We start from the raw sequence: 140568 nt of genomic DNA on the forward strand, positions 1-140568 counted from the left end.
CGCCGGGAACGCTCGGGAGCAGGAAAAGTGGAGTGATTTATTAGGCTCATAAAAATTCATCCTTTGTTATTTCCGCCGCCTTCCATCTGCGCCTTGTTAGGAGCAGAACCCACCCCCCCCTCCGGCAACTCCCGCTCCCTTCCCCGGGAGAAACTCGTTAATAATCGTTCCCTGAGGGAATGGGGGGGGGGAAGGAAACCCCCACCCAACTCCCCCCACCCTTTTTTTTGTTGTAATTATAACGAGGGTTGTGTTTGAACAAGGACCGGGGCTCCAGGGACACCTCCGGATCTTTGATGTCCTGGAGATGGGAGAAGGGGTTGGGGGCACTTCAGGGTGGCCACCGCTGGATGAGCCTGATGGATCAAGGCAGGGAGGGAGCTGGGAGTGTGGGTGGGCAGGAAGGTGAACACGAGCCAGAGTGTGACCAGGGGGATGAGAAGCAGATGGATCCTGGTCTGGATGAGGGACAGGGTGGCAGCAGGAGCAGGGAAGGGATTCTGTCCCTGGGAGGCCACCCCTGGAGTGCTGTGTCCAGCTCTGGGCCCTCAGCTCAGGAAGGACATGGAGGGGCTGGAGCAGGGGCAGAGAAGAGCAACGAGGCTGGGGAGGGGACTGGAGCACAATTCCCATGGGGAGAGGCTGAGGGAGCTGGGGGGGCTCAGCCTGGAGGAGGCTCAGGGGACACCTCAGCACTCTCCGCAACCCCCTGACAGGAGGGGGGAGCCGGGGGGGTTCGGGCTCTTCTCCCAGGACAAGGGGACACAGCCCTGAGCTGTGCCAGGGCAGGGTTAGGTTGGACATGGGGAAGAAATTCTTTCCAGAGAGAGGGATCAGCCATTGGAATGGGCTGCCCAGGGAGGGGGTGGATTCTCCATCCCTGGAGGTGTTTAGGGACAGACTGGATGTGGCATCAGTGCCATGGGCTGGGAACCACGGCGGGGTTGGATCGAGGGATGGACTGGATGATCTCAAAGGTCCTTTCCAACCCTGCTGATTCCCTGATTCTCAGATAACGTGGTGTCTCCTCATCTATGGGAGGCTCATCCACCCCTGGCGTTGTTCGAAAGGGCTTTTCCTCAGCGGGAATGAGGATGGGATGGAACTGGGATTACTGGGGTTTACTGGTGGGGCTGGTGACAGCTGATGTGTCCTCCTGTCCCCACCAAGGCCTTGTTGGGTTGGTCCATCCCTGCCTCTGTCTGTAGTTTGGGATTGGAGGGCACAAACCAGGATATTTGCCGGCGTTTCTGTCCCAGTTTGGATTTTGGTGTTGGAATTGCGGGGCTGAGTCAAAGACCTTGTTCTTCCCAATATTCCCTGGGACAGTGGAAGGTGTCCCTACCCATGGCAGGGTGGTCTTGAAGGTCCCTTCCAACCCAGACCATTCCATGATTCCTGTTTTAGCCCAACTTGTCTTTGTCTTTCCCAGTTTTTTCCCCCCATTTGCTGTTCCATTCCCATCCACAGGTTTTCCCATCCAGGGAAGCACTTGGTGTTCAAGATGGGGATAATCCCCAGAGGGACTGGATTGTTTTCCACCTCTGCACCCAGTGTTGAGAAGAGAAGGCTCCAGGGAGACCTTGGAGCCCCTTCCAGGACCTAAAGGGGCTCCAGGAGAGCTGGAGAGGGACTTGGGACAAGGAATGGAGGGACAGGACACCGGGAATGGCTTCCCACTGCCAGAGGGAAGGGTCAGATGGGATATTGGGCAGGAATTCTTGGCTGGGAGGGTGGGGAGGGGCTGGAATGGAATTCCCAGAGAAGCTGTGGCTGCCCCATCCCTGGAAGTGTCCAAGGCCAGGTTGGACAGGACTTGGAGCAACCTGGCTCCGGGTTGATGACGAGGGCAATGATTGGGATCCCCAATCCCTGTAATCTGCTGTGGGATCGAGGGGATCAGCGGGATCGAGGCTGATCCACCCTTGCCATCAGAGCTTCCCACAGTCCTCTCGCTGTTGAGGTTGTTCCTGGCTGAGAACTCCTCTCCTGCTCCCAAATTTGCCCTTGGAGCTCCTGGAGATCCCTCCTTGAGACCCCTCCTTGAGATCCCTCCTGAGATCCCTCCCGATCCTGTTCCGGCTGAGGTGGAGGGGCATTCCCAGTTAAACCACTGTGTGTTCCCAGTTCTCCTGCAGCTGGACACCTCCCGCTGTCCCAGGTTGCTCCAAACCCCATCCAACCTGGCCTTGGACACTTCCAGGGCTTGGGAATACCGCTGGGGATGGATCACCAGCCACATTCCCTCTCCCCACTCAGAGCTCTGTCGTCCATCCCATTCTTCTCCCATCGCTCCTCTTGCTGCTCCGCTCCCAGTTGGACAACTTGTCCAGGAGGAGTTCTTCCTAAAATCCCAAAAAACCCCATCCACCACCTTCCCTTCATCCACGAGGTGGATGCCCTTAGTGCAGAAGGATCAGATCCCTGGTCATGGTCCCAGTAGGATTTTTGGGAAGGAGATGTGAGGGGCTCACTCCGTGACATTGGTCATCCCAACCTCCAGCGGTTTCTCAGGTCAGGGATGCCTTTTCCCACGGAAAAGAGGGATTTTTGGAGCCGTGCCATCCCAGAGGATCACCACACGTGGGTGCTTGTCCTGCTGCTGCAGCCTGGGGTGGTTTTGGGGGAGCTCCCGCTCGGTTCTGGGATCTGAGGACGGGATAAGGGTGGGTTTGGGTTTCGCTGGATCTTCACTTCCAGCCCTGGAGCAGATCCTGCAGCGAGGGATCATTTCCACGTTGGGAAGTGTTTGCTTCCAGGAAACCCTTTGGCAGAGATTTTCCCTCCTGTCTGGAGCTGCTTTGGCTCCTCACTCTGTGTTTCCTCCATCCCTGCTCGCACCAGAGCCTGGATCTGCTCACACCAGAGCTGGGATTTGCTGATGGTTCCTGATTATCCTTATCCCTCTATTTTTCTCCCTCGTGTTTGGAAAGCACAATCCAGTTTTACCAGAGGTTTTTGACCTCTCCATTGAGTTTTTCCATCGTGACCGAGTTCTGAAGGCCTCTTGGCACGGTCCTGCTGCATTCCCGAGGTTTTCCCGGGATCCAGGGGCAATCCTGGCCACGAATCAAACGTTCAGCTTCTGCCTCCCGATTTACATTTTGTTCCTGCTCTCGTCTCCCTTCCAAGGGCTGGGAGATCAATGTACCTGTCACTCGCTGCTTCCCAGCCCACTCCAAGCAGGATTAACAGCAGGGTAGGGAACAGCTCGGCATTGACACTCCTGGGAAAGGTTGTGGTGGCCCAGGATTGAGGGTGGGAGAGACCTGGATGCTCCCAGGTCGTGACTTAACATCAGTTCTTTTCCCTATTCCAAGCTTTTCTATCCCACATCCTTTCCCAAAGGCAGCAATAATCTCTTGAATTTGGGAATCTGGAGTTCCCTTTGCTTTTTGAAACTTCCTGGTTTTCCCATCAGCGGCTGGACAGGATTTACCCCACCTGTAAGGTGGTTGTTCCCCTAATCCACCCCGAGCAGCATCATCTTCCACTTTCCTCAGGGATTTAGAGTCACAGAATGCTGGAATTACTAAGCTTGGAACAGACCTTCGGGATCATCAGGTCCAGCTGTTCCCCAGCATTCCCAAGTGCCACATCCACATGGATTTTAGGCACTTCCAGGTCCATCTCCCTCCAGCCCCTCTGTCCCAGCCTGTGGGGCTCGAGGGGGTTGTTGTGACCACAGGGCAGGACCCGGCACTTGGCCTGGTTGAGCCTCATCCCACTGGATTCATCCCATCTCTCCAGCCTGTCCAGGCCCCTCTGCAGCTCCATGACCTTCAAGCTCCTTTCCAATTTAACAGCTCCACAAGTGGAGTTTGCCTCGGGATTCTTTCCATGGGAATGGGAGGCTGGCTCGGGAATAGTGTGGGAACAGGAGCAGGGCAGGGATTCTGTCCCTGGGAGGCCACCCCTGGAGTGCTGTGTCCAGCTCTGGGCCCTCAGCTCAGGAAGGACATGGAGGGGCTGGAGCAGGGGCAGAGAAGAGCAACGAGGCTGGGGAAGGGACTGGAGCACAATTCCCATGGGGAGAGATTGAGCTGGAGCTGGGAGGGCTCAGCCTGGAGAGGAGGAGGCTCAGGGGAGACCTCAGCACTCTCTGCAACCCCCTGACAGGAGGGGGATGTTGACAGGGGTCAGGCTCTGCTCCCAGGACAAGGGGACACAGCCCTGAGCTGTGCCAGGGCAGGGTTAGGTTGGATATCAGGAAGAAGTTCTTTCCAGGGAGAGGGATCAGACCTTGGAATGGGCTGCTCAGGGAGGGGGTGGATTCCCCGTCCCTGGGGGTGCTGAAGCAGATCCTGGACGTGGCACTCGGTGCCAAGGGCTGGGTGCCAAGGTGGGGTTGGGGCACGGCTTGGACTCGATGATCTCCGGAGTCTTTTCCAAGCCCGCTTCATTCTGGGATTCTGGGATTCTGCGCTCGGGCTTCGCTTCCCCGCAGAAACCCCGAGCTCAGCAAGGCTCGGCCCCGGCTGATAAACGAGGCTCATATCCCCCCCCGAATATGATGCCAGCAGTTTTTTTTTGTACTTTGTCTTCCAGTGCGGTAGTAAAGTTTTTAATTAGGAAAGCTAATGAGATCGATTAGTCATTAGGAGTGACCTCCGGATCGCGGCGGGGAGGGGGGGGGGCCGCGTGCGCCGGGCTGATAACGGGGGACGCCGGGGTATTGTTTGTAATAAAAGCCTGGAGTGTTTTGATTTGAGTGAAATGTGCCACCGGGAATTCATCGCGCCGAGAGGGGAAAATTACAACCCCGGGAGCCTGTAATGAAGGGAATTAAACCAACATCCCGGCTAAATAACATGATTATCTACACAAAACCCCCTCAGCAAGCAAGTCATAATAGAGAGCGGCGGCTCTTCCGAGAGGCTCTTTGAGGAGGTGGTTAATGCCCGAGCGCTTCCCAAAGAAACCGCTCCGGCTTGAATGCGCCATCCAATTACTGCCGGGAATAGAGTTTACCGGGTGCCAGCCCGGTTTGGGAAGCAGCAGGAGGAGGAGGAAGGGATTTGGGACCTGTGTTTCTGGCCTGATGAGGTTCTGGGTTGATTTGTGGCAGCTCAGGCCAAAAAAAAAAAAAAAAAGGTGTGTTAATTGCGGATCCGGCCAATTCCCGGCTTGATGGTTCTGGGAGGTCGGAGCCGAGGAGGGAAAGGGTCGACTCGTGGTGGTGGTGTTTTGGGGAGGGGGTGGGATTGTGGATCCTGCCCCTTTTCCCAGTGGGAAGGAGCTGCTCTGGGGGTGTGGTTGGTGTTTGGGGGTCGTGTTTGGGGAGGTGGGGCTGTATCCATGAGGGGCTGGGTGTGTCCTCACATCCTGGGGGGAAAAAAGTGTCATGGGGAGGGGTTGGATGGGATATTGGGAAGGAATTGTTGGCTGGGAGGGTGGGGAGGGGCTGGAATGAAATTCCTAGAGCAGCTGTGGCTGCCCCATCCCTGGAAGTGTCCAAGGACTGGGTTGGAGCAAGCTGGGATAGTGGGAGGTGTCCCTGTCCATGGCAGGGGGTTGGAACGAGATGGTCTGGAAGGTCCCTTCCATCCCAAACCATTCCATGATTTTAGGGCAGTCACCACCCTCCGTGGCTTCCCCTGCACTCAGCACTGCTGAGGCCACACCTTGAGTGTTGTGTTCAGTTCTGGGAACAATTCCCTCCTGTCCTTCCTCAGGTCAGGAAGGTCTTGGAGGGGCTGGAGCAGGTCCAGAGAAGAGCAACCAGGCTGGGGAAGGGACTGGAGCACAATTCCCATGAGGAGAGGCTGAGGGAGCTGGGGTTGTTTAGCCTGGAGAGGAGGAGGCTCAGGGGTCACCTCATCACTCTCTACAACTCCCTGAGAGGAGGTTGTAGCCAGGTGGGGGTCGGTCTCTTCTCCCAGGAAATCAGCAGCAGGACAAGAGGGCAGGGGTTAAACTGTGCCAGGGGAGGTTTGGGTTGGATATTAGAGAGAAATTCTTTGCAGGGAGAGTGATCAGGCATTGGAATGGCCTGCCCAGAGAGGTGGTGGATTCCCCATCCCTGGAGGATTTTAAGATGAGGCTGGATGTGGCACTGAGTGCCATGATCTGGTAATCACACTGGGGTTGGATCAAGGGTTGGACTTGATGATCTCAGAGGTCTCTTCCAGCCCAGTTAATTCTGTGATTCCGTGATTCCCTGTTTCTCCTGTTTGCACATCGCTCCAGCATCCCAAGTTTTAGTGGGATGGGATATTCTCCCTCCTCTGGCCGAGAGGATGGGGCCAACCTTTCCAGAGGGAGTAACAATCCCGCTTTTCCTCCTTCTGAACCCACCCTTAACTTTATGGAGAGGATCTCCAGGGGAAACAAGTAGCCCTTTAAATCAGGTCTAAGGTGCAAACTGGGAATTGCAGGGAATGTTCCACACGATATCCCAGCGGGTGGGTCCTCCTGGGAAATGGAGAGTCCCGGGATGATGAGGGTCGGAAGGGATCCTAAAGATCGTTCAGTCTGACTCCCTGACACCTCCCACTAGCCCAGGTTGCTCCAAGCCATGTCCAGCCTGGCCCTGGACACTTCCAGGGATGAGAAATAAAGGATTAAATGGATAAAGGTAATTCCAGGGGGGATGTTGAGCATCCAGGTGTTGGTGAATCCGTGATTTCCCCTGGTAGAGTTTTGCTGAGGGGCTGGTGGAGCCAAACACCCCCAGGGACATCAGGACCTTCCTGTTCCCACCAGCCAGAGTTGTCCCATCCCTGACACATCCCAGGGCTCTTCCATCCCTTTTCCAGGTTCTAAGGAGTCGGGTAGGACCTCTGATGGTTGGAACGTTCTGTCATTCCTTGACTTAAAAACCTTAAAGGTCTTTTCCAACCTTATCAATGACATCACTGAGATCCCTCCTGTCCCATCCACACCCCAAATTCCAAGCCCTTTTTTTTTTTCCATGTGCTTCCTCCCAGGATCCAGCTTCCCCTTGGCGAGGAGCCCCCCGTCCAACAAGGTGATCAAGACCCGCTACAGGATCGTGAAGAAGAACGTGGCCCCTCCAGCCGTGTCCTCCTTCTCCAGCCCCATTCCCACCTGGAAGGCCAGGCGCCCCGGGACGTCCAGGTAACTCTTCCATCCCTGGAAAATCAATCCATGCTTGATTTTTTCCCGGTTTGTTTGGTCCTCCTTAATGCCAAACTTATTGGTTTTAAAGTGGGAAGTGGTTTTAATCATCGGGTTAAGCTCCTGCCGCCTGCGGTTCCCGGTTTATTCCCCCTTGGAATTGTTTGTTTCCCGTGAAGTGGTTAAAACAACTGGAAGGAGGAGGGATAAATCTTCCTAAATCAACTGGAAGTGTTTCCAGGGAGCATCTGGGAAGGCCAAGGGAAAACCTGGAGTCTGTGTTGGGGTGGAGAGGTCGTTGAAATAATTGGTGCTGGGAGAACAAAAAAAAGAGGATTTTGGAAGCGCTGGGTTTGGTGAAACCCCAGATTTTGGCTGGTTTGAGGTCGAGAGTGACTTGTTGTGCCCCTCAAAATGCCAGCAGGGTTGGATGGGATATTGGGAAGGAATTCTTCTGTGGGAGGGTGGGATGGAATTCCCAGAGAAGCTGTGGCTGTGGAAGTGTCCAAGGCCAGGTTGGAGCAAGCTGGGATAGTGGGAGCTGTCCCTGCCCACGGCCTGGGGTTGGACCTGGAGGGTCTTGCAGGTCCCTTCCCACCCAAACCATTCCAAGATTTCATGAATTAATGGAAAACAAGTCGTGCTCTGCCTGTTCCGCTCAGGTTCTTCCCTGAGCGATGAGAAGGGGGGGAATCTTCAGGAATGGGAATCAGGCAGGATCGGAGCGGGAGCCTCTGGAATCTGGCCTTGCCCAACCCAGCAGCGATTTTCCAGTGGAATAACCTCGGTCAGCCGAGAGCTCCCGCTCGGAGATCGTTCCATCCGTGTCCATCTCCCACTTCTGAGTGGGATCTTCCAGCAGGAGCTGCTTTTTCCCTGATTTTCCTTGCTCTTCCCGAAGCAAGGAGCTGCTCCGGTGCTGACTTTTATCTTTCTTCCCGACTGATCAATTATTTTAAATTATTATAATTATTTTAATTATTTTTAATGATTTTAATTATTTTTAATTATTTCTATTTTTAAAAAAAAAATTAAAATTTTCTTTATTTTTTTTACTTATCATAATGATAATATTTGATAACAACTTGATATTTTTCATGACCTCTTCTTAAGCCAAAAGCGGGAATTCCAACTGGTGGTGCCGTGCTCTACTCCCAAATTCCTTCCTGGCTGATCCTAAGGAACGACTCCTTCCATGAAATCCAGTTTTTTTGGGGATGTCCAGAAGTGACATCCCAGGCTGGGCTGGGATGTCTCCCTGTTGCCAAGAAATCCCTGGAATAAGGCGTGGCTTTGGGAAATGAGTGCCAGGGCGAGCCGTGGGAGGTGCCTGATCCCAATCCCTCGGGAATAACTTCCGTCCCCGCCGGCTTGCATTAAACTCTGCCCTGCCGCTGACTCGTCCTCTGAGGCGAGAGGTGGGAGTAGATTTGAAATTAATTTTCCTCCACTTTTCGTAATATTTTGGTTTTTAAAGAGATTTATAAGCGGCCCGGGGCCCATTCCTCCCAATTTATGAAGATAATTTCCCCCTCTCTCGATAAGGTTAAATTTACACCTGCCATTTCCATATTAATTCGCGTTCCTAAGTGGATCTAATTTTCTTCCCCTCCTTCCATCCAGCCAGCGTGGCCTTTCCTAATGCAATTCCCCCCTCCCCACTCCTCCCCTTCCCTCCCACCCCTTCTTCACTAAATCACTGTGATCGGGAGCCATGATCGAGTTAAATTAACTTAAATTAATTTACTTAATAAGAGCTCCGGATCGTTGTGAATGAGGGGAAGATTTATCGATCCTGCCTTTTCCCTTCCTCCCCCTTCCCTCCCCGAGGGCTGCTCTTTGCTCGCCTCCCTTCGCTCCCCTCGGCTTTGAGGGTTGGTCACCCCTTCAAAAAAATTGGAAAAAATTGGAAAAAAATTGGAAAAATTGGAAAAAAATTGGAAAAATTGGAAAAAAAATCGGAAAAATAGGAAAAAAATTGGAAAAATTGGAAAAAAATCGGAAAAATAGGAAAAAAATTGGAAAAATTGGAAAAAATTGGGAAAAATAGGAAAAAAAGGACGTCCCCCTTCCCTTCACGGCCTCGTTCCACCGGGAGGAGTTTTGGCTTCCGACCTCTTCCCTCATGTGGTGTCGGGAATTTGGGATGTCCAGAGGCAGCTGAAGCTTCCTGGAGCTGATGGTTAGAAGGGTGGAGCAGCTTTCCCACAAGGAAAAAGCCGGGAGATTTGGGATCGTTCAGCCTGGGGAAGAGAAAGGTCTGGGATGACCCTTCCAGGGCCTGAAGGGAGCGGAGAAGGGAGGTGGAGATGGAGTTTGTGCAAAGGCCTGGAGTGACAGGACAAGAGGGAATGGCTTCGACCTCACAGAGAGGAGGTTGGGATGGGACCTGGTGGGATTTTTGGGGGGGTCTGTGCAGGGCCAGGAGTTGGACCCGTGATCCTTGGAGCAGATTCCAACTCTGGATATCCAGAGGCACTTTAGGACACGTTTTTGGGAGTGCAGACTCCTCAACCCCGTGTTTAGAGACCCCCCCAACCCCGTGAGTTGAGCCCTGACCCAGTTTGAGGAGTTCTTCCCAAAATCCTGCTGCGAGCGTGGAAAACAAAAGTGGCTTCTCCGCAAACAACTCGTCTGGCGCCGCCGGGGATGCTCAGGCACGTCCTTCCAAACCCTTCCCAGCTCCTCCTGAGGGACAATCCAACCCCTCCAGCTCCGTAAATCAGTAAAGAACAAGCTAATCCAACGTTTGTCAGGGAAATGCCTGCTCAGGAGAAAGGGGCTCGTGTGGTTTAGGTTTGTTTTCTCGCTGAGCTTTGTTTTATTCCCTGTTTTTTGGGTTTTTTTTTTGGGTTTTTTTGGGTCTGTTCCGTGGCCTGGAGCGCTGAAGGGATTTGGGAGGTAAATATTTTCCTCAGTTGTCACCGTCCCTGGAGGTGGAACTGGGTGTGGCACTCGGTGCTCCGGGCTGGGGGATGAGGTGGTGATGGGTCAAAGGTTGGACTCGGTGATCCAGGAGGGCTTTTTCCAACCCAGATGGTTCTGTGGTTACAAGGATTTTTATCCCCCTGGTTTCAAGGATCCCAAATCCTTCAGGGTTTGGGGTTGGGAGGTAAATGGGGGGATGGAGGGTTTGGTAAAAAGTGGGGGGTGGAGGGTTTGAAACGGGGCTCAACCACCGTGGTGGGTTCAGGTGCCGCTTCCCGAGGGAAAAGGGATCCATGGCCGAGCATCCAAGAGGAGAAGGAACCACCAGCCCTGCAGGATTTTGGGATGTTGTGCCGGGTCACTTGGAGCACACCAACCTCCTTGTCCCACCCCTTCCTTTCCCTCTCCTGGTGCTTGGGTTTTGGTTTCCAGTTCCTTCGTGCTCTCTCCCTGGTTTTTGGGCATCGGTTGACCCAAGTTCACGGAATCATGGAATGCTTTGGGCTGGAAGTGACCTTGGAAGAGCATCCAATCCAAGCCCCTGCCATGAGTGGGGACACCTCCTGCTGTCCCAGGTTGCTCCAAACCCCATCCAACCCAACCTTGGACATTTACAGGGATGAGATCATGCAGTGCCACCTCTCTGACCGGCGAAGGTGGCTGCTGGTGGGGGTGGAGGTCACCATTCCCGGTGTCCCGGTGCTCTCCTTGGCTTCCCCCTCTGTGGGAGAACATTTTCCATGTCATTCCAGTGCAAGTGGAACTGTGGGTGCCAGGCCTGCTGTGCTCTCAGTGTGGAAGTTATCCCTGTCTCCCTAAATCCCTGGGGATTCCACGGGGGTTGGGTGAAGGTCTCGTGTTCCGTGTCCCCCCCGGTGGGTCCGTGATAATTCCATAATTCCCATCTCCGGTTCCTGCGGGACACAGAGCCGTGTGCTTGACTTGCCACGGCAATTCCATCGCTTCCCAGCCTTTTGGTTGCACTCCAGGGCTCCTTGGGAAGCTGCTGTGGGAATGGGATGGGCTTCACCCAACCTCTTGTGTGGTGTTCGTGGACACCGTTGGGAAGCGCCTGAGATCCGTCATTGGGTGTCGATTGTCCTACAACCCAACATGGGATTGCAGGTGGGGGGAGACCCTGCCAGAGGTCCCCAGAGAAGCTGTGGCTGCCCCATCCCTGGAATTGTCCATGGAAAGGGGCTTGGAGCAACCTGGGCTAAGTGGAAGGTGGGCAGGGGGTGGGACTGGATGACCTGGAAGGTCCCATCCCACGATCCCGGAGGCAGCAATGATTGGAGCTGCCAACTGAGGGCAGAATTTGGGATCATAACTCATGAGGGATGGAGCAAATCCATATTTCTCCTGCTCTGGGGGGGGTCATCTCTGAAATTGAGGAGAAAAAACGGGGAAAACTGTCGATGTCGGCTTCCCCGGCGGGTAATCGTCGGCTTTCATCGGCGTTCCCATATTTTGTGAGAGGCAGGGATGGGGGGGTTTGAAGGGCTCAGCAAACTCTCTCTCTCTCTTTTCTCTCCTCCACCCCTTTTCTTTCTTCCAACGATCCAGACCTTTCCTCTTGAAGGATCCAGGAGTTGGGATCCCGACCTCCTGCGGGTCGGTGTGGAGCTGACGCTCCACGGGGGGGGGGGGGAATCTGCAAAATCAAATCCTGACTTAATTTTTGGGATGTTTCAGGCACAGTTTTGTAAGTTAGTTACCTTGTTCTGATGATGCTCCAAGGTGAGGGGGAAACTGGAAAGTCCAGGCTTAAATTTTCTCATTTTGGGGGGTATTTTAAGGGCAGTTTTATAATTTATTTACCTCCTTCCGATGATGCTCCAGGGCACAAACTGGACTGGCTGGAATTGATGCTCCAAAGTAGGGGGGGAACTGCAAAGTCCAAGCCTGAATCTTCTGATTCTGGGGACATTTTAAGCAGAGCTTTATAAGTTATTTACCTCCTTTTGATGATGCTCTGGAGCACAAACCGGGCTGGTTAAGATGATGCTCTTGAGTGGGTGAACCTGCAAAGTCCAGACTGAACTCTCCCAATTTTTGGGGTGTTTTAAGCACAGTTTGATAAGTTATTTATCTTGTTCTGATGATGCTCCAGAGCACAAACTGGGCTAGTGGAGATGATGCTCCAAAGTGTGGGGAACTGCAAAGTCCAGCCTTAAATCTCCCAATTTTGGGTACATTTTAAGCACAGCTTTATAAGTTGTTTATCTTATTGGGATGCTGCTCCAGAGCACAAACTGGACTGGCTGGAAATGATACTCCAAAGCAGGGGGAATTTTAAAGTCCAACCTTAAACCTCCCAATTTTGGGGGTGTTTTAAGCACAGTTTGATAAGTTTATTGTAAATTTATCTTGTTCTGATGCTGCTCCAGAGCACAAACGGGACTGGTGGAGATGATGCTCCAAAGTAGGGGGAATTTTAAAGTCCAACTTTAAACCTCTCAATTTTGGGTGACTTTTAAGCACAACTTTATAAGTTATTTGTCTTGTTCTGATGATGCTCTGGAACACAAACTGGGCTGGTGGAGATGATGCTCCAAAGTAGGGGGGAATTTTAAAGTCCAACCTTAAACCTCCCAATTTTTGGGTGCATTTTAAGCAGAGCTTTATGAGTTATTTATCTTATCCTAATGATGCTCTGGAAAACAAACTGGCCTGGCTGAGATGATGCTCTTAAGTTGGGGGAACCTGCAAAATCTGGGCTTAAACCTCCCAATTTTTGGGGTGTTTTAAGCCCAGCTGGATAAGTTATTTATCTTGTTCTGATGATGCTCTGGAGCACAAACTGGGCTGGTGGAGATGATGCTCCAAAGTGTAGGGAACTGCAAAGTCCAGACTTAAAATCTCCCCATTTTGTTGCATTTTAAACACAGTATTATAAATTTATTATAAACTTGTTGGGATGATGCTCCAGGGCACAGACGGGACTGGTGGAGATGATGCTCCAAAGTAGGGGGGAATTTTAAAGTCCAACCTTAAACCTCTCATTTTTTGGGGTGTTTTAAGCACAGTTTGATAAGTTATTTATCTTGTTCTGATGATGCTCCAGAGCACAAACTGGGCTGGTGGAGATGATGCTCCAAAGTGCAGGGAACTGCAAAGTCCAGACTTAAAATCTCCCCATTTTGTTGCATTTTAAGCACAGTATTATAAATTTATCATAAACTTGTTGGGATGCTGCTCCAGAGCACAAACTGGACTGGCTGAGATGATGCTCCAAAGTAGGGGGAATTTTAAAGTCCAACCTTAAACCTTCCAATTTTGGGTACTTTTAAGCACAGCTTTATAAGTTATTGATCTTTTTCTGATGCTGCTCTGGAGCACAAACTGGCCTGGTGGAGATGATGCTCCAAAGTAGGGGGGAATTTTAAAGTCCAACCTTAAACCTCTCATTTTTTGGGGTGTTTTAAGCACAGTTTGTTGAGTTACTGATCTCCTTCTGATGCTGCTCCAGAGCACAACCTGGCCTGGTGGAGATGATGCTCCAAAGTAGGAGCAACTGCCAAGTCCAGACTTAAACCTCCCAATTTTGGGTGCATTTTAAGCACTGATAAGTTATTTATCTTGTTCTGATGATGCTCCAGGGCACAAACTGGCCTGACTGAGATGATGCTCCAAAACAGGGGGAATTTTAAAGTCCACACTTAAATCTCCCAATTTTTGGGTACATTTTAAACACAGCTTTATAAGTTATTGATCTTTTTCTGATGCTGCTCTGGAGCACAAACTGGCCTGGTGGAGATGATGCTCCAAAGTAGGGGGAATTTTAAAGTCCAGCCTTAAACCTCTCAATTTTTGGAGCGTTTTAAGCACAGTTTGATAAGCTATTAATCTTGTTCTGATGATGCTCCAGGGCACAGACTGGGCTGGTGGAGATGATGCTCCAAAGTAGGAGCAACTGCAAAGTCCAGCCTTAAATCTCCCAATTTTTGGGTACATTTTAAGCACAGCTTGATAAGTTATTGATCTTATTCTGATGATGCTCTGGAGAACAAACTGGGCTGATGGAGATGATGCTCCAAAGTAGGAGCCACTGCAAAGTCCAGCCTTAACTCTCCCAATTTTTGGGTACATTTTAAGCACAGCTTGATAAGTTATTGATCTTTTTCTGATGCTGCTCTGGAGCACAGACTGGGCTGGTGGAGATGATGCTCCAAAGTGTGGGGAACTGCAAAGTCCAGACTTAAACCTCCCAATTTTGGGGATGTTTTAAGCACAGTTTGTTAAGTTACTGATCTCCTTCTGATGCTGCTCCAGAGCACAAACTGGGCTGGTGGAGATGATGCTCCAAAGTGTGGGGAACTGCAAAGTCCAGACTTAACTCTCCCAATTTTTGGGTACATTTTAAACACAGCTTGATAAGTTATTGATCTTTTTCTGATGCTGCTCTGGAGCACAAACTGGGCTGGTGGAGATGATGCTCCAAAGTGTGGGGAACTGCAAAGTCCAGACTTAACCCTCCCAATTTTTGGGTACATTTTAAACACAGCTTTATAAGTTATTGATCTTTTTCTGATGCTGCTCCAGAGCACAAACTGGGCTGGTGGAAATGATACTCCAAAACAGGGGGAATTTTAAAGTCCAACCTTAAACCTCTCATTTTTGAGGTGTTTTAAGCACAGTTTGATAAGTTATTTATCTTATTCTGGTGCTGCTCCAGGGCACAAACTGGACTGGTGGAGATGATGCTCCAAAGCAGGGGGAATTTTAAAGTCCAACCTTAAACCTCTCAATTTTAGGGGTGTTTTAAGCACAGTTTGATGAGTTACTGATCTCCTTCTGATGATGCTCCAGGGCACAAACTGGGCTGGCTGAGATGATGCTCTTAAGTTGGGGGAATTTTAAAGTCCAGACTTAAACCTCCCAATTTTTGGGGTGTTTAAGCACAGTTTGATAAGTTATTGATCTTTTTCTGATGCTGCTCCAAAGCACAAACTGGGCTGGTGGAGATGATGCTCCAAAGCAGGAGCAACTGTAAAGTCCAGACTTAACTCTCTCAATTTTTGGAGCGTTTTAAGCACAGTTTGATAAGTTTATTATAAATTTATCTTGTTCTGATGCTGCTCCAGAGCACAAACGGGACTGGCTGAGATGATACTCCAAAGTAGGGGGAATTTTAAAGTCCAACCTTAAACCTCCCAATATTTGGGTGCATTTTAAGCACAGCTTTATAAGTTATTGATCTTATCCTAATGATGCTCTGGAAAACAAACTGGCCTGGCTGAGATGATGCTCCAAAGCAGGAGCAACTCCAAACTCCAGCCTTAAACCTCCCAATTTTAGGGGCGTCTCAAGCCCAGCTGGATAAATTATTGACCCCACCAGGATGATGGGATTATTCCACAGGTTTGTCCTGGCCATTGGGATTATTCCACAGGTTTGTCCTGGTCATTGGGATTATTCCACAGGTTTGTCCTGGCCATTGGGATTATTCCACAGGTTTGTCCTGGCTCTCCCCACCCTCAGGAGAAGGATCCTGAGCCTGGGAACTGCCCTGGCAGGGGTTGGGTCACGAGGAGCTCATCTCCCTTTATCCAGATGATAAAATCCCTCTCCACCTCCATCTCCCCCTCTCAAAGAGCCAGGCCTTAAACTCCCCATCCGTAATTTTTTCCTCCTGGAATTCCCTGCACACCAAAACCAGGGGGGTGTAAAACCAAAAAGGCTCTGTTGGATCAGATAACTCAGAGGACACAAAAAAACCCACCAAACCCCTTTCCCAATTTGAGAAAGGTCCTGTCACGGATTTTCTTCTCCTAATCCCGAGGGTTTTTGGTTTTTTTTTTAAGGGCTGGGATTTGATTTGATTTTATTTTAGGTTTTGAAGGGGATGTGGAAGCCATTCTGTGCAGTGACAGCTCATTAAAGTCACATTCCTTTCCCCCCTCGAAAAAAAAAAAAAAAAAAGGTTGATTTTTTTTTTTAATTTCTTTTCTGTAAGGAAAGGTTTTAATCCCTTTAATGGGGGGGGATGAGATGCAGATTGTTCCGAGCAGCCTTGACATGTGGCCCAGCCTAATCCCGTTTCTGTGCCAGGCTGGGCTTGGGAAGCTTTAGGAAAACAATGGGATGGGATTTTAGGGGGGGGGGCAAAGCTTGGGATTAATCCTTCCTGGGCCTCTGCGCTCCCCCTTTCCCAGAGACACTTGGGAATGTTCCTCACTCCTCTCTTCCTCCTCTTTTCATTTTTGATTTCTAGTCCTTCTTTCCCCATTTTTCTTTTTTGCTTTTCCCACTTTTTTTTTTTCTTGCTCTTTTTTCTTCTTATTTTCTCTTTTTATTTTTTTCCTTCTTCTTCCTTTTCCTCTTTTCCTTTTCTCCTCCTTTTTCTTGGTTTTCCTTTTTCCTTTTCCCCTTTTTTTAATTGGTTTTTTTGCCTTTGTTACCTTCCTTTCTTTCCTTTTTCTGTATTTTCCCCATTTCCCTCACTTTTCTTTTTTTCCTTTCCCCCCGTTTTTCTTTTTCCCCTTTTTCTCTTCTTCCTTTTTTCCCTTCTTACCTTTTTTCTTCCTTTTTTCCCCTTTCCATTCTTTCCTTTTCTCTTTTTTCCCTATTCCTTTTTTTTCTCTTCCTCTTCACCTCTTTTTTCCCTTTTTTCCTTTTCCCTATTTCTTCCTTTTTCTTATTTTTCCCCTTTCCCTTTTTTTCTTTTTCCTTGTTTTTCCCTTTTCCTGTTTTTTTCCCTTTCCCTTTTTTTCTTTCACCCGTTTTCCTTTTTTCTTTTCCCCTATTTTTTCCCTTTCCCTTTTCTCCCTTTTTCCTTTTTTCCCTTTTTCCCTTTTTTCTGATTCCTCTTTTTTCATTTTTCCATTTTTCCCCTTTCACGTTTTCCTTTTTTCCTCTTTCCTTACTTTTTCCCTTCTCCTATTTTCCCCCTTTCCCTTTTTTCTCCTTTTCCCTTGTTCTTTTTCCCCACTTTTTTCCCCTTTTTCCCTTCCTCCCTTTTTTCCTTTTTCTCTCTTTCCTTTTCCTCTTTCTTATTTTTTTCCCTTTATTTCCTTTTTTCTTTTTTCCTTTATTCCCCTTTTCCCAATTTTCTTTATTTCCCTTTTCCTTCTTTCTTTTTCCTTTACTTCCCTTTTTCACTTTTCCCCATTTTTTAACTCTTCTCCTTGTTTCCTTTATTCTTTTCCCTTTTTTTCCCTTTTTTCTTTTTCTTCCATTTTCTATCCTTTTTCTTTATTTATTTTTCCTTTATTTTCCTTTTTTCTTATTTTCCTTTATTTCCCTTTTTCCTTTTCTTTCATTTTTTATCCTTTTTCCTTATTTATTTTTCCTTTATTTTTCCCTTATTCTCCTTTTCCCTTTTTTCTTCTTTCTTTATTTCACTTCTTCCTTTTCTTCCATTTTGTATCTTTTGCCTTTATTTATTTTTCCTTTATTTTTTCCTTTATTTCCCTTTTTCCTTTCCTTCCATTTTTTATCTTTTTTTCCTTATTATTTATCCTTTATCTCCCTTTTTTGTTTTTTTCTTCTTCCTTCATTTCCTTTTTTTCCTTTTCTTCCACTTTCTATCCTTATCCTTTATTTATTTTCTCTTTATTTTTCCTTTATTTTCTTTTTTCTTCTTATTATTTCCTTATTATTCCTTCTTCTTATTCTTATTATTATTTCCTTTTCCTTCTTATTTTCCTTTTTTCTTCTTCCTTTATTCCCCTTTTTTCCTTTTCTTCCTTTTTAATCCTTTTTCTTTATTTTCCCTTTATTTTTCCTGGAGTATCCTCTTTTTTTGGGAGCTCACCATTCCCTATGGATTTTTTCCGTGGAATCGGAAAACCCGAGCAGAGCCCGGAATAAAAGCTGGGAATAAATTCCAGGGGCAGGAATTTGGGTGGATCTGTGAGCACAGGCAACACAGGAGGTCTTTTCCAGGCCTGGATCCTCATCTCCAGGATTGGGATGGTTCATCCCATGTCAGAGTGGAAAAAGTCATGGATGCTCCGAGTGCTCTGGAACCGGGCTGGGAATGCTGGGAATGTCCAACCTGGAGAAGGGAAGGATCCAGGGAGACCTTGGAGTCTCTTCCAGAGCCTGAAGGGGCTCCAGGAGAGCTGGAGAGGGATTTGGGATGAGGGATGGAGGGACAGGACACAGGGAATGGCTTCCCAGGGTTAGGTGGGATATTGGGAAGGAATTCTTCCCTGTGAGGATGTTGAGGGTCTGGGATGGAATTCCCAGAGAAGCTGTGGCTGCCCCTGGATCCCTGGAAGTGTCCAAGGCCAGGTTGGAGCACCCTGGGATAGTGGGAGGTGTCCCTGCCCATGGCAGGGGTTGGAATTCCAGGATCTTTCCACTCCCTTCCCACCCAAACCATTCCATGATTCTCTGTCTCCGGTGGATTTATCCCTCCTCATCCAACCTTTGGGACGAGGTTTCCTTGGGATCCAAAGCCCAAAGATTTAAAACCCTTCAACCCTCTCCCTGCTGCTCCCTCTATCCCAGGGAATCCCTTTATCCCTTCCCAGCTGCTCCAGGATAAAACATTTCACGGGATCACAAAGTTTTTCCGGTGCTGCCGTTCCTTTTATCCCTCGGAATTCCAAATGTAACTTAATTCCCAGCTGTAACTTAAACACACCCCGTATTTTATGGGATATTATTCCCCTTTTCCAACCCAACCTTCAGCAGGAAGGGAATATTCCAGCCGGGTGGAATCTCCTTGAGGATAAAGTTTCCCAAATTGGCCACGTTCCATAATTTAAACCTCACTTGGAAGTGGTTTTGGGACCCTCTGGAAGTGTTTTTTCCAAGGTTTGTAATCCCTCCTAACACCGTCCCGTCAGGAAAATATTTTTCCCAGCGCTGGGGATTTCCTCATTCCCGGATTTTTCACCGGACAGGGACAGCTGTGGGAGTGAGGGATGGACTGAATTCCCAAATTTCCACCCTGCTAAGAGATGGGTGATGTCAAAGCTGCCTTTTTTTCCCCACCCCTTTTTCCCGGGAAGGGTCGTAGCTCCTCCAGCGTTTTAGCCCTTCGAGAAGTTTTCCCGATGGGAAAAAAAAGAGGAAAACCGCCAAAAAGAAGGAAGGAATGGTGTGAATTCCCCAGAATTTCTTCTCACCAGGATAAACTTGTGAGGTTTAAATGAGTTTAAGCCGCTGCCCTGAGCCGAGTCCAACTGCCACCGGCATCTGGGCCGCGCTCCGGGATGTGCCCGGGCAGCTCCCGGAGCTCGGGAATGCGGGAACCGGATTTTTGGGAGCACAGAGGTCACTTGGCAAAAGGGCTGGAGCGTCGCTTTCCATCCTGATTAATTCCAGCCGGGCTGAGTGAACGTCCAGGCTTCTCTCGGGCCCGGGGATGGATCCATCTGTTCCGTCCTGCTGCGAGAAATCCTGGAATGTCCTGAGCCGGGAGGGACCCGCTCGGATCATCCGAGTCCGGTTCCTGGTCCTGCACGGGATCATCCCGAGGACAAAGGGTCCGGTTTCACCCCTCAGGCTGAGATTGTGGGATTTCCAGCCGAGTTTCAGTGAATGTTGTGCTGAACACGGATAAAAATTCCTAAATGATGGAGCATTCCTATCCCAAACCCACAGAATGATCCGCTGGAACGTTTGGGGTTGGAACAAGACGATCCATAAAGTCCCTTCCAGCCGAAACCATCCCAAAATTCCATAACCAGCTTCCCCCACTCTCTGGGCATTTATTTCCTTCGGGAAATAAATAACTGGGATTAGCCCTTTAATATCCCTCTTCCCAGCAGAGCGCTGGGATTTCCTCCTTCTCCAACCCAATTCCCTGCCTGGCGGGAATTCCCTGCGGGATGAGGGGAAACCCGCAGCAGGGAAGGCTTGGGATTCCTGTTGGAGCATCCAGCTTTTCCTTGGCTCTTCCCTGGGCTCTCCCCGCTTGTGGCAGAGCCGGATTCCGGATTCTCCGTCGCCCTTGGCACCGGCACATCCCACCATCTGCATCCGGCGGCTCCGGATCTCCCCAGGTCTCCGTGGCATCTGCGGCTCCCGCTTCCCGCCGGGCTCTCCTGGAAGCGGGATGCGCGCCGGGATCCGGGCAGGGCCGGGAGGTCACAGCTGTCAAAGCCGGGAAAGCCGGGAAAGGGAAGAGCGGAGGGGGCGTTCCCGACCTCGGCCACCTGGCCGGGAGCTGCCGGCGCTTTTCCCGGCCGGAATAGCTTTGGATTGCAAATCGTTGCCTTTAATCCTCCCCTTCCCCCAGATAAAATAGGGATTGAAGATTTGCTTCTGGAATTGGTGGTAGTGGTGGATTCAGATCCGGGTTTATCCCCCCCACAGCGTTCCCGGGATCCTCGGAATGCGGAAGGAGGCGACGAGGGATGAATCTCCGGGAAAATCCCAAAGCTATTCCAGTTTGGGGATGTTTTCCGTGGAGAAAGGTTTTGTGGCTCAGAAAGGAGGAGTTGGGAGTGCAGGAGTGGCTCCTCTGCTGCTTTAAATTCCTATTAATTTTAGGAATTAAATTTCAATTGTCCTTTAAATTATCACGAGGATAAAAGGGGGCAAAAGGGAAAACGTGACTCTTGTCATGGGAAGGAACTTTCTGGGAGTTGTGGGAGACAACAGGAATGTTTTCCTGTTCCCTCCCTCCCTCTAACAAATTCCCCATCTCTTCTGCTCCAAAAATCACCCTTTTCCAACCCAAAACGGGGCTTGGTGCTGCTGCAGCAGGAATTGGGGCACGGAGCAGGTAGGAATGATGGGAAGATGCCGGGAAACTCCAACATGGAAGTCCAAAGCAGTGGGATTTCTGTTCCTTTATCCCTGTAAAACTGTGTGTGTGGAATGGCTTTGGAAAAGGGGATGGCTTTGGCAAAGCGAGCTCAAAAGTTGCATTTCTCTTTTTAATATTTATTTTCTGGTTTTTGCCATTTCCGGTTCCCGTTTTTGGCGTTTCTGGCAGGTAAAAACAAAAAATAAAAATCTCCTTATGCTGTTTCTCTTTAATACTTGGGAAACCTGGAATTTCCATCTCCAGGGATGAGGATTCCAACCCTGCCCTGGGCAGCTGTGGCAGGGCTGGACAACCCTTTCCATGGAGGAATTTTCCTGGATATCCAACCTAAACTCGGCAGGAATCTCTTTCCCCAGGAGCTTTTTTCCCCCTCCCCAACTGCAACTCTCTGCTCCTATTTTCCCTTTTTTTCTTTTTTTTTTAATTTTTTCCTTTTCTCCCCCCTTTTTTTTGGCTCTGCCTCAGCCAAACTTCCTGGGGCTGGATTGTTTTCATCCCAGTTTTCCCTGGATGTTCCCGAAGCAACCGTGGCTCCTTCGGATCATTTTTTTTTTTTGGCTTCCCGAAGCAGGACGGGGAGAGCTGGGTGACTTATTACTATTCATTTGCTTCTGATGCAGCAAATATTGATTCAGCTGGGCCTTTTCAATTTCCACCACTTGCCGGGGGTGTAAAATACTGCCGGCCTCGGGAATTGCGCTCGCCGATCCCTTCCCTCGTTAACCGGGAAGGGCGGTTTTCGGATCCCTTTGCTTTCATCATCCTGAGGAAAACGGGGCCCAGCTCCCAGGGAAGGGGTTGTAGACTCAGCTCTTGATTTGCAGCTGCTTTCAGAGGGTTTTGTAGGGTTGTTTTTTTAAAATTTATTCTGATTAATTTATTTATTCTCCAATTTATTTCGGTCTCTTCCTGGGGTTTTTCAGCCGTGGGATAAACGGAGCGGGTTCATCCCCTCCGTGGGTTTCTCCCACCCGAATGCCAAGGTTTTCCAAGAGAGGAGGTTTGGGAAGGAGGGAGAAGAGGGGGTTGAAGCTTCACCAGTGTGATAAGCAGAGTTCTCCTTAGCTGTGGTCGCTGGGGGGCTCCCTGTGGATAACAGACATTCCCATGGCAAAATTTTCCCTGGAACCAGCTCAGCCAACTCCCAGGGTGTTGCTCCGACGTTGTGAGGAGGGGTTGGAGCCCATCTTTGAGGGCTGGGGTTAAAATCCTTGGGGAAATGTCCTGGATGCCACCAGGGCTGGTGGTGGTTGGAGATGCTCCCCGTCCGTAGATGAGCCCGTTGGATTTTTCAGGAGCTTTCCCTTCCCGTTCTTGGATCCTTTCCATCCCCACCCTCTCCAGGATCGAGCCCTTTGGAGCACGAGCTCCTCCTGGCATCTCCTCACCAGGAGAACATCATGAGGCCACGATGTCCTGAAAGGTCAGGACAAAGTCCTTCTCCAGCCTGTTTATCCTGAGGTGGAGAGCGGGGCGTGGTTGGACACGGGATATTCCAGTGGGATTTGAAGGAAACCACGTAAAATCATTCCTGCAGGAGCATTCCCACAGCTGAGAATCATCCATTAGAACCCCCTTGAGGTGTCCTCAGGAGGGGAAGGCTGAGGTTGACCTCAAGCCTTTGGCTGCTTTGAAACACCACCAGGAACACGCGAGGAGGAGCCTCGGGAATCCTCTGGATTGGGAAGCTCTGGGTCGCTTGGATCGGTGTTAGGATGGGATTTGGAGGAGCAGAGGAGTTGGCTGAGGACCTATTGGGACAGGGCAGTAACACTCAACCCCTTGGTGCCCTTCCCTAAAAACACCCCCTAACGTGACCCCCCAAAAAAAAATCCCAGGATGAGCCTTCAAACCAGAAACGGGAAGAGCTCAAACTCCTCCGGGAGCCGAGCGATGTAAGCACACCGCTTTTATTTCACTTCATCCTCACTTCCAGGCCGGTTTTAGGCAGCAAACCACACTTGGTGATAATCAAATTGATGGTTTTTTTTTTTTTTTTTAAGGTTTCCCTGCCTAATTCCAGCCCCGTCTCCCCCGGTGGGTCGGTGGTTAATCCGCGGTGGCGCTGAAGGTGACCGCGGATTCCCTTTGTCCGGGTGGATTTCTTGTCTGCTGAATTCAGGGAATTTATCCTTCTTTTTTTTTTAATTTTTTTTTAAATGCAAAACCTGAGGGTGATAATGTTCCTCAGGTAGTCGGCTCACCTCTTAGTGCAGATGAATGGGTATTATTTTAATTCCGAGATTAATAAGGAGTTTCCGGATGGTATTTGAGGGCTTAGCTGGAGTGAAAAGGATGATCCTGTGGAAAGTTTTGGGGCAAGGCAGAGCTTCCCTGGGATGTGCACACAGGTTGGCTCCCAGCTCCCCTTGGGAGTCCCCTCTGTGCACTTTGGGATTTTCTGGTCGATTTGTAGGATTAGCAAATCCAACGGTTTGGGTTGGAAGGGACTTTAAAGATCCTGGAATTCCAACCCCCTGCTGTGGGCAGGGACACCTCCCACCATCCCAGGTTGCTCCAAGCTGGCCTTGGACACTTCCAGGGATCCAGGGGCAGCCACAGCTTCTCTGGGAATTCCAGCCCAGCCTCTCCCCACCCTCCCAGCCAAGAATTCCTTCCCAACATCCCACCTAACCCTGGGAAGCCATTCCCTGTGTGCTGTCCCTCCATCCCTCATCCCAAATCCCTCTCCAGCTCTGCTGGACCCCTTTAGACCCTGGAAGTGGCTCTCAGGTCTCCCTGGAGTTTCCCTTCTCCAAGCTGGCCATTCCCAGCTCTCCCAGCCTGGCTCCAGAGCTGAGGTTCTCCAGCCCTTGGATCATCTCCGTGGCCTCCTCTGGAATTTCCCCAGCATCTCCACATCCTCCTGCTGTTGTTCCCCAGAGCTGGACGCAGCATTCCAGGTGGGATCTCACCTGAACTGGACAGAGGGGCAGAATTCCCCTCTGTTGTCCTGGTTGGTGGAGTATTTATGATGGGAGCTCCGGGTGGGGGTTCCCCCTGGATTGAATTTCAGCAGCTGGCAGGGTTTTGGAATTGTTCCCATCCTTCCCACAGGTCCCTTTTTATTCCCATCCCTTGGTTTAATCCCCATCCATGGACACAGCCCAGCTGGAATTCCTACATTTCCCTGGATGTTTGGATTGGCTTTCTCCTCCCCCTTTTTTATTCTTTTCATTCCTTCAATCCTCCTGAATATTCAAGGAGGGTAAAAGTGCCACTTAATCCTGAGCTGTGTCCGTGGAGATGCCCCACGGGAATTTTGGAACGTTCCAGGCCTGGGAAGGTGTTCCTGGGGTTAATGGGAGGTGCTGATGGTGTATCCAGGTGTATCCAAGATGATGGAGCCCAACCAGTCCCACCAAGGTGCTGGAGCACCCCAGGACCATCCAAGCCTTTGGTGTAGGACGTCCCTCCTTGAAGGAATTCCCGTGGCCTGGATTTCCCTGCCGGGTGACATCACCTGGATCTCCTCCAAGCCCCCAAACCCCTCAAATCCTGAGTGATGGGAAAAGCGACTCCCTGCTTTTCTCCTGCAGGCCAGAGGTGATTTTTGACATTTTTCCCCTCCTCTTTGGGGCTCGGTTCCATCCTCCCTCTGCCCAGCTGAGCCGGGGTCAGCGCTCCGGTGTCCCCAACACCAGGCTTTAATTTGCTCTTGGATATCTGTTACGACTCCAACCACTTCCCCAGTCAGCACTTAATTGGCAACTCGCTTGATTTAACAGCGTGGGAGCCGGCCCCGGAAAAATGGCCGGGATAAATCACCCCCTGACGCCAGAAAATAGATATAATCTCCACATTAACTCCATTAATAGGAGCAGGAAGCCGAATTAAGAAAGCCATAAAGCAGGGGCAGGAGGGGATAAATTACAGCCATCCCTGCTGCTGCTGCTGCTGCTGCTTCTCCGGGCTCCGCTTCCCGGGTTTTTTCCCGGCCGGGATGGTTGGATCTTGGATTGGGGTGGGGTTGTCTCTGCTGGGGGACAGGGAGATGAAAAACACCCCCAACTCGCACCTTGCCTGTGTTTTTTTGGTGACATCAGAGCCGGTCTGGCTCAGTTTTAGTGGCCTAATATTGATTTTGATGGATGCGGGGTGGGGGAATTCCTGGGTTTAATTCCTTCCCTCTCCCGCGGTCCTGCGGTTGTATGGGTTTCCCAGATGGGTGTTTTGGCCTGGAAAAAGGGAGGCAAGACAATTCCTGGTGGCGTGGATGGAGATCTTTGTAGGGCTCTTTCTTTGCACGTGGTGAGGTGGCCGATTCCCGACTCCCGGGAACCCACGGCAGATCCCACAGCTCCCGCTTTTCAGGTGTCCGTGCCGTTATTCCCGGGGGAATCTGTGCCTTCCCTGACTTTCCAGGTGATGGGGACCTTCACAGCTTCTCCTGCTCCTCAGGAGACCCTAGGGAATGTGTCCCTTCAGCGCCAAAAACCATCCCAGCCCTTCCGAAATCCATCTCAGCTCTTCCAGCTCTTCCTTTTCCCGCCTGTGCCGGCGCTTTATGAAGTCAGGAGGGCTCCTGTTTGGTTGGTTTTTTTCCCTTTAAGTGGGGTTTTAAGTCCAGCTTTGGTTCTCAAGGTGGTGTTTTGGGATTTGGTGTGAACACCTGGGAGTGGAGCCGCTCCACGGGGAGAAATCCGGGATGGATTTGGAGGCCGAACCCTGGGTGGGTCGACACGAGTCAGGAGGTGCCAGAATTTCCACCTGGAACGTGCCAGGGCAGGGAATGGTGGCCCTGGAGAGTCATAAAAACCCTTTTCCACCCCCTTTTCCGTGGAAAAACGCGAAGGGGGGGATGATGATGCCACGGAAGTCGCCTGGGAAGCTCCGTCCCCCCAAAATGCCTGAGGGGGGTTGTGGCGGTGCCGGGAGTTGGAGGCTGGTTTAGGGTTTTTTGGGAAGTTTTTCCCAGGTTTTCTTGTTTCTCTGGAGATTTTTGGGGAGTCTGGGAGCTGCTCCAGGTCTGGTGCCAGCAGAGGGAGGCAGCTCTGGACGAGTTCCTGATTAATTTGGGCTTTGGGCACACGTGGAAAACGGGGACGTTGCTCCCAAAGCAGTTTGGGAGGGGTGGGTTTGACACCTCAGAGCCTTCCAAATCCCATAAATTCCCCCACCTTTTCCCAATTTCCCCTGATCAAGGGCACCTTGGTGCTGTTTAGAAGCTTTGGGGCTTTCTCTGATTTTATTACTTTATTTATTGTTAAATTTATTTTATTTAGTTCCGTTTATCTCATCAATTTATCTGAATATTCATCTCTTCACTTATTATTTTTCTTACATATTTAACTCCTTTATTTTATATTTCTTTAATCACAACTTTATTATGTGCAAAGGGAGGGGTGGCCACAGAGATGCTGAGGTTTTTGGCAGGAAGATGCCATTCCAGGATTATTTGTGGATGGATCCTCTTCCTTTGCCGCTTCCAATGAGAGCTGGAATGGCAATTCCCAAAAAAACACATCGTGGAATCATTGGATGATTTGAGTGGGAAGAGACCCCTGAAGGTTATTTATTATTATAGAATAATAATAATATTTATTTAGAGAAATAACCCGGGTTTGTTATTTATTCCTTAAGTTTAGGCAGGAAAACCAAGGGGGAAAAAAAAGTCCTTTATGCCCAATTTAGCCTTTGGAGCTGAATTTAATATTAAATTTATAATTAATTAAGGAATGCTCAGTTTAATTTTCAATATTCCTCTCCATGGAGGTGGATCCATCCCTAGTCCAAGCCCCTGTAGGGTGAGAGGGGTTTTTCCAAGGGATAATTCCCTTTCTTTAACCTTTTCCATGCTGAGGGAGTTCCTGGAGCACATTTTTTTCCATGGAATTCTGCTCTTGGTGCAAGATATTTGCTTTAATTAAAATATATTAGAATACATCAGCTGTCCTGGCTCTTCAGGGTATTATTATTGTGTGAGAAAAAGGGCATTTCCAAAGGAAATACAGTTGGAAAAAGCAGTTATCCCGGGTATTTTTGGGAAGCAGGAGGGAGGGAAAAACCCCCAGTGGGATCTGGGTGATTTTTTGGGATAAATATTCCAAGCTGAAGCCGTTTTGAGTTGGAAAACGGGCACAGCATTGAAATAATCCACAGCAGTTACAATCCCTGTGATATTCCAGGGGCACATCCTGAGCTCTGGGATGGGATTTACTGTGGGGCACATCCCAATCTCTGGGATGGGATTTACTCTGGGATACTTTGGGGCACATCCCGAGCTCTGGGATGGGATTTACTGTGGGATATTCTAGGACACATCCTGAGCTCTGGGATGGGATTTACTCAGGGATACTCTGAGGCAATTCCCAAGCTCTGGGATGGGATTTACTGTGGGATACTCCAGGACACATCCCGAGCTCTGGGATGGGGTTTACTCTGGGGCACATCCCGAGCTCTGGGATGGGATTTACTGTGGGATACTCCAGGACACATCCCAAGCTCTGGGATGGGATTTACTGTGGGATATTCTGGGGCACATCCTGAGCTCTGGGATGGGATTTACTGTGGGATACTCTGGGGCACATCCCAATCTCTGGGATGGGATTTACTCTGGGATACTCCAGGACACATCCAGCGCTCTGGGATGGGATTTACTGTGGGATACTCCAGGACACATCCAACGCTCTGGGGTGGGATTTACTCTGGGATACTCCAGGACACATCCCGAGCTCTGGGATGGGATTTACTGTGGGATACTCCAGGACACATCCCAAGGTCTGGGATGGGATTTACTCTGGGATACTCCAGGACACATCCCAAGCTCTGGGATGGGATTTACTCTGGGATACTCTGGGGCACGTCCCGAGCTCTGGGATGGGATTTACTGTGGGATACTCTGGGGCACATCCCAAGCTCTGGGATGGGATTTACTGTGGGATACTCCCGGGTACATCCTGAGCTCTGGGATAGGTTTTACTCTGGGATACTCCCGGGCACATCCTGAGCTCTGGGATGGGATTTACTGTGGGATATTCTGGGGCACATCCTGAGCTCTGGGATGGGATTTACTGTGGGATACTCCAGGGCACATCCCGAGCTCTGGGGTGGGATTTACTCTGGGATACTCTGGGGCACATCCCAATCTCTGGGATGGGATTTACTCTGGGATACTCTGGGGCACATCGCAAGCTCTGGGATGGGATTTACTCTGGGGCACATTCCAAGCTCTGGGATGGGATTTACTCTGGGGCACATTCCAAGCTCTGGGATGGGATTTACTGTGGGATACTCCAGGACACATCCCGAGCTCTGGGATGGGATTTACTCTGGGGCACATCCTGAGCTCTGGGATGGGATTTACTCTGGGATACTCTGGGGCACATCCTGAGTTCTGGGATGGGATTTACTGTGGGATTCTCTGGGGCACATCCCGAACTCTGGGATAGGTTTTACTCTGGGATACTCCAGGACACATCCTAAGCTCTGGGATGGGATTTACTGTGGGATACTCCAGGACACATCCCAAGCTCTGGGATGGGATTTACTCTGGGATACTCCAGGGCACATCCAGCACTCCGGGATTTCCTCTGGGATGAACAGGGGGAAGGAATATCCATGCCAGGACAGTGGGAATGTCTTTACCTTTCCCTCTCCGAGGGTGCCAGGAAGGTGCCTGGGAGGGATTTAAGGATTTAAAACCCTTTCCCACGTGGACACAGTTCCCAAAAAAACACCCCACATTCCAGGTGGGGGAGCACTTTTAGGTGTTGGAGATCCATGCCCGGGGATGGGAATTAAAGCGGGATGAGCTCAGCCCCAGCTCCCAGAGCTGATGGGGGGCAGGAGGAATCTAATTAACGGGACAATGCTTCCCGCTCTTCCCGCTGTAATTACCGAGCCGCCGTCGGAAATCCGAGCTTTAGGGCACGTCAGCAATTCCATTCTCCCGCCTTTAAGCGGTTTAGTGGGACCTCTCAAGGGTGGTGGGAGGGGGGTGGGATGGAATTTGGGCTCAGGGTTGACCTACCTTGAGAAACAGCTTCACTTGGGGAATCTTCTCCCAGGGGGAATCTTCTTCTCCCGGGGGGCCTTTTGTCTCCTCTCCCTCTCTCTCTCTCTCCAGGGAGCTGTTTTTATGGTTTGAGGAATCTGGGAAGTGTTTCCAAGGGATCCTCCCGTGGGTGGGATCAGAGCAGAGCTGGAGGGAAGCCAAGGATGGTGGGTTTGGGGTTGTGCTGTCGCAGGAGGAAACGGCCTCAAGTTGCTCCGGGGGAAGGTTTATTTGGGATGTCAGGGGGGAATTTCTTCCTGGAAAGGGTTGTCCAGGCTTGGCACAAGGTGCCCAGGGCAGCGGTGGAGCCACCGTTCCTGGAGGGATTTCCAGGGATGTGGCACTCGGGGACGGGGTTTGGTGGTGGCCTCGGTGGTTTTCGGAACTGTTGGGTCAGAAGGGGAAGGTGTGGAAGTTGGGGAGCAGGAATCCGAGCTCCTGGGAGCTCTGGAGGGGAGGTGTGGAAGAGCCTTAAGCACAAGGAGCTTGGGGATCAAGGGGGGAGATGAAGGCACGGCCTTAAAGTGAAGGAGAGCGGGGTAAGGTGGGATATTGGGAAGGAATTCTTCCCTGGGAGGGTGGGGAGGGGGTGGAATTCCCAGAGAAGCTCTGGGAAGTGTCCAAGGCCAGGTGGGATGGGACTTGGAGCCACAGCTTCTCTGGGAATTTGATCCCAGCCCCTCCCCACCCTCCCAGGGGAGAATTCCACCCCAATATCCCACCTAACCCTCTGGCAGTGGGAAGCCATTCCCTGTGTCCTGTCCCTCTATCCCTTGTCCCCAAACCCCTCTCCAGCTCTCCTGGAGCCCCTTCAGGCCCTGGAAGGTGCTCCCAGGTCTCCCTGGAGCCTTCCCTTCTCCAGGCTGGACATTCCCAGCTCTCCCAGCCTGACTCCAGAGGGGCTCCAGCCCTTGGATCATCTCTGTGGCCTCCTCTGGAATTCCTCCAGCAGCTCCACGTCCTTCTCCCGGGTCTGTCTCCGTAGGACAATTCCATCCCTGCCCTCACCACTCCTCCAGGTCACCGGGCAGATTCTCTTTCCTTCCCTTGTCCTCTCTTTCCATCCCTGGCACATGGAGCTGGGTTTGGATCCAGGGCTCCTCATCTCCCCCAGGGGAACGAACCGGGTTCCAAACAATAGCAGGGATTTCGGGATTTGGGATTTAGGGAGGAGAGCTCTGCTCTCCCGCTGCTCCGGGTGAGAACGGCACCACCTCCTCCTCCTCCGTGCTTGGGAAGGCCTTGGCAGCATTCCAGTGCTTTCCCTGGCACGTGGATTCACCCTCACCGAGCTCCTGAGGGCAGCCTGGAGCATCCACCGGGAATTTTCCTGGAGACGCTCAGGAGATGGAAGGGGATGGGGCTGAGCGGCTTCCTGAGGGAAGTGAAGAGATCCAGTTGGGTGGGAATAACGAGGCACCTGGAGCCCCTCTGGAGCCAGGCTGGGAGAGCTGGGAATGTTCACCTGGAGAAGGGAAGGATCCAGGGAAACCTTCGGGTCTAAAGGGGCTCCAGGAGAGCTGGAGAGGGATTTGGGACGAGGGATGGAGGGACAGGACACAGGGAATGGCTTCCCAGGGTTAGGTGGGATATTGGGAAGGAATTCTTGGCTGGGAGGGTGGGGAGGGGCTGGGCTGGAATTCCCAGAGAAGCTGTGGCTGCCCCATCCCTGGAAGCATCCAAGGAAAGCTTGGAGCAATGTGGGATAGTGGGAGGTGTCCCTGCCCACGGCAGGGGGTTGGACCTGGATGATCTTGGAGGTCCCTTCCCACCCAACCCATTCCATGAATCCATGGAACGTTCCCCCTCAGTTCAGGTGAAGCTTTTACAGCCCTTTGAGGAGCCACCGTGAGAATTCTGGGATCTCCTTTCCATACCTGGGCCTTTCCAAGTGGAATTCCTTGAGGAGAACAGTTCTCCAGCCTGCCCCAAGGTTTGGGAAGAGTCAGTCCTGCCTGTGGGATGTGGAAATCGAGGAGCTGATAACCCTGATCCAGCATTTACAGCAGTTTTCCTTCCTTTCCCAAGCCGAGGGGGTCTGTTGGGAAGGGACATCTTTATTTAGGTAATTAAGGAGCTTAAAAAGGTGCTCTTTGAGATTCATCTTTTTTTTTCCCAGGTTTGGAAAACTAAATGAGATCCAGGCTGGATTTATTATTATTATTATTATTATTATTTTTATTTTATTTTTATTTTTATTATTATTTTGTCCTTGAGATTACACCTTAAGCTGCATTCGAATGCAAATTCAGAGTCAATTGACCCAAATTAAAACAGGTTTGAGGTTTTGGAGGTTTTTTTTTAAAGTGTTTGTTTCGTGATTAGAGCTAATTATTGAAAGGTGGGAATTGTTTGGGGGTAAATTAACGGGGTTTGTGCCGGTCACTGTGGATTTAAAACTTAATGGATTCCCCCTTTTTATGGGTTTTGTGCTGGGAAAAGGCACATTCCTGCCTGGTTTTCAATTTCCAATCCCCTTTTCCGACCTCCAATGTCACAATCGGCCGACTCAATTATTCGAATAATCCCAGTTCATTCTTTAAATAAATTAAGTCCTCTTAAGTGTTTAGTTGAGATCTGACCTAGGAAAGCTCTTACATCGATAAAAATCCCATAAATCAAACACGTTAATGGAATGACTCCTTTTTTTTTCCGTGGATTTGGGATCCTCGAGAGGGTGAGGGGAAAGAGACGTTCCGGGAGGTCGGAGCAGCTTCCAAAGGGGAATTTGTGCAGCGTCTCAGAGAGTTCCCAGCTGGTTTGAGGAGCACTTTTAATCCTAAATCCTATGGGGGGGTATTTTTCTGTGCTGATGCCCAAGGAATACCGGGATTTTTGTGGAATTATTTCTCCCCCACCGGGCAGAAAGGCCCTGTCACCGCTTCCCGCTCCCTGCCGACGATTCCCGGCTCTTTCCTCGGGATTCCTCGAATGCCAGCATGCAAATGTGATTTCTTACTATGGAAGGATTACTTCCAAAAAAAAAAAAAATATAAATACATTAAATAAATATAAGCTCAGCCTAAAGAAGATCACGGGGAGTGAAAGAAAAAAACCGAGCTTGTATCGCCCTCGGCGCCGGGAAATCCTCTCGGCTTCATCCGGCTCAAAACGCCGCCGGGATGCTCCCTGGGAGCCGGATTCCGTTAATTGTGGGCCTCGAATGCTCCCAGGATTTCGTGTTCCAGGCACAGGTGAGGCTTTGCAGGGGTTTTAGGTGGCGTTTTTAGGGTCAGGGGGTTGTTAAATCCGAGTGCTGACGTTGCTGTCCCCTCAGTTCTTGGCTCGGGAATCTCCTGGCTGGGTTTTGGTTTTTGTGGGTTGGTTGAAGAGGGGGTCGTGTTTTTCCTGAGGTTTCCGTGGGTTTGTGCCGTTCGGAGCCGGGTTTGGAGGCGAGGAAAGGGCGTGGATTTGGTGTCCACTGCCTTTGCTTTGGGTTCATCCATGTGTTGGAAGCGACATTCCCATTTCCTAAGGGATCTCCCTCCGGAAAGGTTCAGAGGAAGGGCCCAGCTTTTCCACTTCCCAAGCTGCTCGAGGAGGGAAGACCTGGAGGAATTTTGGGACCGAGGAAGTGACGCTTCCCCTGTGCTGGCACTCCTGGGGCACCTCCGGGGCTGGGGGAGGTTTTGGGATCCTCAGGCAAAGGATCTTGAGGGGCTGGGAGCGTGTCCAGGGAAGGGAATGGAGATGGGAAGGGTCTGGAGCACCAGGAGCAGCTGAGGGAGATGAGGGGGGGGGGGCTCATCCCGGAGAAAAGGAGGCTCAAGGAGGGGAATCCAGGTGGGAACGAGGGACAGGGTGAGAGGCCTCAGGTTGTGCCAAGGGAAGTTTAAGTTGGATATTGGGAAAATTCCTCATGGGAATGGTTGTCCAGCCCTGGCACAGCTGCCCAGGGCGGGGTTGGAATCCCCATCCCTGGAGGGATTTGGGAACCCTGTGGATGTGGCACCTGGGGACGTGGTCAGTGGTGGCCTTGGCAGGGCTGGGGGACAGTTGAATTCCATGGTCTTAGAGGGCTTTTCCAACCTAAATCCTTCTGGGATTCCTCCAAGGAGGGACACAATTCCAGGCAGGAAGTTGTGGCTCTGGAGCGGGGGGAGCTGGTGGGGAAGGGGGTGCAGTTGGGGTCGCACAGTTTGGGAGCCACAGCTTGGATTTGGAGGGAAATGCAATTTTCCATCCGGGGAATGTTGGGAAGTGGAGTCCTCTCCTCGCTCCTCGGTGTGGGAGGGATTTTTCCATAAAAAACGCGTTTTTCTTTGATTTGAAATCTCTTTGAGCTCCTACAGATAAAAAAATATGTAATGTAGAACACCTATAATATATTAAATATATGTGTATAAAACAAGGAAATCTATGTACAATATAATAAATATAATATAAAATATATATTATAATTATAATATTATGACTGTATATGATATACAATAGATATAACAGTTATAATAAACATAACAAAGATAATATAAATATAATACATAAGAATATAATACATTTTACACAGTAAATATTTTAATATATGTAATTGTGATTTAATATAATAAATATAGTAAATATAATAAATATAGTAAATATAATACATGTAATAAATACAATAATTGCTATTAATAAAATTAATATAGAATATAAAAACTAATATAAAAATAACAGTATAATATTATAAATAATATATATTATAGTTATATTATGATATTATTATATATTATATGTAATAAATATAATATCAGTCACAATAAACAACAAAGATTATATCAGTATAATACATAACAATATAATACATTATACACAATAAATATTTTTAGATATATAGGATAATGTGAATAATAAATATAGAAAATAAAATAAATGTAATAAAGTTATAAATACAATAATTATTATGAATTCTCCTCCAAATAGAATAGATAATAGTATAGGAAATATTATAAATAATATATTTTACAGTACTATAGTACTATTAGGATATTATTATATATTATATGTAATAAATATAATAACAGTCATAATAAACATAGCAAAGATAAGATAAATATAGTATATAAGAATATAATACATTATTCACAGTAAATATTTTAATATATGTAGTATAATGTAATATAATAAATATAGAAAATATAATAAATATAATAAACATAATAAACATAAGAGATACAGAAGTGTGAATACTCCACCTAATATAATAAATAATACTATTATAAATATTCATAAATATATATTATAGTTATGACATTATTATATGTTATATATAATAAATATAATGTTATAATAAATATAATGTTATAATAAACATAACAAATATATATAATATATAAGAATATAATACATTATACACAGTAAATATTTCAATACATATACTATAATGTGATATAATATATAATAAATGCAGTAAATATAATAAACATAATAAATGCAACAATATTATGAATACTCCACCTAATATAATAAATAATAGTATAATAAATATTATAAATAATATAGTAATTATATACTATATATAATAAACATATAGCAGTTATAATAAAGATAACAAAGATAATAGAGGTGGATTAATATATACAGATATATCTATATTTAATCTATAGGTATAACTATAGATAAAATATCTACCTAAATATAGATATATCTGATATGTATATCAGATATGTCTATATAAAATCCATATATATAAAAAATATAACTGAATATACATAATTGGATAGATATTCTCTATATTCAATAATGTATCAATAATATAAAATACTGTGAATAAAAATACCATCCAGGGCTCATATCAATTATCTCTGGATATTATTAAATATATGTCTTGAATATTTCTAGGTAATGGGATACATATATATATTTTTATATATATATTTATATATAAATTTTTTATATTTACACTTTTTATAAATATACTTTATATATATTTATAGATACTTTATATATACTTCATATATTTTTATGTATACTTTTAAATATTATTTATATATATTTACAGATACTTTAGGTATTTAGATATACTTTATTAGATATTTATTATTCATTTATGTGTTCTTTTATATATATTTATTATTTATTTTTATATTTATGTATACTTTATATATACACTTTATATATATACTTTATATATGTATTTTTATGTATATATATAAGATTAATTCATATGTATTCATTGACTACATCCAATAAAATCCGGAGATAATTGATAGACACAAGGCCTGGCGAACACAGATGATAATAAACAGATTTATGCATGAAAGAATCTCCATTTATGATTCTATGGAATGCATTGATCTTGTGTTTCAGTGCCTGGAACCGGGGGTGTCTGCTCAATAATTTGGGGAGTGAATTGTTTGTAGAATTGTTTGTATCTCTGTGTGCGATCCCGAGGTAATTTATGGACGGTACGGATGGAATCGGAAGATTTTCCAGAGCCTCCTGGAAGGGATTGGTGTCGTTTGGTGCCGGGCAAAGCCGTCCTGGAGATCCTGTGGATGGGCTTGTCCATGGGCAGGGACACCTCCCACTGTCCCAGGGGGATCCCACCTGGCCTTGGACACTCCCAGGGATCCAGGAGCAGCCACAGCTTCTCTGGGAATTCCATCCCAGCCCCTCCCCACCCTCCCAGCCAAGAATTCCTTCCCAACATCCCATCTAACCTGGGAAACCATTCCCTGTGTCTTGTTCCTCCATCCCTCATCCCAATTCCCTCTCCAGCTCTCCTGGAACCCCTTCAGACCCTGGAAGTGGCTCCAAGGTCTCCCTGGAGTTTCCCTTCTCCAGGCTGGACATTCCCAGCTCTCCCAGCCTGGCTGCAGAGCAGAGGTTCTCCAGCCCTGGGAGCATCTCTGGGGCCTCCTCTGGAATTTCTCCAGCAGCTCCAGGATTCTCCTGTGCTGAGGATCCCAGAGCTGGAGGCAGAAGTCCAGGTGGGATCTCTGGAGAGCCCCTCCCTCACCCTGCCGGCCCTTGGATATTTGATATCATTTGATATCATTTTTATTGGCCACATCAGGCCACGATGAAGCCCCGAGACCTCTCTCCAGGTCCTGCATCCGACGCTGGAGGAAACCTTGGCTTTTCCAAGGTTTTCCCTGAGGTTCTGGGTGGTCCAAGGGCGACCCAAGCGTCCCTTGTGCCATTGACGCCTTCACCCAACGACACGGGCTCTTTGTGGATTCCCAAGACTCGATGCTCCTCCCTGGAGCAATTCCACGAGGAGCAAACCCCTGGGAAAACTGGAAAGCGAGATCAACCTCTCCTTTATCCAACCTTCCCACAAAAAAAAAAAACCCCAGGCAGCGCTTGCCGGTTGGGAAGAACCCTCGGGAACCAGCGGGCTGTCAGGGGGAGCCTCTGGAATTGCCACCATTCCATTTTCCAGCTCTCCTTTTCTCCGGGAGAACGGGTTCCCCTTCAAGGAGACGCTGATAGGAATGGGGGGTTGGATCTCAATTTACGGATGTTGTGCGGCTGATGCGCCGTTTATGGACGTGCCGTTAATAGCATTACGGGCATAGTTCGGGCTTAATGCGAAATTAGAGCTCCAATTTGCATAAACAAATTACTGTTTGGATTAGCGCTAAATGAGGAAGGCGGCTGATGGTGGGGGAGATTGGATTTGGCTGTTTGGATGGTGGGGGAGGGACGGAAAAGCCGGGAGGCTCCGGCACGGGGTGGGTGTCAGGTCGTGGGCTGGGTGGGTTTTGGGGGTTTTTTTTGTCCCTCTGGGATCTTTAGCAAGGCAGTTGATGACAGGGGAGCTTCAGGTGGGACATCAGGGAGGAATTTCTTCATGGAAAGGGTTGTTAAATGTTGGAAGGGGCTGCCCAGGGAGGTTTGGAGTCTCCATCCCTGGAGGTGTCCAAGGAAGGACTGGACGAGGCACTCGCTGCTCTGGGCTGGGGGACAAGGTGGGGATGGGGCACAGGGGGTACTCGATGGCCTTGGAGGTCTTTTCCATGATGATTCTGTGATATTTATCCCTAAGGTATCACTTCAGAGCTCACTGATCCTTCAGGATAATGTTATGGGATTATTTTGGGCTCCTTTATGCCCTGGATTGTGGCTCCTGACCCATCCCGCTGCCTCCTTACGGGATTTGGGGATGCAGGGAGAGGTGGGAAGGTGGGAACAGGTTCCCAACACCACCCACTCAACCCCACTTGTGTCCCAGCATCTCCTGCAGGTGATAGATGGAGGTGGGAGTGGTCTTGGGTAACTTATCCCACACAGGGATCATAAAATCATGGAATGGCTTGGGTTGGAAGGGACCTTAAAGACCATCTCCTTCCAACCCCCCTGCCATGGGCAGGGATGTCACCCACTAGACCAGGTGGCTCAAAGTCCCATCCAACCTGACCTTGAGCACTTCCAGGGATACCAAAGCTTGTGGAGCTCCATAAAACTTGGTGAAGCTCATGGAAGATCCCACGTTGCTGATTCCGTCACGGGATTCCATCCACGTTTCCCTGTTTGCTGCAGGGGCTGGAGCTGCAAGCCAAGAGTGGGAGACAGTTCCTTGAAGGTCATTTTTTGGGTGTAAATCACTTGGAATCAGAGCTTTTCCTTCCTGGTTTTTCCATACATCCCCTCCATTCCAGTGGAAGGTGTCCCTGCCCTTGGCACCGGGCTCGGAATTAGACAACCTGGAAGGTCCCTTCCCACCCAAACCACTCGATCTGGCGCCTCTTTTGGGAACATCCTCCCTAATTTGATCTCCCCTTTGACTTTCTCCTTCTCCTGCAGGTCCCTGCTGATGAACCAAACCCGCCCATCGCCCCAGGGTGGTAAATCCCAGCCGGTGGCGCCGCGGTGGAGGAGCAAAGGCTTCCGCTGCATCGGCGGCGTCCTGTACCGAGTGTCGGCCAACAAGCTCTCCAAAACCTCCAGCACCCCCGGCAGGACCAGGGACCTGGGCACCAAAAGCCCCAGCAGAGCAGGTGAGAGCAGCAAGAGGGAAGGAACAACTGGGAGTTTGCTTCTGGTGGGCTCCAGTTTTCCTGTTTCCCTGGATTTATGTTTTGCCTCCGCGGTCAGGAACGGCGATGCCGGTTGTCCCGGCTGATCCATCTGCGTTCCCATCAAGGAATTTATTGGTGGGTGCTGGTGGCCAGTTAAGATTTGGTCCTGGGGATTGCACTTCCCTGCACCCCTGGGTCAATCCTGGGATTCCCAGGAGCGATGGAGCGTCTCATCCATCTCCTGGAGCAATGGGAAGAGCCGGAGTTTGCCGTGGCTCTTCTGTAGCTTCCTTTGTCGGTGATGGAGAACTTTGGCAAACCCTCAGTTTAGGGACGAGGGAAGTGTCACTCTCATTCCAGGAATCATTTTTGGGGAGTGTTTTGAGTATAAAACTCCCTCCCCTGGAGCACTTTGTGTTCCGAGGGAGGGGCAGCTGCTGAGAACGGTGCTCTCATCACACCCATGGATCCGCTCCCAAAGGGATCTCTGCGACTTCCAGGGAACTCTGCGAGCCAAAGACAGGAATAATACAAAATCCTGCCTTGGGAGCTTGGATTTGTCCCCATTTGTAGCTCCATCAAGGGTGGAAAAGCCTCAAAAAAAGAGCTCAAGCATTCCCTGCTCATCCCAGCACAGCAGAATCCCACAGGGAAAACCCCTTTCCCTTCGGGATAACTGGCATTTCAACCAGGATTTATTGGTTTTCCCTTTGCTGGAGCGTTAGGGGTGGGGTGGAAGCATTAAATTAATTAAACAAGCGGAATAATTGGGTTTCTCCGCTCCCAAGGAACCTTCCCTTCCTTCCAAAGGGTTACTCGGAGGGGTTTTGTTTGGTGGGGTTTCCAGTTTGGATTCCCTGACTGTCGGATCCGGAGCCTTGGATTGCTGAGCTCCCACAGGTGGAGGTTTGAGCCCTCTGGGGCCAACCTGTGGCAATCCCTTGGCCCCTTTTGAGGTCAGTCCCTTGTTTTTGGGGTTCCTCAATCCTTTACCCTTTTTGAACTCAATTCCATGGCCCTTTCGTGGCCTTGTCTTTGGGATTGTGAGATCCCTTGGCCCCTTCAGTCTCAATCCCTTGGTTTTGGGATTCCTCAATCTCTTGACCCCTTTGGGATCAATCCCTTGGCCTCTTCAGTCTCAATCCCTTAGTTTTGGGATTCCTCAATCCCTTGACCCCTTTATGATCAATCCCATGGCCCCTTTTGAGGTCAATTCCTTGTCTTTGGGATTTCTCTATCCCTTGAGTTTTGGGATTTCTTAATTCCAGACCCTTTTTGAGTTCAATCTTTTGGCCCCTTCAGTCTCAATCCTTTGGCTTTGGGATTGTTCAATCCCTTATCCCATTCCGGATCAGTTCCTTTGCTCCCTCAGTCTCAGTGCCTTGTCTTTGGGATTTTGGGATCCCTTGGCCCCTTCAATCTCAATCCCTCGGTTTTGGGATTCCTCAGTCCTTCCTGAGCTCAGTTCCATGGCCCCTCATTGTCTTTGGGATTGTGGGATCCCTTGGCCCCTTCAATCTCAATCCCTTGGTTTTGGGATTCCTCAATCCCTTGACCCCTTTGGGATCAATCCCATGGCCCCTTTTGAGGTCAATTCCTTGTCTTTGGGATTTCTCTATCCCTTGAGTTTTGGGATTTCTTAATTCCAGACCCTTTTTGAGCTCAATCTTTTGGTCCCTTCAATCTCAATCCTTTGGCTTTGGGATTGTTCAATCCCTTATCCCATTCTGGATCAGTTCCTTTGCTCCCTCAGTCTCAGTGCCTTGTCTTTGGGATTTTGGGATCCCTTGGCCCCTTCAATCTCAATCCCTCAGTTTTGGGATTCCTCAATCCTTTCTGAGCTCAATTCCATGGCCCCTCATTGTCTTTGGGATTTTGGGATCCCTTGACCCCTTCAATCTCAATCCCTCAGTTTTGGGATTCCTCAATCCCTTGACCCCTTTGGGATTAATCCCATGGCCCCTTTTGAGGTCAATTCCTTGGTTTTGGAATTTCTCTATCCCTTGACTCCTTTACAATCAATCCCATAGTTTGGGGATTCCTCAATTCCAGACCCTTTTTGAGCTCAATCTTTTGGTCCCTTCAATCTCAATCCTTTGGCTTTGGGATTGCTCAATCCCTTATCCCATTCCGGATCAGTTCCTTTGCTCCCTCAGTCTCAGTGCCTTGTCTTTGGGATTTTGGGATCCCTTGGCCTCTTCAATCTCAATCCCTCAGTTTTGGGATTCCTCAATCCTTTCTGAGCTCAATTCCATGGCCCATCATTGTCTTTGGGATTTTGGGATCCCTTGGCCCCTTCAATCTCAATCCCTTAGTTTTGGGATTCCTCAATCCCTTGACCCCTTTGGGATCAATCCCATGGCCCCTTTTGAGGTCAATTCCTTGTCTTTGGGATTTCTCTATCCCTTGAGTTTTGGGATTTCTTAATTTCAGATCCTTTTTGAGTTCAATCTTTTGGTCCCTTCAATCTCAATCCTTTGGTTTTGGGATTGTTCAATCCCTTATCCCAATCTGGATCAGTTCCTTTGCTCCCTCAGTCTCAGTGCCTTGTCTTTGGGATTTTTGGGATCCCTTGACCCCTTCAATCTCAATCCCTTGGTTTTGGGATTGGCTCAACCCCTTGACCCCTTTACAGTCAATCCCACAGTTTTAGGATTGGTCAATCCCTTACCCCTTTTGATCTCAGTTCCCTGCTCCCTCAGTCTCCGTGCCTTGTCTTTGGGATTTTGGGATCCCTTGGCCCCTTCAATCTCAATCCCTTGGTTTTGGGATTGCTCAATCCCTTGGTTTTGGGATTGCTCAATCCCTTGACCTTTCCACACTCAATCCCATGGTTTTGGGATTGCTCTTCCTTATCCCTCTGGATCTCAACCCTTTGGCCCCCTCCAATCAATCCCTTGGCCTTGGGATTCCTCAATCCCTTCCCTGTTTTGACCCCTGATCCCTCAACTCTGGAATTTCCGGGATCTGATCTTCCTCCATCCAGGCTCCTTCCCATCATCTGCTGACAGAACATCCTGGAGCTCATTAATTGAGGTTTCCTCATTAATAAAACCCCAGAACATTCCTGGGACACTGTGAGTGAGGCAGGAAAACAGGAAAACAGGGAAAAAAAATCCAGCGGGCAGCTCATCCCTCTTTTCTGGAGCCGGGGCTTGTTTGTCTCCGGTGAGGGAAATAAATCACCCCCGGCAGCTCCGAGTGCTGATCCTCGGAATCCGCGGCACCCTCTTGAAATGAATAATAATTAAGGAAATAAATTTCCCCGGGAAACTTTGGCTTCAGCAAGAAAAGCCGAGGAGGGGCCGCTGGGGGAGATGGAGCGCTCGGCTCTTCCCGACAGGAGCGGGATCGTGGGAGCTGCTGGAGGGGCTGGAAGTGGCTCAGGGAAGCCTTTTTTTTTCCAGAGGGCAGAGGGGTTTTTTTTTTTGGGAAGAGGAGGAGCGGGAGGGAATGTGGTGGATGGAGAAACTCTCCCGAGGGGGAGGGTTGGGAAGGGGAGCTGAGCACCTGCCTGGCATTGCTGGGGTCAAACGCTGCTTGATTCCAGGGATTGCCGTGAATGATCCCTGCCTTGGGATAAAAAAAAACAAACTGGATGCAGGAGATGGGTTTGGACCCCCCTGAGGTGTATTTTGGGTTATGGGAAAAAAAAACGGGATGCAGGAGATGCATCTGGACCTGGATCCCCCTGAGCTGTGTTTTGGGATTATGGAAAAGAAACCAGGATGCAGGAGATGGATCTGGACCCCCCTGAGCTGTGTTTTGGGATTATGGAATAGAAACCAGGATGCAGGAGATGGATCTGGACCTGGATCCCATCTAACCCTGGGAAGCCATTCCCTGTGTGCTGTCCCTCCATCCCTCATCCCAAATCCCTCTCCAGCTCTCCTGGAGCCCCTTCAGGCCCTGGAAGTGGCTCCAAAGTCTCCCTGGATCCTTCCCTTCTCCAGGTTGAACATTCCCAGCTCTCCAAGCCTGGCTCACAGCAGAACCATCCCATCCCATCCCATCCCACCCCCTCCCTCCGATCATTTCTGTGGATCCAAGATCCCGAGGTCCACGCCAATTCCCGCCAAGCGCCTGGATTCCCGGGATTGATCCGTGTTTTTCTCTGCTTCCAGCTCTGAGGTTGCACTCCACGCCCAGTCCCGGAATCTCTCCCTCCGGCCTCAGCAGATCCTCCTCGTGCCGATACATCGCCAGGTCCGTATTCCCGGGAAATCCCCCTCTGGATTCGGGCTCAGAGGGGGGATTGTTTGGGAGCTCCAGGAGTCTGGAGGATTTTCCTCGGCTTCTGCTTCCAGGTGGTTGTAACTGGGCGGAAAGCCACGGGAAAGCTGGGATTCCAAGGGGTGGATTCCGCTTGGGAAAGGTTGGGAAGGTTGTCAGTGGAAAGCTGCACCTCTCTGGGAGCAAATCCCACTTGGGAAAGGTTGGGAAGGTTGTCAGTGGAAAGCTGCACCTCTCTGGGAGCAAATCCCGCTTGGGAAAGGTTGGGAAGGTTGTCAATGGAAAGGTGCACCTCTCTGGGAGCAAATCCCGCTTGGGAAAGGTTGGGAAGGTTGTCAATGGAAAGCTGCACCTCTCTGGGAGCAAATCCCGCTTGGGAAAGGTTGGGAGGGTTGTCAATGAAAGCTGCACCTCTCTGGGAGCAAATCCCGCTTGGGAAAGGCTGGGAAGGTTGTCAATGGAAAGGTGCACCTCTCTGGGAGCAAATCCCGCTTGGAAAATCCCTTTTTAAGGTTGACCATGTCGTCCTCAAGAAAACCTGCAGGTTTGAAGGGATAAAATGGGATGAGGGAGAAACCTCATCCCACTTCATCCCTTCAAACCTGTGGGTTTTCCTTCCCTCCGTCCCACCAAATTCCCAGCTGGGAGTTTTGCCACCTGGCACCTGGAAAGCACATCCCTGACTCAAAATTAATTAGTACCAAAATCCAGCTTGGAAATGTTCCCTGTGCAGGTCAAAAAAGTCCTGGGGAGCCGCTCAGGGATCCCAAAAAAGGCGTCAGCAGAGGGGAAATTGTAATTCCAGCAAAGAAATATTCCCTGTCATCAATCCACGTCCTTGCCTTAGCCTTGGGAGCACCCCAAGCACCAGCCAGGAGGTTTTTGGTGGCCCTTGGAGGCCCCTGAAGGTGCCTGTGAGGAAGGGGGTGGTGCCGTTTCCGAGGCCGAAACGGGGCTTTGGCGCTTGGAATTCCGGCTGCAGGAATTGTCTCTTTGTCACGGGGTTTTGGAATCCTGGAAGGATCATCCACTTCCAACCCGCCCTGGCATGGGCAGGGACATTTCCCACTATCCCAGGATGTTCCCACCTGGCCTGGAACTCTTCCAGGGATGGGGCAGCCACAGACTTCTCTGGGAATTGCATCCCAGCCCCTCCCCACCCTCCCAGCCAAGAATTCCTTCCCAGTATCCCATCTAACCCTAGGAAGCCATTCCCTGTGTCCTGTCCCTCCATCCCTCATCCCAAATCCCTCTCCAGCTCTCCTGGAGCCCCTTCAGGCCCTGGAAGGGGCTCCAAGGTCTCCCTGGATCCTTCCCTTCTCCAGGTTGACCATTCCCAGCTCTCCCAGCCTGGTTCCTGAGCAGATTTTTCCTGGATAAATGTTTTACCACTGGATTATCCCCTTGGAGAGACCAAACGTGCTCTTTGTGCTGTTGCATCCCCTCGGATCCCGACACTTCCACTCTTCCTCCTGCTCCCACACATCTCCACAGCTGCTGGAAAAGGACCCTTCCAGCTGGAATGTCGTGGAGATTTTTAACGATCAGGGGTAAAATTGGCCAAAAATCAAAAATCCTTAAGAGTTCATGAACCTGAACTTCCCAATGTCTCAGTCTCCAGAGGGAATTTCGGGGCCCTCAGGGGTGTTGAGGTGTCTTCTCCACGTCAGGAAGAGCATCAGAGCAGCTGGTGGGGCACGTCCTGAAGTGCCCTCCCAGTTGTTCAACGTGGAAAAGGACGTTCCTGATGTTTCTTCCTCCTCCTATTCCCCAAAAAAATATCGGGAACTCATAAAATCAGAGGATGTGGAGGTGGGGAGGGATTTCACCGGAGTCACCTTGGGAGATTTTTAGTGATTTGGGGGGTAAATTTGGCCGAGAATCAAAGATACCTGAGAGCTCCTGAGCCTGAACTTCCCACTGTCTCACTCTCCAGAGGGAATTTCGGGGCCCTCAGGGGTGTTGAGGTGTCTTCTCCACGTCAGGAACAGCATCAGAGCAGCTGGTGGGGCACGTCCTGAAGTGCCCTCCCAGTTGTTCAGCGTGGATAAGGACGTTCCTGATGTTTCTTCCTCCTCCTATTCCCCCAAAAAATGTCGGGAACTCATAAAATCAGAGGATGTGGAGGTGGGGAGGCATTTCACCGGAGTCACCTTGGGAGATTTTCAGTGATTTTTTGGGGGTAAAATTGACCAAAAACCTGAGAGCTCCTGAGCCTGAACTTCCCCAAACATCTCCCATTCCGAGGTGAATTTGGGGCTGGGGTTGGAGGTGCCCCCTGACCCTGCTGTGTCTGTCCCCCCCTCACAGCCGTGCCGTGCAGAGGAGCTTGGCCATCATCCGCCAGGCCAGGCAGAGGAAGAAGAAGAAGGAATATTGCATGTACTACAACCGCTTCGGGAGGTGCAACCGCGGCCAGAGCTGCCCCTACATCCACGATCCCGACAAGGTCGCCGTCTGCACCAGGTGAGGGGTGGGTGTGGAAGTTGCTGGGGTGTCCTTTGGGTTTGGAGCTTGCTGGTGGGATGTTCCAAAGGGAATGGGGGGTGACAGCAGGGACCGCAGGGATGGGCGTTGTTGGGATGGATGAGGGTTGGGAGGGAGCTGCAGGAAGAGGATCGTGGAATGGTTGGGGTCGGAAAGGGTTTTGGGAGGTCATCCCATCATCCCAGGGACACCTCCCACTGTCCCAGGTTGCTCCAGCCTGGTTTTGGACACTGCCAGGGATGAGGCAGCCACAGATTCTCTGGGAATTCCAGCCCAGCACCTGGGAACAAAATATCCTGGAAATAACTGTCCTGCTTTAGTAGTTTTATTTCCAAGTGTAGATTTATTTCCAATTTAGTAGATTTATTTCCAAGTGTTGGCAAACCAGGGAAAAGAAAGTCCTTGTTCATCCACGGCTTGGGTTGGAAGGGAATTTTGAGGGTCATGGAATTCCAACACCCTGCCGTGGGCAGGGACATCTCCCACTATCCCAGGTGGTTCCAACCTGGCCTTGGACACTGCCAGGGATCCAGGGGCAGCCACAGCTTCTCTGGGAATTCCATCCCAGCTCCTACCCACCCTCCCAGGGAAAAATTCCTTCCCAATATCCCATCTAACCCTCTGGCAGTTTGAAACCATTCCCTGTGTCCTGTCCCTCCATCCCTTGTCCCAAGCCCCTCTCCAGCTCTCCTGGAGCCCCTTTAAGGCCCTGGAAGGGGCTCCAGGTTCTCCCTGGATCCTTCTCCTCTGAGCTGAGGGACTTGAGACCCTTCCCTGAGCACACAGGGGGTGATTCCCAGGGCAGCACTTCCCAGATCCGCTCGGATCCACACAACAGGCTCGATTCCCTCGTCCGGTGACGTCGTGCGGCTCCGAGAGCGGATGATTAATTCCAGGAGAACGGGACTCCCGTTGCCAGCTCGTTAGACCTGCCCAGGAGTTGATTAAACTCCATTATTAGTCGTTTAAAAAGCGCAGAAAAGCCAAATCCGCTGATGAACTCCCGGAGTAATTTCTCCATAAAAAATTGCTGCCGTGCCGGGATCGCTTGGAAGCCGCGCCGGGCTCGGTGGGAGATCACGGAGCAGGGAAAGGTGATTTATGGAGCGGGGGTTAACAGATTTCACTCCTTCTCACTCACTCTCCCACAACACATCCCCCACAGCTCCTCGCCTGCTTTAGGAATTGCTGCTCCTTGAGGGTTTTTGGGATCTCCATCCCGCCCCTTTTCCGTGGATCGCTGGAGGACAACACCGGTTGTGTCTCCTCCTCCCGGTGCCTTCAGCCCCAATCCCAATATTTACCTTTCCATTATCATCCCCTTAGCTTTGTGAATCTCCTGCCACAGTGGCAGCTCCTGGGAAAACTTCTGGCTCCAGGAATCCTCCCATGCTTTGGGATCTTGGGTTCTGTCCCGTGCCTGCCTCTGCTCCTCCAGGGTTTTGGCCGTTCCCACCCGGAGCTCCTCCCGTGGAGTCATGGAAAGGGTTGGGTTGGAAGGGGCCTTCAAGATCATGGAATTCCAACCCCCCTGCCACGGGCAGGGACACTTTCCGCTCTCCCAGGTTGCTCCAAGCTGGATCCAAACTCTCCTTGAACGCTCCAGGGACGGTGATTCCATCCTGGAGCAATCAGGGCTCTCGGAAGGACCTTTCCTCCTTCGGGGAGCGTCACCCCTGAATTTTGGGGTGCAGGCCTTGCCCTGCCAACTGCTCTGAGCAGCCAGATAGGATGAAAGAACCAAATCCATCAGGAATCAGCAGCTGCTCTTCTAACAGGAGGAACCTTCCCCAATTTGGGGCGTGGAATGGCTCTCGACGAGTGTTTGGTGCGTTCAAAACCTCGTGGTTTGGGACCCACCTCGTGCCCAACCCTCTCCATCTGGTGTCATTCCAGGTTTCTCCGTGGCACGTGCAAGAAGACAGATGGGACCTGCCCCTTTTCCCACAAGGTGTCCAAGGACAAGGTCTGGATGACATTCCAAGGGATGTGGGGGGGGTTGTTGGGAAGGTTCTCCCTGAAGGAGGAGGGAGGGTTTGTGTTTGCTGCCCAAGATGTTCAGGATCCTGGATCGGGACAGAGCCATGGAGTGGTTTGGGGTGGAAGGGACCGTAAAAATCATGGAATTCCAACCCCCTGCCATGGGCAGGGACACCTCCCACTGTCCCAGGTTGTTCCAACCTGGCCTGGGACACTTCCAGGGATGGGGCAGTCACGGCTTCTCTGGGAATTCCATCCCTGCCCCTCCCCACCTTATGGTTAGAAAAGAGGTCTGGAAAAGGGAAAAGAACCTGGAGGAGAGGGAAAGGACCCTGGAGAAGAAGGAAAGGAACCTGGATGGAAGGGAAAGCTGGAGAAGAGGGAAAAGAACCTGGAGGAGAGGGAAAAGGAGCCTGGAGGAGAGGGAAGAGAGCCTGGAAGGAGGGGAAAACTGGAGAAGAGGGAAAAGAATCTGGAGGAAAAGGACTCTGGTGGAGAGGGAAAGGAGCCTGGAGAGGCAAAAGAGAGTGGAGGAGAAAGAAAAACTGGCAGTTAGGGAATTTTGCTCCATAAAGGATTGCAGGGCAGAGCAGGGAATTCTCCAGCTGGGATCGGAGCCCAGGATTGCTCCAGCAGCAATGGACAGAGCCCAGGAACCACGAGCAGTCTGGTTTTGGGAGCGCAGGGAGCTGCTCCCACAGCTCTTCCCTTGCCAGGAGGTGAAGGATCAACAGCTCTTGGGTTCAGGATGAAACCCAGGTGCACTCCCGTGCCTCAGTTTCCCCGCTGAAAAATGGGGATAATCCCGGTTTTCTGTGGGAAAGCCGCGTGGGTTCAGCTGCCCCAGAGCTTTCCCTGGAGAGGAAAAGGAAGGTGGAGGAGAGGGAAAGGAACCTGGAGGAGAAAGAAAGGATCGTGGAGGAGAGGGAAAGGAGCTTGGGGAAGTGGGAAGCTGGGGAAGAGGGAAAGGAACCTGGAGGAGAGGGAAAAGAGACTGGAGGAGAGGGAAGGGAGCCTGGAAGGAAGGGAAAGCTGGAGAAGAGGGAAAAGAACCTGGAGGAGAGGGAGGGAGCCTGGAGGAGAGGGAAAAACTGGCAGTTAAGGGATTTTGCTCCATAAAGGATGGAGGATTGCAGGGCAGAGCAGGGAATTCTCCAGCTGGGATCAGAGCCCTGGATTCCTCCAGCAGTGTCTGAGAGATCCCAGGAACCACGAGCGAGCCGGTTTTGGGAGCTCAGGGCAGCTGCTCCCACAGCTCTTCCCCTTGAGGGAGCTCGGCGAGGAATCAGCGATTTTTCCTCCCCGATGGAGCTCCCGAAGTGCCCCCCGTGAGCCACGCGTGGAGTTTGGGATGGTGGAAAGCTCCTCTCCCGCAGCCGGAGCGGCCGCGAAGGGACTCAGGGAGAGGGGGGGGTTGTTTGTGCGGCCGGGCCGGGGCGAGAAGAAGGTTAATTGAAATCAGGAGAAGCTGCTGCCCCTCGATAATGGCCCGGCCTCGGCAGCCGGGAGGGGCTGCGCTTCGGAGGGGGAAGAGCCGCCTTTATTATCCCTTTTTATTGGAGCTAATTCGGGCTCTCCATCAAAAGGCGCATTAAGGGAGTCGTTGGCGCCCTGTCCTTTCGGGAATGTCGGAGCTTAAGAGGCGATTAAGGATAAACTCTTCTCTGGTTGTTGGTTTTGTTTTGTTTTTTTTTTTAATGAGCGTCCCTTTTGTTTTCTTACCTCTCTGGTGGCTCGGGATAAACCCTCCCCGTGCCCTTCAGGGATAATAAGGGGGGTTTTTTTGTGTTGTTTTTTATTTTCCCTGGATAGTCCCTGCCCGGGGTTGTTGTAGGGTTGGTAAATGTCGAGGTGCTGGAGGAGAGGGAAAGGAGCCTGGTGGAGAAGGGAGGGAGCCTGGAGAAGAGTGAGAAAGGAGCCTGGAGGAAAGGAAAAGGAGCCTGGAGGAGAGGAAAAGGAACCTGGAGGAGAAAGGGAAAAGGAGCCTGGAGGAGAGGAAAAGGAACCTGGAGAGGGAAAGGAGTCTGGAGGGAAAGGAGTCTGGAGGAGAGGAAAAGGAACCTTGAGAGGGAAAGGACCATAGAGGAGGGGGAAAGGAACCTGGAGAGGGAAAGGAGCCTGGAGGAGAGGGAATGGAGCCTGGAGGAGAGGGAAATAACTGGGAGGAGAGGAAAAGGAACCTGGAGGAAAGGGAAAAGAGCCTGGAGGAGAGGAAGAGGAGCCTGGAGAGGGAAAGAACAGTGGAGGAGTGGGAATGGAGCCTGGAGAAGGGGGAAAGGAGCCTGGAGGAGAGGAAAAGGAGCCTGGAGGAGAGGAAAAGGAGCCTGAAGAAAAGGAAAAGAGCCTGGAGGAGGGAAAGGAGCCTGGAGGAGAGGGAAGCTGGAGAAAAGGGAAAGGAGCCTGGAGGAGAGGAAAAGGAATCTGGAGGAGTGAGGAAGGAGCCTGGAGGAGAGGAAAAGGAGCCTGGAGAAGTGGGAAAGGAACCTGGAGAGGGAAAGGAGCCTGGAGGAGAAGGAAAAGGAACCTGGAGAAAAGGGAAAGGAGTCTGGAGGAAAGGAAAAGGAGCCTGGAGAGGGAAAGAACAGTGGAGGAGTGGGAATGGAGCCTGGAGAAGGGGGAAAGGAGCCTGGAGGAGGAAAGGAAAAGGAGACTAGAGGAGAAGGGAAGGAGCCTGGAGAAGGGGGAAAGGAGCCTGGAGAGGGAAAGGACCTAGAGGAGGGGGAATGGAACCTGGAGGAGAGGGAAATAACTGGGAGGAGAGGAAAAGGAACCTGGAGGAAAGTGAAAGGAACCTGGAGGAGAGGGAAGCTGGAGAAGGGGGAAAGGAGCCTGGAGGAGAGGAAAAGGAGCCTGGAGGAGAGGAAAAGGAGCCTGGAGGAGAGGGAAGCTGGAGAAGGGGGAAAGGAGCCTGGAGGAGAGGAAAAGGAGCCTGGAGGAAAGGAAAAGGAGCCTGGAGGAGAGGAAAAGGAGCCTGGAGGAGAGGGCAAGGAACTGGCAGGACTGGGATGCTGCCAGTGAGTGGAGGGATTGCTCCCATGCTGAGCAGGGAGGAAATTGGGGATGTGGGCGGATCAGGAGGAGCTGGACCACCTCAGCACATCCTGCCTGTGGCAGGGGGTGAGTTAAGGATGCTGGAATGTCACAGCAGGCTGGGAATTTGGGGTTAGTTCCAGCAGCTGGCACCAGGTGAAGTTTGGATCCTGCTCCGTCCGTTTTCCCTGTGGTGCCTCAGGAATGGGGGGTGTGGGAATGGGGCTGTGCTCCTGGATCCAGTGCTCCTCTTTTCAAACCTCTGGATTTGAAAGGAGCCTGGGCTCTCCTTGTCTTTTCCCTCCTCCCTGGGACATCCCTCCTGGAACATCCCACAGGGATATCCCATTGCTCGTGGTGGGCATTCCTTGGATCGGTGCAGCCTCCCCAAAATCCTTGTGGGAGTTCCAGGACCCACCTTTTGGAGCCTTTATCCATGGGAAAGCCAAATAGGGGAGCAGCCCCAGGATGAGGTTTCAGCCTCTGTGGTGGCTGGAACTTCCCATGGGATGTTGATCCCTGTCGCTGCCGTTCCCACCTCCGTGGCTGCATCATCCCTTGGGAACGATGTTCTCCAGGTCTTTTGGGATTGCTCCAGCCCTTCCCTGGGCCCTACAGACACAGCTCTCCCCTCCTGGTGGCTGCTCCCTGCTTTTCCCCCCCTTCCCAGCATCCCGAGGGAAACATTCCTTGCCAGGGCTCCGAAGGAAGAGCTAAAAATCCCTCTGGGATCAGGGGCTGACAAGAAGTTTCTATTTATTTCCATTCTCTGGGAGAGGGTTGGAATGGTTCTGGATCCGGAGCTGAGGGGAGGTTGGAATGGTTCTGGATCCAGAGCTGAGGGGAGGTTGGAATGGTTCTGGAGCTGAGGGGGGGTTGGAATGGTTCTGGAGCTGAGGGGGGGTTGGAATCGTTCTGGATCTGGAGCTGAGGGGAAATTGGAATGGTTCTGGAGCTGAGGGGGGGTTGGAATGGTTCCAGCTCTGGAGCTGAGGGGAGGTTGGAATGGTTCTGGAGCTGAGGGGAGGTTGGAATGGTTCTGGAGCTGAGGGGAGGTTGGAATGGTTCTGGAGCTGAGGGGAGGTTGGAATGGTTCTGGATCCAGAGCTGAGGGGAGGTTGGAATGGTTCTGGATCCAGAGCTGAGGGGAGGTTGGAATGGTTCTGGATCCAGAGCTGAGGGGAGGTTGGAATGGTTCTGGCTCTGGAGCTGAGGGGAGGTTGGAATGGTTCTGGATCTGGAGCTGAGGGGAGGTTGGAATGGTTCTGGATCCGGAGCTGAGGGGGGGTTGGAATGGTTCTGGATCCAGAGCTGAGGGGAGGTTGGAATGGTTCTGGCTCCGGAGCTGAGGGGAGGTTGGAATGGTTCTGGAGCAGAGGGGAGGTTGGAATGGTTCTGGAGCTGAGTGGGGGTTGGAATGGTTCCAGCTCCAGAGCTGAGGGAACGCTGCCGGGTTTTCTCTTGCAGATGCCGGTGTGTTCCTACTACCTGAAAGGGATCTGCAGCAACAGCAACTGCCCCTACAGCCACGTCTACGTGTCCAGGAAGGCAGAGGTGTGCCAGGATTTCCTCAAGGGATATTGTCCCATGGGAGAGAAGGTAAGGAAAGAGTTTATCCTGGTTTATCCCGGTTTATCCCGGGGTCCGAAGGCGACATTCCGACAGCACCACGGGGCTGGAAAACACCCCTGGAAGGGGATGAACAGCAGTCCTGTGCTTTTCCCAAGGAATTGTGGAAAAGGGGTTTACAGGCAGGGAAAAAAAAAAAAGAAAAAAAGGATTGAAATCCAAGGTTTCAGCTCGGGTAAATGTTGTGCTGGTGTTTCCCGGGAAGAACCTTCCATGTTTCCCATGTCCGGTTGTGCCTGCCTGGAAAACCCCTCCCCTAAAGAGAGGGAAAGGAGAAGGCTTGTGATTCCCTGTTTTCCATAGAAAATCTATGGATGTTAAGGTTTGTTTTCCATGCTGGCTTCGGGATGGGTTTAAAAGTTAAAGTTAAAATTCCCTGGAATTTTAGGGCTCCTGCGTGCAAAAAAAACCCCATGGAATGTCGGGGTTTGTCCAGCATCTTGTGGCTCCCCCATTCTTTGCCAGGGATGGGGGAAGGGGGTGGCAGCGAGTTCAGGTCCTCACTGGGGTCCTCAGAAGGGTGTGGAGCTGCTGGATGAGTCCAGAGGAGCCCATGGAGATGCTCCAAGGGCTGGAGCCCCTCAGCTCTGGAGCCAGGCTGGGAGAGCTGGGAATGTTCACCCGGAGAAGGGAAGGATCCAGGGAGACCTCAGAGCCCCTTCCAGAGCCTAAAGGGGCTCCAGGAGAGCTGGAGAGGGACTGGGGACAAGGGATGGAGGGACAGGACACAGGGAATGGCTTCCCAGGGTTAGATGGAATACTGGGAAGGAATTCTTCCCTGTGAGAGTGGTGAGAGGTTGGGATGGAATTCCCAGAGAAGCTGTGGCTGCCCCATCCCTGGAAGTGTTCCAGGCCAGGTTGGAGCAACCTGGGATAGTGGGAGGTTGGGAGGGGATGGGAATGGATGACCATTAAAGGTCCCTTCCCATCCCAACCATTCCATGATTCCAAGATTTGCTGAGCAGTGCTGTCCCATCTCTGAGCCCAGGGGGAGGTTGGCAGCCACCTCTTCCTCAGTCTGCTTCCCTCCGAGGAAAACAGAATTCTGGGATGCTTTTCCCATGGAAAAACCTGGATCTGTGACTTAAAACTTGCTGCTCCTGGAGATCCTTCCTGCCTTCCACTGGGGAAGATGCTGGGATGAGCAGTTGGATTCTTGGACCCACGAGCTGGAGCTCCAAAGGGCTTTTCTCCCTCTTTCCTCCATCCCTGTGGATGGAGGAGCTGAAGGTGCCCAGTTCCCATCCCCGTGGTGTCATCCCCTGTGCCAGAATCCAGACACGACCTTGGGTGGAATAATTGGATGATTTAGATCCAGGAAAAGACCTCAAAGCCCATCGAGCTCAACCCTTCACCCGGCGCTGCCAAAATTCCCACCTTTTCCCGAAAGGAAAAAGCGCCGCGGAGCAAAAACCGGGCGAAAAAGAAAGGATGGGGGAAAAAAAAACTCCAAAAGGGAGAGTTTTAGGGCAAGCAGCAGATCAGCAGCAGTGAAAGGAGGCTCTAATAAATTAGTCTGGGCTTAATTCCTTCTCGTGGAAGGAAGGGGACGGAGCGTGGGATAAACGATTCCCCGGGATCCGGAAAATGCGGGAATCCCGCCCTCCTCAGTCTGCTTCCCTCCGAGGAAAACAGAATTCTGGGATGCTTTTCCTATGGAAAAACCTGGATCTGTGACTTAAGACTTGCTGCTCCTGGAGATCCCTTCCTGCCTTCCACTGGGGAAGATGCTGGGATGAGCAACTGGATTCTTGGATCCACGTCCTGGAGCTCCAAAGGGCTTTTCTCCCTCTTTCCTCCATCCCTGGGCGGGGGCAAAGAGGGAGGAAAGGCCTGCCAATTATTTCTAAAACTATTGCAATTTAAATGAAAACATCAAGGAGATAGTTGGAATATTTCTCCTATTAGGAAAAGTGCTTACGGCGTCACTTGGGGAGCCGCTCTCCCCGGGATGATGGATAGCAGCCCGGAATTACAGACGGGGCAGAAACTGCTGAGAGGGCCAGATTTCCACTGGGGAGGAGTTAAAACCACCAGCCTGGGCTGCCAAGGGTTAATTTTGTTCTCTAAATAATAATGAGGGGTGGGGGCGGGGAAGTGCTGAGTCGGCGGCTTTTCGCTGCGAGCGGAAAAGTCCTCAAATGGACCCCGGAGAGTTGATGATATTCCCGGGAATAGAGGGGGGGAAAACGTTAACCTCGCTCGTTAAAGACACACACTCCCCTTTTGCTGGTGAATAATTGAGGCTGGGAGTAAATCTCCACCTCGTTCTGCCCTGGGAAACGGGGAGAAGCTCCTGGGTGGGAGTCCTGGGTGGGGCAGCTCCCAGGAAGGAAAGGGATAATTCGGGATTTGGGTGGTTTTGGGGCTGATATTGGGGACTCTTCTCCCGCTGGTGTTTTCCTCCCAGCGTGCTCCCCTCCCCCCAAAGATAAGTTCCGTATTTTTATCAGGCTTCCATCAAAAATGCCCGTTGTGATCCGTAATTTACGACGTGAAGTTACTTCCTTGGGTGTCTCGTGGGATTCCAGGACAAGTGAGTGGATCAAGGCCTTGGACCCACCCCGTGGGCTGGGAGTCCAACTGCAGGCACCAACCTGCTCTGGCTTCGTCGGGAATTACGGAGGATTAAGGGAGAAAGCTTCGACTTGGCATTCCCAAATCCCTTTTTCAGGAATGTGGGCCCCTTTGGGAAAGGGGGCAATTCCTGTAGGGAAGCAGGTCCTTCGTTAAGGGAATGTCATCCCCAGTGTTAATTGGGTTGGACTGGATGACCTTGGGGGGTCTTTTCCCACCTAAAGGGGGGGAAGAGATATTAGGAATAAATTACTGTGAGGATATTGGGAATATCCTCATTACATCCAAATTACTGTGAGGATATTAGGAAGAGATATCAGGAATAAATTCCTTACTGTGAGGATGGTGAGACCCTGGCACAGGTTACCCAGAGAATCTGTGGCTGCCCCATCCCTGGAAGTGTCCAAGACCAGGTTGGAGCAACCTGGGATAGTGGGGAGTGTCCCTGCCCACAGCAGGGGGTTGGAATTCCAGGATCTTTTAGATCCCTTCCAACCCAAACCATATTTGATGGGCTGAGATCTCTGCATGGCCAAGAGCTTGGATCTGGGAATCACCACAAGCACTTGGATCACATCCATGGGTGATCCCAAGGAGCAGCTGCCTTGGGATTTGCCTTCCAGGCACAAAACGTGGAGGGGAGATTTCCTTGGGATATTGGGAAGAAATTCTTCCCTGTGAGGATGGTGAGGGGCTGGAATGGAATTCCCAGAGAAGCTGTGGCTGCCCCATCCCTGGAAGTGTCCAAGGCCAGGTTGGAGCAACCTGGGACAGCGGGAGATGTCCCAGCCCACGGCAGGGCACTGGAATTCCGTGATCTTTCCACTCCCTTCCCACCCAAACCATTCCATATGAGAACCAGAACTTGGGAAGCTCTTGGTGCTGGATCTCTCCAGCATTCCCAGTGTGGCAGGGCAAGGACAAGCAAGCCAGGCCATTCCCCTCCAACTGCTGCATCCGGAAAATTGTTTGGAATTGAATAACCCCCTCTCTGTGTCCCTTAAACCACGGAAAATCCCTCTCTCCGAGTTTCCTCGGAGCCTGTGGGGAAGTTGTTCCCCCTAGGGTGAGATGAAACAGCGAGGCTTCCGTGGAAAAGAATGGAATAAACCTGGAATAAATCATGGATAAGAGGGGGGATCTTGTGTGGAGCATTTCCCAGGCTGGGAAAACCCCCAAATCCCTCTTTTTGTGGGACTTTTTCCCGGAGATTTTGCTCCTTATCCGTGTAAAGCGGGAGGCGAGGGCAGTTCTGAGCAACCTGTGCTTCCCAAGGAATCTTCACTTCCTTGGGAAGCGCCATTTCCCATCCCCAGGTGGATTGTGGTGCTTCTTCCTGACAGCAGCTGCTCGATTTTTCTGCAGAAAATGCAAATATGGGGATTTTTTTATTTATTTTTTTCCCCTCAGCCTCCTTCTCCTCTGGAGGTTTTTTTTTGGTGCCTTCAGTTGGTTCTTTTCTCCTTTGCTGGTGGAAGTTGAAGAGTTTCCCCACCCTAAACTTATTTTTTACGTGCCTGGCACGTGGAATTTAACCCCTTTTTTGTAGGAAAAGGGCCACCAGAGCTGATATTAAATTGGTTTTTTTGGGGGGTTTTTCTCTCCGTTATCCACGGATTCGTGATGGAAAACGGCAGCTCGGGCTCCTTTTCCCTGTTCATCTTTTATCCCGGGAATGTGAAGCTCAGCTCCATTCCTGTTGTGTTTTTTGGTGCTTTCTGGTTAAAATGAGGGGTTTTTTTTTTCTCTCTCACCCCCTCAGATCTTGGTGTTTTTCCAGGGTCTTTTTTCCCCTCCTGTTTTTGCTCCCAGGTTGAATCCCAGCTTGGCTTTTTGAGGAGATTGGGAGAGGTGGGATCCCCATCCCTGGAGGGATTTAACAACCACCTGGAAGCGGCACTTGGGGACATCCCAAGAGGGCTTTTCCAACCTAAACAACTCCCAAAATTCCACCATCTCTTCCCAAATAGCTCTGCCTTGGAGAGGGCTCTTTTATAACAAGTCAGCCCCGTGAAAATCAGCCACAAAAGCAACTTTGGTTTCGTTTCTCCTCCGTTTTGGCTCGGCTTGACAGATGTTTTTTGGCAGCTTTATTGGGGCTTGTGGTGTTTTTGTGTTTTTTTTAACTCCCCCCATAAAATGCAGCAGAAATTCTCAGCCACCAAAACTGATTAGTAAGGGGAAAAAAAATCTTTATTTAAAATAAAATAACATAAAATAAAATAAAATAAAATAAAATAATAAAATAAAATTAAAAATAAAATAAAAATGGGTAGGAATGCCAATGGGGCTGCTTTTAAGGTGGTGGAGGGGTCTGTCCAGGGGGGATTTGGGAATGCTGAGTCCTTGCCCATCTCCTCTGGGCAACGATGGTGCTGAAAAGAAAGGATAAATCTCCATCCTGGCCACGGGATCTTCCCCTTGGAAAAACTTTGTAGCTTTCCAGAGGAGGTTTTAAACCCCCTCAAGATTCTTCCACGGCCAATCCTACCTGGATATCTCCGTGGAAATCTGGTGGCTTTCCACTAAGTTTCTTATTTCCTGGAGGGCTGTAAATGGCATAATGAGGGCTCTTATTGCAGCTTCAATTTAATTGTGGCATCTTCAGCATCTTTATGTCCAAGATGGGGCTTATCAGGACGACCTGGAAGGGTTTAATAGCCCGGGAATTCGTGGGTAATTGTGCTGAGATCAATCCCAGGCTGGGGATTTCCTCTCCCTTGCACTTTGTAGAAGGAGGTGAGTCACAAAATATTAAAATTAGGGAGTTTTTGAGGGGTGGGGAGGGTAAAGCAGCAGCTGAAGTGGGATTTTAGTGATGGGGCAGCAAGTTCTTGATTTCAACCTGAACTTCTGCAGTGGTGAACCCAAAAAAAGAGCAGATGTTGCCTTTGCTTCCTGTCTGGGATGTCCCTTTGGTCCCATCTGTTCTCTGCTGTCGGATGATCCCCCTGGCCTGGGAGGGCTCACAGTGGGTCCCAAGGCCCAGCAGGGCCATCCCACAGCACAGGGCACGGGATGGTGTCCAGATGGGGCTGGAATATCCCCAGGGAAGGAGACTCCACACCCTCCCTGGGCAGCCTGTTCAGGGCTGGGTCACTGCCCAGCCAAGAAGTTCTTCCTCATGTCCAGGTGGAACTTGCTGGCCATCAGTTCCTGCCCGTTCCTCCTGTCCCATTGCTGGGCCTGGTCCATCCTCTGCCCCCTCCCTGACTCTGGGGAGATCCCCTCTCGGTGTCTCTTCTGGAGGCTGAGCAGCCCCAGCTCCCTCAGCCTCTCCTGGTCCTGGAGATGCTCCCTCCCTTCGGCATCTTCCCGGGAAAAGCTCCATCCTCCAGGAGCTCCCTGTCCCTGCTGTGCTGAGGAGCCCAGAGCAGGACACAGCTCTGCAGATGTGGCTCCCCAGGGCTCGGGAGAGGGGCAGGAACATCGGTGGGATGTGATGGGATGGGATGGGATGGGATGGGATGGGATGGGATGGATGGGATGGGATGGGATGGGATGGGATGGGATGGGATGGGATCGTGGGGGTCCCTGAGGGAAATGGAATTCCTCACCCAAGCAGGTCAGGGAATGGTTGAATTCCACAGGGGATTCACCTGGGTAAATTCATCCACAGAGCTACAGCCAATGGCTCAGTGTCCAGGTGGGAACCAGTAACAAATGGGCCCCTACTGGGGCCAGGACTAATTAATACCTTCGTTAATGACGTGGTGGGAGTTGGTGCCCCCTCAGCAGTCTGAGCAGTGCCATTGATCCATAGAATCATGGAATGGCTTGGATTGGAGGGGACCTTAAAGATCCTGGCATTCCAAACCCCTGCCATGGGCAGGAACCCCCCTCCCAGCTACTTTTCTGCCTCATCAATACGATTTTCCCAATGATTTTCCAAACACCATCCCGTTCTCACTCCAACTCCAGAGGAATTTCATCTCAGATATTGTTCTATTCCCTACAAATTCCCAGGGAGGAGCTTCCTGGCTTCGTGGTAGATCCTAGAGAGGGTTTGGAGGAGCCCATCATCAATCAGGCCATTTCCAAACTCTGTTTGGAGGGCAGAAACCTTTTTTTTTGGGGAGCAAATCCCTGAGGATAATCACCATGGGTTAAATTCCTCCCTGGTTATTCTGCAGCCTGGACGATGTTGGGGATGAGTTGCCCTCCAGGTTTTAATGGCAGGGTGGGAGCTGGGATGCTTTGATCTTTCCTGAGGCCGTTTCCATCTGCACCCAATTATTGCAAAGCCATCCAAGGGGGAGAGAAAAACCATTTCCCGGCTGTCACTTGGGAGCGGCGTCAGGAAAACGCTCCGGCACCTCCAACAGCCACTCAGGGGGGACGTTAAAACAACCTGACAGGCCATCCAGGTGCTCAATCCCGCTGCTCCACCGTGGGGGGGACCTGGAAAAACTCCGGGGAAGCTCCTCAAGAGGGGGGTTTTAGAAAATAGGGGATAACCGGAGTTGAGGCGTTTGAGTTTTGGGGAAAAACACTCGTGGTTTTGGTGCTCCCCTCTTCCCAAAAGGTCTGGCTGGTGGGATTTGTGTCCTCCAGGGTGGGTGGAGGGACTTGGACGCAGGGCCGAGGAGATGGGAAGATGCTCCAGCATTTTACCATCTCTTCCTGGAATCCCAGAATATTCCGAGCTGGGAGGGACCTCCCAGGGATCATCAAAGCCCGGCTCTTGTCCCTCTGCTGGGAGAGGAGCAGGGGGGGTGGGATAAGCCTGGAGACACCTGGGAAGTTCACCCTGGGCAAGGTGCTTGGGAATGCCAGGCTGGATGATGGGATCTCTCCTCCCTACCCTGATGGGTCGGTGGGTGGTGGGTGGTTGGCCCAGTAAACCCGGCGTGGCCTTTTCCTCACCCTCCTCCTCCTCCTCCTCCTCCTCCTGCCAGGCTTGTCCATGGAAAAACTTCATTAACATCATTCCTGATCCTCCTCCTCCTCCTGCTCCTTTGCCAGCTCCCTGCTAAAGAAGGCTGGGCCCTGCCAACCCCATCCCTCATCCCGATCCCGCTCTCGGGACCCCCTGGACCATTTAAGGCCATCGGCACCTTGAGCTTCCCCCGGAGCTTCCTTGGCAGGCAGGGAAGGAGTCCTGGACACGGGAACTGCCAGCAGGGCACCATCCCAACCCCTTGGGGGGAACCCCACAGCGGGATCATCATCAGTGGCACCTCCATCCCGGAGCTGGGAGGTGGGGGGAGGTTTCACCCCGGGGTTCTGTGGGATTTCCTTTGGAATTTTTATTTTTTCCCCCTCCCCTTTTTGTGGCCCAGCCCGTGGGCTGGCGGGGGTCCCGTGGGGGTGTGTGTGTGTGGGGAGTAGGGGGGTGGTATAATTATCCACCCCTGACAGGTGGAAGGGATCAGATGGCCCCCAGCACCACCCCACAGTCCTGGCTCGGCCTCATCCCGGTGGGAAGCAAAAATTCCCTATGGCTTAGCCTCAGGAATGCGGGACCAGGAGCAGGGGAGGCCGCTGTAAATTAACAGAAGGGGCTTTTCCAATCCCAAAGCTCGCCGTGCCAGCCCCGAAACGGCGGGATGGGGATGGGGTGTTCCAGAAAGGAGGGCCGGGAATGGCCTGGAAAAGCCGCTTGGAAACCCGAGCCGGGGCCGCGGCCTCGGGATTAGTCGCTCACGGTTTGTTTTCTTTGGGAAGCATCTTCTTGCCCTGCAGCCAGAAAAACATGGGATTGACCCAGAGGTCGGAGCAAGCGGGGAGGTGGCACATCCCGATCCCACAGGGATTTGTAAGCCTGTTCCTTGGAGGACAAAAACCCCCCTTTCCCCCCAAACCCCATCGTCCCTCAGCGGAGCATCCCTGTGGGGTTTTGGAGGCCGAGGCTCCTTTTTTTTTTCCTTGCTCTTCTCCTTTTCCAAGCCCTTTTAGGGATGGAAAGCTCTCTGCAGATCCCACTTTTCAGGGATTCAAATCCCAGCTGTGCAGAGCCGGGATTTGGGGTCGATGATCCTTGGGGGGTCCTTTCCAACTGAGGATATTCTGTGATTCCAGGAACTGGGATGGCTGGAACAGGACCCAGGACCAGGGGTTTGATCATCCCCACGATCTCGTGCCTTTATTTTTCCTCTTCCCTAATTTTGTTTCACTTCTTTTGAAGGGAGTTTTGAAGGGGGAGGAGGGGTTTTCCTTTTCTTCTCATTAATATTTTGGGAGAAATTCCTCTGTTTGAATTCCTGTCCTGTCACTGCCTTTTCCAAGTGTTTGTCTTTGGTCCAGGGTGTGTCCTGTCTGCAGGTGAGGTGGGAAAATGAGGAAAATGGAGGCAGGAGCCTCTGGAGCCAGGCTGGGAGAGCTGGGAATGTTCACCTGGAGAAGGGAAGGATCCAGGGAGACCTGAGAGCCCTTTCCAGGGCCTAAAGGGGCTCCAGGAGAACTGAAGAGGGACTGGGGACAAGGGATGGAAGGGACAGGACACAGGGAATGGCTTCAAACTGAAATAGATGGGATATTGGGAAGAAATTCTTCTCTGGGAAGGTAGGGAGGGGTTGGGATGGAATTCCCAGAGAAGCTGTGGCTGCTCCATCCCTGGGAGTGTTCCAGGTCAAGGTTGGAGCCACCTGGGATAGTGGGAGGTGTCCCTGCCCATGGCAGGGGGTGGGACTGGATGATCTTTCAGGTCCCTTCCCACCCAATCCATTCCATGATTCCACGTTTCTCCAAAACACGGGATTTAGGAATAACGGCAGAGCCACAACTCAACTCTCAACTTGTCCCTTGGCTTCCGACAGAGCTGGAAAATCACAGGAATGGGGGGGGTTTATATGAATTTTTAGTGGAAAAGCAGCGCCATCCCCCCCCTCCTTCCCCCATGGAGCCTCTGTATCCGTGTGTCCATCTGCATCCCAGCCCTCCCGCTGCTCAGCGCCGTCCCAGCCTCCGGCAGGCGAGCTCCTCGCTCCGGTGCCGGATCCCCGGCAGGCAGAGCTGCCAAACCCTTCTGCCTTTTCCAGGAGAGCTCTCCCAGGGCCCAGCAGGGATCCCGTTCATCCCAAAGGTCAGCAACGAGGGAGCTGCTCCCGTGTCCCCGGAGTCAACGTGCCGTGAAAAAGGGCAGGAGCTCCCCCACAGTTTTCCTAAGCTGGGGGAGGATGATCCTGAAACCCTCCCTGTGTTTCCCTTTCCCACCGATTCGTCCCCTTTTCCCCAAAATCTGGGCAGAATTGGAGCCACTGAAAATGCTGGGTGGGCACCCAGGTTTGGAAAAACCCCCACGCTTTTCTCGTGGGGAGGGTCGCCAAGGGAATGCTGGCGTTGGGAATCCTTGGCCGTGCCGTGTGGGTTGGGATTGAGTCTCAACCGTGGATGTCCCGACCTGGTGCTTCCTGCAAAAGCCAAGCTGGGTGGGATGGAGCATCCTGGCTGGGAGTGGGACTAACAGGGCTCCAGGACCTGCTCCCAGCCTTGCATCCCTTGGGATTCGCTGGGATGAGCTCTCTGGAGTGCTGGGTGTTGGGAATAGTCGGAGATCAGAGAGAGGTTGTTTCCTTCTCCTTCCCCCCACCGACATTCCCGGTCACCCCGAGGGAAATCCCGCCTGAAGGCATCTCCTCTTCCCTGCCTGTGTCTCTTCCCACTGCCAAAAAGTGCCCTTTCCCAGCAGGAAGCCTCGTGGGGAAGCTCTGGAGTGCTGATGGCTCCTCCCTCCCACTGGAGGGTCTGGAAGCGCCAGAAGCACTTTTAGGGATGAGCACCTGGATGCCGTCGTTTTTCCAGCCCCATTCCACGGCCACACTAAGCTTCCTGGGATGGGAGAGCATCAACCAAGCTCATTTCCAGAGCAGGTTGAGCTCCAGCCTTCAACCCCCTTCCTCAGGTCCAAGCAGCGATCCCAAAATAAGTCCCAAAAGGACTTTGTTCCTGCTCTTCCCTGCTCCTCCCCAACTCCCAGGAGTGTCTGGGACAACTCGTGTCCTCTCCAAAACCAGCTTCTCCAGCCCAGTTAAACCTCTTTGGGACCTCCCAGCACCGTAAATCACTGCCATCAGGAGGGCTTGGGTGGTTTGGATCCATGAAATCTCTTGGAAAGCTGCGGGTGAGCCGGGAGCGTCATTATTTTTTTCGGGAGTGTTTTGTCGTGGAACGGGGTTTTGATACGCAGAAGGGATCACCAACACATCCTCCTCTCCCCTTCAGCAAGGCTTTGGTGGCACCTGAAGGAGCCCTTCCCGTGCTCCCCACGGGGCTTTTCCCGCTTTTCCCAACCCCGGCTCTCTCCTTCCCTGGCAGTGCAAGAAGAAGCACACGCTGGTCTGTCCCGACTTCGCCAAGAAGGGCGTCTGTCCCAGGGGCGCCCGCTGCAAACTCCTGCACCCCCACAAGAGGCGTCACCCCCAGGAGGTGGCGGGTGATGGAGACCACCCCAACCCCCCTGCCAAGTGGAGATGGGCCAAGGAGAAGCTGGAGAGGTAGGAAAAAAGCGGGACAGACTCATTTTTCCTTCCCGGCCTGCTCCGGGATCTTTCCTCCTCCAGGGTCTTGTGTCCTGGTTTATTTGGAGGCGTGTGGTGCCTCCTGATGGAGCCACCAATGGGTTGGGCGGTGTCCGTGTTTGAGGGAGCTGGTGGAGAGGGAAGAGAGGATTCACCCTTGGGAATGTGGCATCCAAGGCTCCAGCACCTGCAGGTATCTCCCAGGCTTTCGTGGACCTTCCTCCTGGGAGGTGGAGGAGCCCTGATGGAATTTCCGCTGCTGGAAGTGGGTCCAGCTTATCCATAGCTCCGGGAGAAATGGGAAACCACCGTCCCTCTTCCTTATATCCATGTGGGGAGCAGAGCCGAGCCCTCATCTGGATGCACTGCCAGGGTGGGGCGTGGAGGTGCCAGAGGCTTTGGAAAGCAGTTGGATGCTGGGATGGGTCCTTGGAAGCTCTCCGAGCTCTTCCTGGTGTTTTTGTGTGCCGGGATGGACCCCCAGGCAGAGGATGGACATGCTGATCCTCGTCCTCCCCAGGAGATGGATTTCCTCAGGCTTCCTTTCCCTCACCCCCCAGCCCTTCCTGCAGGACATTCCCAGTTCCTGCATCCCAGTGGAATTCAGCTGAAAGCCCAAGAGGGGATTTGGCTTTAAAAGCGGGAGGTGGGAGCGAAGGTGGGATGGAAACACAGGGATCTGGGAGCTGTGCCAGCCTGGTCCAGGCTCCTTCCCGGGCCTGGGCCTGCCTTGTAAGGTAGCAGAGGGGGGACGAGCGCTCAGCAGGTTCTCCCAACTTATCCCGGGTGACAGAAGAGCCTTGGAATGACACCCAGCTCACGTTCCCGGTGGGAACGAGGTGTAAAATAGCTCCCTGCTCTTTTTAGGGAAGGAGGGATGGGAGCAGGGCTGGGTGGCTGGGAGGCTCCTGGCGTCTTCCCACAGGGATGGGAGCACAACCCCGGCTTGGAAGCTGCTCCAGAGGAGGGGGAGTGGTTTTTTTTTGCCCTTTCTTGGCACCGTGGTGGGAGATGGGAACGGAGCTGGAGTGTCGTGTTTGCCTGCAGGGGAGAGGTGGGGTTGGGAAGGAGCCAAGCCCAGCGGGACATCTCCCAGCCATCCCTGCTCCCCTTCCCAAACAGGAGCCTCCAGGAGAATCTGAGGAGCTGGAAAACTGGCAGGGAAGGGCAGGGCAGGGAGTCCAGCTGGAGAGGGAGGAATTCTGGCTGAATCCCTGTTGGCTCCAGGGATGTGGAGCGGCCTGGGATGGAGCCCCGGGAGCCCCTGGACCTCTTCCATTGCACGTGGTGCCATTCCCAACCTTGCAAAAAGTGGGATTGGTTTATTTCTCCTTAACATTTGTCCCATCTGCCTGCTGCAGGAAGGATCCAGCTCAGCTCCACGACGATGGGGAAATTCCCGGCCCTTCCAGGACGGAGCAGGAGGGGAAGTTGCGGAAGGAGGAGGACACCAAGGCAAGGAGCTGCCTGCAGAAGCTCCCGTCCTTCATCTCCCTCCGATCCCCGGAGTATCCCGGATTCCAGGGCTGCCAAGTGGAGAAGGATGAGGACGAGCCAGAGGAGAAGCCAGGTAGGAATCACATCCTCAGCTTTTTCCCGCCGTGGGCTCCGAGCTGCTCGGGTTGTCTGAGCAAGGAGGGTTGTTCCCCGCTGCTCTCCGGGAGTTTTCTTGGGATTGGTGTTCCCTGGGAGTCTCCAAACCAGTTCACACTGAGAACCCAAACAGGGTCTCCCATCCAGGCCCAAATCCTTGTGTTTGTTCCCAAAACCACCTGGGAGGATTTTATCCCGTATTTTATCGTCAGCTCCTTCCTTTTCCTATAAATTATCCGGTGATGAATCCAATCTCATTCCAATGGTGGAAGCAGAGCAGTGCCTGGCAGGAAGGGGTTTCAGTGGGATGCACCACTGGACCCACAGAAGGACCTTTGGAGCATCCATCCCACGTGCTTCCCGGTGGGAAATAGCTTGGAAATCAAAACATCCCAGTGGGAAATGGGATGGGCTGTTGACAGGTCGCGAGTTTTGAGGGAAGAGCTGCTTTAATCTGGGATTTATCCGCTTTGGAAATGGGTAAAAATCTTCAGAAAAGGCGGTTTTAGGATGAGCAGAACTTCTTGGGAATTCTCACACCTGCCTTTTCGTCCTGGGAAAAGCTCAGGGAAACGTTTCAGTGTGAAAGTGGGGGAGGGAAAAAGTGGGAAAACTGTTGGAGCGATGAGAAGAGTCGTCTTTGTTTCTCTCCAAAGCGGCTCCTGGCGGAGTTCTGCTGCTTTTCTGCTTCTCCAGCATTTTCCTCCGTTCCTAATTCAGCTTTTCCACTGGAAAATCCGGTAGGGAATGGCACTTTGGGCTGTTTCTCCGGGAGCAGAGGTGGTGGAGATGGCAAGGCAGGGAATGTGCCTGGTCCTTCCCAGCGCTGGCTGGGAGGTTTTCCAGTGGGATGTTGCTTCCCACTTCCCTTTTCCACTCCCATCCTTCTCCCGAGGGATGTGCAGCCTCTGGATCTCCCGAGCACTGGCACACAACGGGCTCACAAATCACAGTAATTTTGTGGCAGGAATGATGGAATTCCCACCCCCAGCTCGGCTGGCACAGGGTGTGGCTGAGCAGGATTCCTTCCCATCCTCAATCCCTGCTTCCCAGAGCTGGGAGAAGGGATGAATCCAGCACCAAATCCAGGCTGGAGTGGGCACCGAGGATCTTCAATCACTTCGAGCCAGGGAGGGCTGAGATGCCTTAACGCTGTCGGAAAGAGAATTCCCGGGATTAGCAACATATTCCCGAAGTCACAGGAGCGCACCGCGGGCTGCAGCCTGGTGGGAACGGCGAGGGACAATTCCGGCTGGGAAAGCTGCTCTTGGCTTCCCTTTCCAGGGATTTCCACCCCCCTCCTTCGCTCTCCTTGGCCTTGGTTCAACTCCCTCTTGATCCCGGGCGGGGAGTTGTTCCCAGAGTGGGGTTTTTATCTCCGTGATGAATTCGGAGCAATTAATCCATGGATAAGATTAACCCGTGGCTGTTGGAACTTGGATTGGCCAGGGAAGGCCCTGGATTACTCTTGGCAACCTGGAATAACTTGGCAGTGAGGGTGTCCTTTTTATCCGCGTGTCCGTGCAGGGAAGGATGATTTCCAGGTTTTTTGGGCTGTGAGGAGGAGGAGGAGGAGGAACTGGTTTATTTGGGAATGCTGGGAGGAACCCTGTGGAGGTGAGGTCAGGGCACTCCTTCCCTCCGTGCTCCTTTGCCCAGGGGATCACGTGGCATCGGGAAAACAGGTGCTGGAGGGATCCATGGGAAAGGAAAACCGGGCAGGAATCACAGATGGCTCTAAAACCATCTAATGAGGAAGCAACTTCCCTGCCAAAGGAATTCTGGACACGGGAATGTTGTCCCATGGGTTTGCCCATACTTGGGTCTCATCCCAACGCTCATCCAAGGGGTTTGGGCGCACAGGAGAATCCAGGGACTCCCAAAATCCAATGGGAGCAGAGGAATCCCGACCACTAACGAGGCATCATCCCAGAAGGAGGCGGGATGAGGCCGTTGGAGCTGCTGAAGGACCAAGTGCTTCGTGGTGGCCACTCCACCTGGACTCGGTGTCCCTGGTGGGTCCCTTCCAGCTCAGAATATCCCAGGATTCCGGGATTCTGAGCCTGGAGCTGTGTTGATGGTCAGGATGAGTCTTTGATTAAGTGGCATCAGGATTTTGGGGATCTGCACCTGTGAGGGGGAGGATAACGTTGGGTTTGTGAAGCCTGGAGTTGACACAGGGACTGTTGGGATGGTAAATGAGGAGAAGGCCAGGTTGTTGTCATGGAAGGAGCTGAATTCCCTGGTTAAACCCTCAGAATTCGAGGAAAGTGCCCTTTTAATCCTGGAAGAAAATGAAACACCGAGGACGGGGAGGGGGCTCGGAGTGACCTTTAAGGACCAGCGTGGGCATCAGCCTGGGAGGGTCTCAGGGGGGGTCTGGGCTTGGGATACAGGGAAAGGGGATGGGAATCCATGGAGCAAAACCCGCTGTCATCCTCCAACCCCGCAAGAGGAACCTGGGAATTTGGGATTAGGTGACCGGGCAGAGGTTGAACATGATCATCTCGGAGAGGGGGGATCTTTCCCAGCCAAAATGATTTGAGGGTGCTGGGGCTTTCCAAGCATATCCTCCCCCCCAAAAAAAACCCACTGGGAAGCATCCCATCCTTCCACCTCGTGTCATCCAGCCTGGGGGGAACAGGAGGAAGGGGAGGGCTCTCTCCCCTTCCCCTCCCGCAGCCGTTCCCAGGATTTTTCCTTTTCCATATTTCACCCGCCAGTTAAATCGCCTGCACCATCCCCTCATCCGACGCCAGCCCATTCCGACCCAGCGCTAATTTAATTAGGAACCCCCCCCCATTTTAGTTAATTTGTTGGAGAACATCGCCCGCCAGCTCCTGGCGAGAGCAGATGTTTCCCCCCTCTCCCCCGAGGCACATTCCGGGCGGCGTAAATGGCTCCGCTCAGCCTTGTTTAGGAGAGAAAAGGGGATTTTACGGCTTCCAAACGACCCTTTCTGTAAACATTTTACAGCCTCCCCGCTCGTCTGAGCGGCGATAAAGCCCCGGCAGCTCGGCGGGCGCAAATTTGCCGCCATACGGCCGCCGTTTTACGGTCGTAATTCACGGAAGATGCTGCTCCAAGTCTTTTTTAACGGCTCCGCTGAGCGGAGAATTCCCCGGGAATTCGGAGAGGTGAGGGGTTGTTTGCGGCTTTGGTTTCCTGGGAGGGGGGAAGCGTTTTGGGAAGTGAGGGGTTTTTTAACTCTGTTGGTCCAGAGCCCTAAAGGGGGAGCACGGTGGTGGTGGGTCGTGATCCCAACATCCCCGGTTCCTGGAATCGGGAATATCCTGACTTAGGGATGCACAAGGATCATCCAACTCCTCATGGCTTTGGCTTCTGGAGGAATTGCTTTGGAAATTTGGTTTTCCCCTTCGTTTGTCCAGAGTCCTAAAGGGGCAATACGGTGGTGGTGGGTCGTGATCCCACCATCCCCGGCTCCTGGAATCGGGAATATCCTGAGCTAGGGATGCACAAGGATCATCCAACTCCTCATGGCTTTGGCTTCTGGAGGAACCACTTTGGAAATGAGGATTTGCTCCTCCTTTCTCCTGACCCTCCCATTTGTGATGGGTCATGATCCAACCATCCCCAGCTCCTGGAATCAGGAATATCCTGAGTTAGGGATGCACAAGGATCATCCAAGTCCAGCTCCTCATGGCTTTGGCTTCTGGTGGAATCACCTTGGAACCTGATCCTCCCATTTGTGGTGGATCTTGGTTCCCACCATCCCTGGCTCCTGGAATTGGGAATATCCTGAGTTAGGGATGCACAAGGATCATCCAACTCCTCATGGCTTTGGCTTCTGGAGGAACCACTTTGGAAATGAGGATTTGCTCCTCTTTTCTCCTGATCCCCCCCCACACTCCATTTGTGGTGGATCTTGGTCCCACCATCCCTGGCTCCTGGAGTTGGGAATATCCTGACTTAGGGATGCACAAGGATCATCCAAGTCCAACTCCTTATGGTTTTGGCTTCTGGAATCAGGAATATCCTGAGTTAGGGATGCACAAGGATCATCCAACTCCTCGTGGCTTTGGCTTCTGGAGGAACCACTTTGGAAATGAGGATTTGCTCCTCTTTTCTCCTGATCCCCCCCGCTCCATTTGTGGTGGATCTTGGTCCCACCATCCCTGGCTCCTGGAATCGGGAATATCCTGAGTTAGGGATGCACAAGGATCATCCAACTCCTCATGGCTTTGGCTTCTGGAGGAACCACTTTGGAAATGAGGATTTGCTCCTCCTTTCTCCTGATCCCACTGCCCATTTGTGATGGGTCATGATCCAACCATCCCCAGCTCCTGGAATCAGGAATATCCTGAGTTTAGGACACACAAGGTTCTTCCATCTCCTTGTGGCTTTCACTTCCGGAGAAATTGCTTTGGGAAGTGAGGTTTTTTTCCTTGGTTTGTCCAGACGCCTGTGGGGGGAGCACAGTGGTGGTGGGTCGTGATCCCACCATCCCCTGGCTCCTGGAATCGGGAATATCCTGAGTTAGGGATGCACAGGGATCATCCAACTCCTCGTGGCTTTGGCTTCTGGAGGAATTGCTTTGGAAATGAGGTTTTGCTCCTCTTTTCTCCTGATCCCCCCCGCTCCATTTGTGGTGGATCTTGGTCCCACCATCCCTGGCTCCTGGAATCAGGAATATCCTGAGTTTGGGATGCACAAGGATCATCCAACTCCTCATGGCTTTGGCTTCTGGAGGAATTGCTTTGGGAAGTGAGGTTTTTTTCCTTGGTTTGTCCAGACGCCTTTGGGGGGAACACGGTGGTGGTGGGTCGTGATCCCACCATCCCTGGCTCCTGGAATCGGGAATATCCTGAGTTAGGGATGCACAAGGATCATCCAACTCCTCATGGCTTTGGCTTCTGGAGGAACCACTTTGGAAATGAGGATTTGCTCCTCTTTTCTCCTGACCCTCCCATTTGTGATGGGTCATGATCCAACCATCCCTGGCTCCTGGAATTGGGAATATCCTGAGTTAGGGATGCACAAGGATCATCCAACTCCTCATGGCTTTGGCTTCTGGTGGAATCACTTTGGAACCTGATCCTCCCATTTGTGGTGGATCTTGGTTCAACCATCCCCGGCTCCTGGAATCGGGAATATCCTGAGTTAGGGATGCACAAGGATCATCCAACTCCTCATGGCTTTGGCTTCTGGAGGAACCACTTTGGAAATGAGGTTTTGTTCCTCTTTTCTCCTGATCCCCCCCACGCTCCATTTGTGGTGGATCTTGGTCCCACCATCCCTGGCTCCTGGAGCCAGGAATATCCTGAGTTTGGGATGCACAAGGATTATCCAAGTCCAGCTCCTCATGGTTTTGGCTTCTGGTGGAATCACCTTGGAACCTGATCCTCCCATTTGTGGTGGATCTTGGTCCCACCATCCCTGGCTCCTGGATCCAGGAATATTCTGAGTTAGGGACACACAAAGTTTATCCAAGTCCAACTCCTTACGGGTTTGGCTTCTGGAGGAATCACTTTGGAAGTGGGGATTTGCTCCTCTTTTCTCTTGACCCTCTTCCCATTTGTGGTGGGTCGTGATCCAACCATCCCCGGCTCCTGGAAATCAGAAATATCCTAAATTAAGGACACACAAGGACCATCCAACTCCTTATGGCCGTGGCTTCTGGAGGAATCACTTTGGAAGTGGGGCTCTTCTCCTCCTTTCTCCTGAGCTATTTGATGACCTAAAAGCTGGAGATGGAAGAGCCCTCTAAATTGGTAAAATTCCATCTTCTCCAGGATAATCTTCAGCCCACCGGGAAAGGATGTCAATCCACCATCCCATCCCTAATCCACACACTGCAGCTCATGGATGGTTGTCTGGCTGCTGTTTCCCCTCCTAAAAGAAGGAATTAAGGAGAAAAGACGTGGGAAAGGGTGTCCCAACTCCCTTGAGGGTCAGAAGGATCCGGATGGAACAGCAGCAGGTTGTCTCCTTGTGTTCCTGGGAAATTTCTCCCCTTGGCCTTAAAAGCTGGAGCATCCAGCAGGGAAATCTGGGATGCATCCCTGGGTGAAGCCTCTTCCTGGAGGAAGATGCAGGACAGGGTGGAAACCCCGTGGTGGCACCGGGAGAGCGATGGAGACCAAACATCCCATCAGGAAGGGAGACCAACCAAAATTCCAAAGCTTTTTATAATGGGATGGTGGAGCTGGGAAATCTGTGCCCCGTTCCTTTGGGGCTTGGGCATCTTCCACCCACGATTTGGGGTCTTTCCAGCTGCTTCCCACTTTCCCACCCCCGTGGAGAAACCCACCTTTTTAAGCCCTCAGGGAGAGGATTCAGGACCCACCCCCTTGATTCCCTGCCTTGAAATCCCTTCAAATCCCTCTTGGTTTTCCCCTTTCCCTGCCTTGAAATCCCTTCAAATCCCTCTTGGTTCTCCCCTTTCCCTGTGGGATGCAGCTGGAGCCTCCAAAAAGCAGGTTTTAGAGACGAATCTAATGGGGCCACCTGAAGGGTGATTTACAGCCCCCCCTTCCATCCCCATCAGATTCCCTCCCTCCTCCCTCCTTTCTCCAGGAAAAGACTGGCAAGTCCCCTCTGTCTGCCTGACACCTGCTTAGGCTCAGGCAGAATAAATGTTGATTTCCATGGGGGAAGGTGTGGGGGTGGAAAAACACACTGGAAGTCCTAATTCTCCAGCAAAACCCACCCTATTTCCAACGGGAAAAACTCAGGATCCCACCCCGGTTCCTCTTCCTTGGGAAGCAGCTCGATCGTGGTGATGGGAAAACAAAAAAAAAAAAAATAAAAAAAAGGGGAGTTTCTTGGGGGGGGGAAAGAAAAAGGGGGGTTTCTCAGCCCGGGCTTGTTTTGCTGACTAGAAAGGATGCACCTGGTTGGTGGGAGATGGATGGAACCGCTTCCCAAAGGCAGGGAAAAGCGGGAGATCGATCACAGCACTCGCAGGATCTCCCAAGCACAGAAGTGGGAAATGTTGGAGAAGAGACACCACCCTCCTCCTCTCCCTTTCCCACCCTGTTTGCTCCGGGTTTCCCGCCCTTTGGAAGCGTTTTGGGATGTGGTTTCCCTATTCCCGCCTCGGAGCTTTGAGGGATGTGTTTGGAACGGGGTGTGGATGCTCCGGAAGTTCATTATGGTCAATTTAAAAATCCACACCCCCCCTCCAAGAAAAAGAAAAGGACTGTGCATTTCTGCTTCCTTAATGTGTGAGGTGCCTTGTGGATACTGGATTTTCTCCGGCTCATCCGAAGGGAATTGAGCCCTTCCCGCCATTCCCACTGAACCAGGACCACGGTTGCTGGTGGGGCAGGAATATGGAGATGCTGGTTTTGTCCCTCAGGGTGACAACCAGCAGCTCTGGTCCTTAATTCCAGCAACCAGGATGGGAGACATTCACTAAGGAAGTTTTTTTCCGGCTCATCCAAAGGGAATTGAGCCCTTCCCACCGTTCCCACTGACCCAGGTTGCGGGTGGAGCAGGAACAGGGACACCCTGACTTTGACCCCAGCAGCTCTGCTGGACCCTAATCCCAACTCGGGGTCCTCTCCCGCTTCCTGCCTCCCAAAATCCCCCAAAATCCTTCCTTTCTGGGCTTCTCCGAGGTCCCCGTGGTCCCCCCTCCGTGCTGGGTGTGTTTGGGAATGGTGCTGTGGAATTTTGTGGGAACAGGCACAAGCTGTGTGCTGCTCCCCCCGGAACATCTGGAACAGGTTTGGGCTGGATTCCCTCCATCTTCTCCATCACCTTTCCCACCTCCTCTGATCCCAGGTGAGGTGGGAATTTTCCCACTACACCTCCAGCAAGCTGTGGGCCTGTTTTTTCCTGGGAAACCTCCTGTCTTTCCAATCTTTCCACCCATCCCGAGGGGCCACCGCTGTCCTTCCCACCCTTCACTCTGGCAGGTGGAACCCCCAGCACCACCTCTCCAAACCCTTTGGAGAGGGAAAACAGGAGAAGCTGCAGGAAAGGCGCATCCGGTGTTGGGTTGAGGCAGGGAAGGATTTCCCACCTTGATCCATGGGATATTCCCAGGCTTGTCCTCTCCAAGGAGGTCACCTCCCAGAGGCTTTCCATGAGCATCCAGGCCCCTCTCTGGAGGAGGCAGGAGCCCTCACTTGGAGCATCCCAAGAAGGGTGCTGGGAATTCCTGGGGGATGCCTGGCTGGAGCAGGGAGCAGGAGTTAACCCCTTGCTTCCCAGTGCTCTGCTCCTTCCGGCTCCATCCCAGCCCCAAAGCGGTTCCCGGTGTTTGCCTTGTGCTTCCAGTGGGAAGGGTCCAAAAATCCTTTTGGATTCTCTCTGTCACCCCTAGCTTGGGAATTCTGCAGCGGATGGATGGGAAGGGACCTCCGAGTGCCGCTCTTTGGGGGCTGAGGATTCTCAGGGATTTGGGGAATTTGAGCCATCCTGGGCTTGGCCAAGGGGGACGAGGAGCAGGAGAGGAGCTCAGGACGCTCCCACCCCTCCATTCCAAGGGATTTCCGAGGTGACCTGAGCCAACCTCCATGACTTTCTCCTCTTCCCTCCCTTTCCCCTCCCAGGCACCACCAAAAGGAAGAGGATTTTGCCGCGGGAATCCTCGGAGGACTCGGAGAACACCCGTGTGGAAGGTGCCAGAGGTGAGGCCAGGGCGGAAAACCACCCCCATTCCCAGTTTTCCAGTGCCTTAACCCCTCATGACCAGGCAGGGAGAAGCCTGGGAATGTCCAGGTGTGTCCCCCACTTCCCACCACCCCCCTTTTTCCCTGCTCTCCTTCCAGGCAAACGGCTGCAGATCAAGCCCCGGCTGTGAGGAATTCCCGATCCCGGGAATTCCCGATCCCGGGACAGCCGACCCGCTCAGGAACCGGAGAGCCGGGCACGACCTGGCACCTACCTCAGGACGCCGTGTCCAGGCACGGCACCCCCTTCTCCTCCCGCTTTTCCAAGGGGACTCCATCCGGACAAGGAGCAGCGTGGGAATTACACCCGCTCGTTCCCACCGGGAATTCCCGCGGGAAGCGGCTTTTTTGGGAGTCTTTTGAGTTGACCAATAAACCACCCTTTGTCAGTTGGTTTGTTTGGAGGGCAGGTCCTGCCGAGTGAAGCTCCTCGGATGTCTGTGGGGTTGGGAAGAGCTTCCCGATCCCGTGGGTGTCCCGGACAGGGGCTGATCCGGGCACCGGAGGGGGTTTTAAGGCCGTGACATTCCCACATCCAGGGCATTTAATGGGATGTAAAGCCCCCACTGCCCCTGATCCCTCCATCCTGCTCCATTCCGTGGCTTTTGGGAGGAGATTTCTTGCCAAGAGCATTCCTAATGGGAATGTGTGTTGGGGGGAGCAGTGCCGGGCTCTCACCCCGCAGCGTTTCGAGGTCTGGTTGCTCCCGATTCCCACCTTTCCTCATCCCAGCAGGACACCCAAACCGACTCTTCCAGAGGGGTTTTTTTTTTAATTGGCAGGAGCAAAGCATGGAGAGGGAATCAGATCACCAGCACCACAGGGGGTTTTGCATCCATAGGTGCCACTTCCCAGGGATTTTGGGGTGGTGGATGCTGCTCCCGCCCGCAGATGGGATTTGGGGGACGCCTCGGGGGGAAGGTGGGATTTTTACCCCTCAGGAGAAATCCTGCGGATAAAAAGAGGCTCAGCAGGGATGTGGGGAGCGCTGGGGCTCCCTGAGGACGTTTCCTGGGAATGGGATGGGCTCAGGTGCACGGCGGATCCGGGAAGATGCCGACGGCGACGGCTTCGCCTCCCGAACACCCCCCCAGGGAAAACACCCTAGAGACCCCCACGGGGTGGGTGGGGGGTTTCACCATCCCAAATCCAGAGCATTCCCCCCAGGGATGGATGGATCCCGCCCTGGGATGTCACCTGTATCCCAAGGCGCGTCCCCAGAGCTGTTTTGTAACCAAAAGCTCCGTCGTCTCCGTCGCTGTGAAATGCCTTTTATTAATTCCTGTGTTTCGGTTTGTAAATAAAGACTTTCCTCCCCTGGGGACGGGATTGTGGCGTTTCCTCTCTCTCCAGCGGGAACATCCCATCCAAAATCCAGCCAAATCCAAGGGAGGAGCCGCTCCAACCCTTAAATATTCAATTTTTATTTTTTTTAATTATTCCAACTTTTTCACCCAGAAATGACATTTCTTCTCCTAAAAAAACAAAAAACACAAAACCACTAAATTCAGTAAAAAATCACCCCCGAGGAGAAAGAGCTGTGAACCCTCCGGGGTGGCCGGAGTGGAGCTCTGGGATTTCCCAAATCCACGGATCCCTGACGAGGATTAAGCCTCGTGCCGCGCTAATTAAACGAGGTGACTCCGCTCTCGGAGCCGCCGCTCCCATCCCGGGAAGGCTGCTGGGAATTTGCTGCTGGCTGTCATTAAGACACCGCTTGGGGGGTGATTAATTTCCAAGCTGGGACCGGCTCGAGGCATCTCCCAGCCCCGGGGGGGGTTCTCCCGAAATCTCCCGCCAGCGCCGGGATGAGCTCCCGTGGGTGGGGTTTATCCGCCCTCCTCGGGAAGGTGGGAATGGAGGGGTGGCACAGGGGGGAGTTTCTAGAAGGCTCCATAAACATTTCCTGGAAAACCCTCCTGCGGCGGGCGCTGCTGGCACCGCGCTCGGTGCCCTGCCGGGGAAGCAGGTGCCGGGTGAGCGCCCGCCGGCTCGGGTTTCTGCCTGGCATCAGGGGGGCTGTTCCCTGCCCTCCTCCTCCTCCTCCTTGTCCTCCTTCTCCTTTTCCTCACACCTTCACTGTATGATTTCCCCCCTTCCCAAAATTCCTGACCCTTCTCCATGTGGAGCTGCAGATGCTGGTGGAGCATCAAGACAATCCCTCCAACTCATCCTGATGGAACACCACCTTCTCCATGGGGTGAGGGGTTCCCTGCCCTCCTCCTCCTCCTCCTCCTCCTCCTTTTCCTCACACCTTCACTGTATGATTTCCCCTCTTCCCAAAATTCCGGTCCTTTCTCCATGTGGAGCTGCAGATGCTGGTGGAGCATCAAGACAGTCCCTCCAACTCATGGGGTTCATCCCGATGAGACACCACCCTCTCCATGGGGTGAGGGAATTCCCTGCCCTCCTCCTCCTTCTCCTCCTCCTCCTCCCATCCTCACTATGTGATTCCCCCCCTTTCCCAAAATTCCTGACCCTTCTTGCAGCGACATCACGTCGAGCTGCAGATGCTGGTGGAGCAGCACCAGAACAATCCCACCAACACATGGGGTTCATCCCAGTGGGACACCACCTTCTCCATGGGGTGAGGGGTTCCCTGCCCTCCTCCTCCTTGTCCTCCTTTTCCTCACACCTTCACTGTATGATTCCCCCCTTTCCCAAAATTCCCGTCCTTTCTCCATGTGGAGCTGCAGATGCTGGTGGAGCATCAAGACAATCCCTCCAACTCATCCTGATGGGACACCACCCTCTCCATGGGGTGAGGGGTTCCCTGCCCTCCTCCTCCTCCTCCTCCTCCTCCTCCTCCTCCTTCTCCTCTTCCTCACACCTTCACTGTATGATTTCCCCCTTTCCCAAAATTCCTGACCCTTCTCCATGTGGAGCTGCAGATGCTGGTGGAGCAGCACCAGGACAATCCCACCAGCTCATGGGGTTCATCCCGATGGGACACCACCTTCTCCATGGGGTGAGGGGTTCCCTGCCCTCCTCATCCTTGTCCTCTTCCTTCTCCCACCCTTGCTGTGATTCCCCCCTTTCCCAAAATTCCTGACCCTTCTCCCTGTCAAGCTGCAGATGCTGGTGGAGCATCAAGACAGTCCCTCCAACTAATGGGGTTCATCCTGATGGGACACCACCCTCTCCATGGGGTGAGGGGTTCCCTGCCCTCCTCCTCCTCCTTGTCCTCTTCCTTTTCCCATCCTCACTATGTGATTTCCCCCTTTCCCAAAATTCCTGACCCTTCTCCTTGCAGCGACATCACGTCGAGTTGCAGATGCTGGTGAAGCAGCACCAGAACAATCCCACCCACACACGGGGTTCATCCCAATGGGACACCACCCTCTCCATGGGGTGAGGGGTTCCCTGCCCTCCTCCTCCTTGTCCTCCTTTTCCTCACACCTTCTCTGTATGATTCCCCCCTTCCCAAAATTCCCGTCCTTTCTCCATGTGGAGCTGCAGATGCTGGTGGAGCATCAAGACAATCCCTCCAACTCATCCTGGTGGGACACCTCTCTCCATGGTGAGGGTTCCCTGCCCTCCCTCCTCCTCCTCCTCCTCCTAGTCCTCCTCCTCCCTTCCTACACCTTCACTGTCCTTCCATGGGTGAGGGGTTCCCTGCCCTCCTCCTCCTCCTCCTCCTTGTCCTCCTTCTCCTCTTCCTCACACCTTCACTGTATGATTTCCCCCCTTCCCAAAATTCCTGACCCTTCTCCATGTGGAGCTGCAGATGCTGGTGGAGCAGCACCAGGACAATCCCACCAGCTCATGGGGTTCATCCCGATGGGACACCACCTTCTCCATGGGGTGAGGGGTTCCCTGCCCTCCTCCTCCTTGTCCTCCTTTTCCTCACACCTTCACTGTATGATTCCCCCCTTTCCCAAAATTCCGGTCCTTTCTCCATGTGGAGCTGCAGATGCTGGTGGAGCATCAAGACAGTCCCTCCAACTCATCCTGATGGGACACCACCCTCTCCATGGGGTGAGGGGTTCCCTGCCCTCCTCTTCTTTGTCCTCCTCCTCCTCCCACCCTCGCTGTGTGATTCCCCCTTTCCCAAAATTCCTGACCCTTCTCCCTGTCAAGCTGCAGATGCTGGTGGAGCATCAAGACAGTCCCTCCAACTAATGGGGTTCATCCTGATGGGACACCACCCTCTCCATGGGGTGAGGGGTTCCCTGCCCTCCTCCTCCTCCTTGTCCTCTTCCTTTTCCCATCCTCACTATGTGATTTCCCCCTTTCCCAAAATTCCTGACCCTTCTCCTTGCAGCGACATCACGTCGAGTTGCAGATGCTGGTGAAGCAGCACCAGAACAATCCCACCAACACATGGGGTTCATCCCAATGGGACACCACCCTCTCCATGGGGTCAGGGGTTCCCTGCCCTCCTCCTCCTTGTCCTCCTTCTCCTCTTCCTCACACCTTCACTGTATGATTTCCCCCCTTCCCAAAATTCCAGTCCTTTCTCCATGTGGAGCTGCAGGTGCTGGTGGAGCAGCACCAGGACAATCCCACCAGCTCATGGGGCTCATCCTGATGGGACACCACCCTCTCCATGGGGTGAGGGGTTCCCTGCCCTCCTCCTCCTCCTCCTCCTCGTTGTCCTTCTCCTTTTCCTCACACCTTCACTGTATGATTTCCCCCTTTCCCAAAATTCCGGTCCTTTCTCCATGTGGAACTGCAGATGCTGGTGGAGCATCAAGACAATCCCTCCAACTCATCCTGATGGGACACCACCCTCTCCATGGGGTGAGGGGTTCCCTGCCCTCCTCCTCCTTGTCCTCCTCCTCCTCCCATCCTCACTATGTGATTTCCCCCTTTCCCAAAATTCCTGACCCTTCTCCACATGCTGGTGGAGCAGCACCAGGACCATCCCACCAGCTCATGGAGCTCATCCAGAGGGACATCACCCTCTCCATGGGGTGTTATCCCAGCGAGGGGTCCCCAAGCCTGGCCCTGAATGCCGTAGGAACATCCCGGGAAGCCGAGGCGGCCCCTCTGGAAGGGTTAACGGCGCTCCAGAAGCGGAGGGTGACGTGAGCCCGAGGCCATCCCGAGGCCACCAACCTGGTTATGTCACTTGACCCCCTGTGAGTAAACTTAGCTGCGGGCTCTGGCGTGTCCAGCAGGGTTGGGGACATGCCACGGGCACTTCCTAAAAATACCCACGGGGGAGCGACGGCCCCGTTGGAGCCCGGCCCGGTTCCTGATCCCTCCGTGGCTCCCGGCCCGTGGTGGGGGGCAGCTGCTGGTGGAGGGGGGTGGGAGGGAGAGTGGGGTGCCCCCAAGGTGGGAGTAGCTCCGGGCAGGAATGCATTGCCAGGGGTAGGGAGGTGGCACCCCATCTTTTCCCAGGGCAGGATCCCAAAATCCCACCCCACGAGGTGATTTACGACGGATTTAGGGTGGCACAATGAAGCAAAAAAGGGTTAAAATCACTGAGAGAAAAGGTGTTGGTTTTGTTTGGGTTTTTTTGTTGTTGCAAAATCATGCAGATGCCCTTTCTGTCCCTTGTTTTGTCCCCTCTCTCAGGCTGAAGTGAGGGGGGACCATTATCCCATGCCCAAATTTGGGGTTTCCAGTGTGGGATATTTGTGCCCCTGGTTATCCAATGTGGGATAACATCCAGCACCACCAGGATCACGGCTGGGGCTTTGCCTGTGACTGTGACCCTTCCCTGGGGGGGGGGATAAATCCTCCCCCAGCTGCCCCAACAAAATTAGGAGGAGAAAGGTGGACCCTCCAGGGCCTGGAATGACGTGGGATTTTAATTGCTGGGATGCAGCGGGATGAGGGGTTTCATCCATTAAAAAAAAACCACAAAAAACAAAAAAAACAAAACCCAAAAAAACCAAACTTCCTTTTTGCATCAATTAGGCCCAAATAATCCCTACTTTTGAAGGCTCAGTGGAGGGCAGTGTCCCCAAGCAGGGATGGGCAGGGACCTTCACCTTTCCCATCCCGAAGAACTGCCTGTGGAATGCAGTGGGCTGCGATGTGGTTGGACTGGGATAATCGGGAGCCGGGATTCAATCCTGAACCGCGAGGGGGTGAGTGTTGATGCCTCTGTGGGACGAATCCGCTCATCCCTCGGGATCGGGTGGGACAACAACTCCAGGGCCCCTCCCCCCGTGCCTCAGTTTCCCTGCAAGTCCCTCCCATCCTGCGGCAGCCTCGTGGTGACAGGAGGAACAGCGAGGCCACGTCCCTTCCAGCGGCTCATCCTGACCCCCCAAACCTCCCCACCAGCTTCCCCTCGGCGCCGGGGACTCCTTTTCCAGGCTCTGGGATGGCTGATCCCGCTCCTTGAGCCGGTGACACAAAGCCCGAGCGGAACACGGGGAGCCGGCTCTGCTGCTCGCGGCTGCTCCCTGCCCACCACCACCTTCCGGGAGCATCCCTAAAAATCCCCCCAAAAATGCCTGTATTCGGCTTTCTGCACGGCCGGCCCGGCAGAAGGACGTGAGGCGGGGAAGGGGCTGCATCCAGCGAGGGGGAATCAACCCCAATTCGGGTTCCACAACCCCCTTTCTGAGCCTTTCCCATTTTCGGGGGAGGCAGGAAAACGTGATTTCTTTGCTCTTTTCCCCCGCTCCGGGCTGTCGGTGGGGATGTGACTGCGCACGGAGGCTCTGGGGGTACCCGGGGGGGGGTTCAGAGGTTGCCCCCCCACCAAAAAAAAAAAAAACAACCCCACAACTTAGATTGACAGCTGCCCCGGGGGCGTTGCCATGGGGATATGCAAATCCCGGCGTGCTGATAAGGTGGGATGGATTATCCCCTCCCCCGTAGGAGTGTCCGTGCCGCCTCCTTTTCCCCTATAAAAGGCGGCGGGTTCCATTGAGCGCCCGGCGGCGGCGGCGGCGGCGCCGGTCGCGGGCAGGGCCGGGCAGGGAGCGGCCCCCGCCCCAGCGCGCCGGGTCCCGGCGGACGAGGACGAGCAGGAGGAGGCAGGAGAAGGCTCAGGCTCGCAGCCCGGGGAGGTGGGGCCGGGGCAGGTGCCAGGGGGAGGCAGGAAGGGGCGGGCAGGGCGCTGCCCGCTCCTCGCCATTGGGAAGCGGCCGCAGGCAGCGCCGGAGCCCGCCCGGCCCCGAGCGCCGAGCGGCGGCCGGAGGAGGGTCCCGGAGTCCGGCGCCGAGCCCCGAAGGACGGAGGGGGCTGCCCGGAGCCCCAGAGGAAGGTCCCGGAGCCAAGCTTAGCCCCGCTGAAGCTCAGCGCCAAGTCCCGTCGGAGGCGAGCACCGGAGCGCGGCTGAGCCCCGCGGCGCAGCCCCGGCAGAAGATCCCTGAGCCCGGCTTAACCCGCGGCACAGCCCGGTCGGAGAGTCCCTAAGCCCGGTTGAAACCGCAGCACAGCCCTGTCAGAAGGTCCCGCAGCACAGCCCTGTCAGAGGGTCCCCAAGCTCGGCTTGACCCGCAGCACAGCCCTGTCAGAGGGTCCCCAAGCTCGGCTTAACCCGCAGCACAGCCCTGTCGGAGGGTCCCGGAGCGCGGCAGCGGAGCCCCGTGGCGGGGTAGCGGAGCCCGGCTGAGTCCCGCAGCGGAGCCGGGCTGAATCCCACCGCAAAGCCCCGTCGGAAGGTCCCGAACCCCGCTGAGCCCCACCGGGAAGCTCCGTCAGAAGGTCCCGCAGCCCCGGCTGAACCCGCAGCGGAGCCCCCGAGGAGAGTCCCGGAGCCCGGCAGCGGATCCGCGTCCGAGCATCCCGGAGCCCCGTTAAACCGCGCAGCAAAGCCCCATCGGAGGGTCCCGCAGCCCCGATAAACCGCGCAGCAAAGCCTCATCGGAGGGTCCCGCAGCCCCGATAAATCGCGCAGCAAAGCCCCATCGGAGGGTCCCGCAGCCCCGATAAATCGCGCAGCAAAGCCTCATCGGAGGGTCCCGCAGCCCCGATAAATCGCGCAGCAAAGCCCCATCGGAGGGTCCCGCAGCCCCGATAAATCGCGCAGCAAAGCCCCATCGGAGGGTCCCGCAGCCCCGATAAACCGCGCAGCAAAGCCCCATCGGAGGGTCCCGCAGCCCCGATAAACCGCGCAGCAAAGCCCCATCGGACGGTCCCGCAGCCCCGATAAATCGCGCAGCAAAGCCCCATCGGAGGGTCCCGAAGCCCCGATAAATCGCGCAGCAAAGCCCCATCGGAGGGTCCCGAAGCCCCCCGGGAGCGGGGCAGCCCCGGAGCCCCCTCGGAGGAGGCTCCCGGAGCCCGTCGGCGAGCGGCGGTGCCCGGGGGCTCCCCCCCCGGTCCCTCCATGGACTGAGATGGCCTCGGAGCTGGCCATGAGCGCGGAGCTGCCCACGAGCCCCCTCGCCATCGAGTACGTGAACGACTTCGACCTGATGAAGTTCGAGGTGAAGAAGGAGCCGGCGGAGGCGGAGCGGCTGTGCCACCGCCTGCCCGCCGGCTCGCTCTCCTCCACGCCGCTCAGCACGCCCTGCTCCTCCGTGCCTTCCTCGCCCAGCTTCTGCGCCCCCAGCCCCGGCGGGCAACCGGCCCCCGGCCCGCCGGCCACCAGCGCCGCTTCCCTGGGCTCCAAGCAGCAGCTGGAGGAGCTGTACTGGATGTCGGGCTACCAGCACCACCTCAACCCCGAAGCTCTCAACCTGACGCCGGAGGACGCGGTGGAGGCGCTGATCGGCGCTCCCCACCACCACCACCACCACCACCAGGGCTACGAGCCCTTCCGGCCTCAGCCCTTCGCGGGCGAGGAGATGCCGCCGGCCGCCCACCACCACCCCGGCCACCACCACCACCACCACCACCACCACCTCCGCCTGGAGGACCGCTTCTCCGACGACCAGCTGGTGAGCATGTCGGTGCGGGAGCTCAACCGGCAGCTGCGGGGCTTCAGCAAGGAGGAGGTGATCCGCCTCAAGCAGAAGAGGAGGACCTTGAAGAACCGCGGCTACGCTCAGTCCTGCCGCTACAAGCGGGTCCAGCAGCGGCACATCCTGGAGAACGAGAAATGCCAGCTGCAGAGCCAGGTGGAGCAGCTCAAGCAGGAGGTGACCCGCCTGGCCAAGGAGAGGGATCTGTACAAAGAAAAATACGAGAAGTTGGCCGGCCGGGGCTTCGCGAGGGAACCCTCCCCGTCCGCCGCCCCCAAAGGCGCCGCCGACTTCTTCATGTGAGCCCCGCGGGCTGGTGGGATGGGGTGGGATCCACTCTCCACTCTCCCCCTCTCCCCTTTTTTGTTGTTGTTGTTGTTGTTCATGCGGGGAGAGCAAAAACCCGCTGCTTGTATTTAAAAAAAGAAAAATATTATTATTATTAATAATAATAATATTAGCACGTCCCCCACGGAAATTTCGGGGAGGGGAAGTCGAACTCGCCCCCCTCCTCAACGCACCCACCCGCCCGTGGGGACTCGGGGTTGGGGGGGGTCCCGGCGTGGGTGAGTGGGGGGCGCGGACCTGGAGCCAGCCTTGCATGCGGGACGTGTACGGCCACCCCCCCACCCTCTCCTCACCTTTCCCGGGAGCATCAGCACCTTCCAGGTGGCTTCTCCTTCTTCTTCCTCCCTCCCCCCCCTCCAATCCCAATCCCACACACCTTTCCCTGCGTGTTTTCCCCTCAATTTCATTTTTATTCTTCCAGGGGTCCCCACGGATCGGGCCGGGGTGGGGGTCCCTGGCAGCGCTGAGCCCTGTCCGGCCCCTTCCCCACCCTCCCTCCCTCCCTCCCTCCCTAATTCCCGGCCGGCAAAACTGAGCCACGTTTAACTTATTCACCCTTCTTGTAAATATGTAGAAAATTAGTTAGTTTTTTGCCTTTTTTTTTTTTTTTCTCTCGAGCCTATATTTTGCTTGGTGATTTACGACGAAAAAAGAAAAAAAAACTTTAAAAAAAGAAAAAAGGAAAAAAAAAAAAGACAAAAAAACCATCCAAAATCCTTTAGAAAAGAGATAAAAAAAAAAAAAATTACACGAGTCTTAAAAGTTTGTATGTAATAGCATGCAAATAATATCCGAGTTAATTTAATGATGATGTTGGGAAGAAGCCGAATGCACTATATACAGGAATCGATTGGGTTAAATAATACTGTTTTATAGAGATTTAAAATTATCTATGCTCTTAAAAATAGTGGGGAGGGGAGGGCAGGGAGGGGGGGAAGGGAGAGGCAACAATTTTGGGGTGACCTGAAAGGCAATATAGTAATATATGGACTGCGAACGGTTGGCTGCTATCTCACTATGCACCAGATTTATTTATTAACCCTCGGCAAACGGGAGCTTATTTTAACCTCGATGTTTGGTGAAAAAAACAAACGAACAAAAAAAAAAAAACCACAAAAAAAAAGAGACGGACAGAAAATGCACATTATTTGTTGCGTGAAGAAGAAAAAGGAGGATTAAGAATTCGTGCGATCGTCGGAGCGAAAGCGGGACCGAACCCGAGGAGCGGGATGGGAGTGGGGTTTTTTTATTTATTTTAAACGAGTTGCTTCTTTAAAAAAGAGAGGAAAAAAAAAACACGTTAAAAAAAAAAAAACTTAATTTTTTTTTTCTGGGGGGGGGGGAGAACAAAAGGGTCCTGCGGACACGCGGCGAGTTGTTTTTTTTTTGGGGGGGGGGAAAGCCTGGTGCATTTTAGGGACTGATCGTGCGAAGCGTTTTTACCGACCTGTTGTTTCGATTTGTGACGGTTTTAACGATGTTGCATCAAGATAAAAAAGAAAAAAAAAAAATCAACTTATATTCAAACTAGAGCCTGGGTCGGGTTTTCTCTCTCTGTAACTCGCGTGGGGGGTCCCGCAGCAGCGTTTGGGGGTCGTTTATTCCTCGTTTTAAATCCCGGTGTGGATGCCAAACCCTCCCCGGGGATAAAGCGGGTTGAACTCCGGATTTCGGCTTTTCCTACCTTTTTTATTTATTTATTTTTTTTTTTCTCAAGAAAGAGTCTTTTCCAGCCGCGTTTTGGGGGAGAGAGGGGAGTCCCGGAGATCTTTATCCCTGCGGAAAAGTCTCCCGATCCAGCGTGATCCCGGCTTGTCCCGACGAGCCGCTGGTTGGGTTTGAAGCGTCCAGAAATGATGTGATTTTTTTTTTCCCCTTTCCTTCTTTTGGCTTTTCCCTCGCGAGTTTTTAATTTCGAGGAGGATAAAAGCAAACCCTTAACAAAAGCAAACCTTTTGTGCCGGTGTTTTTAGGGATATTTTGGGGGTGTTTATTTTGCAGAGGGGGGAACTGTTTGGAAGGAGGTTTTTCCACAAATCCCGAGCGCGGCCGCTCCGCTCGCGGCTTTTCCCGACTCAGCGGGAAAAAAATTCCAACGCGACCCTTGGTCCTACGTGTTTTTGGAGGGGTTTATATATTTTTTTTTTAATGTATCTGTGGTTTTCCTCCTGTATTTTCGCACAGGTTCAGCCTTGGCGGGTCCTCATTCAGGAGCTGCTCCCGCTCCGCGGCCGCGGCTTTTCCTCCTGCCGCCCTCCATAAAACTCCTTGGCTTTTCCCAGGATTTGGGGGATGCCTGTGACCCCACAACCCTCTGATCCCGCTTTTCTTGCGCCCCCAGACCCCTCACTCCCCTCCTTTTCTTCATCATTTTCTGGCTGGTTTGTGTCTTATTTTCAGGGTGTTGGAGCAGCCGGAGCTCGGCTCGATATCCCGCTGGGATTTTGGGATGGGAGCTGGGATGCAGAGGGAACACTTTGCCCCAGGGCTGGGCAAGAAGGGGGGGCTTGGGGAGGGGGAATTCACTCCCTTTTCCTGGTTTTATTGAGATCCAGGGAAGCTTTGGAAATCTGGCTCTGAATAAACGGAACCCGTCCTGCTGCCTCTGCAGTCGCTGGCAGGACTTCGCCTCCTCTCCTGGAATATTTTTGGGATGAATCGCAGCTTCCTGGTGGGTTATTCCCTAACTTTTCCTCCCAGTATTATTCCCTTTTCTTGGTGCTTTTTCTCTGGGAGAGCGCATCCAGCTGCTCCACGATTAGATAAGGAGAGTTTGGGGAGGAAGGTGGTGGTTGGGGCTGGTGCCTTTCCCAAACCATCCCGGGCACTTCCATCCCCACATCCATTCCCTCATCCCTGGATCTTGCTCCGTGCTCCTGTGGGGTCACTGCTCCTTTTCCCAGCTGCGATGGGGCTGGTTCTGGAAGCGGAGCTGCCTTTGGGGAGCGGGGGCTCTGTGGGGTTTTGGGGGAACACTCCCTGTGGGATCTCAGCCCGGGATCCCGCGGGGGTGACGGCGATCGCCTCCTTCCCGGGAATCCTTTTCCCACCGCCTTGGAGGAGCAAAGGCAGCGATTTAAGGCTGAGAATTCCCAATTTTCCCCCCCTTGCCTTGCTGCCCCCTCCTTTCTGATTTAGGTATTCCAATTTTTGGGGGGCAGGGGGAGGCTTCAAGCTGGAAAAGGTGCCCCGGGCCTCGCCCTGGAGCAGATTATTTTGGTGATCGGGGAATCGCCCCTTTTCCTTCATCCCCGAGGAGAACAAGGATGGGATTCCCAACTCCTTGCACCTCTTTGATTTATTTGTTGTGCTTTCCAGCACCTCCTGGAAATCCCCCAAGCAGGGGAACAGCTGGATTAGGACACGGGGGGGGATCGGGGTTGTTGCCCCCATGGGGGGACCCCATTCCAAGGCAGTTTTCCGGGGGGATTTGGGGGTGGAATTTCACCTTCCTGCCCCATCCCAGTGTTGGGGTGCAGTGATCCCAGTCGCCCTGATTCCCTCCAGGCTTCCTGGCACTGGGATATGCCCCAAAATAATAAAACCCGAGTGTTTTAAGCCCAAATTTGGCTGGTTTGTGACTCGTCTCCGTGTTGGGGGTCCGATCCCTCCCCCCGGGTTTATTTTTTGGGGGATGGGTGTCTGGGTGATCCCTGCTTGGAATTCCAGTGGTTTTTTTGGGATTGCTGCGCCGTGCTGACCCTTGCGGGGCTGTGTGTGTGTATTCCACGCGTGCTGGGACGTGTTTTTTTGGGATGGGGGTGCTCTGGGATGGGCTGGTGTGTCCCCAGTGCCGCAGGGCTGCGGATATTCCGGTGGCGCAGGAGGACGTGTGGCATTTTTGGGTCACTCCGACCTCGTTTTTCAGGCTTTTCCCGCATTTTTTCCTGATTCCCTGAGGGAGAGTGGAGCCCCCTTTCCCATCTCCTTGTCGCTTTTTTTTTGGGAATCTGCACGGGGTCGCAGGAGCTCGGGACCCCACACTGGGAGGATCTGCAGCCCCTCCGCTCATCCCGGGCATCTCCTGCATCCCAACTCCAGCCTTTTCCAGTGGGGAAAAACAGCATCCCAACCCCATGGGATGCTCCAAAGGGTGCCTGGCACTTGGGATGGGGCTGTGGGAACAATCCCTGGGGGTCCCCTCCACATCGGCAGAGCTTTTTAACCCCAACTTCCAAGCTTTCTGGGAAAGAGCCGGCGGGTTTTCCACTGGGAAAAGGGGTGATTTTTGGGGAATTCTCCCCTGTCCCCCAACACTTCAGCACCTTGGAACACTTTATCCAAGCTCACATGGATGATTGGGGTTTGTTACAACCCCCGGGAAAGCTCCCCCCAGCTCCCTCCGTGGCCGGGGCCGGGAGCTCCGTGCCACTTCCAAGCAGGAATTTCTCTGGATCGCCGCAAACAGGAGGAAAAACCACAAGGAGCGGATGGAGGAAGCACCTCCAAAGTGTCCCTCGCTCCTTCCTCCTCAATCCTGGATTCTCCCACTCCCAGGTTTGTTCCCAAACCGCTGCTCCATGTCCTGAATCCCAGCACTTCCACAGCGTGGGAATTCCAACCCTGGGCTGCTAAATCCCGGTGGGTTTCTGGGAATGGAGGGATTTGGGGTCACTCAAAAAGCAGGAATTAATTAAAATCCCAGCGAAATTCCCCCCCCCAAAAAAAGAGAATCCCAGTGTGGGATGAGCCGTGCCCGGGCTCGATTTGGAGCCGGGATTTTTTTTGGCTGGAGCTGATCTTTGTAATCCTTGATTTCCCCCCCCCACACACACACACACATTCCCTGTTTTCCAAGGAAGCCAAACACCTCCCTGTCCCTCAAATAGAAATAGAAATATATAAAAACGCCTTTCTGACCTCGGTGAAACTCAGCTCTGCTTTGGCACTTCCCTGCCTCATCCCTAAGGCTGGAATTCATGGAATTTATTCCAGCCCTCAGCCTTCCCCCCCAGTCCAGCGCATCCCGAAACTCGGCGGGAGGTGAGGCCCTTCCCGAAAAACAGGAGGTGGGAAACATCCCCCCCTTCTCCTGCACGGCGTGAACAGGATCAGGGCTGGGGTTGGATCCCGAATTCCTCGGGTTTGGGTGGGTTTGGATCGCCCAGGAATGCTGCTGAGGGAAGTGGGATGCAGGATACGGGCTTGGGATGCAGGATGTGGGATGCAGGGATACAGGACACGGGATGTGGGATGCAGGTAGTGGGATTCAGGATATGGGATGCAGGAGATGGGATGCAGGAGTGGGATTCAGGATATGGGATGCAGGATGTGGGATGCAGGAGGTGGGATGGAGCAGGTGGGATACAGGATATGGGATGCAAGATGTGGGATGCAGGATGTGGGATGCAGGATGCAGGGATACAGGGCATTGGATGTGGGATGCAGGCAGTGGGATTCAGGATTCAGGATATGGGATACAGGAGATGGGATGGAGCAGGTGGGATGTAGGATATGGGATTCAGGATATGGGATGCAGGCAGTGGGATTCAGGATTTGGGACGTGGGATGCAGGTAGTGGGATTTAGGATATGGAATACAGGATGTGGGATGCAGGATGTGGAATGTAGGATATGGGATGCAGGATGCAGGGATACAGGACACGATGTGGGATGCAGGTAGTGGGATTTAGGATATGGAATACAGGAGGTGGGATGAAGGATGTGGGATGCAGGGATACAGGACACGGGATGTGGGATGCAGGTAGTGGGATTCAGGATATGGGATTCAGGATATAGAGATGACAGAGATATGGAATGTAGGATGTGGGATGCAGGGATACAGGACACTGGATGTGGGATGCAGGTAGTGGGATTCAGGATATGGGATATAGAGATGCAGGAAGGTGGGATATGAAAATCAGGAGAGAATGAGATATAGGATGCAGGAGATGGGATACAGAGAGGTGGAGATGGAGCAGAGTGGGATTCAGGGATATATGGGATAGCAGGAGATGGGATGTGGGATGCAAGTAGTGGGATGCAGGATATGGGATATGGGATGCAGGAGGTGGAATGGAGCAGGTGGGATACAGGATATGGGATTCAGGATGTGGGATGCAGGATACAAGGATACAGGATATGGGACATGGGATGCAGGTAGTGGGATTCAGGATATAGGATATGGGATGCAGGAGGTGGGAGGGAGCAGGTGGGATTTGGGATATGGGATGCAGGAGATGGGATGCAGGAGGTGGGATGGAGCAGGTGGGATTCGGGATATGGGATGCAGGATGCAGGGATACAGGACACTGGATGTGGGATGCAGGTAGTGGGATTCAGGATATGGGATACAGGAGGTGGGATGGAGTAGGTGGGATGCAGGATGCAGGGATTCAGGAGGTGGGATGCAGGATATGGGATGCAGGATATGGGATGCAGGATATGGAATGCAGGATATGGGATGCAGGATGCAGGGATACAGGACACTGGATGTGGGATGCAGGTAGTGGGATTCAGGATATGGGATATGGGATGCAGGAGGTGGGATGGAGCAGGTGGGATGCAGGATATGGGGTTCAGGATATGGGATGCAGGATATGGGATGCAGGAGGTGGAATGGAGAAGGTGGGATGCAGGATGCAGGGATACAGGACACTGGATGTGGGATGCAGGTAGTGGGATTCAGGATATGGAATGCAGGATGTGGGATTCAGGATATGGAATGGAGGATATGGAATGCAGGATGTGGGATGCAGGATTTGGGATGTGGAATGCAGGATATGGGATGCAGGATGCAGGGATACAGGGCATTGGATATGGGATGCAGGATGAGATGGACAGGTGGATTGACAGGATAGATATGGGATATGGGATACAGGAGGTGGGATGGAGCAGGTGGGATACAGGATATGGGATGCAGGATATGGGATGCAGGATGCAGGGATACAGGACACTGGATGTGGGATGCAGGTAGTGGGATTCAGGATATGGGATTCAGGATATGGGATGCAGGATATGGAATGTAGGATGTGGGATGCAGGATGCAGGGATACAGGGCATTGGATATGGGATGCAAGTAGTGGGATTCAGGATACGGGATATGGGATGCAGGAGGTGGGATATGGAATACAGGAGATGGGATATGGGATGCAGGAGGTGGGATGGAGCAGGTGGGATTTGGGATATGGGATGCAGGATATGGGATATGGGATGCAGGAGGTGGGATGGAGCAGGTGGGATATGGGATTCAGGATATGGGATGCAGGAGGTGGGATGGAGCAGGTGGGATTCGGGATATGGAATGCAGGAGGTGGGATGGAGCAGGTGGGATTCAGGATATGTGGGATGACAGATGTGACAAATAGGATATGGGATGTGGGATTTAGGGTATTGGAAGTGGGATGTGGGATATGGGATGTGGGATGTGGGTATGGGATGTGGGATTTGGGATATGGGAAGCTCCCTGTGGCAGTGCCAGCTGTCACTGTCCCTGTGCCAGGAGCAAAGGAAAATGCTGGATCATGGATGTGGAGTGGGAATGAGCCTGGCATTGCCCATCCCACATTCCCTGGCTGGATAAACTCCAGGGAGGATCCAACACCGACAATTCCCAGCAATTCCAGCTCCTCCCCAGCACTGCCTGTGCAGGGATATCCATGTGGGAATGTCCGGGTGTAAACCAGGAGGTGGGAGATGGGATGTAGGAGGTGGGAGATGGGATGCAGGAGGTGGGATATGGGATACAGGAGGTGGGAGATGGGATGCAGGAGGTGGGATATGGGGTGCAGGAGGTGGGATATGGGATACAGGAGGTGGGAGATGGGATGCAGGAGGTGGGATATGGGATACAGGAGGTGGGATATGGGATGCAGGGAAAGTGGCAGCAGTGCCAAGCGGGAATGATACCAGGACAGTCAGAGCTCAGGCCCAGGGCTGATCAGATCCCATCAATCCTTGGTTATCCCAGTTTTCTGGGATAGAGGGAAGGTTTGGGAAGGGAAGGGAAGGTTTGGGAAGGGAAGGTTTGGGAAGGGAAGGTTTGGGAAGGGAAGGGAAGGGAAGGGAAGGGAAGGGAAGGGAAGGGAAGGGAAGGGAAGGTTTGGGAAGGTTTGGGAAGATTTGGGAAGGAAATGGAAGGTTTGGGAAGGGAAGGTTTGGGAAGGGAAGGTTTGGGAAGGTTTGGGAAGTTTTGGGAAGGTTTGGGAAGGGAAGGGAAGGGAAGGGAAGGGAAGGGAAGGGGGAAGGGAATAGGAAGGAGGATGGGAAGGAGGATGGTAATGGGAAGGGGGATGGAAATGTGAAGGAGGATGGGAATGGAAGGAGGATGGGAATGGAAGGAGGATGGGAATGGGAAGGAGAATGGGAATGGGAAGGGAGCCTGGTGCTCACAACGTCTCCTGGGAAGTGTGTGGATCAAAAAGAAGGGCCTGGGTGTGGAATCATGGAATGGTTTGGGTTGGGAGGGAACATAAAGATCCTCCAGTTCCCACTGCCTGGGACAGTGGAAGGTGTCCCTGCCCATGGCAGGGAGTTGGAACTGGATCATCTTCAAGGTCTTTTCCAACCCAAACCACTCCATGACTCCATAATTCCACGGCCAGGCCTTTCTTTTTGTTCCTCAGCCCAAGTGAAAACTCCCAAATCCTCCCCAAATTGGCCCCAAACCGGCAGGTCTTCCCTTCCATCCTCCTGGCCCCTTCCAACCCAACCCATTCCATAACAATAAGGTGGATAATTAATGATTTTCTCGTCAGTGGCTTCTCAGGTGCTGGTTAAAGGTCGGGCCAGGCTTTGTGGCCGGGCTGTGTTTAATTAACCTGTGATTAAGGAGGGGATTCAGGTCTGTGATGTGGGGATGGAGCCAGGCAGGAGCAGGGCATGGATCCCACCCTGCACCCCTGGGATTTGGGGTTTGGGAACGGTTTGGATGTGGGATTTAGGGATTGTTCCAAGCCAGGATGCAGAGGAGGGATTTTTTTTTTTAACTTGCAGGAGGGTCCTGGTCAGGGTGGGTCCATCACTGCTCAATCCAGGGCAAGGTTGGGTTGATCCTCCCAAAAAGTGGCCAAATCCACGGGATGCCTCCCATGGATGAGGGCACAGCGGAGTGGGCAAGGTGCCAGCCAGCATTCCCAAAAATCACCCACAAACCCATCCCCAGGAATATTCAGGCAGGTTTTAGGCTCGGCTCGACCCCAAAGGGGGGGGGGCTTTGGTTGGGTTTCTTCCCCCACCTGGCAGAAGCTTTTCCCAATGGGATCATCTCTCCCCACCCAGTTGCTTCCCTGGGGTTTTCCTGCCGCCTCCTGCCCTGAGGCCACGGGAAAAGAGGTCTTGGCTCATCTGGGATTTGGGAGATGCCCGTGACCCCACCCAGCCTGGATCTCTCTGCCCACAACCTCCCCTTCCCCGCTGCTCATGAATTAAAGATGGGCCCATCTACCTGCCCTGTTTGTCCTCGTTAAATATTCATCGGCTGCTGATTAAGATTTAAGGAAGACGAGGCGCGTTGTCCAGGTGGGTCACTGAGCTCCGGCTGCTCCAGAGGGGTGGAAAGCTGTGGAGTTGGGATTTTCCCGGCTCTGGGGAAAGGGCCAGGGAGAGTTTGGCTGTTTCACTGCTCCTGGATGGGGTTCCTGACAGAAATCCCGGTGGGATAATGGGAGGGGAGGAGCAGGATGGGCTCAGCCGGTGTTTGGGGAGGGGGTGACCCCCAGCAAAGTTCAGCACCTCTGGAGAACACCAAAATCAGTGGGATTTGGGAGAGGAGGCACAATCCATGGCCCCGGAGAGGAAGAAGTTCCCAGATAACCCGACTGAGGTTCCCCATCCCTGCAGAGTGTGGAGACTGCAGAGGTTCTGCCTCAACAGCGAAGCCTTCCTGGGACGGCATTTCATGGGGAAAAAAGAGGGAATAAACCAAAATTAAAGCAATTTTCCCTCTGTGCTTATCCATAGTCCCTAAAATCAGCGTCCTGCTGCTCGTTTCTCCCCTCCCCTCCTCCTGTGTCCTTGCAAGGGCAGAGTTGAGATACCCAGGGGTTCATTTTTAACTGAACCTTCTCCCCAAAAACGTTCCCACTGGGGGTGCTCCTCTTCCCATTCCCTGTTCCGGGACAGGCTGGGGAAGGAGAGGAGGGAAGGAGAGGGGGGAAGGAGAGGAGGGAAGGAGAGGAGGGAAGGAGAGGGGGGAAGGAGAGGAGGGAAGGAGAGGAGGGAAGGAGAGGAGGGAAGGAGAGGAGGGAAGGAAAGGGGGGAAGGAGAGGAGGGAGGGAAGGAGAGGGGGGAAGGAGAGGAGGGAAGGATCCTGCACCACCCCACGTGCAGGGACCATCACAGAGTCAGAGGTTCCTGGCCTGTAAATATTTCAGGAGCCAGCGTGGGGGTCCCGAGGGTCTCCCGGGAGGGGCCGTTAGTGCCGGATGAGGGAGCACCGGACGGGCAGCGGGAGGAGGAGGGAGGAGTGCGACGAAAACCCAGCCAGAGCCACGAGGTCAGGGATGAAATATTGATGGGAGGCAGGTGTGGAGGTCCTGGAGAGGCCGTGGAAACCCGGGCCTGGCTTCCTTTGGGGGTGGTTAAAGATGCATGAGGTCGGTTTTGCAGCAGCTGGACCCGGCTGGTGCCACGTCCTGTCCTTCCTCCCCTCCCCTGCCCGGAGCTCCTGTCCTGGGCTCTGGAAAAGGGGGGTGGTGGGATGGGGAGGGGAAAGTTGGGGGACCTGGAGGGAGGACACTTTGGGAAGCACCGAGGTGTGGATGTGGTGGTGGGAGGGAGGTGGTTGGGTGGGAAGGATGGGAAATGGGATGGAAGTGGATGGATGGAAGGGATGGGAAATGGAATGGAAGTGGATGGATGGAAGGGATGGGCAAGGGGATGGGTGGGAAGGATGGGAAATGGAATGGAAGTGGATGGATGGAAGGGATGGGAAATGGAATGGAAGTGGATGGATGGAAGGGATGGGCAATGGGATGGGTGGGAAGGATGGGAAATGGAATGGAAGTGGATGGATGGAAGGGATGGGCAAGGGGATGAGTGGGAAGGAGGGGCAATGGGATGGAGGTGGATGGATGGAAGGGATGGGCAATGGGATGGTTGGATGGGAGGGACGGGCAATGGGATGAGTGGGAAGGAGGGGCAATGGGATGGAGGTGGATGGATGGAAGGGATGGGCAAGGGGATGGTTGGATTGGAGGGATGGGCAATGGGATGGAGGTGGTTGGGTGGGAAGGATGGGAAATGGAATGGAAGTGGATGGATGGAAGGGATGGGAAATGGAATGGAAGTGGATGGATGGAAGGGATGGGAAATGGGATGGGTGGGAAGGATGGGAAATGGAATGGAAGTGGATGGATGGAAGGATGGGCAATGGGATGGAGGTGGATGGATGGAAGGGATGGGCAATGGGATGGTTGGGTGGGAAGGATGGGCAATGGGATGGAGGTGGATGGATGGAAGGGATGGGCAATGGGATGGTTGGATGGGAGGGATGGGCAATGGGATGGAAGTGGATGGATGGAAGGGATGGGAAATGGGATGGAAGTGGATGGATGGAAGGGATGGGCAATGGGATGGTTGGGTGGGAAGGATGGGAAATGGGATGGAAGTGGATGGATGGAAGGGATGGGCAATGGAATGGAGGTGGATGGATGGAAGGGATGGGAAATGGAATGGAAGTGATAAAGTGGGAGGAGGGATAGAGGTGGTGGGATGGGAGGGATGGAGGTGGTTGGATAGGAAGGATGGGAAATGGAATGGAGGTGTTTTACCAGGAGGGATGGGCAATGGGATGGAGGTGGTTGGATAAGAGGGATGGGCAATGTGATGGAGATGGTTGGATGGGAGGGATGGGCAATGGGATGGAGGTGGTTGGATTGGAGGGATGGGAAATGGAAAGGAGGTGTTCTACCAGGAGGGATGGGCAATGGGATGGAGGTGGTTGGATGGGAGGGATGGGAAATGGGATGGAGGTGGTTGGATAGGAGGGATGGGCAATGGGATGGAGGTGGTTGGATAGGAGGGATGGGAAATGGGATGGAGGTGTTTTAGCAGGAGGGATGGGAAATGGGATGGAGGTGGTTGGATAGGAAGGATGGGAAATGGAATGGAGGATGTTTTACCAGGAGGGATGGGCAATGGGATGGAGATGGTTCGATGTGGGGGCATGGGCAATGTGATGGAGATGGTTGGATGGGAGGGATGGGCAATGGGATGGAGGTGGTTGGATAGGAGGGATGGGCAATGGGATGGAGGTGGTTGGATAGGAGGGATGGGCAATGGGATGGAGGTGGTTGGATAGGAGGGATGGGCAGTGGGATGGAGGTGGTTGGATGGGAGGGATGGGTAGGTGGTTGGATGGCCGGGATGTGAAGTGGGATGGAGATGGTTGGATAGGAAGGGTGGGAAATGGAATGGAGGTGTTTTACCAGGAGGGATGGGCAATGGGATGGAGATGGTTGATGGGAGGGATGGGCAATGGGATGGAGGTGGTTGGATAGGAAGGATGGAGCCTCCAGCTGATGGTTTGTCCCCAGATGGGGACTCTGCACTTCCCTTTTAGGGACAACTGTGTCTCCCATTTTCCCCCCCATTCCCTGTCCGTGTGAGCAGCCCAGAGCTGGGCTCTGCACCAGCAGTGTCCCCAAAACCAGGACCCAATTCCATTCCCAAGGACCACCACACTCCCCAACTGCCCCGGGGAACCAAATTCCCGACCCGGTGTTAAATCAGCTCTTCCCAGAAACACCCCCCTCCCAACTCCCTCCCCCTGTTTTTCTTACACAAACTATTTCCTTCCACAATTATCCCCTCATTTCTTACACAAATTGTTTCCCTTGGCCCCGGGGGGAGCTCATTGACATTCCCAGACGTGCCCACAGGGATCGATGGGGTGCTGGGCCGGCACGTGGCAGTCGATTCCTGTTTTCCGGGAGACTTCACCCTTCCCGTCTAATCAGGGGAGGGCAACGTCTTTTCCCTGCTTTTTTGCTCCGGTATTGGTCACCTGCTGATTAAATTCCAATGGGTCAGGTCAGCTGGGAAGGAGCCTCTCCAGTTTAATTAGGGATGGATGATATGAGGCCGCGTTATCCTGCAGCGCTGGGGGTTTGTCGGGGATGTGTCCCCCGGGGGTTCCAGCTTTACTTAATTAAAATTAAAAGAACTATTTAAAAAAAAAAAAAAAAAGAATTAAAATCGGCAAAATAAGCAAAACCACAATTAATAAAATGAGTTAAAGTTAATAAAAATTCTTGGAATCAAAGGTTTTGTCGGGATCTGGGAGCATCCGGCTCGGGAGCTGATTAAGCTCATTCCCACCTGCCCGAGCCTGAGGGCAGCTTTTCCCAGCCCTCTCCGTGGGAATGCTGTTCCCAAAGCTGGAGTGCCACCAGCTATGAAGAGGATGGAGTGACCCCTTGCCTGCTGGGATTCTCTGGGATGGCAGGGCAGCATCCCAAGGGCCGTGCCATCCCCTGGGAGCGATGGCACACATGGATCCATCTGTTGGTTTTCCCGGCTCCGACTCTCCTTCGGAGGAGCTGCCGAGTCAGCAGCTGCACATCTGCAGCCCGGGATCCGCGGGAGGACGAGATTAATCAGGATTTCTGTTCCCCCTCCTGGACTTTTGGCGGCTTCCCTGAACTCACAGCTGTGCCAGGCGCCCTGGGAAATCCCAGTTGGGATCCGCACTCCGTTCCCGGGAGATTTCGGGGCCACGGGGACAGATGTGTCCCCTCTTAGGGTGAGATGGAGCAGGGGGAGGTGCTGCTAATTCCTCAATCCCAGTGGGAGGTGTCCTGGCACCCCTTCCCACCTTCATCCCCATCCCTTCTCCTTGGTTCTCTTGGAGCACCTTTGGATGTTGTATCCGCTCGGTGCTGGACCCACCAGCGGCATCAGGATCCCAAACCCTCCCCACGACACCTGGAGAGCGGGATAAAGTGTTTTGGGATACCAGAGACCCGTTAGGATGGGGGTCTCACCTCCAGGGGTGCTCTCCCTCCATCCCACAGGCATCACCTGGAAGCTGGAGGAGGCCACGTGGATAATTGGGATAACGAGCTGTGCTAAGGAAATGCTTCCATGCCAGGGCAGAGTTTAGCCTTGGTGGGAATTCCGGGAAGTGCTGGAGACAAATCTTCTCCCAGTAAGACCCTCTAACCCCGTTCTTGGAGGACAAATTGTCCCAGTGCCTCTGTTTCCCAATGGGATGACAGTGTGGGATGGATCCGGGACATGGCCCATCCCGGAATTTTTGGCACCACGTGCCTGCACTCTCAGCCCCATTTCCACCCCCTGGATCTCCAACCTCCCTCCCCCTGCATCCTAACCTTGCCAGTGCTTGTGGGGAGATGGGAAAAACGGGATGTGGGAGCTGGGAAATCACCATTCCATAGGATTGGGGACATCCAGGGGCAGCTGCTGAGGACAGGGTGGCTTTGCTCGACCCTTCCATTGTCTCTCTGTGCTCCCTTCCCCAAGGACACAGAGGCTCTCCAGGGGGGTTGGAAGTGCCAGGAGAGGGTGGGGCTCTCGCTCTGGGATTGCTTTGTGTCTCCCTGGAACCAGCTCTGATTTATTCCCTTTGATTGTTGTTTTGGGTTTTTTTTTGGTCCTTTTTGTTGTTGTTGCTATTTTTCAGGTTTCCTCCCTGTCGGCACTTTTCTCCCCAACCCCTCCCTGGCAGTTTTATCTCCAATCCCTCCCTTTTCTTCCCAATCCCTTCCTTTTTTCCCCAGTCCCTTCTCGGCACTTTCCCCCCCAGTCTCTCCCTGGCAGTTTTATCTCCAACCCCTGCCTTTTCTCCCAGTTCTTCCCTTTTATCCCCAGTATCTCCCTGGTACTTATCCCCCCCAGTCCCTCCTTTTCTCCCCAATCCTTCCCTTTTCTCCCCAATCCTTCCTTTTTCTCCCCAGTCCCTCCCTGGAAGTTTTCTCCCCAATCCCTCCTTTTTTTTTTTTTTTTTCCCCAATCCCTCCCTGGGAGTTTTATCCCAAATCCTTCCCTTTTCTCCCTGATCCCTCCCTGACATTTTTCTCCCCAATTCCCCTCCTTTTCTCCCCAATCTTTTCTCAGCACTTTTCCCCCCCAATTTCTCCCCAGTCCCTCCCTGGAAGTTTTTTCCCCAATCCCTCCCTGGCATTTGTCTCCCCAGTCCCTCTCTTTATCTCCCCAGTCCCTCTCTTTTCTTCCCAATCCTTCTCTTTTCTCCCCAATCCTTCTCTTTTCTCCCCAGTTCCTCCCTGGCAATTTTTTTCCCCAATCTCTCCCTTTTCTCCCCAATCCCTTCACAGCACTTTCCCCCCCAGATCCCTTCTTTTTCTCCCCAAACCTTCCCTTTTCTCCCCAATCCCTCCCTTTTCTTCCCATTCCCTCCCTTTTCTCCCCATGGCCTTCCCTTCCCCCCCAGTCTCTTCCTTTTCTCCCCCTTCCCTCGGGATACACCCAAAACCAGGAATCTTTTGGGATGCCAAGAGGGCTGTGAGTGGCTCACCCTTCTCCTGCTGTGCCATCTTCCAACTTCCAGGCTCTTAACCCTTCCCAAACCACAGGATCAATCCTCCACACATCCTCTTTTACCCCCCAGAGCTGATCCCTAAGGAAAAATCCCCAGGGGCCTGAAATCCCTCCGCAAAAGGGCCAGAAAAAAGGTCTGGATTTGGGGAATTTTGGTGCTGGAAAAATCCAGCTTTGTGGCCTCTGAGTGGTCAGATTTGGGATGCTGGGTTGCTCTTTTTAGGGATTTGGGATAACAGGTGTGCGTGGAATGGGGGGTGGGATGGGATTCCTGGGAAGGTTTGTGGGCAAAGCCAGAGCAACAGGAAAACGGGGATATTTTGGGGATTTGGGAAAAGTTTTCATGTGGGTTTTCATGGCAACAAGGTGGGATTTGCCTCTGGAAGCACGGTGGCGATGCAAGCAGTGGATCCTCCTGGGATTTTGGGAACAGACTCACAGGCACCAACGCTTTGAGGAATGTTAGAGCAGGATTTGGGGCAGGAATCTTTCCAGGGATGGGGTGGGGAGTGGGAGCAGCTGGGCAGCACCTCGGGCAAGGATGTTTTTTGGGATAGCGGGATTACACCTGTTGGCCCCATGGCTATGGAGGGACAGCAGGTGGGATTTGGGATCTGGAGCACCAGGAGCAGCTGAGGGAGCTGGGGGGAGCTCAGCCTGGAGAAAAGGAGGAGCAGGAAGGACCTTCTCACTCCCTACAATTCCCTGACAGGAGAGGGAAGCCGGGTGGGATCGGGCTCTGCTCCCAGGGAACAAGGGACAGGAAGAGAGGAAACAGCCTCAAGTTGTTCCAGGGGAGATTGAAGCTGGATATTAGGAAAAATTCCTCATGGAAAGGGCTGTCCAGCCCTGGCCCAGCTGCCCCAGGGTAGGGGTGGATCCCCATCCCTGGAGGGATTTAACATCCCTGTGGATGTGGCACCTGGGGACAGGGTCAGTGGTGACCTTGGCGGTGCTGGGGGGGACGGTTGGACTCGATCTTAGAGGGCTTTTCCAGCCTCAATGATTCCATGATTCCATGACTGATTCCATGATTATTCCATGATTATTCCATGATCCAGCTGGGGGTGGCCAACGACGAGCTGGTGGCCACCAAGCTGCCCTTGTCCCCCCCTCCTCACACCCCCTCCAGCCCACGGAGCAAAACCCCTTTCCCAGAGCTTTTCCCCCACTTCCCAAATCTGGGAGCTGCCAAGGAGAAATAAATCCACCAGGATACGAATGACAGTCTGGCTGTTCCTCCAGTCTTTGGGAGTCTCCTCTCCCTACTTTTTTTTTTTTTTGGCACCTCGGGCGACGGGGAGAACTCAATCTCAACCTTTTTTTTTTTTTTTTTGATCTCCTCCCAAAAAAATTCATCGGAGGCCGCAGGAAAGTGGATCAGCCCCGGAGAGCAGCGTGGGGAAAGCTGCAGTTTCAACAGTTTTTCCTGCATTTTGATGGCAAAGGGGCTGTTTGAGTCAAATAGGTGTTGACTCAAACCGGGCTGAGCTGGGGGAACTCGAAGCACCGGCCTCGATGTCGTGTTTTCCTTCGGCACAATCCCTGGATAACCAGCAGAGCTTCCAGGGAATGGCAAAAAAAAAAAGAACTCCAGAAAGTGCAGGACGAGGCAGAATTGCTGATGTGATGAAGAAATAAAGTGATGTGAGATTAATCCCAAGGCCTCTTTAGTGAAAATATCCAGGGTTTTTAGGGTTTTCTAGATCGGATTGTGAGGAAAACAGAGCAAGGGGGGGATAATTATGGCTGGAATATTTGCTGATGGTTTTAAAAGTGGCCACTTTTTAGGGTGGAGATTCCTCTGGGTGAGGAGTCTTGGTGGGTGTGGGGCTGAAGGGCCATCAGGGTTGTCACTCAGGTGTTAAATTCACTTGGGAAGAAAAAAAAAGAAGAGAAAAATTCAAATGCTTGTGAAAATATTTAAGGGAAAAAAGGAAAAAATAGAAGAGGAAAAAATAGAAAAGGAAAAATTAAAAAAGACAAAAACAGAAAAGGAAAAAATAGAACAGAAAAATAGAAAAGGAAAAAATATAAAGGAAAAAATAGAGAAAATAGAGAAGAAAAAATTGAAAAAATAAAAAAGGAAAAAGAGAAAAGAGAATAGAAAAGAAAAAATAGGAAAGGAAAAATAGAAAATATAAAAGAGAAAAATAGAAAGGAAAAACATAGAAAAAAATAGAAAAGAAAAAATTGAAAAATTAAAAAAGGAAAAAGAGAAAAGAGAATAGAAAAGAAGAAATAGGAAAGGAAAAATAGAAAAGAAAATATAAAAGAGGAAAATAGAAAGGAAAAACTAGAGAAAATAGAGAAGAAAAAATTGAAAAAATAAAAAAGGAAAAAGAGAAAAGAGAATAGAAAAGAAGAAATAGGAAAGGAAAAATAGAAAAGAAAATATAAAAGAGGAAAAATAGAAAGGAAAAACATAGAAAAAAATAGAAAAGAAAAAAATTGAAAAAATAAAAAAGGAAAAAGAGAAAAGAGAATAGAAAAGAAAAAATAGGAAAGGAAAAATAGAAAAGAAAATAGAAAAGAGAAAAATAGAAAGGAAAAAATAGAAAATAAAAAAGAATAGAAAAGGAAAAATATAGAAAAGAAAATAAATAGAAAAGGAAAAATATAGAAAAGAAAATAAATAGAAAAGAAAAAATAGAAAGAAAAATAAAAAAGAAAAAATATAGAAAAGAAAAAAATAAGAAAAAAGAAGAAAAAATAGAATAGAAAAAATAGAATTAAAAATAGAAAAGAAAAAATAGAAAAGAAAAAATAGAAAAGGAAAAATAAAATAGGAAAAAAAATAGAAAAAAAAATAATAGAGAAGAAAACCCGGCCAGGCTCCACAACGCGAAGAGCTGAACAAACCGGGACAATTGTCCGGGCAGGTCCAATCCGTTCCTGTCCCGGCTCCTCCAGCCAGGCCTTGCCGTCGATGACTCGTCAATGACTCGTCAATGACTCATCGATGACTCGCGGGGTGTCCGGGGCAGCTCCGCCCGCGCAGCCTCTGCCGAGGCCCATTTTCCATCACAACGAGCTCCTCTCCCGCCCTCTCCCCTCTTGATTCCTTCGGGTTTGCAGCCCGCGGGATCTTTCCCGATGGGGGAAGGGTCTGGGAAGAAGGACAGGCAGCACCAGACGCGGGTTCATCGTCGGGTTCTGCTCCGCAGTTCCAGAGAAAAAAAGCATCACGTGGATTAAAAGCATCCCCGCCTCAAAAAGGACCCGTTTGGCTCCCCGAGGGAACCTCAAACTTCCACGGGAAGGAAGTTCAGAGGAGGCCACGGGGATGCTCCGAGGGCTGGAGCCAGGTTGGGAATGCTGGGAGTGTCCAGCCTGGAGAAGGGAATGCTCCAGGAAAACCTCAGAGCCACTTCCAGGGCCTGAAGGGGCTCCAGGAGAGCTGGAGAGAGGGACTTGGGACAAGGGATGGAGGGACAGGACACAGGGAATGGCTTCAAACTGAAAAATGGGAGCTTTAAATGGGATGTTGGGAAGAACAATATTGTTGGCAACACAAGCAGAGGCTGAGGGAGGAGGAGGAGGAGGAGGAGGAGACAAATGATGCCCAAACTGCTGGAGATGTTCCCTCCACGTGAACATCCCAAGGGCTCCAGGGATTTGTCGGCCTCCTCGGCACTGGAGTGACCTCAGCTCCCCCTTGGCTGTGGCTTGAGAAGAAAATAATAAAGAATTAATCAAGACAAAGCTCTTAATGCTTCACAGCTCCTTTAGCCACCGGACTGGAGCATTCCAAGCTCCTCCTGTTCTGCTTTTTTTTCCTTCTGAAATAATCAGGATGGAGGTGCAGCCTCAGCCCTGGGCTCTGCTCCCACCACCACAGGGTGGAAAAGAGATTCCAAGGGTTTTCAAAGCCTTCACTCCTTTGTTTCCTCAGCGAAGGCATCACCAGGCTGCTCCTCTCCATTCCAGCATCTTCTCTTCCTCTCCCTGTCTCCCAGGGAATTCCCACGTGTCCCTCTCATGGGTTGACCTCATTTGCCTGGTTTGGAGCAGCTGCTGAGAGTGTTTTGGACACACAAGGGTGAGGAAACAGGGAAGGAGGAGGCTTGGAAGCAGCTTGGGAAGCAGAGCTGATGAAGACACGATGGACACAAGGAGGCAGAAAGCAGGAGGTTTCTCTGTGATCCCCCTGAGTTCGGCAGCAGAGGTGGAGATGGAAGCGTGGAATGGTTTGGGTTGGAAGGGACCACAAAAATCATGGAATTCCAACCCCCTGCCATGGGCAGGGACACCTTCCACCAGCCCAGGTTGCTCCAAGCTGGCCTTGGACACTTCCAGGGAAGGGGCAGCCACAGCTTGTCTGGGAATTCCATCGCGTTCCCTCCCACCCTCCCAGCCAAGAATTCCTTCCCAACATCCCATCTAACCCTTCCCTCTGGCAGTTTGAAACCATTCCCTGTGTCCTGTCCCTCCATCCCTTGTCCCCAGTCCCTCTCCAGCTCTCCTGGAGCCCCTTTAGACCCTGGAAGGGGCTCTCAGGTCTCCCTGGATCCTTCCCTTCTCCAGGCTGGACATTCCCAGCTCTCCCAGCCTGTATCCATAAGAGCTGCTCCAGACCTTCATGGCCCCCCAATTCCATGAGTTCAGCTCCCTGGAGATGTCCTGAAGGGCAGATTCAGGGAAACATGGATTATTGTTGGATAAAGCCTTTTTCCAGGTGGAGGTGAGGAAACTGTTGCCGTGGATCCAAGGGGAGGTTTTCTGCTCCTTGTTGGGTGTTCTCCAAGACCTCCATCTCCTCCAAAGGGTTGAACAAAGTCCTTTGTGTTTTTCTGGCTGAAAATTCCCTGGTTTTTTCCCCTTCCCTGTATCATTTCAAGCTTGACCAGTTCCCTGATGAGTCTCCCCACAAACACTTCCAGAGGCCCTGGAGGGGATGTACTGGGAGTGGGTTGGGGAGATGGATTTCTTTCCAGCAGGAATAGAAAGAAAGCAACATTTCTGGGGGCTAAAGAGCTCCCTGGACTTGAAATTCCCATGTCCTTATCCTGGTCTGCTTTGCTGCTCTTTGTCCTGCTCCCAGGAACTGGGAGGGGGGATATTCCAGGGAGCTTGTCCACATTTCTCAGCTGACCTTAAAGATATCACCTCTTCCTTGAAATTTGGAGGTCAAATGTCCTCAGACTGAAATTCCAGCGATGTTATCCCTAAAAAGACAGGACATTTAGCCCGGGATTCCACCTCCAGCACTGGCCAGTGGTGGAGCCTTAGGGATGGATCATGGAAAGGAGAAAGAAATCCTGAGTGGAGCTGAGCTCCCTTTGCATCCAGCTCACTGTGCTATCACAACCTTGAGAGTCATCCCAATGATCCAGACCTGGAATAGCTGCCTTTCCGTGATCCAGGGATGAGAGGGAATGAGGAGTGGGGCTGAGGAGGTGAGCAAATCAAAACTGGGGGGCAAAGGATAAAGAGTCAGTTTTGGTTTAACCAGAGCTGGTTCCTCCATCCCAGGGGCTCCAGGACTTTGCTTGGCCCCACAAATGGCTCCAAAATGATGGATTTGAGGCAGAAAGGGCTGAGTCCACACAATCCTGGGGAATATCTGGAGCAGCAAGTGCTGGTGGCAACAGGCAGGGTGGAGGAAGTTGGGAGAAACTCCCTGGGACGGAACGAAACAAGCTGAGCTCGGGAAAATTCTCGGTCCCCCACCTCACTCAAAGGCTGGATTTTGCCTTCTCCACCACTTGGGGAAAAGGAGCCCCGAGTGCTGCTGGCTTGGGATGGGACTCGGAGCCAGAGCCTGGGCTCGGAATGCTTTGAGGGGGAGAAACTGAGAGCTGGCAGATGCTAAAAGACCCATCAGATCATCGGCTCCGTCCCCGGGAGGGCCGGCGGGATTGTCCCCTGGAGGGGGCTGGGATGGAAATGCTGCTGTTGTGGGGATTTCACGGGAGTCCTGTGGGAGCAGCAGCAGAGCCCAGAACTGTCTCCCTGCCAGGGATGAAACTCTGTGAAATCTCTGCCTTCTAGTTAGTGCAGCCTAATCATCCCCCTTTTTCCTGGGGGATTTCTGCCCTCCAGGTACAGGAGACCTTTCTTCCATCTGCCTTTCCCATCTGCCTGTCTTGCCCAGGTCCCTGCAGGTCCCTGTCTACCTGCAAGGGATGATGCCTTTGGGTCCTGGCAGCCCCCCAGGGTGGGAAAAGAGGCAGGAAAAACAGGGTAGGATGCAGACAAAGGGAAATGGTGTCCCAGGGGGGTTGTCCTGGCTCAGAAATTCCCCCTGCTGAAACACAGAAGGTGACTTCGTGTCTCATCCTCCCCGGGCTGGCAGCACCTTTCCCGAGCTGCCCACGAGCTGGGAGCCAGGGATAGCCCTTTCCTTGTGGGATATTGGAGGTATTTGTGTATTTACTTCCAGACAGACAATAAATAGGATCCACTGAGGGATTGGGATGCAGAGAGTGTGTCAAAGTGGAGGGCAGAGAACAGGGCTGGGAGGGTTCAGCAGAGCTGGGGGGTTGAGAGCTGGGGGGAGATTGGGATGAAGGTTCTTTGCTAGAGGGGAGGGAAAGAAATTGGGAGGCCACTGGTGGGTCCAGGGTGGGTGCTGGGTCTGCTGGAGGGCTTGGAAAGCTGTGCAGAGGAGCAGGAAGAGGATTGTTGGACATGGGTTCCCCACATTTTCCCCTATATTGGAGATAATCCTATGTCTGGGAAGGAATTTATTGCTCATCAACGCCAGAGCTCAGCAGAGCTGGCAGAAAGCTCTCCACTGGTGGAAAAGCTGTTCCCATCACACCTCCTTCCACCTGCCCAAATGCCCCACGTTCACCGGAGAATGAGTACAAAACCCATCCCCCTCCTCTGGTCCCAACAGCTCCTGGAAAAACATCCCGACCGAAAACCATCCGCGAAAGCCTCACCCTCGGAGTCATTAGAGCCTGGCAATAAAAGCACGCTCCAGAAATAACCAAGGTGTATTCAGGCTGTGAACAATCAGCGGTGTGCAATCCAATTTAAATTGTAAAACGCTCGGAAAGCTGCCTGCTGGTGACAGGGACCTGCCCCTTCTGTGCCCGCGCGGGGCGCCGACGGGGCACGGATTCCGCTGGGATGGGAAGGTGCTGCCACTCCACGCGTGACCAGGGCAGCAATCCCTCACCAAAGCGCTCGTGTGGGGACCTTGGAAAAGCAGCTCGCAGGGTCTGTGTCCCGGAGGAGACCCGAACCCAGCGGGAAGCTGTGGATACAACCTGCCCGCGGTCCCAAAGCCCCGGAGGCACATTCCACATCCCTGTTTGGATCCTGCTCCCATCAGCGGCTGGCACCGCATCCACCCCTCCCCGCACCCCGCGGCAGGGGGGGGTTGGACTGGAACGAGGTGATCTTTAAGGTCCTTCCCGACCCAAACCATTCCAGGATTCTCTGATCGCTCCGCAGGCAATGAGGGTGAGGCGAGGCCAGGACGAAGCGGTCGCAGCCACAGAGGACTCCCGGCGTCCCCCCAAATCCTTTGATCCCGGCCTCGAGCAGCTCCTGGGGCCGTGTCTGCCAGCCTCGTGCAGACACGGGAGGGGACCACACGCGGCCCTTCAACCCTACAAAAACCACCCTGATGTCACCAACCTTCCTCCCCAAACCCCACCGTGGGGGGGACGTCCCGCGGGCTTCCCACCAACCGCTTCCACATCCCTGCCACCCCTCCGTGGCGAGGCCGGTGCCATCTCCCCCCCCCCATCCCTCCCCTCCCTTCCCCCGTGTCAGCGCTCGCCCCCGCGAGCCTCCCCGTTTCAGCTTTCCCTCCGAGCTTTAATTGAAAGCAGCCGCAAACACTCCGAGACCCGGGAGCCAACTCTGAAGCCTCGCTCAGGTTGGGGAACCTGCCGGCAGCGTCGCGGGGCCGACAGATAATTAAAGTGACAACGGATCACGCGGGAGGGAGCGGGGGATGCAGCGATGCCTCCCCCGGGGAAGTCGGGCAATCATCGTGCCAGGCCCGGAGGCTCCTTTTTTTTCTTTTTTTTGGCCCGAATCCCACCCGGTTTTGTGACCATCTTCCCCACCCGGGGTTTAAAGCCTCCCCCCGACTCTCTCCCGTCCCAGGGTGCCGTCGGGATTGGGACAAAAGGCGGAGGAGGAGGAGGAGGAGGAGGGGATTGACGGCTCGGAGGATCGCGGCGCTTGGAAAAGCGGGAAGAAGGAGCGAGAGAGACTCGACAAAAGACAGATGGGCTAAAATTTCTGAACGCTCATGAAAGATTCAGGGGCGTCACTTATTAAATTTAATTGGGAGAAAGCCGGTGCCTGACTGCACGGTTTGCTGGCTTTTGCTTAAGAAGTCAACTGACAAGCTTGTCGTGTGCGGGTTTTCTTTTTTTTTCCTTCTCCCTCTCCTTCCCTTTCTCCCTCCCTCCCACCTCCTTTTTTTTTTATCCCTGCTCCTACCCCGTGAATAATTTGGGGAGCGTTATCTCCTGCCTCCCGGCGGGGCGAGCACCACTCCCGGACTGGGAGGTGGGATTTTGGTGGTGCTCTCAGCTTGGGATCAGGGGAGGTGGGAATTCAGGTGCTGCCTGGGGTTTTGATGCAGATCTAGGAAGGTGTTTTCGATTAATGTCGCAGGTTTGGGTTTTAATCCCTCTGCCACGGGGCCGGGACGCTGTTCTTGCCCACGGGAACACCTGGTGGGAAAGAGGGGACGTGGCAGGACCTCCCCTGGAGCTGAGCTTTCCACAGGGTGGAGGAAAGTTGTGTGTGAGCAGGGAATGAAGTGAAATTTAATTGGGATTTAATGGCTTCTTCAGTGATATTTGATTGTTATTTAATTTAAAAAAAAAAAAAAGAGATTCCAGGATGGACTCATCCTTCCAAAAGCAGATTTCTCTGCTCATCAGGACATCTCTGCTGCCAAAGAGGAGAACAGTCCCTGCTGGAGGGTCAATTCATCTCCTCTGGGCTTTGATGTCTGCAGGACAGCAGATGAATCACACCTGAAAATGCCTTTTTTTCCTCCCAAAAGACTCCAAGAGGAGCTGGTGGGACTTCCCAGAGGTTCTCCTGCTCCACAGATATCCTGGGAGAGGTGATGTGGACCCCACTCATACTCAGGATTGCGACTCCAGGGGCTCATTCCGGCCCCACACCTGGACCTGGCACGAGATTTGAGCGAGATCTTCAAATCCTTGAGCAATTCCAGGCTGGGTTTGAACCCAATCACGAGCACAGAGTTTTGGGAATGATGCAGCTCCAAAGGGTCCTTTGCTGGAGGTGGGAGCTGCCACTTCCTATTGGATCCCTGAGGGCATCCCAGGGATAACCTGAACTCGGGGATTAGGGACAGTGGCAGAACTCCCTAGAGCTGGAGATGGGAATGGGAGGCCCTGGATAAATCTGAAACCTGCCAGGTGACCTGCTCATCACTTGGATTGCACCAAGGCTGTGGGATACGATCCCTTTTATGGGATTTGCGTCCTCTGGTGGGATCTACGAGCCAAAGTGGAATTATTCATGCCATGGAGACTTGGCAAAGTATAAAATCCACTCATTGTCCCATCTGACTGTTCATCCTCCTATCTGTCCATTTATCCTTCTGTCCATCCATCCACCCCCAGGATCATCATGGAATGGTTTGGGTTGGAAGGGACCTTAAAGATCATCCCATTCCAACCCCCTGCCAAGGACAGGGACACCTCCCACTATCCCAGGTTGCTCCAAACCCTGTCCAACCTGGCCTTGGACAATTCCAGGGATGGAGCAGCCACAGCTTCTCTGGGAATTCCATTCCAGTCCCTCACCCCCCTCACAGGAAGAATTCCTTCCCAATATCCCATCTAACCCTGCCCTCTGGCAGTGGGAAGCCACTCCCCCTTATCCTGGTGCTCCAGGTTTTTGTCCAAAGTCTCTCCTGGAGCCTGTTTAGGCTCTGGAAGGGGCTCCAAGGTCTTTCTGGAACCTTCTCTCCTCCAGGGTGCTCCTTCCTCTTCTCAACCAGTTGCCTGGGCCTGACTGGTTTAAGCTTCAGCACATCCAAAGCCATCCCTGCTTTGGGAATCACAACTCCCACGGACTCAGCTCCTCTGTGTGACACCTGGACACCCCGTCCCCGAGCAGCACCATGAGGGGGTCATCACCAGGAGCCCTTTAGTTCTCCTTGAAGGGTTTCCATGGATGGAATGGATCCTTTTCTTCACTGGGCTGGGTTTGTGACACGAATCTTGTCACGTTGTTCCAGATGCAAACAGTCCCTACTTTTCTCTTTTATGTGTCCCAGTCCACGACCCTGGGGCCAGAAGGTGGATTTTGGTGACCATCTGGACCTGCTGGAGTGTTCCTGCACTGAGTCAGAGCCAAGGTGAGGACACAGAGTTGTCCAGGGTGGATCTTTGCTTGGCTTTAGGTGCCAAACTCTTCACCGGGAGTGGGATGGGTTGGCACCAACATCTACCCTGGGTTTGTTGGGACACCTCGAGTCAGAGCCTTAATCACAACGTGCTGGTGTCTGAGTCCTGGTGGAGTTACCAGCTGGGCTGTGGTGACCCCTATGTCCTTGGGGACCTCATCCAAAATTTATCCATCCCTTTATTCACCCACCTCATCGCCAAAAATTCAGTGTGAATGGCGTCGATTTGGGTTCAGGTGGAACCAAACAGCTGTAGGGGAAAAGCACCCACAACTCTGATGTGGGATCTCTGATGGATGGTTCTCTAAGCTGGCCTAACTCTTAAACTGTGTCAGGGTGGGTTTAGGCTGGACATGAGGAAAAGGTTCTTCACCCTTAGGGTGGGTGGTTGGACACTGGAAAAGGTTCCCCGGGGAGGTGGTCACAGCACCAAGGCTGCCAGAGCTCAAGGAGCACTTGGACAGTGGCATTCTTGGGGTTGTCCTGTGCAGGAATTGAACTCGATGATCCTTGTGGGATCCAGCTCAGGGTATTCTATAACATATTCCAGAATTCCATGAGCTCAGTGTATTTGGTCATCTGCCCTCGCCACGAACTTTCCCTTGAGCCCACCCCTGGCTGGGCTGGGTGGTGTCACATCCAGCAGGATCCTAAAAGGCTGAGGGGACAGTGATGGAAGTGCTGCTTCCTTAACCACCCCCCTTCATCAACACCCAGGATCCCTTGGCCAAGCTTTGCAGTTGGACATTTCAGATAGGTCGTACAAAGCCCATCTGCTTTGTGATGTCACGTTCCCAAAGGTTCCCACAGCTCCAGGATGACTCAGCTGCAGCTCCACACGGATTTGGGCCCTGGCTTTGAATTTCTCGGGGTGGATAGAACAAAATAAAAGGGTGACATTCGTTAATCACCCCCAGGGAGGAGGGAAGGGTTTTGTGGGCAGGAATCGGAAAACTTTTGCCAAAATTCCGATGCATTGGCACCGTCCAAGGGACACAGCAGCAGGTTCCCTGAGGTGACATCTGCTGCTGAGGGGGTTCTGCCCCTCTGCTCCTCTCTGAGGAGATCCCACCTGGAGTCCTGCATCCAGCTCTGGCATTCCCAGCCCAGGAAGGACATGGAGCTGTTGGAATAACTCCCGTGATCTGAGAGATGGAGCAGCTCTGCTGGGAGGAAAGGCTGGGAGAGGTGGGATTGTTCAGCCCGGAGGAGAGAAGCTTTGGGGTGACCTGACTGTGGCCTTCCAGGAGCTGAAGGAGCTACGGAAAAAAAGATGGAGAAAGGCCTGGAATGACAGGATGAGGGGGAATGGCTTCGAACTGCCAGAGGGCAGGGTTAGATGGGATACTGGGAAGGAATTCTTCCCTGGGATGGAGGTGAGGCCCTGGCACAGGTTGCCCAGAGAAGCTGTGGCTGCCCCTGGATCCCTGGAAGTGTCCAAGACCAGGTTGGAGCAACCTGGGCTAGTGGGAGGTGTCCCTGCCCAGGGCAGGGGATTGGAATTCCATGATCTTTCAGGTCCCTTCCAACCCAACCCATTCCATGGTTTTATGTCCAGAGCACACCAGGCAGGACCTGCTTTTGGAGACAATCTCAGCAGCAGCCAGAGATGCTCCTGGGTTTGGGTTCTGCTGCAGAAAAAGGGGAGAATTTCTGTACAAAATATCAAAAGAAAAAAAAGCAACTGTGCCTTTTGACCACATTTACTGCCAGGTATCGTCCTTGTACCTGTCCTTGGGGTTTCATTTTGATTTCTTTCCCCTTTAAAAAAAAAAAAGCAAAACCAACCTCCCTCTTTTTTTTTTTTTAAATTTTTTCTCCATCAGCGAAGAAGGAGGAAAGGGAGGGGAAAAAAAACAATTATGAAAAGAGAGGAAGGAAAATCTCTGCACCAGAAAAAAACCCCTCCCCTTAATTTTGTGCGTCAAGGATGAAACCTCCAAAAATCCCCTGCTTTGCTTTGATGCCGAGGGAAAGGAAGGTGAATGGCACAGACACATTTGTGTTGTTCTGCACTTTGTTTTTTTCCAGATTAAAAAAAGTGAAAGAGTGAGGAGCTCTTTGATTATCGAGCCTCAAACAGGGTCTGTTGGTTGGATTTTAGGGGCCCAGCCGGTCTGAAGTCACAGAATCATGGGATGGTTCAGGTTGGAACAGACCTATAGGATGGAGGATTCAGGTGGGAAACAGACCATGAAAGGATTTAGGTTGGAAAACACCTCCAGAAGATAATCAAGTCCAAGCTGTGGTCACCTTGTCACCCAGCCCCGAGCACTGAGTGGCACGTCCGGTCGTTCTTTGGACACCTCCAGGGATGGGGGCTCCAAACCTCCCTGGATATTCCATTCCAATGCCTGACCACCCTTTCTGTGAAGCAGAAGCAGCTGAGAATCATAAAAACATGGAATGGTTTGGGTTGGAAGGGATCTTCAAGAGCCTCCAGCTCTGGGATCCTCAGCACAAGGACGTGGAGCTGCTGGATGAGTCCAGAGGAGACCACGGAGATGCTCCAAGGGCTGGAGAACCTCAGGTCTGGAGCCAGGCTGGGACAGCTGGGAATGTTCTCCTGGAGAAGGGAAGGCTCCAGGGAGACTTGAGAGCCCCTTGCAGGGCCTAAAGGGACTCCAGGAGAGCTGGAGAGGGACTTGGGGACAAGGGATGGAGGGACAGGACACGGAGGACGGCTTCCCACTGCCAGAGGGCAGGGATAGATGGGATATTGGGAAGGAATTCTTCCCTGGGAGGGTGCTGAGGGGCTGGGAGGAAATTCCCAGAGAAGCTGTGGCTACCCCATCCCTGGAAGTGTCCAAGGGTATCTTGGACCAAGCTGGGACAGTGGGAGGTGTCCCTGCCCATGGCAGAGGGGTGGAATTCCAGGTCTCCCTGGATCCTTCTCTTCTCCAGGTGAACCCCCCAGCTGTCCCAGCCTGGCTCCAGGGCAGAGCAGCTCCAGCCCTTGGAGCATCTCCGTGGCCTCCTCTGGACTCATCCAGCAGCTCCACGTCCTTCTGCTGTTGGAAGCTTCTTGGTGCCCCTCTGTGCCTCGTTGCCTGTGGGCTACAGATCCATTTCTACCCAGTCACAACGGTTTCCTCATCCAGGCCTGGGCTCTGGGAATCCATTTTCCTGTTTCTCCCTGACCCTGGATGGATCCTGACTTCAGGGAATTGCACCACTGTCCTCCATCTGCTCGGATTTCTTCTCCTTGTGGTATCTGAAGGGTGTTGAGGGTGGCCTGGGGACGGTGTCCACGCAGCTCCACGTGGCCCTGAAGGCAGGAAAGATGGATTATTCCACTCCTAAGCATCCTTTGGTGAATCCACACCACGCTGGAACTGTGCCTGCCCATTCCTTGCCTCTCCAAACCCCATTCTGCAGGGAAGGGAAAATCCCAGAGCTCTGTTGGGTCCTCCAACCGGCCACAACATCCTGTGTCCCACCTCTCCTGCTCCTGCTGCCTTCCCTCCCCACCTCCCACCGCCCTCCAGGCCTTGCTGCTGTCTCAGAGACATCTCTGAGTGCTGAAGTGACCCCTTCAAAATCTGTATTTTGGAGATTTTATTGTAGCTCTTTTACTACAGCACTTTTTGGCTACGCAAAAGATTCCCCAAAACGTTGTTTAATGTTCCTTGTGGAGAATTCCCACGGGAAAAGGTTTGAGCAAAGGGGAAAAAACACCTGATCTGTAGGAAATGTACTCAGAAAAAGAGGTAACAAGAGGGGCTGTGCTTGATGTAACCAAGGCAAAACGACTCAGAAGAAGTCAAAGTGACGAGGAGGAAGAGGAGGATGGGGATGAAGAGGGTGGTTGTTTTGGGAGCACCAAATTTGGGAGGCCGGTCTGAGGGTGGGATGATGGGAGGGGTTTGGGGCTGAGTGTGCCCAAAGAGGTAATGTCCAAATATTATATTATTATTATTATATTCTAATTATAATATCAGTATATATAATATATAATGTATTATATATTAATGTATAATAGTGTATATATATTAATATACATTATTATTTATATTAATATATAATGTTATGTATTGTATTATAATTATGTGTAATATAATATATTAAATTATATATAATATATAAGAATGCAATATATAATTTATAGTTAGAATATATAATATATATTACATATAATAACATATTATATATTACAATGATAATATAGTTACAGTTATAAAAATATTACTATACAAATATTACAATTATAATAATATAATAATACATATTCCAATAATGTATAACATCATAATATATATAATATATCTAATATACAATAGACAATAATATATATTATAATAATATGTTAATAATATCACATATAACTATAATATGCTATATAATTACAATATAATTATATATAATATATACCTCTAATATTTAAAATTTTAATACCTATTATAATTCTATACTATTATAATTATAATTACATATAATACACAATTCTAATATTTATAACAATAACAAACATAACTATATATTACAGTTATATATTTAGTTATATATTAGTTATTATTTAGTTATTATTTAGTTATATTTAGTTATATATTTAGTTATATTTATTTAGTTATATATATATTTATTTATATATATTTAGTTATATATTACAACATTACAAAAATTACAAACCGCCTCAACCAAACATCCTCTTCTCCCCTTCCCGTTCTTCCCCAAATTCCTCACGGAGAATTTCTTCCTCCCGCTTGAATTTCCCCCCTTTCCCTCGAAGCCGAGGTGGTTTTTGTTGTTTTTTTTTATTTTATTTTTTACTCTTTTCCCACTTCCTCGCCGCGTGTGGAGGGAATTTTCGCCCCCGTAAACACTTTGCGCCGCCGGCTCCCGGCTAATTGACTCTGACAGTTCGTGTAGTCAGCAGCTGAATGGTGTCACCGGGAATTAGACTGCCGTGATAGACTGCCAGCAGCAAATTACTTTGTCACTTCTCAGCTGACTCGAAAATATGGGGCTTTTTTGTGTCTTTTTTTTTTTTTTTTTTAATTTCTTTTTACTTGTTCTTGTGGTTTTTTTTTTTTTCTCTCCCCCAGGTTCGGGTTTGGTTTTCAGGTTTTTCTTCCTGCGAGCGGGTGTTTGAAGCCTCACAAACTGAGGGCTTGGTTTGTTTAAGGATCGTTTTGTGTCCTGGTAAATTGGGAACAAACTCCCCTGTCCTCATCCAGGCTCTTGAAAACACCCCTGGAATGTTTATGGGAATGCTAAAATATGGGACTTTTTTTTGGGGGTTGGTTTTGAGGTTTTCTTCCTGCAAAGAGGTGTTTGAATCCTGATAAACTGAGGCCTGGTTTGTTTAAGGATAGTTTTGTGTGCTGGTAAATTGGGAACAAACTCCCCTGTCCTCATCCAGGCTCTTGAAAACACCCCTGGAATGTTTGTGGGAATTTTTGGGGGGTTTGGTTTTAAGGTTTTGTTCCTGCAAATGGGTGTTTGAAGCTTCATAATCTGAGGTCTGGTTTGTTTAAGGATCATTTGGTGTCCTGGTAAATTGGGAACAAACTCCCCTGTCCTCACCCAGCCTCCTGCAACCCCCTGGAATGTTTATGGAAATGCTTAAATATGATTTTTTTTTCTTTTTACTGCTGTTTTTTCCCCAGGTTTGGCTTTGGTTTTGAGGTTTTTCTTCCTGCAAACAGGTGTTTGAATCCTGATAAACTGAGGCCTGGTTTGTTTAAGGATAGTTTTGTGTGCTGGTAAATTGGGAACAAACTCCCCTGTCCTCATCCAGGCTCTTGAAAACTCCCTTGGAGTGTTTATGGGAATTTTTTGGGGGGTTGGTTTTGAGGTTTTCTTCCTGAAAAGAGGTGTTTGAATCCTGATAAACTGAGGCCTGGTTTGTTTAAGGATGGTTTTGTGTGCTGGTAAATTGGGAACAAACTCTCCTGTCCTCACCCAGCCTCCTCAACCCCCTGGAATGTTTATGGCAATGCTAAAATATGGGACTTTTTTTGGGGGGTTGGTTTTGAGGTTTTCTTCCTGAGAGTGGGTGTTTGAAGATTCATAAACTGAGGGCTTGGTTTGTTCAAGGATCGTTTTGTGTCCTGGCAAATTGGGAACAAACTCCCCTGTCCTCATCCAGGCTCTTGAAAACTCCCCTGGAGTGTTTGTGGGAATTTATGGGACCGGGGTTGGTTTTAAGGTTTTGTTCCTGCAAATGGGTGTTTGAAGCCTCATAAACTGAGGGCTTGGTTTGTTTAAGGATCGTTTTGTGTCCTGGAATTGGGAACAAACTCTTCTGCCCCCACCCAGCCTCTTGAAACCCCCTCTGGGATGTTTATGGGAATTTTTTGAGGGGGTTTGGATTTGAGGTTTTTCTTCCTGGGAACACAGATGGGTGTTGGAAGCCTCATAAACTGAGGCCTGGTTTGTTTAAGGATCGTTTTGTGTCCTGGCAAATTGGGAACAAACTCCCCTGTCCACACCCAGGCTCTTGAAAACTCCCCTGGAGTGTTTATGGGAATTTTTGGGGATCTGGTTTCGAGGTTTTCTTTCTGCCAATGGGCGTTTGAATCCTGATAAACTGAGGCCTGGCTTGTTTATGGATCATTTTGTGTCCTGGTAAATTGGGAACAAACTCTTCTGTCCTCACCCAGCCTCCTCAAACCCCTGGAATGTTCATGGAGAGACTTTTCTAGATGGACCCAAGGGCACTTCAGGCACAGCAGGAAGATTAAATACGACTCCCATGGCACACAAATTCCTCTGCCTGTCCCCCCATCCAGATATCCATCACCTGCCTGGCAATTCCATGGATCCATCACTCATCCATCCACCTCTCCATTTGCTTCTTCGTCTCCCTGACATTCCTTTCGCCATCCAGTGTTCCAGGATTGCATCCAGTTGGAGCTGTGCCCCTCTGGTTCTCCATCCTCTGCCCCATCCTTGACCTGTGTCATTGCTGAGTTTATCCCTTTGCCCCTTCCCAAATTCCTCATGTGGTGCTGGAACCATCCAGGCCGGGATGATTCCTGTCAGGTTGTCCGTCCTCAAACCCCTTTTGAGGTCCCGTTGGACACCCCTGTTGCTGGGAAGTTGGATGTGAGAAGCTTCTGCTGGTGTCAGTGCAAATCCAACCTCTCTGGAAAAGCGGGACGAGCGGGATTTTAACCAGGGAAAAGCAGGGAATTCCTGAGGGGAAGGAGACAAGCCCTGTTCCAATGTCCCAACTTGGCCTTGCCTGTTCTCCCCCAAACACTGTCACCTCTGACAGTCATATCCAAGAGGTTGTTTCCCTCACAACATTCCTCTGATTCCATGAAAAACCTGGAAATGTCACCCAGACCAGTTCAGAGGAGAAAGGAATGGAGCAACTTCCCAGTTCAGTTTGGGAAGTTTGGGTTTGGGACTAGGAGTGGAGAGCCCTGAACGAAGGTCCATCCAGCTGGAACATTTATCTGGGGAAGATCCAGGGATTTGGTGCTATTTAGTTAATCCTGCACTGGAAGGGCTTTTCCTGCGGGTGGGAACAAGAGGAAGGGCTGGGGGGATTTTTGGGTACATTTGGGGGAATTTTTGGGTACATTTGGGGGTATTTTGGGTAATGTATTAATAAAAGATGTTCCCACTCCCCGACTTTCCTGCATCCTTAGAGCTGCATCACTCACGCAGTGCTGCTCCTACCACAATTTACATCTTCCCAAGTGTGATTCCACCCCCTAAAAATAGTGACTTCAGCATTTGCAGCGACAAAACCACAGTTTTTTACGATTTACCACCGGTGCAACCTCTCCCCCCACTCTCCCTGAGGTGCTGAGGGATGAAGGGCAGGATTGACCCAAAGGAAATTCCCTGTCCAGTCCCTACGACTGGAATCATTTTTCTCCTCAGCACAGGCCCTGGAATCTCAGGGAACCTTTCTCAGAGAGAGAAGAAAAGGTTTCCACCTCCTTTGACTGGGAACTTCAGGGATCTCATGGGCTTGACTCCAAGAACAGCTTTGGGCAGTTGGGCCCCAGTAATTTGGGGTTAAAGTTGGGGTACAAGGAGCCTTCTAACACTGTTTGGAAGGGTTTCATTCATTCTTAAAGTACTTTAGATTTGTCAGCAAGTCAGGCCTGTGAGTCACTGTTACAAATCCCACATGAACCCTCTGTAAATTGTTTAATTTAAGCTATAGATGAAGTGCTGTCAAACCTGAACTCTTGCTCAAATCCAAGGCTCAGTTTAACAAGGAGTTCTGCTCTGAACCTTGTACCTCAACAGGAGGCTCTTCCTTCTTCCTTCTCGCCCTCTCACCCTTTTCTCTTCAATCCCTGCCCTCCCCTGGGCTCCACAAAGATGATTTGGGGGCTGATTTGGGTTTTAAATTGGTTAGGGTTGGTTTTTCATTTGTGTGCTTTAGGTGGTAGCAGGAGGAGTGAGCCTTGCCAGTCACCTTTGTCATGCTTTTGTTTTATATTTTGCTTTTATATTAAACCTGTTTTTGCTGAGCCCTTTGCCTGAGAGTCTTTAAGTGATCCTAAAACCCCTCTTAAGTGATCTTGAAACCCTTCATTAGTGATCTTAAAATCCTTCTTAAGTGATCTTAAACACTCCTTCACAACGCCCTGGTGTGAATCAGGACTCACTGGGATGTGGTGCTGGATGAGGAGACATTCCCTCCTCACTGAGCTCTTCCATGGGGAAACTTCCTGAAACTCAGTTTCTCCCAAGCCCAAAACATCTGGACCCCAATTGTCCCCACCAGGACAACGCAGGCAGGGTGGTTTTCCCCTGCAAGACCAGCAGAAATGGGACAATCCTACCTGGAGGGGACTCTGCACAGCCAAACTCCCTGGGCAGGTAAAAATCCCCGTGGAAACACCAGCTCTGGCTCTGCTTCCCACCAATAAATCCAAAAATGTTCAATCCAAAGTGTGTTTACTCCTCAAGTTGCCTGGGCCTCCCTCCTGCCGGGCTCTGGCTCTGACACAACACATGCACCAGCCCTAAGTGGCTCCTGGTTGTCCCCAAACAAAGAGGCACCACGTGGTGGTGAAGATTCCATGGTGGTGGAGCTTCCAGCTCTGGGATCCCCACCCCAGGAATGACATGGAGCTGTTGGAGCCACTCCAGAGGAGGCCCCAAGGTGATCAGAGGGATGGAGCAGCTCTGCTGGGAGGAAAAGCTGGGAGAGTTGGGATTGTTCTGCCTGGAGAAGGAAAGGCTTTGGGGTGACCTCATTGTGGCCTTCCAGGACCTGAAGGAGCTCCAAGAAAGATGGAGAAGGACTATTTCCAAGGATCAGGAGTGCCAGGATAAGGAGGAATGGTTTCAGACTGCCAGAGGGCAGGGTTAGATGGGATATTGGGAAGGAATTCTTCCCTGGGATGGAGGGTGGGGAGGGGCTGGGATGGATTTCCCAGAGAAGCTGTGGCTGCCCCATCCCTGGAAGTGTCCAAGGTCAGGTTGGAGGAATCTGGGACAGTGGAAGGTGTCCCTGCCCACAGTAAGGGGTTGGAATGAGATGATCTTTATGGTCTCATCCAACCCAAACCATTCCATGATCCCACGACTCCACGACACCCTTTGTGTGAACCCTCCGGTGGAAGTCTCGGTGCTGGGCCCTGTGTTTTGGGTGGGTGATGACACGAGCAGGGAAGATCTGACGACCCTCAGTGATGGGATGAGTGGTGGGGACACCAACACGTGTCTCTGCTTGGAAGAAGCTTTAAGGAGCAGATGGAAGGAGGAGCCTGACGGTTCTGGCAAAGGAGAAGCCAAAGCAGCATCCAGAGGGATCTGTGGGCGCCCAGCTCGTGCCCGGAGCTGCCGTGGGCAAAAAACCACCCCAGGAATTTTGGTGGCTTTGCTCTAATTCCTCTGGGCAGGGGTGGGAAGGGGTGAGGACAGCAGAGGGTGTTTCCCACCCCCACGGGTCTGGTGAGGTCTGGGGTGTCCCCCAGATGTTCCTTTCAGCTTTTGAGGATTTGGTGGCTTTTACCCTGAAGATGCCCAGGGTTGAAAGCACCTGTGGCTCCAGGGGGGTGCTGACGTGAGTGGTGGGTCCTTCCTGCACACCTGACCGAGGGAAAAGATGGATTGGAGGCAGGATGACCTTGGGAGGGGGAGAAGAGCAGCTCCTCCGGGCCGATTCCACTGGGGAAGAGCCAAGGGAAAGCTGATCAACGGAGCGCGGGAGGGAAGTGGAGACACCCAGAATAGCTCAGGGCCTGGAGCTGTGCCTGGTCATCTACTCCCTGCCCTCCTGCTCCCCCATCCCACTCAGGGCCAGGGCCCTGCAGGAGCACCAGGACCCTGTGACACCACCCTGGTGGCTCCAGGACACTCCCAGGGCTGGTCCCTGGCAGAGGCAGAGCCGAGGAGAGCGTTCCCACAGGGAATGCTGAGCCCTTTTAAACGGGATTGGATTTCTCATGGGAGATTAATCCTGGCAAATTCAGGTGGGAAAGCAGAGTGGGAACCCCTCTTGGAGTTCAGATGTCCCCATCATTGTGGCCTCCTGTCCCTCAGAGAACCTCCCAAGTGCTTCTTTTCACCCTGCAGGGCGGGATGTCTCAAAATTAAGCTTTAACTCCCCTTTTGGGTCCACTTTCCCCCTTTCTGCCGAATTTCTTTCAGTGCCTTTGAGCACTGCAGGGTTTTTGTTGGCCCATGGTCTGGTAGAAGAGCCTGGACGTGGCATTGGGTGACAAGGTAGGGTTGGGGTCAAAGGTTGGACCCCACGATCTCAGAGGTCTTTTCCAACCCGGTGGCTTCTTGTTCCCTCCCTGAGGGAACCCGAATCCCTGAGGGATCCTGCTCCTCCACTATGGATCCTGCTCTTTCCCTTTGGATTCTGCTCCTTCCCTATGGATTCTGCTCCTTCCCTATGGATCCTGTTCCTTCCCTGTGGATCCTGTTCCTTCACTCTGAATCCTGCTCCTCCACTCTGGATCCTTTTCCTTCACTCTGGGTCCTGCTCCTTCCCTATGGATCCTGCTCGTCCACTATGGATTCTGCTCTTTCCCTTTGGATTCTATTCCTTCCCTTTGGATTCTGCTCCTTTCCTTTGCTCCCTGTGGATTGGGGAGCCAAAGGAATCGTGGAGGGCTGGGGCAAACAGGGACTTTGTGGGACAAACCACCTGCAGATGAAAAGCCCTGCCCAGAGAGGAATGGGATGTTTTGATGAACGATGAGAGGAGCAAAAGGAGAGCAAACTCTGCCCCAAAGTGGGAATTCAAAGCACCCCCCCGGCTGGCTGGGCTTTGTGTATTCCCGGGATTCTCCCGGCCAGGGCCTCCGGGCGATGAGTTTGTCACTTCACGGTTTTGGGAGCACATGTCACGGCTGGAGTTCATTGATCTGCCCCCTCCACTGTCCTGCGATGAGTGATTTTAATTTTGCTGCCTCTCGGGTTACACGGAGCCGGGAGCAGCTTTGGAAACATCCCTGGGATGGGGGGGGGGGGTTGACTTTCCCATTCCAGGATGGAGGTGCAGCCTCTCCGAGGGGCAGGTCCTGCTCCTTCCTTATGGATCCTGCTCCTTCACTCTGGATCCTGCTCCTTCCCTATCGATTCTGTTCATTCCCTATGGATCTTTTTCCTCCACTCTGGATTCTGCTAATTCAGTATCAATCCTGCTCCATTGATCCTGCTCCTTCCCTATAGATCCTGCTCCTTCCCTATGGATCCTGCTCTTTCCCTTTGGATTCTGCTCCTCTGCTCTGGATTCTGCTCCTTCCCTATGGATCCTGTTCATTCCCTGTGGATCCTGTTAGTTCCCTGTGAATCCTGCTCCTCCACTCTGGATCCTGCTCCTTCCCTATGGATCCTGCTCCTTCCATTCTGGATCCTGATCCTTCCCTTTGGATCCTGCTCCTCCACTATGGATCCTGCTCTTTCCCTTTGGATTCTGCTCCTTCCCTATGGATTCTGCTCCTTCCCTATGGATCCTGTTCATTCCCTGTGGATCCTGTTCCTTCCCTGTGGATCCTGTTCCTTCACTCTGGATTCTGCTCCTTCCCTCTGGATCCTTTTCCTTCACTCTGGATCCTGCTCCTTCCCTATGGATCCTGCTCCTTCCCTATGGATCCTGCTCCTTCCCTACACCACTGTGACAGCAACATCAGGGAGATCCCAGAGGATCCCAGAGAATCAGGATTTCACACAGGAACAGCCTTGGAGGCGCTTCAAGGTCACATCCGCTGGAATTGTTCCCCGTTTGCCATCGGTGATGGCTCTGAGGGTCCCCTTTGGGATAAGGAAAGGGCTTCTGGCACATGAGGAGCAGCTGCATTCCCTAAAAACCCACACTCTGTCCCAGCAAACATCACCCTTGTCCTGCACACATGGGAACCACAGTGAATCCTTTGGGAGTGCTTTCCTTGGAATGTTGGATCAGCACCTCCCCCTGACTCCCAGAGCCGGAAGGTGAACAGCCCCAGTGTAATTTTGGGCTGGAAAAACCTTGGAGTGCCCCTCTGAGAACATCCCAACTCCCACCTTTGCCTTCCACTGCCTGCCCAGCTTGGGATGGGCTTAATAGGATGAGATGAACTGGTTGGGAATGGGAATGACAGTAGGGATCCCTTACTGTGCCACGAGGGCAGGGATTCACCTGCTGCATCCGTGGGGACAATTTAGAACGTTCCTACAGTGGAATTCCATCACCTACTCCACTCCATTGGATCCAGGAATTCCTTCCCAGTATCCCATCTTTCTTTGCCTTCTGGCAATGGGAAGCCATTCCCTGTGTCCTGTCCCTCCATCCCTTGTCCCAAGTCCCTCCCCAGCTCTCCTGGAGCCCCTTTAGGCACCAGAAGGGGCTCCAAGGTCTTCCTGGAGTCCTTTCTTCTCCAGGCTCCACAATCCCAACTCTCCCAGGCTGCATCCATAACATCCCACGCCCCTGCACATCTCCCATTCCCAAATCAGCAGCCCCTCCCATCCCTCAGGAATCCTGTTGGTTGGATTTCCTGGACGAGCCAAAAAAGCCCAATAAAGGGAATTGTTCAATAATGAATAATAAACAACTGGACTCGACCAAGTGTCTTGATCCAGCAGCAGTTGGAGACCATCAAGGGCTCTGGATGAGGATCCCTCCTCGCTCCCAGAGGAACAGTGCCTGTGGAACAAGGAATGGCCAGGAGACCTCTGGTGCTGGTACCAGTTTGCCAAGGACATTTTTGGGCTGTTCCATGCCCTGGGAATGAGGCAGCAGCTCCTGGCAGAGCTCCAGGATTGCCACAACAGCCCTGGGGTGCAAAGGATGTCCCGGGTGGGGATACCCAAGGGTTGTCCATGAATCCTGGATGTGCTTTGGATGGGCTGTGGGATGGTACCAGTGGGGTGGGAGGTCTAAAAGCTTGGGAAAGGGATAGGAAGCTTGCAAAGCCCCATTTCCACACCCCTGGAAGTGTCCAAGGCCAGGTTGGACGGGGCTTGGAGCAACCTGGGATAGTGGGAGGTGTCCCTGCTCATGCCAGGGGATTGGAATGGGATGATCTTTAAGGTCCCTTCCAACCCAAACCATTCCATGATGATCCTGTGGGTGGATGGATGGACAGAAGGATAAATGGGCAGACAGGAGGATGAACAGTCAGATGGGACAATGAGTGGATTTTATACTTTGCCAAGTCTCCATGGCACAAATAATTCCACTTTGGCTCGTAGATCCCACCAGAAAACTCAAATCCCATAAAAGGGATCGTATCCCACAGCCTTGGTGCAATCCAAGTGATGAGCAGGTCACCTGGCAGGTTTCAGATTTATCCAGGGTCTCCCATTCCCATCTCCAGCTCTAGGGAGCTCTGCCACTGTCCCTAATCCTCGGAGTTCAGGTTATCCCTGGGATGCCCTCAGGGATCCAATAGGAAGTGGCAGCTCCCACCTCCAGCAAAGGACCCTTTGGAGCTGCATCATTCCCAAAACTCTGTGCTCGTGATTGGGTTCAAACCCAGCCTGGAATTGCTCAAGGATTTGAAGATCTCGCTCAAATCTCGTGCCAGGTCCAGGCGTGGGGCCGGAATGAGCCCCTGGAGTCGCAATCCTGAGTATGAGTGGGGTTCACATCACCTCTCCCAGGACATCTGTGGAGCAGGAGAACCTCTGGGAAGTCCCACCAGCTCCTCTTGGAGTCTTTTGGGAGAAAAAAAAGGCATTTTCAGGTGTGATTCATCTGCTGTCCTGCAGACATCAAAGCCCAGAGGAGATGAATTGACCCTCCAGCAGGGACTGTTCTCCTCTTTGGCAGCAGAGACGTCCTGATGAGCAGAGAAATCTGCTTTTGGAGGGATGAGTCCATCCTGGAATCTCTTTTTTTTTTAATTAAATAACAATGAAGTAGCCCTGAAAACACCCACCACTTCCATAATCCCACAGGAGAAGAAGCCATTCTCAAGAAGCAGCTCTCAAACTGCCCCAGGAGCTCCCACTGCCATCTCCAGCTCTCCCATTCCCTAAATCCCTGAGTTCAGGTTATCCGTGGGATGGATCAAACCCCAAGTGAGCGCTCCCAGCCTCCAGCAACGAACCCTTTGGAGCTGCATCATTCCCAAAACTCTGTTGGATTCAAACTCAGCCTCCAAGGGAAGTTCCCTTCCAACCCCAAGGATTCTGTGACGACCCCGTGAAAAACAGGGAGAGACAGAGGGATCAGGAGGGCACGCCTGAGTTGCTCTTTAACCCCATCAGTCCTTCAGGAAGCTCCACCATCCCCTCTGGGCGTGTGGGATTTTTCCAGGCCTCCATCCCCCGACCCACCTGTCCCTCCAGGATGAAACCTTAGCCGGGTGCTGGGACCTCTGGCCGGGCCGGTTTGGAGGACTCTGACATATTTTGTGTCCCTCCAGGAGAAGGTTCCTCCTCGCTGGAGCCTCCCCGTGCCAGGTTTCCTCCCGCCACGGGCGCTGTAAGCGGATCCCTGCAGCTCGTGGCTCGCTGTGCTTCCCAGCACAGTCTGTGCCGGTTAAAACGCGCCCGCAGGAATTTGGGAGATGCTCCTTCCAGCAGGGAGGCCCCCTCTGGGTGAGAAATGGCATCTCCTCTCCATGACGTCAGCCCCGGGAGAGCCAAAAGGAAAACAAACTTGGAAAACACCTCCAAGACACCCCCCCCAAATTTCCTCCTGTAAAATCAGCTGCCCCGTGAAACCTTCGTTTCTCTCCAGGGATGCGCAGCCTCGTCCCGGGAACGGCGGGAATGGTGTGGGTGGGGTGGGATAACTCGGCTTTCCAGCCGATCTCCCGCTGCAGGAGGGCTGGTCACCCCCGGGGGAAGCCCGTGGGTGGGGGCTGAGCTCAGTGTCTCCCCGGTGGGAGGTGGGGACGCATCGGGTGTCCAGCCCTGGGTGCCAGCCAGGGTGTCTTCTAACACGAGGCCGAGCAGCCCCCGTGGCAGGTGCCCTGAGGGAGGGGACAGGGAGGGGGACATTTGAGACCCAGGCATGGCCCTTGCCCAGCTCCTGCCACCCCCCAGGGGTGCAGGGCAGCCCCAGGGGGAACGCCAGGCCGAGATGTTCCTGCCAAGCGGGTCAGAAGGGATGGACATCTCCGTTCCCCAGCACCGGGAAACGACCCCAGAGGGTTTTGTCCGGCTCAGATGCACATCCAGGAGGGCTCTGGAGGGTGTCTTGGAGCAGTTTTCCCCTCAGGGCAGCCACGTGTCGGATTTGGAGCCTGGGTTTCCCTGCGAACACCCCACTGCTCTCGTTGCTGGACCCCACAGGTGCTGCCTCATCTGGGGGCCTGTCCTGCTCTTTAGGACAATCCTGATTCCCTGGAAATCAGGACCAGAAATTTCCTTCTTTCACCTTTTCATCCTCCTCACCACCCCTGACTTGTCTGTGCTCAACAGGGGCCACCTGACACTCTGATGTTTCCCTGCAAAGATCATTCCTTGTCACTCAGAAGGGTTTTATCCTCATCCCGTGTCTTCTTCCCTTGCAATTCCACTTCTGTGTTCCAGAAGAGGTCGCTCCTCTGTGAAATAAGTTTAAGGGTTTTGTAGAATCGTAGAATAATTTGGGTTGGATAAGGGGGATTGGTTCAACCCTAAAGATCATCTTGTTCCGACAAGGGACACCTTTCACTCCCCCAGGTTGCTCCAAGCCCTGTCTAACCTGGCCTTGGACACTTCCAGGGATGGAAGCAGCCAAACCTCCTCTGGAAAACCTATTTCAGGTCCTCACCACCCTCCCAGGGAAGAATTTCTTCCCAGTATCCCATCTAGTCCTCCTCTGTGTCAGTTTGAAGCCATTTCCCCTCATCCTGTCACTCCAGAGCCTTGTAAATCATTTCCCTCCGTCTTTCTTGTTGGCTCCCTTCAGGTCCTGGAAGGCCACAATTAGGTCACCCCTAAACCACTTCTTTCCCATGTTTTAGGGTCACCCAAATCCTCCCATTTGAGGGTTTCATCAGGGCTAAACTGAGCCCCAAATGACTCACTCTTGGCTCCTTCTACCGCGGCGGGAGATGAGTTTCCCCATCGCCCCCAACCCTCAGACCTGAATCCACCAGTCTGAGGCAACAGTTAATTACAGCTGTGACCAGCAAAGCCTTTTCCCTCTGGAATAAAGCCTTTTGCACTGGCTGTCCCCTCTCCAGCCCTTTGTGTGCCCCCCCTTTCCCCCCCCCACTATCCACCCCCTCCAAGCAGCAGCATCTCCAATCCGGGTCCCCTAAAGGAAGTGTAATCGCCAGGGTCATTTTCGCCTCTGCAGATGCTAAATCGCGCTCTGCTGACTGCTGGAAAACCTCCCCTCCCTCCCCTTCCTGATCCAGGCAGAAGTTTTGCAACAGCAGCAAATCCCCTGATAACCCTCCTGCGCTGGAAGCAAAGCCCTCCCCAACTCAGCGCACCGAGAGGTTCAGCTCCGCGGCTCCATCGGCTCCGCTGCCATCCCCTCTGTCTTCCCCTCTCTTCTCGGGAGCTCCAGGCGAGTGCCAGACTTCTGAGCCAGGCTCTTTCTTCAGGTCCTAATTCAGGGCAGTCTGCAAAAGGATTAGTTTCTGTTTGAAGGTGGGTGTTTTTTTTTCCACGCTCCAGGACAGTATCCAGGCGAGAGAAGCCGGTTGAAGGGAGGGAAGAGTCTCACCGAGTCCCTTCCTGGTCCCTTTTCCCACCAAACCGGCATCACCCTGGGATGGTGGCACCAATGTGTGGGACCCAAGGCCTCTCCCCTCTCCTTGTCCTCCTCTGAGGGTTGTCTTGGAGCAGAGGAGACCCTTGGGGACTCAACACCTCCCCCACAGCTACAGCTGAGCCTTTCAGGTCCCTCCATCCCCTCTCATCCTTCATCTTCCCCGGGATGAGAAATATCCAACCCCACTCTTGCTTTTCTACTTGCAGACCCCAAAAGATGCTCTCTGAGCCTGGAGCTGAGGGCCTGGAGCAGCCCATTTTGGACCTGCCACCCTGAATCCCACTGGCTCCACCCCTGTGGCCTCCTTGGAATGGCTTCTTGGGAACAGCCCCATCCACGCTGCCCTCCAGCAACGATGCCAGAGATTTTATTCCCAGCCCCAGCTCCCTGAGCACCTTCCATGCTTTGCAAGCCAAGCTGCTCCCTTTTCCCAGCAGTTCCTCCTAAGGAAGAGAGAGAAATCCGTGGTTTTGGGCACAACAACCTCCATCAACAGGTTTCAATCCAGTAGCAGGTCCGTAAGTTGGTCCACGCCTTGTTGGCCTGGTTGGTGGCTTCTGGGGTAGGTTCCTGGCTCCAAGCCTTTCCTCAGGACCTGGCACTCATTCAGGATATCAGATTGCAACTCCAAGGGCAGCTTTACAGCCTGTTGGCCACGAGGAAGCCCAGTTCCATATCCTTCCAGATGTGTCTCCCCCTGGGCTCTGTGCACGGGAAAGGGTTTGATGGACACCAGGATCACCATCCTGGGGCTGAGCTTGGAGGAGCAGGAGGGAGACAGCACCACCTACAACATTCCCAGTGACTCCACAGTGGAATCCTGGCCTGTGCTTCCTTGCTGTTTTCTCCCAGCTCCTCTGCTCCTCCCACCCAATGGATTCAAGCATTCCTGATCCCAAGGAGCCCTCCCAAGAAGGGAGCTCTTTTTCATCCTAAGTGACTTCTGTGATTTCCAGGGTGATTCCTGTTCCATCTCCCTGGTCGTGCCCAGTGATTTAATGGGAAGGAATTGTCACAATCCAGAGTCTTCTCCAGCCACATCCTCTATCCTTCCCCATTCACATCCCGAATTAATATCCTAGAAACAGGGAATATCCTGAGCTGGAAGGACCCACATGGATCCTCGAGTGGAACTCCTGGCCCTGCACAGGACACTCTGTGTCCCTGAGAGTTTTATCCACCTCCCTCATCCAGCTCCCTGACTGCTGGAAGTTCACCTAAAGTGCCTAAAACCTGCTGCCTTTGCCCCAAAACTGCTTCAAAACCCTCAGCCTCAGTCCCTGGGATCCTTCAACAACCACCTGGCTCCATCAGCTGAGCCTTTTCCCACCTCCATCCCGCCCGAAGGGAAGAGCCCTGTGGATTTTATCTGCTCATCTGTGAACAAATCTCCCCCCCTGGGATTCCCTCAGCAGCTTTTCCAGGCTCTTCCCGCTCTCCAGCTCAGGCAGTGGAGGGAGGGCAGCCTTGGGTCAAGTGTAATCACTTTTAGGGAGCTGGGGATCAATATGTGTTTGGAGATAAATGCTGAGGGTCAGAGCACTTTAATTCTATTGGTGCTGCAGGGCTTGGAAGAGCTTCAGGCTTCTTTGGGAATAGGGAAAACCATCCCTAGCCCTGCCTGACCCTTCCTTCGTCCCGTCCTTCCCTGGGAGGGAGGAATATCCCTGTTTTGCACCTCCATCCAAAAGCACCTGGGGGCAAGGGGTTGGATGAGTGGCAAGAGAAAAACTGTGGGAATACTCTAAGCCGGCTGAAAATCCTTCCTGGGATGGAACCAAAGGCAAGTGGGGTGATTGATGCTCCGAAGAGGAAGAAGTGGGGGCGTGGTGGAGGGGGCTGGGTGGGCACAGGTGGTCGGTCTGTGCTTTATCCTGGGTGTGTGGCATTTCCCCCAGCATTCCCAGAGCTTTTTGCCTCCCTCTCCCTTTCCCACCTCTGTCCCCTCGGGAGGGATCGGGATGGAGTCGAGTTCTGGAGCTCAGTGGGGGTGGATTTCAAAGTGCTCAGAGGGATCTGCTCTGTGGGGAGAGCAAGAGCTCAAATCACCTCCCACTCCCCACCACCACCACAACCACCACATTCCTGGATGGGCTTCCAGAAAAATACCAAGGAATAGCTCAGCCTTAGCCCTCCTTAGCCTGGTCCAGCTTAACTTGGGAAGTAAAAACTGATGCTTGGCCTGGTAAAGATGCAGCCTCTTAGGCTGAGTTTAAGAGTCCAAGTCCTGCCTGTCACCCATCCCTGGGAATCTTCCTCAATCCAAGACTCATCCTTCCTGGTTTTCCAAGGTGGTGGCTTTGTGTTGCCCAGCAGGAGTTGAGGGACTGGAGGAGCTGAGATCCTCCCCTCTTTTAGGGGGGATTTTAGACACCTTTTAAGGGATTAAGAGACATTTTAGGCTCTTTTCCTAACCGTGGGTTGGAATTAGGCTCTGCACGAGAGGCGTTTTATGGCAGCGTCCCTTTGAAATCAGACAAATTGCCCTCCATTCCAGGAGAGAGCAGATCCTGAGGCTCTGTCTGCACCAATCCTGTTGTTCCACAGTGGAAATCCGCATCAGGATGGGGACGGAATCCTGGAAGTTTGGGTGGAAGGGATCTTTAAAGGCCGTCCCTGCAACAAGCAGGGAGATCTTCAGCCAGGTCAGGTTGCTCAGAGCCCCATCCAACCTGACTCTGGATGTTTCCAGGGATGGGGCATCCACCACCTATCTGGGAAACCTGTGCCAGTGTTTCACCACCCCCCCTTCCAAAGCTTTGGGAGAGCTTTAGGCAGCCTGGATGTTTGAGGTCTGGGTGAGAACCGAAATGCACTGACGGTGGTCGGGGTGCGTGGGGAGCCCATCGATCCCCTCTCCATCCGTTTCTGCTTCGTTTATCCATATTGCCCCATCCCTACATTAAACCATCCTCTCAAATCCATCCTCTCAGCGCTGCTCAGGAAGGTCTGACAGGCAGAGAGGGGAAAGTGCCGGGTCATCACTTCTGTGATTGTTTCCAGTGAATTTTATGGGTGTATATTTAGACGCGAGTCTTTGACCCGCTGCTTTTTGCTACACAAAGACCTTTTAATCCACAGGAAACATCACCAGGATCTTATCAAACAGCACAAAAAAAAATAACAAGGAACAGAGCAGCTCTTCAAGCCCGGAGTCCCACTCACTCTGTCTCCTTCCAGTGCCACCAGGCAGTGACTTTGGAGGCATTTCCATGCGGGTTCCCCGTGGCAGAGGTTAAAATCCATCAGCATTCCTGGGAATGTGCCTCCTTGTCCCTCTTTGACCCCGTGGGGACCCTTGGAGGACACCTGAACCATGTACCTGCTCTGACCAAGGGTGACAACTCTGCACCTCCCAGGCTGGTTGCAGAAGAGTTGTGGTGCTGGTGGTGCCTTTGTGAGTCTGAATCCTTCTCCTGAGAACAGAAGGTGTTTTCCCACCTCGTCCCTCGTTTGCTCCTGGCTCTCCTGTCCTTCTCCTGAGCTTGGCTTTGCACACAGAGCACAGGCAGTAATTCCTTCCTTCCTTTCCCTAAATTCCCTTGTGGTGCCTCAGTTTTCCCTGCTGTGGGTGGTGGGTCAGGTTCTTGGTTGCCTGGAGGAGTTTTGGTCCTTCTGTGACCTAACGAGACCTTTCCTGTCCCTCTCCCTTGCTGGTGTTCAGCTGTTGGGACACCCCTGTCCTGGCCCCAAACCTGATGGCTTCTGGTTGCCCTGGGGAGCCCCAGGCTGTGTCCACACCACAAGGAGTGGGAGATGTTGTCCCAGGGCATCCTGGCCCCATGGATGTCCCCTCACCCGGGGACCTGGTGTTATTGGATGTCCCCGAGCCAGAGTGGCATCAAACAGCTCACACCATCCACTTGTGCTCCCTCACCGTCTCCAGATGGGGCATCTACAAAGCTCTGGAGAGACATGGAGCTGCAGAGAGGGACCAGGGGAGGCTACAAAGATGCTGAGGGGAGTGGAGCATCTCTGGGACCAGGAGAGGCTGAGGGAGCTGGGGCTGCTCAGCCTCCAGAAGAGACACCGAGAGGGGACCTCATCCATGTCCATCAATGTGTGCAGGGAGGGGGCAGAGGATGGACCAGGCCCAGCAATGGGACAGGAGGAACGGGCAGGAACTGATGCCCAGCAAGTTCCACCTGGACATGAGGAAGAACTTCTTGGCTGGGCAGTGACCCAGCCCTGAGCAGGCTGCCCAGAGAGGGTGTGGAGTCTCCTTCCCTGGGGATATTCCAGCCCCATCTGGACACCATCCTGTGCCCTGTGCTGTGGGATGGCCCTGCTGGAGCAGGGAGGTGCCACCAGACGACCCGCTGTGATCCCTCCCAACCTGACCCACGCTGTGATCCCGTGATCCTGTGATCCCACCCTGGCTCCACACCCACCCCGGGGGGAGGGCACTGCACCTTCTGACCTCGGCTAAAACCCTGCCAGGAACCCTCAGAGCAGCACAACTGCACGGGAAACCTTCCCAAAAACTGCTGGGGCACCCAGTGCACTGCTCTGCGTGACGTGTGTGGTACCCCCAAAACACCGAGCGTTGCAGAGGGGGAAGATGCCCGAGGGTGGGATGTTGCTCCAACATCGTCACGAGCCAGAAGCCACCACATCATGGGCGGCTTCGGGGCTGGTTCTGGAGATCCTGTCTGAGCCGGGTGAGGATATCCAAGCCCACAGACAACCTGGAAGCAGCGGCAAGCCGGGAACGGCCTCTCCCCACTCCCACGGAGCCCGCAGTTCAATATTGACGAGGCAGGGCCGTTGTTGAGGCACGACTGACTTTACGAGCCATCAGCGAGGAACGCGGGGATGCCGCTCCCCCCCTCCAATATCCTGTCCGTGAGAGCATCTCCCCCCCCATCTCCAGCTGCCTGGGAGGAAGGAATCAGCCCCTTTAATGGACACTTAGCCAATAATATGCCAATGGGGGGCAGTTTGTTGCTAACCTCCAGCGGTTAGTGCTTGGCGTGTGTCCTGAAACGCAACCCTGACAGCGCTCATAAATATTTACACCAGCTGCTGGAGCCGCGGAAGAAATGTTTGACCACCCTCCATCCACACCCCCCCAAGCTCTCCAAGCCTCTGGGGGAGTTTGCAAAGCGCTCGTTTCCGAGAGACCCCGACGGGCTCCGAGGGCAGCTCCTGCGTCAGCTCCAATCATCTGCTCCAGGGGGTGGGAAAACCCCCGGGAATGTGGCGGGGTGCGGTCACTCGGCTGGATTTGAATGCTAGGCAGGCTCGTAAAATCACCGTCCCTCCCGGCCCCCCACCCTGGCTGCAGGACACGGCTGGGGGGCTCCCAGAGGGCGGGGGGGCTTCTCCAACAGGAGATGTGGATGATGCCACCACGCTGGGCAAGTGACACCCTCCAGGGCTCCACTCGTGTGTCCCCAGGGGTCAGGTAGGGATTGACCACCATTGAGGCCAGGGAGCAGGGGCGGGGTTGGGGCTCCAAAGACCCCATTTTTCCCACGTTAGAGGGTTTGGGGTTTTTTTTTGGCAGGGGTGTGGGAACACGGGACTGCTCCGCGCTGTCCCTCAGGCTGAGGGACCCGAGACAGTCCCCTCTGCTGACACTTCGTGGGAATATCGCTTGGATTTCTGCTGCTGGGCAGCCTCTCCTCCCCATCTTTTCCTCCCTGGAGTGCTCTGAGCCCCCCAACAAGGGACAATACAGCGGGGAGTCGCAGCAGATCCCAAGGGGACAGCCCCTTTTGCCCTTTTCCCAAGTCTGGACCCTCTCCCCTTCTTCTTTTTGGGCACAAACAGGCTCGTTTGGGGCGTGGGGGTGCAAAGGTCAAGCCCCTTGTCCTCTCGGAGCAGCGAATTCCCTTTGACCCTTCAGTGCAGGTCTTCCCCCCCCTTCCCCCTCGGGAGCAGCATCCAAGGAAAGCCTCTCTCCCTCTCCCCCCTCCCCGATCCTGGGGGCAGCCAAGCCTGAAGCCCCTCTCTCCTCCCACCAGCGGGACCAGCGTTATCCTGCACCGAGGCAATTAACCGCGCCTAATTAAAACCCGGGCGCGTGCCATCCCTCAATGACACGGCGGTGGAGGTGGCGTGGAGAGGGGGCTAGAAGAGGGGAAGGGGGCAGGGAAAGCTCTTCCCAGCCCTCCTCCACCTCCCTCCCTGCCCCCCTCCTTCCCCCTCGACTTCCCTGTGGGACTTTTCATGGAGCTGCTCCCCGGGAAGCTCAGGAAGGTGGGCACGAGGGAGGGAGGGGGAGCGGGAGGAGGGACAGAAAACGGATGGATGGTCGGGATTTTGCGGTGTTTGCGCGTCGTGCACATCAGCTGGGTCGGGTCGGGTTGGGGCGTGGGGGTTGTCGGGTCTTTGTCCGATCCTCTCCTCCCGCCCCTCCCCTGCCATCCTTTAACAGCCACTCAGCTCCAGGAGCTCTTGATTGACTTTAAGTGTAATTAAATCGTCAGCGCGATGAGCGGTGTCGTTATGGGGAGGTTTCATCGCCCGCCGGAGAGCGGGAGGGAGGGAGGGAGAGATACAGAGGGATGTTAATAATGCCCTTTTTATTGCTGCGCGGTTGGAAGAGGTTCAGGGGGGTTTGGGGGGGAGGGAGGTGGTTGGGGAGCGGCCTCGGACCAGGAGAGGGAAGTTGGGATCTGGGTTTTTCAGCTTCGATCCCAAAAGTCCTGGGAGAGGTGGGGGGTGTCCCTGTAGGGGTATCCCATGGCACTATCCTGCTGTTTGCTTGGGATCAGCCCCCAAGGGATGCAACAAGTGACAGGAGGAGAGGACGTGGCCTCGAGCCGTGCCAGGGCAGGTTCAGGTGGGACATCATGAAGAATTTCTTCATGGAAAGGGTTGTTAAGCATTGGAAGGGGCTTTCCAGGGAGGTTTGGAGACCCCATCCCTGGAGGTGTCCAAGGAATGGCACTCAGTGCTCTGGTCTGGGGGACAAGGTTGGGATGGGTCACAGTTTGGACTCGATCTCAGAGATCTTTTCCAACCGAAATTCTGTGATTCTGTTTAAGGAACATCCCTCCCAGTGGCCCATCCTGTGGCCCATCTAACCTGCCTCTGGATATTTTCCAGCTGCTCCAGGGCTGTTTGTAGCTGAAACGCTCCAGGCCTGCTCTGGGACGAGGATGTTTCTCATCCTGGCTTTGCTCTCTGATCCGTGGGGAGCAGGAGCCGCCCGTGTGGGCTCCTAAACATCCTAAACATCCCCCACCACGTCCAAAGGGCACGTGGGGAATGGAGAGGAGCAGAAAGCCAAGCCCCAGTGTCAGGATTTCTTGTCTCAGCCACCACAGCATTTCCTCTGAGAAAGGAGGGAATTCTTACCCAGTCAGGAATGCCTGAACTCAGCACAAAGGACTTCTGGTCTCTTCCTCTCTGTCTCTCATCACTCTGCTTTAGGTCCTCTGGGGAAACACTATTTTCCTGAACACCAAACTGGATGATGTTTCCAGAACTGCTGCTTTCAGGTGAAGCTGCTTTTTTTCCCCTCCCTATTTTATCTATTTATTTATTTATTTATTGTTTTAATTCTACCAGAAATCACTTCTGCTCTTCCCTCTGCCAAAATAAGTCCCTCAGGGAGAGGAGGTTCTTGCATGAAGGGGTTTCTTCCCACCTAAAACCTCTTAGATCAAGCCTCCAAGCTGATCCTCTCTACAGTGCTACTGGCTCCAGAAATTTAGGGAATCTTTTCACTTTGTGTTGCTCATTTCTTTGGTTCTTTTGTGGGTTTTTTTCCCCTCCCAATTTCTCGCTGAGCCATCAGGGTTTGGGTTTTTTTGGGGGGTGATCTGTACAACTTATACCTCGTTTTAACATCGTGTTGGGCTTCAGGACTGAGGGCTCCACGCATGGCCTGATCCAGGGAAGCTCTGGAAAACTCCTACACTGGGAGGAAAGACCCCTCTTGGTGTAAAAACCCCTCTCTGGGGCCACGTCCAAACTCTTGGCTGGAGAAACAAGAAGCACAGTTAGGACTTTGGTGATACTTGAGGAGGTTGAGGGTGACTTTGAGGTTCATAAAGGGTGGAGGCTTTGCTGTCCCTGCCTCGTTTGCAGGTGCTGGTTGCTGCAAAGAGGGATCCAGTGGTGGGATGTCACCTTCCTGTCTCTTAACAGGAATGTTTAGGGGATGTTTAGGATGTTTAGGACCCCACATAAGCAGCTCCTGCTCCCCACGGATCAGAGAGCAAAGCCAGGATGAGAAACATCCTCGTCCCAGAGCAGGCCTGGAGCGTTTCAGCTACAAACAGCCCTGGAGCAGCTGGAAAATATCCAGAGGCAGGTTAGATGGGCCACAGGATGGGCCACTGGGAGGGATGTTCCTTAAACAGAATCACAGAATTTCGGTTGGAAAAGATCTCCGAGATCGAGTCCAACCTTTGACCCATCCCCACTTTGTCCCCCAGCCCAGAGCACTGAGTGCCATTCCTTGGACACCTCCAGGGATGGGGACTCCAAACCTCCCTGGAAAGCCCCTTCCAATGCTTAACAACTGGTTTTACACCAGCCCAGCTGAGTTTTACTAAGCTGTGCTTAAGGTTGGACCCAGTGAGAGCCCACACTGGCTGGATGTGTGTGCAGAGCACAAGGCCCTGCTCATACACACAAATATTTCCTCAAGGTTTGGAAATGGTGCCACTCAGTTAAAATTTTGGGCCTTCAGGAGCAGAACATGAACACTGAGTTCTCATCCTGAGTCTGGCTGTGTGACCCGTGGCAAGGCAGAACCTCCTCTCCCACCTCATTTTTGTCATCTTGTCACCTCAGGCCACGCCGGGTTCTCACAGTGCTTTGAGAGTCACAGGTGAACCACGGGATGGGGCTCTGGGTGAGTATTTCCTCGGGAAAAAAGGCATGGCTGAAAGGTTTGGGGAGTGTAGAAGGCCTGGCTTCTGGAGAGGAGGTATCTCAAGCAGCATCCCTTGTGCTGGGAGCTGGTTTAGGGGCTGTTTCCAGAGGGAGGAAAACATCCCACAGTTTGCTGCATGAGAAGCAGATGTTGCCTGGAAGGGGAGCTGTGACCTCCCCCTGCACAATTATGGCTGTTTTGCAGAGAGCCACGGGGTGATGAGACCCTGACAGAGCATCTTCTGCCGCTTCTGGCTTGTCCTCCTTCTGAACTGGAGGCCTGGCTGGGCCGCTCTGTGTCCCTGTGGCACCTTTTGTGGGGCTTTGCTGTTTGCTCCAATAAAATCACCTCCCCACTGCTGTTTCCTCAGCCTGGGAGAAGATCCTGGGAGAAGATCCTGGGAGAAGATCCTCGGACCAGCCCGGGAGCAGCCAGTGGAAACTCCTCAAAGTGCCTTTACCCCGGATCACACGCACGGAATGAACCGGCTTGGAAAAGACCCCGGGAGAGCGTCGAGTCCAACCCCACCCTGGCACCCAGCCCATGGCACCGAGTGCCACGTCCAGGCTCTGCTTCAGCACCCCTAGGGACGGGGACTCCACCCCCTCCCTGGGCAGCCCATCCCAAGGGCTGATCCCTCTCCCTGGAAAGAACTTCTTCCTGATATCCAACCTAACCCTGCCCTGGCACAGCTCAGGGCTGTGTCCCCTCGTCCTGGGAGCAGAGCCCGACCCCCACCTGGCTACAACGATGCTCTTGCTTTCCTGTCCCCGTGGCCACCCACGGGACCACCGACATCCCACGGAGCTGCAGCCGAGGAGCCACCTCTGCCACGTGTGGAGTGGGGTCCCCACGAGCGGTGAGACCAAGCAGAGCCCTCTGGAGCGGCCGAGGGGGCGGGGAGGGGGTGGGGAGCGGATTAAAATTCTCGTTTCTTCACGCTGGGTGAGAATGATACAGTGGATTAGGCTGGGAGCTGCTCCTGGCTGCGGTGCTCTGCTGAATTAGCAACATGTTTGAATGAGATAAAAGGGGCAGCTTACCCCAGCGCCCTCGTTCCACTAATCCCACTACAGCTGTGAAATGAATAGCAGCAGATCCTCTTTACTCCCTTCACTGACTATTTTCTACCCTTGAGACCGAGGCAGCTTTGCCAAACCCGGCCCCGCAGGCGCGTTCCTGCTCCGGCCGGATGCTCGCTCCTCTGGGAAGGGCCCCATCCCGGGACTTCTCGGGGCAGGGGGGCTCTTGGGAGAGCGGGAAGAACCAGGGAGTGGGGCTGGTTGTCTTGGAAAGAGCTTGTCCGCCTCGCTTGTCGCCTGACAGGATTCCTGGTGGCCGCCGTGTCCGGCCACAGATGTGCTGGAGGAGGGAAAACACGGCCCCGCTCTAACAGGTCACCTCAGCAGCGTGTAAGGGGGGCTTTTCCTCCTGTTTTTCCATGGGGAGTGTGCCAGGCAGCTGAAGTGAGGATGCTCCTTGGTCCTGCAGCCGGGGCTGACTCAGGCTGGCTTTGCCACCACCCCACCTTCACTCGGCCGGTGACTCTTTGCACCTCTCCCTTGTTCATCGTCATCCCACAGGGCTTATCGTGGCTCTGGGGATGTGGATCACATCTCCTGGTGTCCCACCAGCTCGCTAGTGAGCAGACCATGGGATACTCATCCTCAGGGAGTGTCCCAGGGCAATTCCATCCCCTTCAAGTGGGTCCCAATGTGGTTCCAACCCTCCTTTCCCACAAGGATGAGAATGTTGCAGTGCCCACCTTGGGATAATTTAGCACCACAAACCCCATCTCTGCTGATGCAAAGAAAGGTTTCTGGGAGAAGATGAGAGAAGGAGACTGTAAATAAACAGGGCAAGACCTTAGAGGTGTTTGAAGATGATCTCAGATGCCTTTTCCAACCTTAGTGATTCTGAGATGCTGCGTGATAGCACTGGGAGGAAAGGGTTGGGTCTTGGGGTCTGCTGACCTGCTCCTGGCACTGAAATGGCTTCTCACCTTGTTATGACAGCCCAGGAGTCCCATCAGCTGGATGTCCCTCCACTGGAGCTGAGGAGCTCCTAAGTGTCCCTTTCCCAGTCACTTAAAGGCTGGGATTCATCCCTTCAGTTTTGGGAGTGTATCCATCTGAGTGGGATGGTGACACCCAGAAGTTCAGATCAGTGCCATCCACAAAGCTGAGAGTGTAAACTGTCCACTCAGACGGAGTTTTCTGCTTTGGGAAGAGCATAAAAATTCCCTCAGCTCCGTGAATTTTATCAGCTCGTTCCCTGTCAGTGGGAAAAGGAGGGGGAGCTGAGACAGAGGCATCTCCACTGGAGACACGAGGTTTAGCCAGAGGAATCCCATCAAAACCCCTTTTATCCAGATCTCTGTGAGGTGGCTATGAAAACACACCTGCTGTGGGATTGGATCTGTTGGTTGCACAGGGATTGGGAAGCTGGAAAAGGTTTGGTGTGTTTTCCTTAAAAATCCGTATATTTGGGTTCAGAAACAGTTCAGAAACAGCTGAGCTGGAAATTTGCTCTTCCAGAGGAAGGTTCAGGAGAGCCCACAAGGATCCGAGGTGGTGTAACACATCTCATGGAGCTCCATCCTTGCTCCTGCCATGTAAGAGATTCCACCTTTCCTGGGCTCTTCCTCTCCTGGAATAACTTCCAGATCCAAAGAGTTTGATAATTGGGCTGTGCCTTGCAGAGGGAATTTATTCGGGTGGTCTGAGCGTCCAGGACATCTCCTGATGACCTGCAGATCTCATCTTTCTCCTTCTTCTCGTTCTGTGGGACACTTGGTGTCACCCTGGGCCTTCATTGCTCCTGTAGAACTGTCCCCAACACCCACTTGTCCCCTCAGCTTCCAAAAAAAAAGCAGTTCCCATCTGTGAAGGTGGAGTTTGACCTTCCTGGAGGGAACTCAACACTCAAAGCCCAGTGTTGCACAAAACCATCACCTTTTCCCACCCAGGGCTGCAACTACTAGATGTTTTTCTGCGATTTGTGGCCAAATTTCAGCCTGGTGAGCACTTCCATCAAGTCCCACCTTTGGTTGGACACCATCACATCAACTGAACTTCAGCTCCCCTGAAGATTTTATGGGATTGGGTTCAAAGCTCCGTGTACAGAAGGTGACACTGGATCCTTTGGGGTGTCCTGGGCAGAGATGACACCTTGCCCAAGCAGTCCCAGCTCCTCATCCCCTGCTTGGATAATCAGCTGAAGGCAGAAGATCCAAATTTGCATCCCTGTTTGTGTGTGATCCCTCTCCCAGATCCAGATCTGCATCCCTGTCTGGGTGTGATCCCCCTCCCAGATCCAGATTTGCAGCTCTATTTGGGTGTGATCCCCCTCCCAGACCCAGATCTGCATCCCTGTTTGTGTGTGATCCCCTTCCTATATCCATATCTGCATCCCTGTTTGGGTGTGATCCCCCTCCCAGATCCAGATCTGCATCCCTGTTTGTGTGTGATCCCCCTCCCAGATCCAGATCTGCATCCCTGTTTGGGTGTGATCCCCCTCCCAGATCCAGATCTGCATCCCTGTTTGGGTGTGATCCCCCTCCCAGACCCAGATCTGCATCCCTGTTTGGGTGTGATCCCCCTCCCAGATCCAGATCTGCATCCCTGTTTGTGTGTGATCCCCTTCCCAGATCCAGATCTGCATCCCTGTTTGCATGTGATCCCCCTCCCAGATCCAGATCTGCATCCCTGTTTGGGTGTGATCCCCCTCCCAGATCCAGATCTGCAGCTCTATTTGGGTGTGATCCCCCTCCCAGATCCAGATCTGCATCCCTGTTTGGGTGTGATCCCCCTCCCAGATCCAGATCTGCATCCCTGTTTGTGTGTGATCCCCCTCCCAGACCCAGATCTGCATCCCTGTTTGTGCATGATCCCCTTCCCAGATCCAGATCTGCATCCCTGTGTGGATGTGATCCCCCTCCCAGATCCAGATCTGCATCCCTGTTTGGGTGTGATCCCCCTCTCAGACCCAGATCTACATCCCTGTCTGTGTGTGATCCCCCTCCCAGATCCAGATCTGCATCCCTGTCTGGGTGTGATCCCCCTCCCAGACCCAGATCTACATCCCTGTTTGTGTGTGATCCCCCTCCCAGATCCAGATCTGCATCCCTGTTTGGGTGTGATCCCCCTCCCAGATCCAGATCTGCATCCTTGTTTGTGTGTGATCCCCCTCCTGCATCCCACAGCCCCGGGAAGAGGTGGAATCCTTCACATTATCCATTTCAAAGACGTCTCTATTAACAGGACAATGGGAGAATAAGCACTTTCCTTTATTCATTTACCCTCTGTCTGATAATATCATATTGATGATAATTTTCCTTTAATGGCCCATTTGCAGTAATTATGATGCAGCGGGTGAGTAATTGGAGCTGACGCCCCACGGAACTCGGCAAACTTAATTCACTTCATTGTCTGAGAGGGAGGGAGGGAGAGAGAGGAGGGAGACAGGGAGAGGACAATCCCACAGGCCTCTTTCCCCTCCCAAATGGTCAGCAGGGAAAATAATTCCTTCTTGGTGCCTCTTGTTCCCCGAGGCAATTTGTGCCTTTCCCTCTTTCTTCCCTTTCCTGCCAGTTCCCAAATGCGCCTGTTCCAGGGTGTTGTCTCCTTTGCAAACTCAGTGTTCCCAGTTTTCCAGCTCCAGCAGGGATTCCTGCATCGCTGGGTGCTTTTTCCCATCACCTACCAGCGGGATCTCTGCTTGGATGTATCGTGGAATTATTAAATCATTTAGGCTGGAAAAGCCCTCTAAAATTGTGTCCAATTGTTCCCCCAGCATTGCCAAAGCCACCACTGAACCGTGTCCCCAAGTGCCACATCCACAGGGATTTTAAACCCCTCCAGGGATGGTGAATCCACCACTGCCCTGGGCAGCTGTGCCAGGGCTGGGCAGCCCTTTCCAGGAAGGAATTTTCCCTGATGTCCCATCTAAACCTGCCCTGGCACATCCTGAGGCCGTTTCCTCTTGCCCTGTCGTTGTTCCCTGGGAGCAGAGCCCGATCCCAGCCGGCTCCCCCTCCCTGTCAGGGAATTGTAGGAGAAGGTCCCTCCTGAGCCTCCTTTTCTCCAGGCTGAGCCCCCCCAGCTCCCTCATGGCATGATCTGCTTTATCTCCTGGTACATCCAGGAATTATATCCTTGCTTGGGAGGAGGGGACTGGGAAATGGTCCCTCCTGGATTTTAGGCTGTTGGCCCAAAAGTACCGTGGTTTAACCCATCAGCCACTCACTCAGTCCCCAAAACACAGTGGGAAGAGGAGAGAATTAGGGAAAAAAATGGGAAAATTGGGGAGTTGAGATAAAGTTCAACAGGATAGAAAAAGAAGGCAAAATAATAACAATCACAGAATCCTGGAATGGTTGGGGTTGGAAGGCACCCTAAAGCTCATCTAATTCCAACCCCCCTGCCATGGGCAGGGACACCTTGACCAGCTGAAGCTGGAGATGGGATGAAGTTTGGAGGAGGATTCTCTTGGTAGTGACACAACCAGCCCGCCCCAATCCATTTGGGATCATCCAGTGGGAGTTGGGGATCATCCAGTGGGAGCTGGGGCTGCAGAGAGAGCAGCAAAGACCCAGGAGGGAAATTTGGGCAGGCAGAAAAAAAATCTGTGTACGTTCTTAAAGCAGAGCAGATAAAAACCCATCAGGTTCATCACTGGTCTGGAAATTGGATGAGGATGGAAATGAAGGTTTCTTTATGAACTCCCCCAGATTGATTCCTTGGGAAAAAAAATAAAAAATAAAAATGACTGAGGCCAACTGAGCAATTGGCTCACAACAATTGGTTGTGAGGGAGCTGCAATATTTTCTGCCAGTCAGAAACGCTCCGAGTTGGCTGCAAATTTTGCCTTTTTCTTTTTTTTTCTTTTATTAATTCAAGACAAATTTCCCTCGTCGTTCCCAGCTGCAAAATGAAAACGGCTCTTTTAATGCTTTTCATTCCAGTTTTAATTTCTTGGAATTAGGAAGGGGGGGGGAACTTGAGCACCCAAACACTCGATGGGATCGAGAGGCGGCTCAGAAATGCTTCCAGATCGTTAAAACCCCATTTTATTTTATTTATTTTTTGGCTACAAAGGATTTTTTTTTTTTTCCCCGGTGGAAAAGTTCTCCCCAAGCTCCGCTCTCTGGGAGATGAGTGGGTGATAAATTCTGTAGATAGGTGTAGGCCTGCTGTTGTCTTTGCAGACCTGGGGTGAGGATCAACCTTCTCCTGCCCCCTGATTTGTGCCTCCTCCTCGGTGAGGAATTGCCTCCAAGTTCAGCATTTTCTCCAGGGCTTCATTCCTGTAAATAAGAGAAATTAAAATCTTGGATTTTTTTCACGTGTGGCTCCAACTCTCTCCTCATGCACCTCCTGCCCTTTCGTGGAGCTCAAGCAGCTTTTTGGTCCATCTTTCCTCACCCACGGGAAATATTTCCCGGGAAAACGGGATGGTGGCGCTGCTGGACCCTCGTGGTTGGAGTTGTCTCGTGGGATGGAGTCCTGACATTGGGATGTTCCAGGGTTTGTAGTGAGCTCTCTGTGGTTCAGATGTTTCCTGGAGGGACTGAGCATGGACCAACCCTGCCAAGTGTCTTCTCCCCCCACTGGGATGAGCCTGGATGGCTTGAGGTGTCCTGACCCAGCTCTTCATCCCTGGAAGTGCCCAAGGCCAGGTTGGAGTAACCTGGGATGGTGGAAGGTGTCCCTGCCCGTGGCAGGGGATTGGAATGAGATGATCTTTAAGATCTGTGCAGGGCCAGGGGTTGGGCTCACAAATTTGTGAGCTGAGATAAAAAACAGTTCAGAGAAGGAATGGAAAATAATAACAGTAATCATCCTGATAATCCTGGAATGGTTTGGGTTGGAAGGGACCTTAAAGATCATCCAGTTCCAACCCCCTGCCCTGGGCAGGGACACCTTCCACCATCCCAGGTTGCTCCAAGCCCCGTCCAACCTGGTCCTGGGCACTCCCAGGGATGGGGAATCCACAATACTCCGACACCTGATGGGAGAGGCAGCATCTGATGTTTATTTTAGAAACAGCTCCAGCTTCCCCACCCCGTGGACCCAAATGTGGCCAGTCCTTCCCAAATCACAGTCCTGGCTCTGTGGGAACCAGGAATATTAGCAAGAATTAATGGGAAAGCTCTTTGTTAGCCCAGGAATTTAGGAGTCATTTAGGCAGGTGTTGGATGCCCAATATTTTCATCTTTGCCCTGAGTGGGTTTGGTGGGAGAATAAGGTGGATCTGTGGACCTTGTGAGCTGCTGAAACCCCGCTCCAAACCGGGCCTGTGTTGTGTTTAAATAGGATTTCTTCGGGATTAATGGTTATTCCTCCTCTTCTCCAT

The 140568-nt window shown here is 52.5% G+C and overlaps 2 protein-coding genes and 1 long non-coding RNA gene across 4 annotated transcripts; all 3 read left to right on the top strand.

The window, feature by feature from the left end:
- The first annotated feature begins 5933 nt into the window (after positions 1 to 5933).
- Positions 5934 to 72700, top strand: ZC3H3 (zinc finger CCCH-type containing 3). The gene is made up of 10 exons (XM_050311943.1): positions 5934 to 7080; positions 37464 to 37657; positions 41803 to 41884; positions 44222 to 44377; positions 46295 to 46364; positions 50876 to 51007; positions 61871 to 62049; positions 63435 to 63643; positions 72189 to 72266; positions 72408 to 72700. Exons 1-10 carry the CDS (start codon positions 6914 to 6916, stop codon positions 72437 to 72439), a joined length of 1299 nt encoding a protein of 432 aa, XP_050167900.1. The 5' UTR covers positions 5934 to 6913; the 3' UTR covers positions 72440 to 72700.
- Positions 49109 to 50718, top strand: LOC126638244 (uncharacterized). 2 transcript variants are annotated; one of them, XR_007628561.1, is made up of 3 exons: positions 49109 to 50255; positions 50492 to 50593; positions 50628 to 50718. It is a non-coding gene; the product is annotated as an uncharacterized LOC126638244 (long non-coding RNA). The 2 variants fall into 2 exon arrangements; XR_007628562.1 differs by having other exon boundaries at positions 50245 to 50311; positions 50464 to 50593.
- A 7521-nt stretch (positions 72701 to 80221) lies between the features above and the next one.
- On the top strand, positions 80222 to 81527 carry MAFA (MAF bZIP transcription factor A). Its single transcript, XM_050311956.1, has one exon. The coding sequence runs from the start codon at positions 80561 to 80563 to the stop codon at positions 81428 to 81430; it is 870 nt and encodes a 289-aa protein (XP_050167913.1). The 5' UTR covers positions 80222 to 80560; the 3' UTR covers positions 81431 to 81527.
- The last annotated feature ends 59041 nt before the right edge of the window (positions 81528 to 140568 follow it).

Source organism: Myiozetetes cayanensis, unplaced genomic scaffold, assembly GCF_022539395.1.
Source record: "Myiozetetes cayanensis isolate MyiCay16 unplaced genomic scaffold, myiCay2020 scf1, whole genome shotgun sequence".
NCBI classification, from domain to species: Eukaryota; Metazoa; Chordata; class Aves; order Passeriformes; family Tyrannidae; genus Myiozetetes; species Myiozetetes cayanensis.

What these genes read in the sequence shown, in the direction of transcription:
- ZC3H3 (XM_050311943.1), top strand. Translation starts at nt 6,914, where the DNA reads ATGTGCTTCCTCCCAGGATCCAGCTTCCCCTTGGCGAGGAGCCCCCCG. An exon ending in CAAAAGCCCCAGCAGAGCAG is followed by an intron (nt 37,658 to 41,802) that starts GTGAGAGCAGCA and finishes CTCTGCTTCCAG; the next exon opens with CTCTGAGGTTGCACTCCACG. An exon ending in ATTGTCCCATGGGAGAGAAG is followed by an intron (nt 51,008 to 61,870) that starts GTAAGGAAAGAG and finishes CTTCCCTGGCAG; the next exon opens with TGCAAGAAGAAGCACACGCT.
- MAFA (XM_050311956.1), top strand. Translation starts at nt 80,561, where the DNA reads ATGGCCTCGGAGCTGGCCATGAGCGCGGAGCTGCCCACGAGCCCCCTC.